At 42.2% G+C, this 101,388-nt stretch overlaps 7 protein-coding genes across 9 annotated transcripts in view; 6 read left to right on the top strand and 1 right to left on the bottom strand.

The window, feature by feature from the left end:
- The first annotated feature begins 6,869 nt into the window (after window positions 1-6,869).
- On the top strand, window positions 6,870-15,581 carry ttc1 (tetratricopeptide repeat domain 1). 2 transcript variants are annotated; one of them, XM_038288337.1, is made up of 8 exons: window positions 6,870-6,985; window positions 8,168-8,501; window positions 9,318-9,378; window positions 10,513-10,625; window positions 10,819-10,855; window positions 11,310-11,458; window positions 14,795-14,849; window positions 14,923-15,581. In XM_038288337.1, exons 2-8 carry the CDS (start codon window positions 8,175-8,177, stop codon window positions 15,063-15,065), a joined length of 885 nt encoding a protein of 294 aa, XP_038144265.1. In that variant the 5' UTR covers window positions 6,870-6,985; window positions 8,168-8,174; the 3' UTR covers window positions 15,066-15,581. The 2 variants fall into 2 exon arrangements, with proteins under 2 accessions (XP_038144265.1, XP_038144266.1); XM_038288338.1 differs by having other exon boundaries at window positions 6,943-7,091.
- On the bottom strand, window positions 15,223-18,463 carry pfdn1 (prefoldin subunit 1). Its single transcript, XM_038288340.1, has 4 exons — window positions 18,307-18,463; window positions 15,953-16,119; window positions 15,783-15,867; window positions 15,223-15,351 (listed from the first exon to the last, which is right to left on the bottom strand). Exons 1-4 carry the CDS (start codon window positions 18,337-18,339, stop codon window positions 15,268-15,270), a joined length of 369 nt encoding a protein of 122 aa, XP_038144268.1. The 5' UTR covers window positions 18,340-18,463; the 3' UTR covers window positions 15,223-15,267.
- Window positions 18,464-29,775: 11,312 nt separating this feature from the next.
- On the top strand, window positions 29,776-32,926 carry LOC119785585 (deoxycytidine kinase 1-like). Its single transcript, XM_038288313.1, has 8 exons — window positions 29,776-29,958; window positions 30,074-30,195; window positions 31,272-31,355; window positions 31,768-31,877; window positions 31,965-32,112; window positions 32,256-32,371; window positions 32,444-32,543; window positions 32,617-32,926. Exons 1-8 carry the CDS (start codon window positions 29,886-29,888, stop codon window positions 32,641-32,643), a joined length of 780 nt encoding a protein of 259 aa, XP_038144241.1. The 5' UTR covers window positions 29,776-29,885; the 3' UTR covers window positions 32,644-32,926.
- Window positions 32,927-36,707: 3,781 nt separating this feature from the next.
- Window positions 36,708-43,309, top strand: oatx (organic anion transporter X). The gene is made up of 15 exons (XM_038288312.1): window positions 36,708-36,986; window positions 37,250-37,306; window positions 37,394-37,561; window positions 37,651-37,724; window positions 37,798-37,927; window positions 39,313-39,416; window positions 39,487-39,641; window positions 40,661-40,829; window positions 40,926-41,049; window positions 41,121-41,236; window positions 41,358-41,412; window positions 41,516-41,675; window positions 42,082-42,190; window positions 42,257-42,335; window positions 43,163-43,309. Exons 2-15 carry the CDS (start codon window positions 37,280-37,282, stop codon window positions 43,292-43,294), a joined length of 1,602 nt encoding a protein of 533 aa, XP_038144240.1. The 5' UTR covers window positions 36,708-36,986; window positions 37,250-37,279; the 3' UTR covers window positions 43,295-43,309.
- A 9,992-nt stretch (window positions 43,310-53,301) lies between these two features.
- pwwp2a (PWWP domain containing 2A) lies at window positions 53,302-61,754 on the top strand. Its single transcript, XM_038288321.1, has 2 exons — window positions 53,302-54,152; window positions 60,012-61,754. Exons 1-2 carry the CDS (start codon window positions 53,344-53,346, stop codon window positions 61,711-61,713), a joined length of 2,511 nt encoding a protein of 836 aa, XP_038144249.1. The 5' UTR covers window positions 53,302-53,343; the 3' UTR covers window positions 61,714-61,754.
- A 10,572-nt stretch (window positions 61,755-72,326) lies between these two features.
- On the top strand, window positions 72,327-95,237 carry slc23a1 (solute carrier family 23 member 1). Its single transcript, XM_038288308.1, has 14 exons — window positions 72,327-72,449; window positions 75,046-75,201; window positions 80,792-80,949; window positions 81,430-81,518; window positions 81,604-81,671; window positions 84,892-85,073; window positions 85,166-85,286; window positions 85,364-85,520; window positions 86,799-86,946; window positions 87,026-87,131; window positions 89,055-89,184; window positions 89,262-89,405; window positions 90,096-90,191; window positions 94,700-95,237. Exons 1-14 carry the CDS (start codon window positions 72,432-72,434, stop codon window positions 94,945-94,947), a joined length of 1,821 nt encoding a protein of 606 aa, XP_038144236.1. The 5' UTR covers window positions 72,327-72,431; the 3' UTR covers window positions 94,948-95,237.
- A 2,177-nt stretch (window positions 95,238-97,414) lies between these two features.
- Window positions 97,415-101,388, top strand: part of mat2b (methionine adenosyltransferase II, beta) — a 13,902-nt gene continuing 9,928 nt past the window's right edge. The window contains exons 1-2 of one of the 2 annotated variants that reach the window (XM_038288341.1): window positions 97,415-97,570; window positions 99,987-100,181. In XM_038288341.1, coding sequence (XP_038144269.1) covers window positions 97,541-97,570; window positions 99,987-100,181 — 225 coding nt within the window. In that variant the 5' untranslated portion in view covers window positions 97,415-97,540. Of the gene's footprint in view, window positions 97,571-97,682; window positions 97,848-99,986; window positions 100,182-101,388 lie in introns of those variants that run through there. The other variant, XM_038288342.1, reaches the window with a different exon arrangement.

Genomic DNA, 101,388 nt, shown 5'->3' with positions numbered 1-101,388 from the left:
CCTGGATGTAGCTGAAGTGAGGAAAACTCTGAGAAGAGTCAATCCAAGGAAGGCCCCAGGGCCTGATAACATACCTGGGTGGGTGTTCAAGGAGTGTGCAGATCAGCTGGCTGGTGTCCTCACAGACATATTTAACACCTGGCTGGACCGATCCATAGCGCCAGCATGCTTCAAGTCGGCCACCATTATTCCAGTCCCAAAAAAGCCTCAGGTCACCTCACTCTATGATTACCGGCCTGTCGCACTGACTCCAATTCTGATGAAGTGCTTCGAAAGGCTGGTTAAAGAACACATCATCTCCAGTCTGCCGCCAACATTCGACCCGTTCCAGTTCGCCTACCGACGTATGTGCTCCACTGAGGACGCCATCTCCTCTGCTCTTCACCTGAGCCTGGCACACCTGGAGGAGAAGAGCACTCACATGCAGATGCTGTTCCTGGACTTCAGTTCAGCTTTCAACACCATCATCCCACAGCAACTGATGGGCAAACTGAAACAGCTGGGCTTCAATACACCCCTCTGCAATTGGATGCTAGACTTCCTCACCAACAGACCTTAGTAAGTCCGGGTCAGACCGAACACCTCTGATGTCATCAGTCTAAGCACAGGCTCCCCTCAGGGCTGCCTGCTGCTTATCCTGATGACACACGACTGCGTCCCCAGGTTCACCAGCAATCACATCATGAAGTTTGCAGACGACACCACGGTGGTGGGCCTCAGAGATGACAACAACCAGGACTACAGAGAGGAGGGGGAGCAGCTGGTGGACTGGTGCAAAGATAACAGCCTGATCCTGAACGTGGAGAAGATGGAGATCATCTTGGACTTCAGGAAGAACCGGCCTAACCACGCTCCACTGGTCATCATCAGCTCAGCTGTAGAGGTGGTCAACAGCACCAAATTCCTGGGGGTGCACATCACAGACACCCTCACATGGAATGTAAACACCACCTCACTGGTCAAAAGGGTACAGAAGCACATGTACTTCCTGTGGAGGATGAGGAGAGCCCACCTGCCCCCACCCATCCTCACCACCTTCTACAGAAGCACCATAGAGAGCGTTCTGACCAGCTGTCTCACTGTGTGGTGTGGAGGCTGCAGCGCCTCAGACTGGAAGAAGGTGAGAAGAGTAGTAAGAACAGAAGAGAAAATCATTGGGATCCTCTTCCCTCCATTAAAGACATTTCATCCCTGCGCTGTTCTCCCTGCTGCCCTCTGGGGAGAGACTCCGAAGCATCCGATGCAGGTCCAGCAGATTCCACAACAGTTTCTTCCCCACCACCATTAGACTGCTGAATGTTGTGTAAAATTGGTTATCTAATTGTATTTTATGATATTTATTATATTTTATACTTAAAAAAACTGAAATGTTAGAACTCTAAATATACAGCCATATATTTATGTTACTGTTTTTATGTATTTTTTACTGTTTTCAAGGCTGCACATTTCTTTTTGTTTACACTTGTGTATGCAAAATTACAAAATAAATCTGTCTAAGTCATTATAAACTTGATTTTTATGTCATCTTTCTTTTAAAGCATCTATCTACAAGTATTGTTTCACATAAAGTATTTCAGTATAATTGAAATGGGTCGCTTCATATTTACTTCAATATTTGAAATAGACACCCAGGTGCCTATTCACAGTCTGTTCACTCTTGTTATGGGAAGCTTTGAACAATTTTCTATTATAATCTTATACAATTCTTCACTTATCCTGCATTAAAGGAAAAGTCCGGTCCGGGACTCGAGCTCATAAAGAGTTATTCCAAAAAAGGAATAACCAATGGGTCATTATTTACACCTAAAACTTATACATTTGTGGTGATTTAATGAATTTAGCGTTAATCAGTAAAAAAATAAAAACAATATTTTTCGGCGTGATTACCAACTCCGGAACCGGCCATTTTTGCCCAAATATAGTAACACCTCACTCCTGACATCTTCAGCAGTGACGTCACAGTGCGGTAACCCTAGCGCTATTCTCCCTGCTTTATAAGCAAAATCAGTGGGAGCTACTAGACACATCTGCAATTAACAACAATTATTGAAGATTTCCAGAGGACTTCACCATTGAAATTCAAGAGAACTATAGTTAAACTAACAATGCCCATGGATATGGCAGGTGGATGTTGTAATACATTGGGTAAAAGTGAAGAAATTATTTGTTATTTCACCTCTCCAATTCATGATCCTCCACAGACGGGTTTGTCGTTGGATTGCCCACTTGAAGAGGGAGGATTTGCCATCGGACCTCTGGCCTGAAAAAAAACACGTCATTAATCTATTACTGTCTGCTTCACATAGTGCACTGGTCATCGTTGTAAAAAACACTAGATACAGCACTGGGACTTGCTCAACAGCCGATACCGCACCGTGATGTCACAAACTGGTAGGTGGCAGTAGTGTTCTTTGAGAACATGGATGTCTCCAGTAAAGAACATTCAAATGACAAATTACAGTTAATTAAAAACACTTAGCATTTTTTATTTCATAATTTCATACTTAAAGCACTTTTAGAAGTTAGTATTCTGAATGTGACCAGATTTTCCTTTAACCATCTGGCTTTTAAAACATAGGGTTCAGGCACAGTATCTTCCTTTACTAGTTCCTGCTCTCCCTCTTTCTCTCTCCTCACTGCTCCTCTTGCTGCTTCACCCAAAGAAAAGCTCAGTTTGGCTCGGCCTTTTTCTCCCTATTCTGTTTTCCCTTTAGTGGAGAATATCAACACAGTAAAATGCTAAAATGATAGAAATGAAGATAATGTGCATTCAACACATGTTGACATGAAATGAAATTAGTTTCTCAGCATGAGATCAGCCCAATGTCAAAGAATGTTAGAGTAAAATTAGCTGAATATTAAATAAAGATCAAATATGCAAACTTAAACAACTATATATAATAAATAAATATAGTCAACAACATTAGATAAAAATGGGACGTTCTGAGCCTTTTAGAAGGATCATGGTGACTCTTGAAGGCAAGTTACCACAGGAAAGTATTATTGTTTTGAAAATGAACTGGATGTTTTATTTTGTTTCTGTGCATGACTTCCTGTCCCACACGATCTGCTCTGTGACTTCTCGCTGCATTGTGCTCCGTCATCCAGCAGAAATATAAAACAGTTTAACATTCAACACCGAGAAACCTCCACTGAATAAAGGTTTGATTTTCAGCCAAAGACATTGCTAACATTTTAACTGCATAATGAATGGAAATGAATCTGATGGAAATGATGGACGACCATTAATGACAGAGTTAAACAAACTTTGGCTCATTGTTTCCTTGCTGTCTGAGTCGCTCGCTGGGCAGAAATCGAAATATTTCCTCATGAAAACACATGTTTTTCTCACAGTCATCTACAATAGGGTACAGTGGCAAGATTTATTAAATCCAACCCGTGGACATTTCCAGTTCAATGATAAATGGAAACACATCAGAGCAAGATTAGAATTAGGAAAATTGGACAGTATTGGTTTCATTTAATTCTAGATATTCATTAATATTTAAAAAACAAAAAGTGTAAAAGCCATGAATTCCTCTCCACATCGTTAGTATTTCCTGCGATTAATAAAATGAATCTATTGATGGTGTTATTAAAGGAAAAGTTTGCTTTACTCTTCTAACTAAATTCTTCAGGGTTCCTATTTTCCTCCTCTAACACTCAGTCTTCTTTCTATCAGGGTTCCTATCTTCTTTTTCCTCTCTCCTCTTCTATAAATCTAACACTCTTCTAAAACTGAAACATACTATAATCACAATCCCTTCTAAAAACACTAGAATATATGAAATTAAATTTTACAATTCAATAGTTAATACAAGTTTTGTTTCACCACAGTTAGTTAGCTTATTCCCTATGATGGTGGATTCAGTCATTATTAATAAAAGTATCAATTCTGTGTGAATGTAAAACAGTCTCAGTACAATCAGACATTTTTTAGACATGGAATTTACAACACTGAATTTTTAACCTGTGCAATTATGTATTTGTTTAATTTACTTTAAATTAATCAGCATGTATTTAAATATTCACCCAGATTATTACAGAAATCTGCTGCAAAAATTCACCAGCCAAAATTCAGATGGTCAAATATGTTGACCTTTTGATGACTCGAGCCAAAGCAGATAGAGTCAAGCGTGCTCTAGCTCTACCCAACATCTTGGTGTTCCCAAATTACAACAAATTATTTCAATCTTCCCATTCCTCCAAAATCCAAGGAAGTCCACTTTAAAATCTTTACAGGTGTTTACTCCTCTAGGGAATTTCTTAGACTTCGATTTGCTATTGATGATAACACTTGTTTATTTTGTGACGGTGATATTGAATCGACTGACATCTTTTCTATGAATATGTGCATTGCAAAGCTTTGTGGGATGATGTGCACTACCGGTTTTCAACCCAAATTCCAAACTTAGTTGAATTCTCTGAGAAAGACATTATTTTTGGGACTCTGAGAAAATAAAATAAATTTAAAAGATTACTAAATGTTGATGATCATCATGGGCAAGTTTTTCATTCATATTTGGGTCCGGTGTATCCTTTCTATCCTTGGATATCCCAGGATTCATTGCGAGACCAAGCAGGCCGGCTGCTCCGTGATCAGAGGAAATGGTGCTTGGTGCCGAACAGTGGTGAATATTGGAAGTTCAGTTAATCCAAGGCTGTGAATAGTTCTGCCTGAAATGAATGAAAATCTTTCTTTTAATGGGTATTGAGTCAGATAAGTTGTGGTAATGTTTAATTTATCTAAAGGTTTTATCTGTTACTGTGTAAATTGGTTTGGCTGTAATTTAAGGACAAATTCTAATATATCTGCAGTGTGGGGACTATAAATCTGATAGGATTTCTATTTTTTTTTTTATTGCTGTTTTGCACAATTTGCTTAACTAAGTATTTCCGTTGTTGAATATCAGATTTTGCAGATATATATTTTATACATACATTGTTTAGATGTACTTATATCTTTCTACCCCTTTTATAGAATAGAATAGAATAGAAAATCCCTTTATTGTCCCACAATGGGCAAATTTAAAGCAGCAGAAAGATTATTGAAAATGGTCACACAAATGTGGACCTTAGAAAAATGTATATTAACATAATAGGGAAGAGTTAAAATATGAACAATAAAATACTGTAAAGTATTTTAACAATATAAAACTGTCCACCTGGAGAATAAATAACCAATATACAGCTATGGACATTTTTACAGTAATGGATATTTGAAAATAGCAGCAACATCAGAGATGTGCAAAATGACAGCAGCATTTTATTTAACTGACTAAGGTTTATATAATTTAATTTCCTTTTATTTGTTCCTGGTTGGCACCTTTATTCCCCTCTGGATTGTCATGAGTGTAGCCTTTGTTCACTTTAAAATAAAAAAAGAAGTTTGGTATTCATTCTTTTCCTGCTTTGTGTGTAAACTGTCACAGTTCCTAAGCGACAGAGCATACGGTGGTAAAAGCGGCCAAAGGGTAGACCTGTTTGAATTCACTGCCAAACCTCCTCCGGTCTCTTTATTTTCACGGACTTCAAATGATCCAGTAGCAGAGGCGTAGCCAGAACATGTTTATAAGGGTGGTCAGGCAATAAGCAATGTACACTGAGGGGTGGCTGAAAGCGGATAGGCGCCAGAACCTCTGGGTCGATCTACATTGTTCCAACAGGAAAATTAATGAGCACAACGTCCATATTTTCTAAATAAAGACAAAATATCCTTTCCTTCAGCCTTTACTAAAAAAAAGATGCATATATTTAAGTATTTACCTATACATAAAATGTATACTGGATACAATTCTTTCAGGTTTGAGTTCTGGGTCGAACATCTTTTCCATTGTCATTTGTTACTTTTATCAATAATCATTCTGCAAAAAAAAAACATATTTACAAGTACTAATATCTACATAAATTGATTATTTTAATACCTTTTTATTAAAATAGCTAACTATGATTTCACTGAATACTCCTATATGACTTGCAAAGAGAAATCATTTTCTCTTTACCCCATATAACACAAAATGTAGATCTGAAAAAGCATTAATTCTTTACTTATCATCTTGTCAAAACATGTCAAATAAATGTTTATATAAAAATTTTAATGTTTTGAATATTCCACTTGAGGGTGGGTGGCAAATGATGGGTGGCCACCCCCTGGCCCCCCATCTAGCTCCGCCCCTGTCCAGGTAGACCGGGTTCTTGGAAGACACCGCTAAGAATTCGAACACAGCCTTATTCAACGGCTTCACCACGATCATGTGACCGGGTGAACCGCACATGAAGGGGTAAAAGGAAAGGAAAAGGCAGACAAATTAGCAAAAATGGCTTTAGAGGAAAGGGGAAAGGAAAAGGGGAAGGAAAATCATTTATTAAGAGCAAAGAAATTGAAAAATGGCAAAAAAGGTGGAATGAAGATAAAAAAGGAAGAAGATTATATTAAGTACAAAAGTCAGTATTAAATAGAAATATTAATGAGAGAAACCGAAGGGAAGAAATAATAATGATCAGATTAAGAGTAGGTCATACTTATTTAAATGACAATTTATATTTAATAGGGAGGAAAAATAATGATAAATGTGAAGGATGTGGAGAGATAGAAAATGTAAAACACAATTTTTCATCAATTCTACAAAGCATATGAACCTGAAAGGAAGAAATTGAGAAGAATAGTTGAAAGGACAGGCCAAGAATAGAGTCTTAAAGGATTATTTGGAACTAAAGGAAATATAAAGGATATTTATAGATTAAGGAAAGCATTATTTATTTATCTTCAGAATACAAAATTAAAAAATAGAATTTAATAGATGTAAAACAATGTTGCTACACACTCATGAACAGTAGGTGGCGGTATGCGCCTTAAAGTTGCTTGCGATCCACCATGATAGAAAAGAAGAAGAAAAAGACCGGGTGAACCGGAAATGCTTCTGAGCGACACTTCCGGCTCAGTTAGTAGGAGCTGAGTAACTGCGGCGGTGTTTCCTGCTGTGAGGTGAGATATTCTGACTGTGACATCGCTGAAATCTTGATGCTTTTATCAGCTCTCTGGTTTCCATCAATCGTTATTATCGTGGCTGTCATTCCGGATACTTGAACATGTAGATTTTCTTCTACAGTTGTTTCACGGCTACTTGCGCAACTTGTCCAGGGTGCTCAGATTTAGGTTTCACTGAAACCATAACGATTTTAGGAAAACTGATCTTTAAGTGGGATTTACAGTCTTAAAAAACAGGTGTGACCAGTGATCTGAAGCAGCCATAGTGCAGTCAGTCCCTGCACATTCATCCAAAATCAACGTTTGTGTTCACATTATGTATATGTGTGATCATTTTGTATATGTAACATACTTTTGTATTTATTTAAGAAGAATTAGTTATTTGAATTTAAAATCTTTACATTTATATACAGTATACACTAAGTATATGTACTGCATATACTTTTTTAATGAATTTATTCATTCATTAAAAACGATCATACACTCAGATATGAAAACACAAACTTTTGATTTGGGCGCGATTAATTGTTTGACAGCCCTAATTTATATCTATAAAATGTTGCTATGCTGTAGACTGAGTTTTAGTTGGGCAAATATTGATTTAACATACACACCTTGTGTGTGTTCATTCATCTGTCTGTTTTATTTATTGTTGTTTTCGTACAAAAATCAAGTTATAATTATTCACAATATTAAGTATCCTATTTGAAAATGTTTAAAACATAAAATAAAGATAGTTGGAGTTATTTAAAAAGTGCATGCACAATTAAAATACAATGATACGATTAGATGAGCTGTCTGTACCAAGATGGCCGCCAGGTGCTGCCCTCTGTGGTTGGCTGTGGGCTGACAGAATAAAATCAGCTGCTTTAATGAGTTAACCTGCTGGTGTCAGTGACTGTAACTCAGGACGCCACACCCCGCTGATGTCACGGCGTGGGACTTCAGCTACAGTTAGCTGCTAGCATGTAGCTTGTATCTGTCAGGCAGAAAACTGTGGACAATGTGACCAGCAGCCTCTCAGCTGTTCAGACCTCAGCCAATCAGAGGAGAGCTACAGGGAAACAGGAAACTAGTCAGAACCAGCAGCTGATTAGATGATCTGTCCAGTCTATTTCTGCTTGGATGTTTATCTAAACCGCCCAGATGCTTCATAGTCTGATATCGGTCTGTTTTCAGCCTGAAGATGAGCCGCAGAGGAGCAGCTGAGAGGGAGGACGACGAGGAGGACTTCTACGACTGCGAGGAGAGCCTGGAGGCTCCGAACACCACAGATAAAGAGGAGCAGGGGAAGAAGAGCCAGAAGGACCCTTCATGTTTAGAGGAGACCGACCCAACAGACCCAGAGGAAAAAACAGACAGAGAAGACACAGAGAGACAGCATGAAGAGGAGGAAGAAGATTTCCAGGACGATTCAGACTCTGAGCTGAAAGAACAGGAGCTGTCTAGAGAGGGGGAGTTTGATGACGAACTGAGGGAGGCGGAGAAGGAGCTGACAGAGGAGGAGAAGGAGGTGATGCCTTTTATTCCTCTCTATGCCACTTTACCCCATTTTTTCACAGTTTAAACCAGCCTACACCAGTATATGCCAGACTACACCTGTATAGACGGGTCTGCCGCCGCTATAGACGGGTCTGCCGCCGCTATAGACGGGTCTGCCGCCGCTATAGACGGGTCTGCCGCCGCTATAGACGGGTCTGCCGCCAGTAGAGATGGGTCTGCCACCTTTGTAGACGGGTCTGCCACCAGTAGGGACAGATCTGCCGCTGCTACAGACCAGTAAACAGAGAGGTATACACTAAATTTTTACCAAAGCATTCCAAAAGTAGTGTCTCTGAACACAGAACCAGTGATTTAAATGAGCAGAGATGCTCAAAGGACCTTCAGGGACCAATGAGGTTCTGGGGATGTTGAGGTTCTCTTCACGTTTTCCAGCCATGAGAGGATTAATCTGAAGGACATGTGGACTGGTTCCACTGGAGCTGATCTGTGGTTATTGTGGAGCTTTATTGTTCTGTGACATCAGCATAGATCTAGCTAGAGTAGAACTCTCATCTGTTACAGTGGGATCATGTGGAACAGAAGAGGCTCCAGAACAGAGCCTGGAGGAACGCCCCAGGTGAAATGTGTTTGCTGCGAATAAGGGAAACTATTTTCCATTATCTGGAGCCCTTGTCTCTTTCTCAGCTGTGATTAGGTCCTGTTGTCACGTCTTGGTGTGTCCAGGCCCACTTTAATCAGCATTTCCCCATTTGAACACCTGTACCAGCTGGCCGACACATTCAGGGGACAGGTTCAGTGTAGTAAAACTGAGTTGTTTCTGTTTCAGAGTCGTCGGCAGCAGAGTGTAACACTAAAGGAAACTGGAAACAGCCTCTTTAAAGCTGGAGGTGGGTACCATCCTCTGAAGGATCTTCTACTATCAGAATCACCGCCTGCAGCTTGTTTACAGCCTGGGCTCATCTGAAACATCCAAACACAAAACTTTAGGCTGAGGTAAACCCACGATGAATGGTGGGGAAATGGGCTTCTGCTGATCCAGTCTGTGGAGTCACTAGAAGATCCCACTGGAGCGCAGCAGCGGTGCTGCTACCAGTGCACCAGGTCTATTTTGAGTTGGTCTCAACAGAACCACAGGGAGTTCCAGGTTTTCAGATCCAAAGTTGGACTGAAAACTGAACCAACTCTGTTCAGATCTCTGTCAAAGGTTTCCTTATGCTAACATGGTATTGATGTGGATTAAAGCCACCAAGGTTTGCAGCTCTCTTCCAGTTTCCTGGAGTTTATTCCAGGTTAATAGAGCAGAAAAACTAAAAGCTGCTTGTGGTTCTGGTTCGGATCCAGTTGAGCTGCGAGGCTGATGTTCTCCACTTTCTTAATTCTAGTGAGGATGCAGACAGCTGCATTCTGGATCAGCTGCAGCTGTTTGATCCACTTTTTGGATCAATTTGGGATCAAAGATGAATGAAGCAGGAATTAGTTGTTCAAGCTCCTGCTAAGACATCAGTCATTTAATCCTGGAGATGTTCTTTAACTGATAGAAGGAACTTTGTTCCTGTCTTTATGAGCCTCTGAAGGATCAGGTCTGAGTCCATCACTATCCCTAGATTATTGGTTTCTTGGATTAGCTGAAGCTGGATGCTAACTTTGAAAAACTCTTCCTTTGGTCCAAAAACTATGACTACAGATTAGTCTAACCTCTGTGTACGTTACCGTAGTAACCGTTTCACCTCAGTTTATCACAGACATCCAGACCTTACCCATCCTCACATTAGCAGCAGTACAGACTTCTTTAACATGGATCTAATAGAACTGGATGTCAGTGAGAGAACATTGTGTAGTAACAGCATCATGAAAAACAACTTCCCAGTCAGACAGCCACTTAGTATTTTTTAAAGCAGGATCAACATGAGGAGGAACCCCATGAGATAATGAACAGGTCCTCATTTTGTGTTTTTACTTTCTGAAATTCAGTTTCTGCTGCAAAAACGTAATTTAGAAAATCTGTGTTTGTGTCCCTGCAGAGTGGAAGGAGGCGGAGCGAAGTTACACGGAGGCTCTGGCGTTGTGTCCTTTGTGTTTTAGCAGAGAGCGAGCCGTGCTGTTCTCCAACAGAGCTGCTGCCAGACTTCATCTGGTAGGTATATGAAGTTGAAAATATTTCTGTTGTCATTTGTCTACAAAAGTATGTTCTAAGTTCATGTGAGGCGAGAGCATTACACACTACATAACAGACTTCAGCTATATATGTGTATGTGTGTGTATATATATATATATATATATTTGTGTGTGTGCAGATGTAGCAGGCTAACAGCTTGTGGTCTTTGCAGGAGCTGAAGGATGAAGCCATCACAGATTGCACCAGAGGTGAGTCATTAAATTTTTTTTTTGCTTTACAATTAAAGAACTGGACGATTGTTCTGGTTGAACATCCACCAATCACAGCTAGTGAGGAAGATAATCTGGACAGTAAATCTGTTTGGGAAGAGCCGTCCGGCAGACCATACTCTTCCTGGTATCTTGGACCACTGGATAGGAAGGAGAATCTGTTGTAGAACAGACTGGCCTTCAGGCTCAGTTCTGAACCTTGTTTTTCTAGAAGCTGAAGTCTGAGGAACCCTCTGGTGCCGTCTGGATTCTCTGGTTTGACCTAAATGGTCAAAGCTCTGTTCTCGGTCCATAATATGGATATTTAGGGCCACCAGAGAGGGTCTCCTCTGTATTTTTAAGTCTGGCTTTGAGGAAAAACTTTTGAGGGCGGCCGAAGTGTGTTGAACCACAAGAGCTGCTCACTTGATATGTTCTTCTATCGTTTCCATAGCGATAGAGCTGGATCCAGAATACCTGCGGGCGCTGCTAAGGAGGGCAGAGCTCTATGAGAAAACTGAGAAGCTGGATGAAGCTCTGGAGGACTACAAGCAAGTTCTGGAGCGAGATCCAAGCAACAGCGTCGCCAGACAGGCCTGCATGGTGAGTTCACTGACTGCTGGGACCACCCAACACCGAGGTTCTCACTGGGTGTGTGTTGATCAAGGTGACTCCCAAGATGTCCGCAGGTCACCCCCACACACTGTTAAAACTAGATTTCTCTTGACCAGCGCTGTCCCACTACCGGTCTGTTTCCATCAGAACCTACTTGGCTTGTTCCAAACTGAGCTGTGCTTAAAACGACATCAGGGGACTGCTGGTCACTGATTGGCCCAGCAGTGGCAAAATGGATGTCTGCGCCCCGATTTTGACGCTGCATCCTGTGAGGGTCAAAAATATTAAGAAACCTGAATATTTAAAAGTTAGATTCAGGCTTTCTGGCCTGAATCTCACCCTTCATACCTTTGTGTGAACAATTAAGTGCTGGTTATCCTCCCACAGCAGTGTGTCGCAGTGAGCTTGTTGCAGATATTTTTGATTTATGCCCAATATTGAAGCGTGGTCTGCGCTGTTATTCCACGCCACAACGCAAGAGGGACAATCAGGAATTAGCTATGGGTCTAGATACGGCCGAGGCGGGGAGGAAGTGGGGCAAGTTTGTGTGACAACAGAGGATCCAGGTGGAAAAAGGGTCCCAGCGTTCTCGTGCACCTCGCTCTTCTAGTTGGTCCATCTTTATGAGTCGTTTTCCACAATGGCAGTCATACAGACGAAACAAGCCGGTAAGGTACCAAACAGGAAATACGCATAGTGTAGAGCGGATGTAGATTTGACCAATTAGAGGCGTCCTGTCTGCGGTCACCTACAATTCTGGAGAGGTGCAGCAGTGTCTGCGGAAGGGGCGGAGACATATTTGCACTGCGACACACACTAAGATGACCTGAGTATAAATCAGCCTTTACTGGTGTGCAGAATGATCATGCAACTAAATTTAAACTGGAATGTTCCACGTCAGTGTAGTCAGTTCATCTAGATTACCATCCTGCCTTCAATTATTATTACTATCTGAGCCGCTCAGATCCCTGTACGCCGGCGATGCGCTGTCACTAGAAATCCAGTTCAACAGCAGCCTATGGCCCAGTCGCCTCGGCGGCTGGAAGCCATTTTTCATGTACATAATCCAAACTGCAGGCACCAGGATTATATTGCTCTGCATCATCAGCGTCTCCCTGCCAGCTCCCAGATCAGCGTCACGCTGCTCCTGCTGCTCTACACGCGCTGTATGCAGCATGCGCGTTCATGCGTTTTTGAAGGCGTGGTTTCGAGGGGTGGTCTGAAGACAGAGGCATGGTGGTGTATGTTCAAAGAATAGCTTGCTGGAACCGTTCCCCAAGATCTCCTAGACAACCTTTAAGTGCACAAACCTGCACTAAAAGAGCAAGTTTCAGTCTATTTGCTGACTTTTTTTTTCACGTCAGTTGGGTGTCAGCTTCATGCAGCTGAAGCTCCTTCTATTTCATGATGCAGCGTAGGGTGTAAACTAGTGATATGCGATGAGCCGAGGCTTCGAGGCGTGTGTCGAGTAATGGAGGGGACATTTTCCCGAAGCGCGTGTCGAGGCGTGATTCATTTAGAGGTGGGGCCAAAATGATGATGTCCGAGGCGTCGCTACTGTGATACCACGTGACCACTTTAGGAAGCGCAAGAATTTTGACAGGCATCTAAACAGCCTCAGTGTTCAGTCAAGATGTGGGAGTTTGGAAGAGATGCTCTCAGCTGGATAAAGTTTGGATAGATTCTAAGAATAGATTGGTTGGAAAAACAACCAATCTAGTTGCTTAAAACTAATTTGGTTAGAATAAACAATGTAATGATCACAATTTGAGCAAACCACCAGACACAGTCAGTGTTAACACGTTGCTCTTGACTAGTATTTTCCTCCCCGCTATGGTTATCTATATAGGTGGTGTCATCTGCAAGAGACAGGCTCTAACTCTAGAAGTTGATGGTTCAAGATCTGTCTTTGACTTTTGAAAGTTGCAATTAAAGTTAATTATTTTGGCTGATGAGACTAATTTGCATTGTTTTGCTCGAGCAAAAATATAGATTGGGTAAATTAGGTCGGTTTAACACAACTTCCAACCTGATTAAAACCAAAAAAACGTGGAAAAACTATCATGTTTGAATAAAAATGACTAACACCTTTCATTTTGCTCAAAGTAATTTCCCTCTGGGATTATTAAAATATTTCTGATTCTGATTGCCCAGTTTGCCCAATTTGCACAAACACTTTCACTGTCTGCTTGAGTTTTTCACTAAAATGGCAGAAAAACTGTGAACCTTAAATTATTGTTCTAAGAAATTTTACACTAAAAAAAATTACAAAGATTTTATACACACCAATCATTAACAATTTCAAGAGAACTTGAAAGGGGAAAAAAAAAAGTTGCAAAAAACAGATTTTATTACAAACTGTAGTTCTGCTCTCCACCAGTAGGTGGTGACATGTTCACATGAACAGTTCAATGCCTCATGAGGCTTCATCTCACCATCACTACACTGTACACAATGCACATCTGAAATGCAGAGTAATGAACTACCTGCAGGGCTCAGGGAAATCACTGCTTTCACTACATGTTGTGTGATCGCACCATTAGAACTGCTTTTATGATCCAAAGCACTGGTTCTGCTTTAAAGGATAATTCCGGTTTTTAACACTTTTAGCCCATTTTCTGTAGTGTCCAGGATGAAATCGAATGATCGACACCAAAATTGTGACGATTGGTCCTGTCTCTGCTTTTTGGCTCATTTAGAATCCACCCCTGGCTGCTTCAGAATGGCTTCCATAGTGCATGTCCGATAATGTCCTTAAAACAACCTTAAACGTTCTTTTTTTTAAATATGCTACTCACTCTCCGACGTCGAGGTGCTAATGTCTCTGTTAAACACTTTAAAAAACTCTGAAAATGGAATACGAAAGGTGGATTCTTGATTCTCGACGTCGGAGTACACCGAGTGAAGCGAAAACACTACAACTGTGTAAACAGGCCCCATTTCCGGTGGCAGGGGAATATTGACTATTCCAACAGAACTCAATGGGATTTACAAAATGCTAAATAAAACACTAGAGGAACGTTTTTTCTTTACGAAACTTTTTTTGGAACGTCATTGAACAGCGCTGATGACCCGGTGAGTAGCATATTTTAAAAAAAGAACGTTTAAGGTTGTTTTAATGACATTATCGGACATGCACTATGGAAGCCATTCTGAAGCAGCCAGGGGTGGATTCTAAATGAGCCAAAAAGCAGACACAGGAGCAATTTTGGTGTCGATCATTCGATTTCATCCTGGACACTACAGAAAATGGGCTAAAAGTGTTAAAAACCGAACTTCTCTTTTAATGTTGTCTCTGACTTTTTTTGTCTGTCTCTCCCTCAGAGGCTGCCTCCGCAGATTCAGGAGCGAAATGAGAAGCTGAAGGAGGAGATGATAGGTAGGTAATTCCCCTGAACGCATCGTGTCTCCCTGTTTTTGGTCCCTGAACATCTCACCTGTCTTCTGAGCAGATAAACTGAAGGACCTGGGGAACCTGGTTCTGAGGCCATTTGGACTCTCCACCAACAACTTCCAGGTCAACCAGGACCCGACCAGCGGATCCTACTCTATCAACTTTGTTCAGAACCCCAACAACAACAACCACACTGGATGATATGATGTCAATACCCCAGACTGAGGATGAGTGACCCACTGGACTTCAGACCAATCAGGAGCCTGCTTACTGATGACATCATCTGCTGTATGAGCCGAGAATAAAGAGACAGGAAATGACCTAATCATGTTTGTGTGACATCAGACAGGAAACAGGGTGGGGTTTAATGTGTTTATTGTGAGCAGGAAATGGAGGTGATTGGTCAGTGCGCCCTCCTGGACAGCAGCATCTCTCTGATGTTGTCCTCAGCCTCCTTCACGCTGCGCTCCAGGTACACCTTCTTCTGCTGTAACACATGCAGGGTCAAAGGTCAACCACAGCCTGGACGGATGAAGGCTTCCAGAACCCCTGACCCGTCCAAAACAATAAGAACATTTCAGCTTTTAGCTCACTGAGAACAAAGTTTTTGTTTTTGTACTGTTGGTTAAGCTACAAGTGATGATGTCACAGCGTTGAATGGCTTTGATTGGCTACCTGGAGCCTCGGCTGTAGAATAAAGACTGGTTCTGGATTTTATCGTGATGTCAGAAAAATGTATGTTTTACTGATCAGCACCAGAACTCTGGACCGGTCGACTTAACATCTGGTCCTGGAACCCAGATCCAGCAGATGGGTCAGAACCCTCTCACTCCAGAGAGGGGAACAGAGGCATTCAGGGTTCTAACAGGATGAGATGTGAAGCAGGTTCAGGGTCTGCAGGAAATCTCAGCTCTTTACCTCCAGCTCTTTGATCTTATCGTCAACCGTCTTCTGTTTGTCCGTCAGCAGGTCATTGATCTCCTCCTTCGACTGCAGGATGAACCTGAAACAGAACACACCTTAGCGATCCGACCTGCCCTGACAACCCCTTAGCGACCTGACCTCACCCCTCTGGTGGGATGACTTACATTCGGCCGACGCCCTCGTAGAGTCTCGTGTTACTGGGCAAGGAGGAGATCTCTGCCTGCGTAAGCTTGGTGTGTTTCTGGACTCTGCCCAGCTGATCGATCTGCAGGTCGGCTACCTTCACCTTCTGCTGCGTGTCCATCATCTTCACCTGCAGCTCTGAGAAGGCCTGCGGAGACAGGAGACATCACTCTGATCAGAAAGGAGATGTTTTCTTCTAACTTAGGAGCCATCAGCACTTTGGCCCTTGGTCACCGCCAGGGACCACATGAGGGGCCCAGCCAGGCTCTACAAGATGGCGCTGTCCAACAGTGTACATCTTAAAAATCTGATTTTAAATCTGCTTAGAAAATGACAAAAGCTAGAATATAAAGTGTTGATTCTATGAGGCTGGTCTGAAGACATCAGCAGCAATAAAAAGCTGGATGAGAGCAGCTGATCCACGGACAGGAGTTCTGCTGGTTCTGACAGAGTACAGCCAGTGGGAAGAGGCCACTGGATGGTTCACTGACCAATATGTTAGCTATTGAAGCTAGGAGTGCTTCAATCAATGTGCCCAGGTTTTCTCTGGTGTGGGCCGACCCGACCTGGAGGCATCAACGTTCAGGGTCGGCAGCACAGATCCACTTGAATTCAAACGGTACAGTTCTAAGAACTGGACTAGGATGGGCCGCTGGGAACTAGCGGCTCACTGCCCCACACACATGCAGGGAGTGACAACATCACAGATGCAAGTTTGTAGGTGCTGAGTTTTGCTGGACTGACATGCCCTGACCTGTTCCACATCAGTGTTGTCACACAGCTGATCTGTTCATGAACATGATCTGTAGGGCGGCTGGCTAAGTTAAAAAAGAAGAGCGGAGATCAGAAAAAAACAAAACAATAGTGGCATTTATTGAAAACTTAACCTCCACATGATAAATGCCTGGTCTCTGTTAGCGTTTGTCACTGCCACTACAAGCAGCATCAAGTAACTCTGCATTAGCCATGAAGACGGAATAAATATAAAGTATTTGTAGTAAATTGGGCTGAAAAGATGATAGCTAATCCACTACTATCAGCAGATCTGACCTGTTTGGTGGCCTCCCACAGTTCTTCTATCTCCACAGACTTGACACTGGTTAGCAGCTAGTATGTTCCTACATTTTATTTATATGGCTTTTTTTCATATTAATCATTCCTTTCATAGACTGCAGCTGAGCCAATAGGAAGCCAGAGGGACCAAAACAGAGATTCTGATTGGAGGAAATGCCTGAAAACATTTCCAAGAACAAAAAGCTACAGTTAGATTAATAATCTTTACTCTGTATTATACTAAAACTAGTGAGTCTGATTAAATTGTAAGGCCAATGAAAATAAATATATTGAAGACACTAAAAACTTGTTTCACTTTGTGAAACATTAAATAGATTAATTATTCAGACAAATGATTTCAAGGCTTTTTCTGGTTAACATTAAATAATAATTATATATTGAAGGTTAAAATATTATATTCAGCTCCCCCAAAAAACACATTAAGAGATGTGGCCTTAATGAAAAGTATATCTAATGCTGTTTAAAAGGGTTGCTGTTTAAGTGGAGCACATGTTCTAGTTTATTTAATATAACTGACCATTATTATTAATTTATACTTACTGTTTCAGTATTACAACCTACTGTGCAGGTAAACTACTTCACTTCTATTAAAACACAAGGACCAAACTTATTTATAGGCTGAAGATGATTCTGCTACAGACAGAATCATTTTCACCCTGAACACAAAGCAGGCGACTCTGCAGTCAAAGAAATCTACTGGAAAGGATGTTTAACATGAAAACTTTTTTAAAATGCAGCAGTTTCCTGATTAGCTGCTTGACTGATGCTGAGTCTGACCCTGGAATCAGGGCTAACCCGGCCCACTGGGTCAGTCTGGGTCATGATGGTGACCCGACTCCTCCAGAGGATCTACTCTCTGCAGCATCAAGCTGCACTGACTCGGTTCTGGACCGCAGCAGCTGACGGATCACCAATGGTTCTCCTGAAGAACCCTGCAAGTCACGTTAGCGAACGGATAATCTGGCTACAGAACCGAGTTTCTTTCTCCAGAACATGGTCAGCTTTGATGAAATATTATTGGACCCGCTCTATCAGAACCTGGTTCTTTCATATAAAAGAACCAGTTGGTTGGTTTAACCGGGTCTGATGAGATGCAGTCACACCTCCAGCCTCCGCATGCTAACAGCTAGCAGCGGATAAAAGCTAGCTGCGGCTAACTGCGCGGACAGGGTGTGAGTTCCTGGCCCGTGAGTGAGCGCGCTGGCAGGTATCAAAGAAAGGCCAACGGGCTGAGGTCGAACCTCGAACAGAACTTCGGTACCTTTTTCAGCTCCAGATCCACGGGGGCCGCCATTGTTACCGGAACGCTCTTCTTCTCCTTCTCCTGTGGGCGTTTCTCGGCGCCTCAGAGCCCTCTAGAGGCCAGCTGCTGACGATGACGTTTCAGGTTCCTGATCAGAGCCGATAGAAATTAATAATGGCGCTTCTGATAATGGATTTATTATATTTTTAGACTTCTATTAGGCTTTTGACACTGTAGAACATGGTTTTATATTTCAACGTTTAGAAAAGTTTGGATTTGGACAGCATTTTATAACAATTATAAAAACTCTGTATCAAATTAAGGAATGGCTCATCTCCTAGATTGTCAGAGGAATCGGACAAGGGTGTTCTGTCTCCCCCTCCTTGTTTCTTTTGGTAGCTCAGCTTCTGGCAGATCACATTAAAACCAGCATAGAGAGATACACTATATTGCCAAAAGTATTTGCTCACCCATCCAAATTATTGGAATCAGGTGTTCCAATCACTTCCATGGCCACAGGTGTATAAATTCAAGCACCTAGGCATGCAGACTGTTTTTACAAACATTTGTGAAAGAATGGGTCGCTCTCAGGAGCTCAGTGAATTCCAGCGTGGAACTGTGATAGGATGCCACCTGTGCAACAAATCCAGTCGTGAAATTTCCTCGCTCCTAAATATTCCACAGTCAACTGTCAGCTGTATTATAAGAAAATGGAAGTGTTTGGGAACGACAGCAACTCAGCCACGAAGAGGTAGGCCACGTAAACTGACGGAGCGGGGTCAGCGGATGCTGACGCGCATAGTGCGAAGAGGTCGCCAACTTTCTGCAGAGTCAATCACTACAGACCTCCAAACTTCATGTGGCCTTCAGATTAGCTCAAGAACAGTGCGCAGAGAGCTTCATGGAATGGGTTTCAATGGTCGAGCAGCTGCATCCAAGCCATACATCACCAAGTGCAATGCAAAGCGTCGGATGCGGTGGTGTAAAGCACGCCGCCACTGGACTCTAGAGCAGTGGAGACGCGTTCTCTGGAGTGACGAATCGCGCTTCTCCATCTGGCAATCTGATGGACGGGTCTGGGTTTGGCGGTTGCCAGGAGAACGGTACTTGTCTGACTGCATTGTGCCAAGTGTAAAGTTTGGTGGAGGGGGGATTATGGTGTGAGGTTGTTTTTCAGGAGCTGGGCTTGGCCCCTTAGTTCCAGTGAAAGGAACTCTGAATGCTTCAGCATACCAAGACATTTTGGACAATTCCATGCTCCCAACTTTGTGGGAACAGTTTGGAGCTGGCCCCTTCCTCTTCCAACATGACTGTGCACCAGTGCACAAAGCAAGGTCCATAAAGACATGGATGACAGAGTCTGGTGTGGATGAACTTGACTGGCCTGCACAGAGTCCTGACCTCAACCCGATAGAACACCTTTGGGATGAATTAGAGCGGAGACTGAGAGCCAGGCCTTCTCGTCCAACATCAGTGTGCGACCTCACAAATGCGCTTCTGGAAGAATGGTCAAAAATTCCCATAAACACACTCCTAAACCTTGTGGACAGCCTTCCCAGAAGAGTTGAAGCTGTTCTAGCTGCAAAGGGTGGACCGACGTCATATTGAACCCTATGGATTAGGAACGGGATGTCACTTAAGCTCATATGTGAGTCAAGGCAGGTGAGCAAATACTTTTGGCAATATAGTGTATTTGTGCCTTCGGTTTGAGCGCGCAGAAACCAATCCCAGCGCGCAGTGAGACAACACGCGCGCGCTCAAAACCGCTCTGGCGCGCACTCAACTCTGAAAAGCTCTTCTTAACAAGCTGAGAAGAGCTTGTTGCCTCTCTATAATCAAATTCTATGAAATAATTTAGTTTTCTTTAAAAATCAAATAATTATTTATGTATATTTACTCTGCAAATTCTTCCTCAAAATATCTAATAAATAAATCTTTTCCTTAATACATTCAAATTATCTCCTCATACATCTTCTCTGGCTTTCATATTTATGACATTCCAGTCTAACATGTTCTATTGTTTCATATTTTCCACAGTAATCACATTTGCCAGTAGTAGCCTATGCTTTTGAATTTTGAAGTGTTTAATTAAGTCCTGTAGGCTATGCCCAAATCTTAACCTTGTTATCACTCTCTCCTCCTTTCTATTTCATCTTCCATTTCTTCTTTTTCCTACTATCTCCTAAATTTTATTTAAAAAAAACGCCTTCCTGTTTTTCCTTCATCCGACCTATTTTGCAATTTTTCCATCAGTTTTTCTTTAATAATACTCTTTCCCTGCGATTTACTTCTTTAACTGTAAAACTAATATTATTTTGAATCGCCCTCTTTGTCATTTTATCTGCCCTCTGGTTTCCTTCAACTCCATTATTTTGTGGAACCCACACAAATATCAAACTATCAAACCCATATTTTTTATTCAGAATAATGTATTAAATATTTCTAATAGAATGTCCATCCTACTATCTGCCTGATTATATTTTAAACTTAATAATGCAGAGCTTAAATCTGAGCAAATTCCTGTTTTTAATGGTTTTATGTCTTCTTACCATTGTAAAGCTAATAATATTGCCAACATTTTCCCTGTGTACACTGATAATCCGTCTGAAATTCATTTTCCTTTTTTTATATTGAATTCTGGTATTAAAAAAGCTATTCCTATTTTCCTTGTTATTTTTCATGCATCTGTATAAATCTGAATATATTGATGATAATTTTCTAAATGTAACTGTACTAAATTAATATCTACCGTGTAGATTTATCTTGTTTCTTTTCCATTAGTGACATTTCTACTATTGCTTCTAGTAGAATCCATCAAGGTATAACTGATATTGGTGTCTGAGTGATTTCTAAATTGGTCATTTTAAATTCTTTTATTTTGCTTTCAATTGTCCATCCAAAACTCCTCATTTCTTTTCTTTTCTTTTTCCCAACATGGATTTGGCCGTTCTTCTTCTTCTTCATCTTCTCCCTTTTTTTATGGAAGTTGGCAACCAACTTATTGATGTGCAATGATGGCCGTTGATGAGAAGGGGGGTTAATAGGTGTTTCTGGTAATAAAAACATCTTTAACTATTAATTGATGAATTCCTTCATTTCCTTCTTCAGAATGTACATTTCTTCATTATGTTTAAAAGATGTATTTCATCATCAACCTTAATGTTTGCTGATTAAATATATGATTTGATTGAAACCACTGCTATGACTGCTTCCTGCCACTGGATCAGAGCCAGAGGCGTAGCCAGAACATGTTTATAAGGGCGGCCAGGCAATAACCAATGTACATTATTGAGGGGTGGCTGAAAGTGGATAGGCGCCAGAACCTCTGGGTCAACCTACATTGTTCCAACAGGAAAATAAATGAGCACAATGTCCATATTTTCTAAATAAAAACAAAATATCCTTTCCTAAAGCCTTTGCTAAAAAAAAAAATAGGCGCATACAGTCAGGGCCAGAAATATTTGGACAGTAACAAAATTTTCGCGAGTTGGGCTCTGCATGCCACCGCATTGGATTTGAAATGAAACCTTTACAACAGAATTCAAGTGCAGATTGTAACGTTTAATTTAAAGGGTTGAACAAAAATATCTGATAGAAAATGTAGGAATTGTACACATTTCTTTACAAACACTCCACATTTTAGGAGCTCAAAAGTAATTGGACAAATGAACATAACCCAAACAAAATATTTTTTTTTCAATATTTTGTTGCGAATCCTTTGGAGGCAATCACTGCCTTAAGTCTGGAACCCATGGACATCACCAAACGCTGGGTTTCCTCCTTCTTAATGCTTTGCCAGGCCTTTACAGCCGCAGTCTTCAGGTCTTGCTTGTTTGTGGGTCTTTCCGTCTGAAGTCTGGCTTTGAGCAAGTGAAATGCATGCTCAATTGGGTTAAGATCTGGTGATTGACTTGGCCATTGCAGAATGTTCCACTTTTTTGCACTCATGAACTCCTGGGTAGCTTTGGCTGTATGCTTGGGGTCATTGTCCATCTGTACTGTGAAGCGCCGTCCGATCAACTTTGCAGCATTTGGTTGAATCTGGGCTGAAAGTATATCCCGGTACACTTCAGAATTCATCCGGCTACTCTTGTCTGCTGTTATGTCATCAATAAACACAAGTGACCCAGTGCCATTGAAAGCCATGCATGCCCGTGCCATCACGTTGCCTCCACCATGTTTTACAGAGGATGTGGTGTGCCTTGGATCATGTGCCGTTCCCTTTCTTCTCCAAACTTTTTTCTTCCCATCATTCTGGTACAGGTTGATCTTTGTCTCATCTGTCCATAAAATACTTTTCCAGAACTGGGCTGGCTTCTTGAGGTGTTTTTCGGCAAATTTAACTCTGGCCTGTCTATTTTTGGAATTGATGAATGGTTTGCATCTAGATGTGAACCATTTGTAATTACTTTCATGGAGTCTTCTCTTTACTGTTGACTTAGAGACGGATACACCTACTTCCCTGAGGGTGTTCTGGACTTCGGTTGATGTTGTGAACGGGTTCTTCTTCACCAAAGAGAGTATGCGGCGATCATCCACCGCCGTTGTCTTCCGTGGACGCCCAGGCCTTTTTGAGTTCCCAAGCTCACCAGTGAATTCCTTTTTTCTCAGAATGTACCCGACTGTTGATTTTGCTACTCCAAGCATGTCTGCTATCTCTCTGATGGATTTGTTCTTTTTTTTCAGCCTCAGGATGTTCTGCTTCACCTCAATTGAGAGTTCCTTTGACCGCATGTTGTCTGGTCACAGCAACAGCTTCCAAATGCAAAACCACACACCTGGAATCAACCCCAGACCTTTTAACTACTTAATTGATTACAGGTTAACGAGGGAGACGTCTTCTGAGTTAATTGCAGCCCTTAGAGTCCATTGTCCAATTACTTTTGGTCCCTTGAAAAAGAGGAGGCTATGCATTACAGAGCTATGATTCCTAAACCCTGTCTCCGATTTGGATGTGGAAACTCTCATATTGCAGCTGGGAGTGTGCACTTTCAGCCCATATTATATTTATAATTGTATTTCTGAACATGTTTTTGTAAACAGCTAAAATAACAAGACTTGTGTCACTGTCCAAATATTTCTGGCCCTAACTGTATATTTAGACATCTTCCAAGATAAAATGTATACTGGATACAATTCTTTCAGGTTTGAGTTCTGGGCCGAACATCTTTTCCATTGTCATTAGTTACTTTTATCAATAACCATTCTGCAAGAAAATTATATTTACAAGTACTAATATCTACATAAATTGATTATTTAATACTTTTTTATCAAAATAGTTATCAATGATTTCACTGAATACTCCTATATGACTTGCAGAGAGAAATTATTTTCTGTTTACCCCATATAACACAAAATGTAGATCTGAAAAAGCATTAATTCTGTATTTATCGTCTTTAATGTCAGTATAATGATGTGCATAATTAACCACAGTGTTTTTGTTGTCAAGTAAATGTTAATATATGAAAAATTTAAATGTTTTGAATATTCCACTTGAGAGTATTACTGCTGCCACCATCTGTATTAGAGAGAAAAAAATGGTAAGGGTGGCCACTCGGGTGGCCATGGCCACCCCTGGCCATCCATCTAGCTCCGCCCCTGATCAGAGCTACTGAATACAATCTGCTGCTGAATGTTGTCATCCAAACAGAGATTTGCTGGGAAAACGTCAAAAGGTCCATAGACAGCTTCTGCCGTCAATTCAACTCAAACTTTATTTATAAAACACATTTAAAACAGCCAGCCAAAAGTGCTTTACAGCTAATATTCTGATGAAGATTCTCAGTCATCCAGGTCATAGTCATTCCATAAAAGTTCAAAAAAATCCACTGGTCTTGGTTTCAAAGATTTAAAGACGTTTCGCTTCCCCTCCAGGATGCTTGCTCAATTCAAATGTCTGGATTCGCAGTGAGTTTGAGTCTTTATATAGACAATGCCTTGTTTTGCTTGGAAACATGCAAATCGAAAACCAAACGACCCGCTCATCGGTTTCGATTTACAGATAACATGGTTGCAGGAAATAAGGTAAGAAACTTAAAGGTTAAACTACATAAACACAATGCAATAAAATAGAATGAAAATAGAATATAATAAAATAAGTAAAAATGTTTACGAGGTGTCCACTTAGACTTGATTAAGAGCCAGGGAGAAGAGGTTTGTTTTTAGTGAGGATTTGAAAACCTCAAAGGATCCTGCAGATCATATGTGCCAGCCTCAGACCGTGCTGAAGACCTTCAGAGGACAGACACCTTCACATGGTTCTCCTGAGGACCTGAAGTCATGATTTGGACCCCAGTGGTCTCTCAGCTCCAGAAAACTCAGCCTAAAGCTTCTGGATGTGGAACAAGGATTTGTTTTCCTCTGATTATTCTTTTACTCTGGAGCTGAACTCTAGCTGGCATTAGAACATCCACGGACTGGAATGAGAACAGGAACCCAAGGAGAACATCACCAGAACCAAACTTGAGATAAAACACATACAGCTCCACCATAGAACAGTCAGAGAGATGATAACTGATCATCAATATCAGCAGAACATTCCATGTGATTCTTCTGAAATATAGAAGCTGTTTGGGAAGATTTTATTGGATCAAACATGAACAGTTTGTAAAAAGTTGTGTTAGGATAAATATCATTGATGATTTGTAAGTTTATTACACCTTGGTATTGGCTGCCTGTTGCGTGTCAGAACTGATGTTTTCCACAATAGTTTATCTGGTTAAGACGGTTCCTCTGTCCGGACATACAGTTATAATCTTCATTCTGTACGTGGCAAAGATTTGGGAGCCAAGAACGAAGTGTAATATTTTTGATAAGGCTGGAGCCATGAATTTCTCCTCATCTGCTAAAGTGTATGATGTAATGATGTGGCAGCCTGGAGATGTATAAAATGCCTTTTTAACTGTTAATCGGGGCCACTTCCTGAGAGGTAAACAGCTGCCATTCTGTAACTATAAGCATTTTCTCTGATCTGAGTAAGATTACAATTTCTATCAAAGTCTGCTGTCAAGTCTCCTGGTTATCTATTACATATATATTATGGGGTGTTGTTTAAAGAGTATGTCCTTAGTGATCTCTTTTCAGGGAAAAGAACCGGAGAGAGAAAGCTTCCAGTTGTAGACACACAGAGAGCTGATCTTTAACAGCTGTCTGGCCTCTGATCAATATCGAGAAAACAGCAGTCTGTAACATTTTGAGGCCACATCAGTAGAAAAATAAAGGCAGAACTTTGGGTTTGATTATCTGAAATCTCTCCCTCCGCTCCAGGTTCAGGTAGCAAAGTGTTTGTTTTTTTTAACAAAACCGAACAACAGAAAAGGCTCCTGTCAGAGAATGTGTTTTACGACAGACACTTTATGGGAGATCTTACGACAGTGAAGTGTTTTATGGCAGGGGATGGTTTTGTTCAAACAAACAAAGTTTATTACAAGGTGTCAGAAGTGGCGGAGCTATGGCAAAGTTTCAACAATCGGGGAGTTTTTGTTTGGAGAACCCGGCGGAGTGGTCTGATTGGAAAAAACAGCTTTCCCGTTACAAGATGGCAACTAAACATGATAAGGAGGATGGTCCGGTTCAAGTGAGCACGTTGGTTTATGCACTCGGTAAGGAAGCGGAGAACATACTGAGCTCTTTCACCTACGGAGAGGGTGAAAATAAAGATCAGTTTGACGTGGTTATGGCAAAGTTTGATGACTACTTTATTCCAAGTGCAGCATGTTGGTGAACGCGCAGAGACATTTATCCGAGCGCTGTACGAACAGTCAGAGCACTGTGAATTTGGGGCGAACCGAGATGAACACATTAGAGACCGGATCGTGGTCGGCATGTCGGACAAAGAGTTGTCACAGAAGCAGCAGCTCATCCCGAAACTCACTCTGGATGTGACGGTACAGGAGGTACAGCAGTCCGAGGAGGTGAAAACACAGGTTAACAAGCAGGGAGAGTGAGTCTGTGCTGTCCAAGAAGTTGCACAGAAACATGGCGGTGCGCGGGTTAAAGACTGGAGACAGCACCAGGACAAGCAGAAATACAAAGACAGTGACCGCAGAAAATGTGGACGATAGCCAATATGATAAGTGTCCAGCAAGACAGTCCACGTGAAACAGATGTGGGAAAAATGGTAATTGGGAAAGAGCATGCAGAAGCAGGCTGGTGAGTGAAGTTACAGAGGATGATGAACAAAACTTGCACTGCAAGATAATGCTCAGCCCTATGCAGTAGCCACAGCACGCCGGTCCCCATACCCCTATTAAAAGCAGTGAAGGAGGAATGGAGACAAATGACATCATTGAGGCTGTAACAGAACCAACGGAGTGGTGTACACCGATGGTGCCGGTCCCGAAAAAGAATGGAAAGGCACGCATCTGTGTCGACCTCAAGAGACTAAATAAAGCTGTCAAAAGAGAGAGGTTAATTCTGCCCACAGCGGAAGAGATGATAACCCAGTTGGGTGGGTCCACAGTTTTCTCTTCTCTGGACGCAGCTTCTGGATTTTGGCAGATCCCTCTGGACAAGGACAGCCAGAGACTAACCACTTTCATAACACCTTATGGAAGGTATTGCTTCAAGTGTCTCCCTTTTGGGATCATAAGCGCCCCAAAAATATTACAAAGGAAAATAGGAGAGACACTCGAAGGGCTGCAGGAAGTTGCAGTCTATATGGATGACATCATCCTCTTCAGGAGGGACATGAGTGAGCACAATGAGCGCCTGCAGAAAGTAATGGCACGTCTGGAGTCAGCAGTCCTGAAGTTAAACACAGAGAAATGCACACTGAGAAAGACTGAGTTACATTTCTTCGGCCAGGTGATCAACAAAGATGGTGTGCGACCAGACCCAGAGAAAGTGTCAGCTATCAATAAGCTCACCCCACCTGAGAGCGTCCAAGAGCTAAGGAGAGCCCTTGGTATGATAAACTATTTAGGGAAATATATTCCTGACCTCGCCACAGTGGGCCAACCACTGTATGAACTGCTGAAGTCAACATCAGTCTGGGTTTGGGGTCCTGCGCAGCAGGCAGCCTTCGACAGAATCAAAGAGCTTCTCACAACATCACCTACCCTGATGCACTATGATGCTAACAGGAGCACTGTAGTCTCAGCTTATGCTAGCAGCTATGGAGTGGGCGGCGTCCTGTTACAGCTGGTGAAGACTGGAGACCAGCGACATTCTGTTCAAGAAGATTAAGCGATGCTGAAAAGAGGTACGCTCAAATTGAAAAAGAGTGCCTTGCATCTGTGTGGGCGTGTGAAAGATTTGAGAAATATCTCTATGGCCTGCCTGCATTCAAAGTGATTACAGATCACAAACCTCTCATTCCACTGATGAACTCCAGAGACCTTGATAACACTCCAGTACGCTGTCAAGGACTCCTCATGCGATTGATGAGATTTAACTTGGAGGCTGAATATGCACCTGGGAAAACACTGGTTGTGGCGGACATGCTGTCCAGGAGCCCTCAGTAGGGAACGGTGCACAGCAGAGACAGTCATACAGATGTTGAGTCACAGACAAAGATGGATGGCATCAGAGCAGAGACAGCCGCTGATGAGCAGCTCCAAGTTGTAATTGGGTACATTAAAAATGGGGGGCCTGAACACATACAACACACACAGAGCTGTGCAAGAGAATACTTTCCTGTGAGAAATGAACTGTCTGTGCATAATGGGTTAGTACTCAGAGGGAGCAGGATAGTGATACCTGGGTCAATGAGAACAGAAATGTTAGAGCGCATACATGATGGTCATCAAGGACTTAACAAATGCAGAATGAGAGAAAACACTTCGGTGTGGTGGCCTGGCTTAGCTTCACAAATCACACTTCAGCAGTGAAGTCTTCAAAGACTTTACCCATGAGATGGACTTTAAGCATGTGACTTCCAGCTCCCAAAATACACAGGGCAACGGACATGATGAACGTGCAGTGCAGACAGCCAAAAGAATACTGCAACAAAAAGATCCACTACTGGCTCTTATGATCTATAGATCCTCTCTGCACAGCAGCACTGGTGTCAGCCCGGCGGAACTATTAATGAGCAGAAAAATCCAAACAACTTTACCTACTCTGGATAAAGTCCTGCAACGAAAATGGCCGAACCGACAGCACATCAGAGCTAAGGACGCCGTGGAGAAGAGGAAGCAAGCTTTCCACTACAATAAGCGACATGGTATGAGACCGCTCACACCACTGCAGCCAGGAAACCCTGTTCTTGCTAGGCTGGACAATCAGAAGACCTGGTCCACACCTGCAGAAGTGGTTAGGGAGAATACAACAGAGAGGTCATATGTCATCGCTACAGAGCAAGGTGCCCTGTACAGGTGAAATCGTTGTCATCTCCAAGCACTGTCTGAGGTGGGGTCCTCAGTTGAACAATCTGTGGAACCTAACACACCTGATGTTCAGGCAAGCTCTGGAGGTAGCTCTCCTGGCCCTAAGGAGACCCCTAGTGGGCTATCTCAAACCAGATCAGGTAGAGTTGTTAAAGCTGTTCAGAGATTAGATTTGTAAGGGATGTTATGGTCAAGTTGTTCTAGAGGAAATCTGATATTGTGTTGATATAATACAAAGCTGTTTGTTGATGAAGCCCTAAATGGCTGGTTATTGAAAATAAATAAGAACGTTACTGTTACCACGCAGAATCAATACTGTATGCATTAGTAATGATACTGTTCGCCAGTGTTATTGTTTTTTCAAAAAAGGGGGAGATGTCAGAGAATGTGTTTTACAACATACACTTTATGGGAGATGTTACGACAGTGAAGTGTTTTATGGCAGGGGAGGGTTTTGTTCGGACCTGTGTTAAGAAAGCACATGTTAAATAAAACGGAGTGCTGAAACAACAACAAGGAACTCATTATTTTAGAATAAACGAACAAGTTTATTACAGCTCCCATTTTTTTTTTTTCACTTAAAACAGAAAATTAGAAAGACATCTTTTGTTGTTGGTACCATAGTAAAGTAAAACACACACATTTGGTTTTTGAAAATTCCTGTTTACATGTTTTGTTGCTTATTTCTGAATGTGACAGCACGCAGGCCGGAGGAGGAAGTGAGTTTAGAAACTTCAAAATAAAGGAATATTTTATCGCGTCTTCTGGTTTTCAGTATTTTTTCTGTTTTTTGTTTGTTTGTTATTTAAGTACAACACTAACAGCTGGTTGTTTGAGTGAACAGGATGTATAAATATTATTGAATCTAACGATAATGCATATTTTTCAACATTTTAATGCTAATTATTTTCTTTCTACATAAAGAGAGGCTCCACAGTCAGAACTGAAAGGTTCCAATAGGTGTTATTAATTAAATTCTTTATAAGAATGTTTTCCTCTGAGTGAAAATTAAAACTTTATTGGATCAGATGAACAACTCAAAGATCTCCATAGTTCCGGGAGGCGGTAGGTCGACGTTTCTATGGTTACCGGGGCACACGTAAGCTGCAGCCTGCGAATTGAGACGCAGCCGTAGACTCTAGAAGCCCGGCCCCGGAAGTAGAGCTTGTTGAGCGCGGCATTTAAGCTGAGAAGCGGCTCGCGGGTTTTTACCGTCCCAGCGCGCGCAGAGAAAGAGCCGAACCTTCGTCCTGCTGGTTCCAATCCAACATGGCCACCCCTCCTAAGCGGCTCCGCGGTTCTACACGCAGACACCGGAAGGTCTCCATCGAGGGGAACATCGGTAAGAAAATTAGAACCATGGAGTCCAGGAGGAACCAGAACTCGGGGAGCTTGCAGAGGGCGGGCTGACGGTCCGGTACCGGTTCGGCGGGCTAACCTGTTACTGTTCTGTTCAGCTGCAGGGAAATCTACCTTCGTCCGCCTGCTGCAGGCCTCCTCCTGCTCCTCGGACTGGGAGGTGATCCCAGAACCGATCGGGAAATGGTGCAACGTCCAGAACAGTGAGGACATCTACCAGGTGAGGATGAGGAGGGTCCAGACCCGCTTAGGCCTGCATGGAGGTTCTGTTCTGCTCTAGCTTTGTTACCATTTAAAGCTGCTGAATTGATGGGGTTTTTTTTCCATCAACCCTTTGAATCAGGAAAAATAAATGAAATATTTAAAGATTAAATTATTTTATTTGTTTGTTTCCTAATTTTAACTTGCAGTAAAAAACAAAATAATTAGCTTAACTCAAACTTTCACCTACATCCTGATATATGAGTAGTTTTAGACTCAATAATTTGGACCATTTTTTGTGAATGTGATGTCAGCAGCACAATGCATCTTGGGACATGTAGGCTAAAGGCAACATTAGATATATCTCGAGTCAATAATCTAGAACGATTGTCAGATGATGGAGGGAAATTGATCTGACCAGCAGGAAGAGGATGGCAGCTGGAAGGAGAAGTGACGTCACTTTCAACGTTTCCTGGGCTTTCTTTACATCAGAAGTTAAACCACGCCTCCTGAGTGCGGCAAGGCGGGGAGATGAAGGCCACAACAGGAATAGTTTGGATTGTTTTCTCAAAACCGTGCAGCAACAGACTGCCTGCTGGAGAACAGAAGACTGAATAGAAGAGAAGAAGACGCCATTCCAGGTCCTCCATGTTTTCCATGTGTCACGGCATGCTGCTCTGACCAATAGGATCGTTTGAAAGGTGTGAGACCCACCTGCCCTCTGGACCAGCTCTGCTTTTTACTAGTCTTTAAGTATTAAACTAAACTGCAGAAATAAAGTAAACAGAATAAATCAGAACAAATATCAATCACGTTGATGGATGTCAGGTAGTGCACATATAAACGTGAAAACCAGCAGCAGCACTACTGTTCAACACGCTGTAGAATGGATTGAAATATTTTTTTTTTTAAACGGATGGGTCTGAAGAGTCAGAAAGCAAGGAGGACTCCACTTGGCCAGGGGAGCAGAGGATGTGTGTTCTCCCTGGTCTGTACCAACACGGTCTATCAATGTCTGTGATGATTATGTTCCACCTGTTTCTTTGGTCTGTGAATGCACCACGGCTGACTGACTGTCTGTCTCTCTGTCTCCAGGAGCTGAGTTCCTCGCAGAAGAGTGGAGGGAACCTCCTGCAGATGTTGTACGACAAACCGAGCCGCTGGGCATACACCTTCCAGGTAGCTATGGCTGACTCCATTTTCTCTCTCCCTGACCCGTGTCTCTCTCACCCAGTTATTGGCTGGTTTAGGACAAAGTTTAAATAATGAACTGTTTATTTTTGGTCAGGCAAAGATGAGCATTTGGCTCACCAGGAGAAATAAAATAAGGGAAATGTTGAACTGATGTTCAGAGGCCTGGTGGCTTACTGTCTGCCTATTATAGGATGTCGTCCAACTTGAATGGGTTTGTTTCTATTTGGGGAGGTGGAGATGTTTTAGGTCAGTTTTTGAGGGGGTGGACTTATGTCTTTTTTTTTTTTTCTTTTGGGATGGACCTATATATGAGTATATGTAGGTAATTTGGTTGTGTTTATTAGAAATGAAACATTGGACCAACAAAGCGAGTCTATTGTCTGTTTCTCTCTCTCAGAGCTACGCCTGCCTCAGCAGAGTTCGTTCTCAGCTTCAGTCTCCGTCAGCTAAACTGCTCCAGGCAGAAAACCCGGTTCAGTTCTACGAGCGATCCGTTTACTCAGACAGGTAAGCTGGAATCAGAACATGGAATGTGTGGCAGTGGTTCTGCCAGGTCCTGGATTGGGTCTGAGGTTCGATTCTGTTGCCTGTCAGGTTGGTGTTTGCATCCAGCCTGTTTGAGAGCGGCGACCTGCTGGAGACGGAGTGGAGCGTCTACCAGGACTGGCACAGCTGGCTGCTGAAGCAGTTCGAGGCCGACATCGCACTGGACGGCATCATCTACCTCAGAGCCCCCCCAAAGGTAGCCACGCCCCCTCCTCCAACCATGAGTTCCACTTAGAGCCCAGGTTCCCCTCTGCCTGCAGTTAGAACAGCAACAAAAAGTCTCCCTGATTCTCAGAGCTGGCTGACCTCTGACCTCAGCTCTGTGTTGATGTTTTGCAGCGCTGCATGCAGCGGCTGCTGCACCGCGGCCGCGAGGAGGAGCAGGGCGTTCCTCTGGAGTACCTGGAGCAGCTACACCTCAAACACGAGGCGTGGCTCTACCACAGGAACCTCAGGTGAGACAGACGCTCGGGTGATGATGACGGCGCCACCTTCAGCATGCCACTCACTCATGTCTCTGTCTTCAGTATGGACTTTGAGTACCTCCAAGACCTTCCTGTCTTGGTTCTGGATGTGGATAAAGACTTCCAGAACGATCCGATCAAGCAGGAGGACATCCTAGAGAAGGTGAGCTTCTCCCTAAGGCTCCTGCACCATTTCTTCTTCATCAGCTGTTTTAATGACATGTTTTAACTTGCAGGTCAAAGACTTCCTCACCCTGTTGTGAAGCTCTTCCAATCAGAGCTCAGAGCGTCAGCATCCAGGCTCCTGATTGGTCATCAGCTCTGGGTTTTTTGTAAAGTTAAATTTTTTTATTTTTGTATTTGGAGAGAAAAAAAGTCCTGTGTGTGTGTGTATAGACAATGGTGTGATCTTTTTTTTTTTTTTTCTACATGCCAGCTCCTTCGGGTTTCTTCTGCTCTTAACTGCACGACACGTTCGAGCAGAACGAGTCGTGATGCTTTCAGGGTCACAGCTAGCTTCTGTAAATAAATGAAATCTGACCCAAACTGTGAGCTGACTCTTTTATTTGTTCTAGTTCTATTGAACCCACAACTGGACCCCCTCTTTGCTGGTTTATAAATGAGAATAGGCAGTTGTTGTATCCATGGCAACACAGTGACTCGCCATGTGCATGGCTGTAGCTCTATGGTGCAGGGTAATGTAAAATCAGGCATGCCCCTTACTTAAAACAAATGTATATGGTCTTTTCATATACCTAACAAATGAGTGTCTCCATGGCGACGGGGTCAAACCGCTCCTCCAATAAAGGGAAACTCTGTGTTGCCTTAACCACTGCAGCGGAAAGTGGGACAGTATATGACCCAGGTTTAAATTTTCACTCATGCCATGTTAAAGATCCACAGACTCTGCTAAGTCATCATGAATGAGTCGGACTCACCGAGGCCATTTAAAACCAACACCTGTTTCAGCAGGACCAGCCCCATTTAAACCCAATCAGAATCATGATGCATTCTACACCTAATAAGCCTGAGAGTGGAACCCAGGCAGAACATCCATGGAAGTTCTGATTTATGGCTGCAGCTGGACATCCTGTCTAAAATTCAGATTCTTTCTATCTGGCCTGGAAGGTCGTTGAGAACAGCTGAAAGAAAAGATTCTGAGTCTTTAGTCTCAGCCTTGGAGGGAAGCGGGAGCGCCATCATCCTGTGGAACTTGCTAAGGTGGTTCATCTGAGAAGGCCCCCCCTCCTGGTATCACTGGGATAAGACACCCATACAGAACCAGTTAGTTCACCTGTCTGCAGGTTACCCCCACTGATCTCTATTCACTTCATTGCTTATAACCTGAAAAATGTGAAGCCACTGGCTGCCATCTTGATACTCTCCCCTCCCACTGAGATGCGCAATAATTATGCCTACATGTGTAGCATTTGGCTGCAAAAACAAGCAGTTTGCCGGGTGTGGGAAGACATCTCACAGGTTATTTTTACATTCAGTGGATGTAGTAACCAATAAAATTCATATGTACGCTAATGTATCCTGTTTATGTCGCGTAACATTGGTCTGGCTATCTCAGGCCGACTTAAAGGCATAGCCTGAGTTCGCCATCGACGTGTCTTATGTTAGAAAATAGAAAGTAGAGTAAATAGAAAATAATTCACCGTGAAATGTCAATGCTGTATTTCTTTATTAAGTGGGTAATGCTCTCATTTTTTGTAGTTTCTCGTTTGAAAAAGCCATGTGACGAAACATTGTATCTTATACTGATGGGGGGGGGAAAGCAATACAAATATTTTTAAAAGCTAATAAACAGACAGCACAAAAGTATATGACAATATGAAGTTTGCAAATAGGAAAATACTACAGCATTAACAGACATGTACTTGTAATTCAATCTTGATGTGAAATCTAGGAATTATATATAATATGTATTCCAAAAAAGTTAAAAAAATAAAAATAAAAAAAAACAATCAACTGGACTTTGTTTCCAAGTTTGAAGACAATTCGCTTTTTCAATTCAAAATGTCAGGAATAGCGTTGAGTTTGAATCTTTATACAGTAGCCCAACAACGCCTTGTTTTGCTTAGAAAACAGGCAAATTAAAATGGACAAACGGGTCCACCCCTTTGTAATGGGGTTGTTTGGCTTCTTTGCTAGTTTGCAATACCTGATACCTGTCTGTGTCTCTGAAAGGGGGTTGTTAAATGGAAGAAGTGCGACCTCCTCGGGACAACACTCTGCGGTACATCTACACCCACTGCTCCCTATTTATTCACTGGATTGCTGATTTCCCATTGGTAGTTCGGGGTTGAAGTGAAGCCACCGGCCACCATATTGATACTCCCTAGTTAGACCAGTCACAGTGTAAACAATATGTACGTGACAGCATAGATGATTTTCTCATTTTCAGGGGGACTTAGGACTTTTAAAATAAAAATAAATTCATCACCTTGACACACTCTCCGTTTCATAGCATAAGTATATTAATTTAGAAAAATAGGAACATCACATCGCATAGTCAGTGTGAAGTTAATGAAGTCTATAAATCATGTAATATAACATATTATACAAATCCCTCACAACAAAATGAATGTGCTAATGAAACACAATAAAACAGATGTACCAAAAGTGCTAAATTGATGAGGTACATGTAATATACATATATTGATGACATTTTTGTGGTAATTACATATTACATGTAATTTTAATATTTCACATCAAGTCTGAATTACAAGTACAAGTCTGTTAAGGCTACAGTATTTTCCTATTTGCAAATTGTGCATACATGATGCCATATACCTTTATGCTCTGTCTATATATTAGCCTGTTTGAGTTGCTTTTTTTTCCGTCAGAATATAACATGCATTATATTTCAGCACATTGCTTTTACAAATGAAATTTACAAAAAAACACTATAAAACAACAGCATTATCCACTTAATAATTACTATAATTCCATTTACCAGTAAATTACTTGCTATTTACTCTACTTTCTATTTTCTAACATTAGACACAATGTCGATGGCGAACTCAGTCAATGTCTTGGAGCTGGTCTGAGATAGCCAGACTAATGTTATACTATACTATAGGATACATCAGCGCATATATGGATTTACTTGAGTACATTCACTGACTGTGAAATTTCCTGTGAAACGTCTTTTCAGAGCTGGCAAACTGCTAGATTTTGCAGCCAAATGCTCACCTGTCTGCAGGTTACCTGCCCCTCTCACCTGTAAGCTCACCTGTCGGTAGCTTACTTGCTCCTCTCACCTGTTAGTTCACCTGTCTGCAGGTTACCTGCCCCTCTCACCTGTAAGCTCACCTGTCGGTAGCTTACTTGCTCCTCTCACCTGTTAGTTCACCTGTCTGCAGGTTACCTGCCCCTCTCACCTGTAAGCTCACCTGTCGGTAGCTTACTTGCCCCTCTCACCTGTTAGCTCACCTGTCTAAAGGTTACCTGCTCCTCTCACCTGTTAGCTCACATGTTTGCAGGTTACCTGCACATCTCACCCTTTAGCTGACCTGTCTGCAGGTTACCTGCACATCTCACCCGTTTGCTCATCTGTCTGCAGGTTACCTGCCCGTCTCACCCGTTAGTTCATCTGTCTGCAGGTTATCTGCCCATCTCACCAATTAGCTCACCTGTCTGCAGGTTACCTGCCCGTCTCACCCGTTAGCTCATCTGTCTGCAGGTTATCTGCCCGTCTTACCCGTTAGTTCATCTGTCTGCAGGTTATCTGCCCATCTCACCAATTAGCTCACCTGTCTGCAGGTTACCTGCCCGTCTCACCCGTTAGCTCATTTGTCTGCAGGTTACCTGCCCGTCTCACCCGTTTGCTCATCTGTCTGCAGGTTACCTGCCCGTCTCACCCGTTAGCTCATCTGTCTGCAGGTTATCTGCCCGTCTTACCCGTTAGCTCATCTGTCTGCAGGTTACCTGTGTCTCACCCGTTAGATCACCTGTTTGCAGGTTACCTGCAAGTCTCACCCGTTAGCTCATCTTTCTACAGGTTACCTGCCTATTTCACATATTAGCTCACCTGTCTGCAGGTAAGCAGTTTTAAAAGCAATGCCTGAGGAGCACCAGCTCTAGGTGACCCTTCAGCAGCTTCCTACTTGTATCTGACCTGCCACGTCCTCATTGGCTGAGGGTTCTTTGCTTGTCTTATCACCATGTTACATGAGCTCTAAGGTCCAGCTGTCTGAGACCAGCTGAGATGTTTGTTGTCTGAGACTCTGTCGCATGAACGTGTCCACAGAAGAACTCAGTGAGGAGCAAAGTCAGGAAAACAAACATATTTGACACTTGGAGAAGGAGGTCAGGGACACTAGGACAGGACCGGCTGGAACTCGTACAGTCTGACACAATATTGAGGCGCTTTCAGGTTTTCTGCCCAGATCAGCACAGAGTAAAGCAGGTTGTATTTGATGGAAGATTAACTTTCAGGAGACTCATTGATCTGGAGAAGATCAGGAACAGGATAGCTTCTGGTTTTCTCCTTTCAATCATTAATGTTCAACAGGCTTTCCTCTGCTGCTCTCCACACCCCTAAACTCCCTCCGTTCTCTCTGTCCGGTCTGTCCAGTTGCCCAGCAGCCTTCAGACTGTAAGTACAGCCAGAAAATCCTCTTTTCTCTTGTTTTCTGTAATCCTTCAGGAATTCTCAGCAGTCTGAGCTCCAATATTTCAGGTTATAGCTGAGCCCAGCAGCTGCAGAAAGGTTCCTCCTTGAGGGGGACAAAGGGGTTAATGTGGGTCAGGTTGGGCAGTGTGGGGGTCTTTGGAGGCAGAGGGATCAATATGCATTCTTGATGCTGAGTTTTGATTTGATGTCTTGCTATGATGGAGCTAAGGTCCTGAACTCTCCAGAACACTCTGGTCCTTCCTCTTCTCACTGAGATGGGGTTCACAGACCTGCTAGAAGAGGTGAGTGAGGCTTCTTCCTCTGCAGTAATCGTGGGATCCATCCAGGTGTGTAAAATAGAGTTGCTGTTGTCTGCTTGCCATGGCAAGGTGGGCGGTTTTGGCAGGTACCAGTGGATCCATGTCACCCTAATCAGTTTACCCGGTCTGATGATGGCGAGTCAGAACCTACTGAACAACTTTGTCTCAGGAGTCCCAACCCATCACTGCAACCCTGTCACCAATCAGAGCCTGGACGACCTGGCGTTCTCCTTCCAGGTAACCTAACCTGGACTGTGAGGCTACCTGAGAGCAGATGCTGCACTGTGATTGGCAGTCCAATAATGGGCCCTAATTGGCTGTTTCAGGTGGACAAGCAGCAGCTGCTGAAAGTCTTTATTCCTCCAGATCCTTCAGGAAATAGACTTGACCGCTGCAGGAGGTAACAAGTTCTTTCTTTGTGCTTCTTGATTGTGACAAAGACACTTCTGAGATCACCTCCTGTGTTACCTCAGGTATGTGGAGCCTCAGTGGCATCTGTTGCACCTGAACGGCTCTTTGAATGTCAGCCAGCTCCAGACTGAAGGATGTGTTGACGGATGGAGCTTCGACCAATCAGAGTTTTCTGCAACCACCGTCTCCGAGGTAACATCAGATCAGTGGGAGAAGACGTGTGAATATTTGGTCTGCGACATGAAGAGGAGATTTGAGGGTGTGATCCAAGGGTGTAACTTTGTTAAGAAAGTTAGTGGGGACACTCAAGTGGTGGCTGATGGACCTAAAGTTACTCGACCTGAACACTGATAAGGTTTTTGTATTTTCCCAAAACAACCTCAAACATATATTTATTGAATCCTTTCCTGAGTAACAGATGAGTACCAAAATGCACTGATATTTATATTTATAGATAGATAGAGAGATGCCTTTTAGTGCAATATATTTGTATATAGGGCCCAAAAACATCTATGTATAAAAAATTTAAGAATAACAGCCGATTGCGATGCAAAAATTGATATATCATGCATCTCTAGAATGTACAATTTAAATTCCATCCATCCAGAAGAATATGGATATGTTGCATCTTTTCTTGTAAACTTTCTGGTAAACTTGGAGATATTTTATTGCATGTTTCATATCCCAGTAAATCTGTTTCACCTTTAATCTGCAGCTCTCCTTATCTCTCTCTATGCTCTGTTTAAAAAGATTTTTGAACCTCTTTACTAATATAATACTAGAAACAAAATTTAATTATATATAGAAGCTCTGCAGTCTGATTATGTCTGTAAAATAAGAAAACGTGTTAATTTTAACCTGGTCCTCTGAGAAGCCAAGCTTTTTTAACTAGTAAAGAAGAACATTTAAACTGTTTTTTCCCAAGCTTCTTGCATTATAATAGTAACTTGTGTAGTAATATAATATATATTACAGTCTTGAGCCTTTATTTAGCTGGAACAACTCTGTATGTCCAACGAACAGATTTTTGAGTGGCATCTCTAATTTATCTAACAGACCCATCTGCTAACTTTTAATGAAACATCTATCCAAGTAGCTGCTGGTTAATGCTGCTGTGTGTCTCTCCTCCTCCATGTAGCTATTATATGCGCAGCGAATGCAGATAATATTATGTCTCAAAGCAACAGATCCGATGATGTTACACCGAGAGTCGGGACACGGGAGCAGCGTGAGAGAGGAAAAAAAACACACTCAAAACGTTCTGAACACAGATGGCTGCACCCAACATCTGTTAAATTTGGCTAAAGTAGATGAGTAGAAAGGGGAAAAAAAGCGGAAATTATTGGTGGGGACTGTCCCCACCCGTCCTTCAGAAAGTTACGCCTGTGCTGCGGTCCATACCTGCTTCCTGGCCTCATGCGGTGTTTCTCTAGCTAAAACCTGATAGTCCCATTTCTGATTAATCTGTTCAATTTCTACTTTCTGGACTGAATGTTGCAAATGTTGCTTCGTGCTTAAGACCTGCTTAGGATGTTACCACTCAACAAACCTCCTCTTTCTCCTCCCGACTCCCTCAGTGGGACCTGGTCTGTTCAATGCGTCCCCTCAAACAGATGATCCAGACCATCTATATGGGTGGAGTATTAGCAGGAGCCATCATTTATGGTGGCCTATCTGACAGGTAAGACTCACCTGTTCAAACCTTTATATCAGTTGAAGGTACCTGAAAGCTCAAACTCCCTGTCTCTCAGGTTTGGAAGGAAGACTGTCCTTATATGGTCCTATCTACAGCTGGCGGTGCTGGGTTGTAGCGCTGCCCTTTCTCCTTCATACACAGCCTACTGTATCTTCAGGGCCCTGAGCGGGATGGCAGTGTCTGGAATCATCCTCAATGGAGTCTCCCTCAGTAAACATTTAATGTTTTTACACATCTCGAATTTCGGGTCCCAGCTGTACCGCACCTTTGAAACCAGAACCTATGCAGAACTTTCATCTGTGAATCTTTTTCTTTTTTCCCTCCAGTTTTTATTGCCATTACACTGTCACAAGAGCGATGAAATGAACTCTCTGCATTTAACCCATCCCCTTGGGGGGTTTGGGGTGGGCAGTGTGGTATTAAGGCTGATTTATACTCACAAACAGGGTTGTCTGCAGTGAATGCAAATGTGCCCCCGTCCCTTCCGCAGACACTTTGCTGCATCGCTTCGAAATTGCAGGTGGCCGCAGACAGGAGGTATCTGAATGGTCAAATCTACATCCGCCCTACACAGTGCATATTTGCTGTTTGGTACTTACCAGCTTGTTTTGTTTGTATGACCGCCATTGCAGAAAATGACTCGTGAACTCGGCTGTATCTAGACAGCTAGTTCGAGATTGTCCCTCTTGCGTTGTGGCATGGAAGCTCACTGTGACAAACTGCTGCAGGAGGATAACCTGCCCTTAAAGGGTCTTTAATTAGGGACCCACAGTGGCAGTCTGTGGGAGTGGGGCTCGAACTCAGAACCTCAGGATTCCAATCTCCTAACTACTAGGACGCCACTCCCCCAAATCTTGGGTCTAGAACTTTACATTTTGTTGTGTCACTTTAAAGGCAGCACAGCAAAACAAAGCAGAGTGAGAACTTTTGTCTACCACCATGTCAGCACCATTCAGGTCCGTTATTCAGCTAAAATAACAGTGGCCAATAGATATGTGGGTCAGAACTTCATCACTGACCTTCAGCCAACCTCTGGATCCTCCATTATAATGGATCAGTGATAATATCGTATCTGTTCTGGTTCCTTTTTAAAATGTAAATTATCGTTAGGAAAGTTGGACTTTTCTGTTGCATAAAATGATAAAAAAAAATCATCCTTTATTTGTTTTCTCTCTCACGTTGATGCTGTTTACATGTAAAGCTCTCACTGTCTTACTCTGTGTCCTCAGAGGTGGAGTGGATCCCTACCAAAACGAGGACAGTAGTGGGAACGCTCACCTCCTTCTTCTTCACCTTTGGTCAGATGATCTTGGCAGGCCTTGCCTATTGGCTGAGAGACTGGAGGAAGCTACAGGTGGTCGTTTGTGCTCCTCAGTTCTTGTTTTTTGCCTACAGCTGGTCAGTGCAACCTCAGAACCTTCTCTGATGGGTCAGGAGTTTCGTCGTTCTCTTTCGATTAGTCAGAGCATTCATGATTTCTCTCTGACTGGTCAGGTGGTATGCAGAGTCAGCTCGTTGGTTGGTGCTAAACCGTCAGTCTGAGAAGGCCTTGAAGAGTCTCCACAGAGTTGCTCGGATCAATCAGAAACCAGAGATCATCAACAAACTGACCCTGGAGGTAACTTCTCAGTACATGAACAGGTGTTGTCTGACCAATCACAGTCTGACTTTGGTACCATGTGACTGCAGGTTCTGAAGTCTCACATGAGCAAAGAGATTGAATCAAGTCGGTCATCGTTTACAGCCGTTGATCTGCTGAAAACCAGGCGGATAAGACGCATCTCCATCTGTCTGGTCGCTGTCTGGTCAGAACATTACCTCTTTTACTTGTGTCCTGTCTTCAGGAAGTGATGTAATTTCTGTTGGGGTTAGGGATCTTTACCTGTGTAGGTGCTGACCCTTACTGGTGCTGACCCCTGTCTGCAGGTTCTCCACCAGTTTTGCATATTATGGTTTGGCAATGGACCTGCAGAAGTTTGGGGTGAGTTCTCTGGTTACCTGTCTATCCTCTGACTGAACCGAGTTCTGGCATCCAGTAGTGTCCTGTAATGATCTGTGTTCTGATTGGCTGTGGGTCATTCCAGGTGAGTATTTACCTGATGCAGATCATCTTTGGAGCTGTGGATATCCCTGCCAAATTCATGGCTCTGGGCCTGCTCAGTTACCTGGGGCGACGGGTGTCTCAAGTGTTGTGTCTCTTCCTGTCGGCCCTCATCATCTTCGCCAACATCTTTGTCCCTACAGGTATTGACTTTCTGGTTCAGGTGTTATCTTAAATCCGGCCCCTCTTCAGAGTCTCTCCCTGATCCCAGATCACATCTCTAAACCACATTTTTTATTAAATTCTATTTGCAATCTAGGTTTCCCCAGTGAGTCTGATGCTGTGTTGCATGTTTCTAATTCTGACCCATTTCAGGTCCTAGGTCTGAAAATGACTCATCTTGAATCTCTAATCCTTATTTAAATGCTGTGTTAAATTCTGACATGATCCTGATGATCTCTGACCATATTGTTCTGACCCAGGCCTTTTCTGGTCCTATTTGTGATCTGACCCCGGTCTTGGTTCTGACAGTGATTCATTGAGTGATTTGATTTTGATTTGAGTCAAAGACAATTTTATCCTGATCCAGTCTGATTCTAAAATCTGTAGAGATGCAGACCCTAAGAACCACCTTGGCTTGTCTGGGTAAAGCCTTCACTTCGGCCTCCTTCACCACCGTCTACCTTTACACTGGAGAGCTTTATCCCACCGTCATCAGGTGAGTCCAATTGGGCTTAGTTCTGTAGAGATGATCAGAACATATAAAGGGGTGTTGTATTTTCAGGCAGACAGGAATGGGCTTTGTCTCCATGATGGCGAGGATTGGCAGCATGGCGGCCCCTGCAGTCCTGATCCTGGACGAGGTAATCTGGTACAAACAGAATCAGAAAAAAAAGTGTTCATTGTGGATTCTGTGATGAATTGATGAGGAGTAGCGACTCCTACAGGACTTTCAGTAATAATGCAGCACTACTTTAACTACTTATTTGACAGTCCAGTTCAGTCTACAGAATTCAATGTGTTAACTTTTTCTGCAGTTATATTGGGTTCAGTTCAGTCCACAGGTTTTTACAGGTCTGATTCATGAAGAGGTGCATCTGGTCCAACTCAGTCCAAAGAGTTCACCAGGTCAGATTCCTCAGAGGTTACATTAAGTCCAATGTAATCCACAAGGTTTAATAGATCTGATTTGTCTGAAGTCATTTCAGCTTTAATTCAGCTTGCAAGATTCAACAAGTCTAAGGCATTGATATCAGGTCCAACTAAATCCACAGGAATCAAACAGTCCAAGTAATTTTAACAGTGTCAACAGGTCTAGCCATCAGCTGCTACATAAAGGCCAGTTCAGTCCACAGAGTTCAACAGGTCCAATTTGTCTGGTGTCCCTTTAGGTCCAATCAGTCATCAGTAGGATGATTATCTTGGGAAGTTAATTGTATCTAATTAATTCAAGCATTAATCAACTAAAAGGTTCAGTTAATTAAGTGAGTGGGTTTGGAAATCTATCCTGTCATAATAATATCAACAACACTCTCTTTATGGAGTAAAGTCCAATTGAACTTTTCTGCTAAGCTCTTCAATGATTCATTTATTTTGGACTAATGAACTCCCTGTATATATGATCATTATCACATCATCTACATAGTAACTTATCCAAAAATGTTGTTGACTGAATAAATGATTTCCCCAGGTTTTTCCTGCACTACCCAGTATAATCTATGGGGGCGCTGCAGTGCTGGCTAGTGGCTTTGCCTGCTTCCTGCCAGAGACACTCAACAAGCCGCTGCCTGATACCATTGAAGATGTGGAGGAAAGCAGGTGAGCTGCTGACCCAAAGCATTGAGTTGCTCCTCAGGTATTTTTTGCTGTAATCCAATGGTGGCTGGATGGATGGGAGATGCAGGAAAATTCTGGGAACTACTGGACTAGAGCAACTATTCAGGATCTTTGAAGGAGAGGACTACTTTCTGTTTCTAGAGAACGTTGATAAGATTGAGGCATATACAGTAGTAGCCATTCAAAATTTTCCCACTTTCCTTGATGGGCCCTTGGCTGGTCCCCTACAACTCCTTTTTAAACATCAATATTTCTACTAAAATATTCTTTCTGTCATGATTTGTGGACATTAAGGTCTAAAGAGAAGCGTCATCTTCTGGTCAGACCCTGTAATTTAATGAAAGAGTGGAGTCAGAGTAAGAAAATATGCAAGAGGGGTCCACTCCAGTAGCTGGAAGTTGGAGGGGATTTTGCTGGGAGTTGGAGGGAGGTGGGCTGCCATTCAGCTGGCTTTTGGCTGGGAAGGGCTATTTTGAATGGCTGCTACTGTATGATGCTCATTGGTTAAAGAGACAAAGGTAGGAGGGTCTTCATTACACAGATTGACACCCATGGGCTGGGTCTGAATGTCCGCTCTAATCACTATTTAGGGCACTATATAGTGGTCACGCCTTTTTAAATGAGTGAACATCTTGGGGATGAACTCAATCTAGTGGACTCAAAATTTCCAACAATGCACCTTGAAGTGTGGTTAGTGGTCACTAACCAAGCAGATATATCCCGGAATGCTTCGCAAGAGCTCTCCTCATAAAGCATCATGAGATACGTTGTGACAGCGCCCCGCTGTCGGGTAGCAACAGCAAATAACAAAAGATGGTGCATGCACCATGCGCCAAGGCGGAGTTATGTGACCAACGAGGAGCCAAAAGTTGTAATCATCTGTACAAACGGTCAGTTAACTGAGTTCACTATAAAGTCCACAATATATTCCCGCCTTTATATAGTGATTGAGGGATCTAGTGGTTAGGGCAGACGTTCAGACACAGACATAAATATCCATAATAAAGGCTAAATGTCTCGTCTGCCCTGCTGGAGGTCAAGGGGAATACCAGGTGGGCATCTTGTAACAGGCAGCTCCATCACTGGTAACATTATATTAACAATAACTTAATCTATTTTTTACCATTTAAAAAAAATTATAAATGTCAGAGGTGTAGTAATGTCACTGCACATATTTTGATAATTAGAACCATGACCTTATATAATATATGCAACCACAAGATACTTTTGTTAAATCATTACATAGGTTGTTAAAACTCAGTGTACAGAATGACAATAATGGGCCAGGACTTTAACGTATTCATTAGTTGGAAACATTTTAACATGTTGAAAATATTAATCCACTTAATTATATTTTCTTTTTTACATATTAAAATCCCAAACGGGAACCTTTGTATTTGCTGTTTCTTTTACACCCTAAAATCTGTATTGGGCAGGGTCAGGGGTTACGGTTATGGTGTAGAACTGAACTGAAGTCAATGGAAAGGCCCCCAAAAGATGGAGAGACAAGTTTGTGTGTGTGTGTGTATTTTATGGCTGTTAACAATTAATCACATCCAGATTAAATCTTTTGTTTTCAAACTAAATGAGTGTAATGTTATTAATAATTATTAATATATAAATACATATAAATGCATGTGTAATTAAATGATATTTGCCTGGATATCATACTACTATAAATCTAAAGTATGAAGATTCACTGTATAGATGTATGATGTATATTGTACACATATGTATAATGTAAACACAAACTTTCATTTTCAATGCAAACAATCATTCTACAGCCCTAAATATTCACCCACACACACTTTTCTTGCTATATGTAATAAGGATCATGTGTTGACTCCCATTGTTTTTCAGGCCTCTAAAGATAAGCCTAACCATTACCAGTGTATACCTCACCCTAACCCAACTGACCCCTTAACCCTAAAGCTAACCATTAGCAGAATATCTTGTGAGGAGCAGCTAAATGTCCTCACTCCAAAGGTTAAAAGCTGAAACTGGTCCGTACTCTCATTCTAAAATAGGAGTACATACACTGTCTGTATATATCATGATTAATAATGAAATATTTGTGGTTTCTACTTTGATAACGTGCATAAACTATACAACTATACAGCATAATTAAGTTTAAGAAAAAAAGATAATTTTTAAATGTTAACATTTGTATGAAACTGAACCGTTTTTCAAGATTTTAACAAGATCAGAGAAGCTGTTTACGGTCTGATCACTCACTTTACATTAGGGACCACATAGTTTGCCACAAAGGTTTCCTGGGAAAAGATGGCCACTGCTGATAATAGAAATACCATCATAAAACATCTAGCCTTTATTATGGGTTTCTATGCTGAGACAAACAGCAGGAGAGACAGAGAATTGGAGGAGAATCACATGGGTTCAATTAATATGTTCCTAAACTGGAAGCATCCACACTATCTTCCTCTGAGGTCAGGAAAAGAGTGAATGAACTTTTAATATTCTATTATTGAATTGTTGCAATTAAAGGTTTAGTGGAGGATGTTATTTTTCCGGGTTGGTCATCAAAATAAATTGTCTTCCTAATTGTCAATTATTCTGGTGATATGTTTACCAAAGGCCGTCCTACGTGCCTTTCCCCATTTTCACTGACCGGTGGTGAGTGTGACATAGTGGAAAAATTGCAAATCTTCTTTTGGAAAGTAAGCTTGTATGAGCGATGCAAGCTGCAACTTTTAAACACAGTGTGCACGAGGAGAAATGGGCTTGTGCTCTCGCACGCGTTTAATATATGTTCCCTATTATTTTTATTCTCAAAAAACTCTCCACTATACATGTAAATAACAGTAAAATCATTCAGATTCATCAAACCTTTAGATCAGGAAATTAACTTAATTCCTTACTTTGCCTGATAACTATTAGTCTGATAGGTCGGGTACTTTTCAGTAATCAGTGTTGGCAAGTAACAGAGTACATCTACTTGATTCATGTACTTAAGTACTATTTTACTATTTTTGAGTATCTTTACTTGATTTTTTTCAGGTAAAGATACTTTTTCAAGGAAAGATTTTGGGGGACGACAACTTATAACTTTCACTCCACAACATTTCAAAATCATATTGTACTTTCTACTCCACTGTATTTCTACGAAGCTGCTAGTTACTTGTTCCTTTTGGCTCATTGCTGTTTTTCTTTGTAAAAATGCAATGTCAACATGGTGGACAGCAGCCCTTAGGACTGAATCTAGACATCACTGCTTTAGAGTTTTGCATGACATTCCTCAAAAGTAAAAAAAATCAGGGCAGACATTTATAGTTAATACATTTTATTAGGTGATTGAGTGCGGTTTGTGTGTGGTATTAAATTAAATCATAAACCTGTATTCCATAGTAAAAGGTTTCACCTTTATTTGCCATTTTTTTGCTGAAGTTCTTTACCAGTGTTGTAGAATTTGCAGCAGAGCTTCTATGCATTAATCCATCAGGTGGTTTCTGATAGTTAAAGTTATTTTAATTACTCTGAAAATTATACAGAAATGTACTGATATTAGAACATTTCATTTGCATCTTTGAATACTGAAGTGCTTTTTAATGTGTGCACTTTTTAATACTTAGTATTAGAATTTTCTAAAATTGTACTAGATTTGTCTATGAGTATCAACACTTTTACTCAAGTACTACAGTTGAGTACTTCGTCCACCACTGTCGGTAATTGTTTGCTACACTGAGGTAGTTTGTCAAAGTAAGGTTTCCAACAACACTGACCAGTATTTTCAATTACTCTGCCAGTAGTTCCCACCTGGACGACGGTGTGGCTCTGAAAGAGGGCGTGGCCCTGAAAGAGGGCGTGGCCACGGAGGACGGTGTGTCTTTAAAAGGAATAAAAGAAAAAGAAGGTACTGGCCTCAATGCTCTCTAACCAATCAGAGGATTCGACATCAGAGTCAGCGCCAATGACAGCTGAACATCAACCAATCAGACAGTTTGACAATTTGAACCTTACAATCCAATCTGTAATCAATGAACAGGTGATGGATTGCAGATGAATCTGAAGAATATGAGCTAAAATAATGAATCATGTTTAATGTCTAGACTTAAAAGATTAATAAACTGAATGTGACAAACTGATTGTTGATCATCAATTACTGGTTGAAACTATTGTCAGCCTTTTAATAAAGCTGTTAATGACCTGTGAGTGATTTCTTTGTTTGTGGTTCTCAGACTATGTGTGCTGTCTGAACATGTGGCAGTTAGCATGGCCGCTAATCCTGCATTAAAAATGAGTTAAAACTTCGAACACAATGGAAGATTTTCTCCGTCTATGATGATGTTCCTCAGATCAGGAACACCCTGCAGCACTGTGTGCCTCTGCAGACGTAAGCAGAAACAAAAACAGAATGTGACCTGCAAAGGGGGGAACTTTTCAAGCAAGATGCACCAGAACACAGAATTGTCCACAATACTTTATTAAACAAATTCTTAAAAATAAAAAACATTTCTTTAAAACATTTCTTTTAAAGAAATGTTTTAAAGAAATGTCCTCAGTCTCTGGAAAGGGCTCATAGGAAATAAGGGCAATTTAACTTATTCCAAAAACATAAATGAACAAAACATGCAATGCAAAAGGAAACAAAGTAGTAATTTCAATAATAAGCAAAGGGTAAAAGGAAATAAAACAAGTACTTCAAACAATGGAACAAATTGTCACTGTCCAATATCATATGCCTTTCAATGGGGCCAGAGGAGTTATGCCCCGCTCGCTCAGCCTGTCCAAGCAGCAACTGGTTTTGTTGAGAGCTGCCCAAACACACCGTCAAAACAAGACAGCAGAGAATTCAAAGCACTGCAGCTCAAAGGCAACCCCAGGAGAGGAAACACAGCCTATCCAGCGAGAAGGCGGACTAGCAGGTAAGGACTAGATGGAAGCCGCTCGCCATAACAACCTCTCGCTGTAGCCGCTGTAGGTACCAGATTGACTCGGGCTGCCAGATTGACTCGGGGGCCCGCGCCTTTTGATGACGTCACAATACATAATTGTTTTAACGTTTGCACAATTGCGCAAAACATTTTGATTGGTCTGGACAGCTTACTAAAGTAATTATAGCGGGGTGTAGGTTTTATTCGAAAGCGGGATTGCTGTTTGTAAACGGACAATTTTACGAAGACATTCTCCATGGTCCCTGCGCCTTCTGATGACGTCACCGAATTCGCCATGGGCCTTGCGCCTCCCGATGACGTGACATTATGGCAATGCCACTCAAACAAACTACATTGAGCCCGCGGTCTGCATTTGTAACGAGAATAAATTCAGGAGAATGAAGCTAAAGGGATACAAAAAATAAACTTGTAATATTACAAAACCAAAAATACTACGAATACAAAGTATATTCAGAGATTAAAGTCCCTCTGATACTGTTTAAGTGACTGAGAAACTGCAGATTTGCCACATTTAAGATGGCGGACGCTCTGACGCATCTCAAAAGGCGCAGGCCCCCGAGTCAATCTGGCAGCCCGAGTCAATCTGGTACCTACACCGCCAACACCAGCACAGCAATGCTGCAGAAACACACAGCAGTAGTGATGGGCTATCTGAAGCCAGGCTTCGAGGCTTGTACCGAGTAATAAGGGGGCGTGTCAATGAAGCCCCGCTTCGAGGCCTGTGTTGTCTTGTTGAAAACCACGTGACTGGCAACAAACGAGGCCTCGCATTGCATTGGTCACGTGACTGCTTCATTTTGCGTGTTGGTTTTCAAAATAAAAGCGCGATGAATCCTGTTGCTTTGTGGGTTGTAGTAGGTGGTTTGGTCTCAGCAGAACAGTTTTCATCAGCAGTGGTTGTAATGGAGCCGTCAAAAAAGAGAAAAACCTCTCATATGTGGGAGTATTATAAGATGACAGATCACAACCTGAAACAGTGAAAAAAGTCATATTCCTAAATAAAAACAATTAAACCTAAAATCCAGAAATTTCTATATTTTCTTTTGTTTAATCAGGAGATGCATCAGAATCACACATCAAAACCAGACTAAAAGCCATTAGAAGAGGCAAACTCTATGTGTAACTTGATATTAAGAATCAGAACTAGAACTCCTAGGAAGAGATGATTTTAAACAAATTCTGTCTTTAAGGAAGCAAGTTTCAAGCTCAAAGTACACAGAGTCTGCAGCAACAGTCACTCAGTTCTCAATACATTAAAGTAACACATATCTTCATTGTCTAATAAGTCCATGTCATAAAAGAAAACCTAACGCCACCACTGATGGTCAAGGATTAGATTGGCTACAAATCATTTTAATCATTAAAACATGACAATTGAATAGGATTCTCCTCTTACTAAACATGAGTTTGATGAAAACTTTGTGACAATATTGCATTTCCTAATATTTGGAAGTATGATCCAACTGAGTAACAAGGCTGTTACAGTTTCACCAGCAGATGTCACTAGTGAGTGATGAATGAAGCATCGAGTAATGAACTTTTTTCAACACTTTGCGTTGGAAAGCTTCATTGCTTCGTGAGGCTTCACTTGCCCATCACTACACAGCAGGTATAGCACCAAAGGCCAACCCCAATCCCAGCCACAGATGGTACTTACGTTTTTAGATGAGCGGATCAAGCACACCAGCCACTTAGGCAGCCGACATGTAGGGGAAACAAAGACTCATGCACCTCGCAGAGGCCTGCTCCACTATAAAGCCAACTGCACCTCCTGCCAATCAACGGCTTGCTTCTTGCTACACCTGGTGCACAGAGTGGGGAGGGTGGAACACTTTCCCACAACAAGAACACTTGTTGCATTGAAGCACTTGAGCTTCATTTAGATTGACCTCTGCTGGAGAAGTGCGCAGCTGCAGTCTGGTTTAGAACAGAGGGACTGGGTGCCCTCATTCATCCATAAATGATGTTCATCCCTGCTGATCCCTGGCTCGGTGACTCCTCGGTGAAACAGTTTCATCTCGGGTAAAGACTATAGGATTACAGATGGTGTAATGTAACTAAATTAATTTCTCCCTGGGATTATTAAAGTATTTCTGATTCCTGGTTGATGGGACAGGAGTTGTAAATCAAATGGTGCCCCAGGTGAAAGAGCTTCTGTGTTTCGCTGAATGTGTGCATTGATGACGGAAAGACATCTTCTGCCTCCATTGATCTGTTTGCTACAGTCTGTTGAATTCATGTTAATGTGGATTTAAAGACATTTCAAGTAGTGGAAAAAATTGGAGGGGGGAATATAAAAAAAAAAAAACGTTGAATCAACCAAAACTTTTGCAACCCCCATGCAGTACCTCAGTGGACCCCCTAGGGGTCATGGACCCCCTGTTGGAGACCTCCACACTAGACAATGGGCCAGTGGCTGCGGGAGTGGGACTCTGAGAAGAGTGGAAGGCAGTATAACATTGTGCAGAGGACTAATAAAGGTTGAGACATCCGTTTGGGGCAGAAGCAGGTCAGCTTTACAAGATTAATTGATTGATATCTTAGATTACTCTGATTTTGTTTCTGATGTTGGATTCATTTTGTTTTTTTTTTACTTTTATAAGGCTTTTCACTCTTTAGAATACGGTTTTATATTTCGAAGTCTAGAAGAGTTTGGATTTGGAAAGCTCTTTATATCTATGATCATAACTTCATATGAAAACAACAAAAGCTCTATCAAATGAATGAATGGCTCCTCCTAGATTTAACATTTGCAGAGGAATCAGACAGGGGTGCTCTGTCCCTCCCCTACCTGTTTCTTCTGGTAGCTCAACTTCTAGCTGATCATATTGAAACCAGTCCTCTGAAAGGATTAACTGTTGCTGAAAAAGAACTGGCTGTTGACTCTGCCCTGTTCTTAAAGGACAAGAATCTAATTTCTGTAGCGATCCAAGTAATGAATAATCTCTAAAAAGGCTTCTGGTTTGCATTTGATACTTAAAAATGTGAGATTATTTAAAGATTGCGCAGATATCAATTAAAGGCATTACAGTTAAAAATGAGGCTGTTTATTTAGGTATAACCATAAAAAAGAACTAAAATATCAAAGCTTATTACATTTTGATCCTCTAATCTAAAAGGTAAAAAAAAAGATGTAAGCATTGGTTATTAAGGGATCCCTGGCTCGTATTTTAGCAAGGCTGAAGGTTAACTTAGGATTTAGATTTTGACAAAAATGCTGAAAAAGAAAATGAGAAATTGCTCTTTAACTTTGTTTGGAAGAGTGGGACCCATTACATTCGAAAATCTATTTTAATTAACTCATTTGAAAATCAAGGGGCTTAACTTCTTTCTGTCTCTACCTTTGTAGTTTGTTTTGATTAGTTTGGATTGTTTCTGTGTATGTATATAGGTATATATGTATATGTATATATGTATGTGTATATGTGTGTATTTATATATGTATATGTATAGACTATGGGAGATGTTGTTTTAATGTCCACATAATTTTATTTCATTTGTAATTTTTTATTTCATGTTTTGTTGTTGGGCCCCAGGAAGAATAGCTGTAGCTTGCTACAGCTTGTGGGGATCCTAAATAAACTAAACTAAACTACCTTAAAGAACACTTAAAAGATGAGATTAAGATTTGCCTTTTTTTGTTTACATCTCAGACTTCTATATGTAAAATTATCCCTCATCACATTTTTTTCAAAAATTGGAGGATTAGCCTTTGTCTTGTTGTCTCGTTTTCATCGCCAGGCTTTTCTATCATGGTCACTTATTTACAAGCACTTTTCACCTCATCTGTATTTCATTTGGACAATGAGGACATCCTGTACAAGAACATAAACTTTTTTTTTGGAGTCATAAGATTATTCTGCTTGATCAACTGTTTGTTTATTGAATTATGAGGGATTTCTCTCTAAATTCAACCTTCCTATCTCTTCTGGAGAATACAAGGCCTTTAAATCTATTTTCTGACTGGGATTTGCATGTTAATCAGACAGAGGCCAAGACTCAAATCATCTTCATCTCCTACTCTGACTCCCATGGACTCTCCTGTTGGCAGAATTTGTCTCACCTCGTCCCTTCGTAAAAAGAGTAAATCAATCAGATCCCTCTTTCAGAGAGAAGTGCTGCTGTTGTAGCATACTGGAACCGCTTTGTGACTGATGTGTCATGGAAACATACTTGGTTCTTACCTTATTACTCTTTTCTCATTAAAAAGGCGAAGGAACTTTCATACAAACTCACTCAGAGGATCCATCCTGCCATAGACTATCTTAAAAAGTTCAATTCTAAAATGATTGTGAACTGCACTTTTGGTGATCTTCATCCAGAATCTGTAACACATTTTTTCTGATTGTGTCCATATGCTAAGACTTTCAGGCCACACCTTTGTAACTATGTGGATTAAAATATATTAAAAGATATTCAACTTCTAGGCGAAAATATTCTATTTGGTTTTCAGTTGCAAAGTAAAATTTATCCCAAAATCTTCCTTCTCAATCTCTTAATTATCATTAGCATAAATACAAATATCTATCTAAATAAAAGGCCAGATTTCATTGTTTACTTAACTGAACTTAAGCAATATTTTTGTGCTATTTGATCCTCCACTCGCCAAAAGGCAAAAAAAGCCATATCAATCTGTTCCCAACTCAAAATTCTGGACAAGTTTTAGAAGATATGTTTAGTAGAATATAGGTATCTGACATGTTTATCATTTTATTCTTTCTTTTCTCCTGACTTTAAATACTTATTTATTGTGGCATACCCCCTAGCAATTTGTTATTTTTTTACATTTTTGTTGCACTTGTTTATTCTTTAATTGAAATAAAGATAAAACAACAAAAAACAAAAATAAACAAAACGGCTCTACTTGGACCAAGGGTCACGTGACCCGCTCGAGCTCTCGGTGGGTTTCAGGGAGGGAAGCTCCGACCACTTGGCCGCAGGCTTCACCGGCTGACATACGATGCGGAGCCACCGAGTCTGACTGAATCAGCCAATCATGGACGTCATTCTGATGACTCTCATTAATTGACAGCGATTCTGGCCAATCAGAGGAGCCCTTGGCAGGAGGCCGCGGAGCAGGAAGGCGGGGCTTCACCGCCACTCAGTAGATCAGCGAAACAAAATGGCGGCCGTGGCTGCTGAGGCAGGAGCAGTGGTTCCGACCACAGCACGGTCCGAGAATCCGCCAGAACCGGGCCTGGACAGCACCGGACGCCACCAGGTCCCAGCGGAGCCCAGCTGTGCTCCAGAATCCGGTTCGAGTGGGAATCCAGAGAACGGAGAATTTGCGGAGGGCCGCCATGTTGGTCCGGAGCAGAAGCCCGGGGCGGGACCGGATTTACCCGGGACGGACAGAACCTCCGAGGGTCAGCTGGACCGTAGTGGGACCTCTGATGATGTACCGGACCGGAGTAGCGTACCCCCGAACCAAGCCCCGAGCTTGGAGCTTTCGGAGCTCCCTGTGGACTGCAGCGGCTCTGAACGGGTCTTTCTGGGACTGCCGAACTCAGACGGTACCAGCAGCTATCGAACCATCCCTTTGGACCCGCAGCCCCCTGCGGTTTTCCTGCACTCGGTTCCGGACCCTGCTCCGGTCTCTGAGGCCGGGCTTTCTTTAGCTGAACCGGCAGAACCTACTGAGACCACCGAACTGGACCGGTGCTACACCATTTTGGATCAGGAACTTGGATCCAGACCTAAGCAGGAATCTGGTTCGGAAGGGGTTCCGGAACCAGCTGCCAAGTTCTGTAAGACATCAGCAGGCTCTAAACACGAAGACTGCTCCGGATCGGTACCGAGTTCTGTGCTGGACCTAAGTCCTGGTACCGAGGTCCGAGTCAGCCTGGAGCACGTGATCGATGACGCGCTGGTGGTGTCGTTCCGCCTGGGGGAGCAGGTCTTCTCAGGGGTTCTGATGGACGTGTCCAAAAGGTACCAGTTGAGCCCAGATCTTTCCAATCTCCAGCACTTACAGATGGTTCTGGACCGCAAACCGAGTCACAGTAGGGGTGTCTGGTTCTGATCTGTGACCTGCAGTCAGTGATTGGTTCTGAACAGTTTGGATCCAGCTGCTATCAGAACTCGAAGCCCAGTCCAGATGGTTCTGGACCGCAAACCGATTCACAGTATGGGTGTCTGGTTCTGATCTGTGACCTGCAGTCAGTGATTGGTTCTGAACAGTTTGGATCCAGCTGCTATCAGAACTCGAAGCCCAGTCCAGATGGTTCTGGACCGCAAACCGAGTCACAGTAGGGGTGTCTGGTTCTGATCTGTGACCTGCAGTCAGTGATTGGTTCTGAACAGTTTGGATCCAGCTGCTATCAGAACTCGAAGCCCAGTCCAGATGGTTCTGGACCGCAAACCGATTCACAGTATGGGTGTCTGGTTCTTATCTGTGACCTAGAGTCAGTGGTTGGTTCTGAACAGTTTGGATCCAGCTGCTATCAGAACTTAGAGCCCAGTCCAGATGGTTCTGATGGGATCAGCTCTGGCTTCCTTCATCCATCGTTCCCCTTGCTGGCTGATCCCTGTGGTTCTGGTGATCTCAGCTTCCTCTGTGAACTTCTGGAAACCGGGACTGTGGTTCCAGAACTTAGTTTGGATCTTTGAAAAGTCCAACTCCAACTTTAGGGAATCGGTGGAGTCCAGCAGGTTCCGGTAACAGAAAGTTCTGGTACCATAATCAGAGTGTTTCTCTGGGTTCTGTCAGTCCTCTAGGATCATTTCAGTGTAGAGACTGGTTTGGGTTTCAGAGGAACGGTTCTGGTCCAGTTCTTTCTGGCAGTGGTTCTAGAGATCTAGGCACTTCTGTTCTATGGTTGCCAGGATCACTCAGTAGCAACTGGTTCTGATCCATATCTGGGTCCACATGTTATTAGCAATGACGACGTCTTCAGTCAGTATCCGGTATCTGCAAATAGTTCAGCCCAGTTGAGGTCGGACTGGTTCAGTAAAACTGGGTCAGTACCAGTCAGTGTGGTTCACACCAATTCTAGAACTGGTCTTTGTAGAAAAGCTTCTTATCCTTCAGAGGCAACATCTTTTCATTCTGGTTCCTTCTCCCTCTGTCTTTGACTTTGGTTCGTTCTTAAACTGGAACCAGAGACCTTTGGGGCTTCAGCCCAAGAGTAAAAGTTCATCTGGTTCCATTTCTATAGATTTGTTTATTTTTAATCTGCTTCTATCTCTATAGGTCTGTTTCATTTTTATCAGGTTCTATCTCTATAGATCTTTCTTTATTATCTTTCACCATCTCTATAAATCTGTGTATTTTATCAGGCTCTATTTAAATAGATCTGTTTCTTTTTCATCTGGCACCAACTCTATATATTTGTTTCTATTAATCTGTCTCTATCTCTAGATCGGTTTTTATCTAGCTCTATCTCTATAGATCTGTTTCTTGTATCGCAATCTATCTCCATAGGTCTGTTTTTGATTTTAGTTTTTTTTAATCGGTTGTATCTCTATAAATGTAGTTCTGTTTTTACATCTGATTCTATCTCTATAGAATTCTATCAATCTTTTATCTGGCTCTATCTATATATCTATTTCTTATATTGCACTCTATCACTAAATCTGTTTATAAATCTCGTTCTATCTCTATAGATCTGTTTCTTTTATCAGGCTCTATATCTATAGATCCGTTTTGAAATCTGGTGCTATCTCTAGACCCTTTTATCTTTCTCTCTGTAAAGATCTGTTATATCATGCTCTATCTCTATAGATTTTTTTATCTAGTTCTATCTGTATACAGGTGCTGGTCATAAAATTAGAATATCATGAAAAAGTAGATTGATTTCAGTAATTCCATTTAAAAAGTGAAACTTGTATATTATATTCATACATTACATACAAACTCATATATTTCAGATGTTTATTTTGTTTAATTTTGATGATTACAAATGACAACAAATGAAAATCTCAAATTCATCATATCAGAAAATTAGAATATTACTGAAGACCAATAAAAACAAAGGATTTATAGAAATGTTGGCCAACTGAAAAGTATGAACATGAAAAGTATGAGCATGTACAGCACTCAGTATTTAGTTGGGCCTCCTTTGGCCTGTATTACTGCAGCAATGCGGCGTGGCATGGAGTCGATCAGTCTGTGGCACTGCTCAGGTGTTATGATAGCCCAGGTTGCTCTAATAGTGGCTTTTAGCTCTTCTGAATTGTTGGGTCTGGTGTATTGCATCTTCTTCTTCACAATACCCCATAGATTTTCTATGGGGTTAAGGTCAGGAGAGTTTGCTGGCCAATTAAGAACAGGGATACCATGGTCCTTCAACCAGGTACTGGTAGCTTTGGCACTGTGTGCAGGTGCCAAGTCCTGTTGGAAAATGAAATCTGCATCTCCAAAAAGTTGGTCAGCTGCAGGAAGCATGAAGTGCTCTAAAACTTCCTGGTATGTGGCTGCGTTGACCCTGGACCTCAGAAAACACAATGGACCAACACCAGCAGATGACATGGCACCCCAAACCATCACTGACTGTGGAAACTTTACACTGGACTTCAAGCAACGTGGATGAAGTGCCTCTCTTCTTTTCCTCCAGACTCTGGGACCTTGATTTCCAAAGGAAATGCAAAATTTACTTTCATCAGAGAACATGACTTTGGACCACTCACCAGCAGTCCAGTCCTGTTTCTCTTTAGCCCAGGCAAGATGCTTCTGACGCTGTCTGTGGTTCAAGAGTGGCTTGACACAAGGAATGCGACAGCAGAAACCCATGTCTTTCATACGTCTGTGTGTGGTGGTTCTTGAAGCACTCACTCCAGCTGCAGTCCACTCTTTGTGAATCTCCCCCACATTTTTGAATGGGTTTTGTTTCACAATCCTCTCCAGGGTGCGGTTATCTCTCTTGCTTGTACACTTTTTTCGACCACATCTTTTCCTTCCCTTCGCCTCTCTATTAATGTGCTTGGACACTGAGCTCTGTGAACAGCCAGCCTCTTTAGCGATGACCTTTTGTGTCTTGCCCTCCTTGTGCAAGGTGTCGATGGTCGTCTTTTGGACAACTGTCAAGTCAGCAGTCTTCCCCATGATTGTGTAGCCTATAGAACTAGACTGAAAGACCATTTAAAGGCTTTTGCAGGTGGTTTGAGTTAATTAGCTGATTAGAGTGTGGCACCAGGGGCCATCAATTTTGAACCTTTTCACAATATTCTAATTTTCTGATATGATGAATTTGAGATTTTCATTTGTTGTCATTTGTAATCATCAAAATTAAACAAAATGAACATCTGAAATATATGAGTTTGTATGTAATGTATGAATATAATATACAAGTTTCACTTTTTAAATGGAATTACTGAAATCAATCCACTTTTTCATGATATTCTAATTTTATGACCAGCACCTGTAGATCTATTTTTTTTTATCTGGCTCTATCTTTATAGCTCTGTTTCTTATATCCCGCTCTATATGGTAATCCTGACGGTGTTTCTCCCACTGCAGCAGTGAAAAGGAAACATGAGGCAGATTCAGCATAATGTTATGGCCAAAAACGATCCACCATCCTAAAGTGCAGCGTGAAGATGAAATAAATGGGTTTCTATTTATTTAGAAGATATTTAGCATATATATGCATTGATCTGAGGTAAGAATATATTAAGCTGTGCAGGAAACCTTAAAAGTTTTTTCCATCCTACAAAAACAAATTCTTCCTTAAACCCCACAGTAAAGTTAGGAAAACAAGAGATAATGCAAGATAGAGCCGCTGAAGCAACAGCTAGGAAGACAATTGGTAGAAAATGAAAGAAACATATTAATCTGAGGTATGATTAGAACATAAACCTGTAGTCATTAACTAATAATTCCCCCCCCCCCCCCCCCCCCCCCCAAAAAAAAAAGCGTATAAGTGAATTTCAGCCATTGGAACACCAATTTATAGGCCACGCAAGTCGTTACTATGCAGTTTTTTTACCCTTCCTGTAGTAGCGGCATATGATGCCATGCTATCAATAAATCTGTTTTTATTTATCTATCTCTATATATCTAGGCTTGGTTCTTCATAGAAAATCGTCCTTATTGCGCTCCGTGGAAGTGGAGATATCTGTAGCATGACTGAATCTTTTTTCTCTTGACTTTTCAAATTCCCCCATTTATACCCGTCTAAACTGTCATCTAGATCATGGCAACCAAAAAAACAGGCTTCAATTGGAGTCAGCCGGACTTTTACTTAGTTTTCTGAAGTTTTCCTCGCCCCTCTAGGAGTCTGATTCTGTCGGCTCCACCAGATCAGTCTGTGGTTTGAGCTCTGGTGTATTTAAGCAGCATGGAGGTCCATCCTCCTGAGCAAACTCCAGTCAGATGCTTTTCAAATATCTGGTCTTCAAAGGTGTGTCATCTTTCTTGAGGTCCAGATAGATTTTTCCAAGATTCTCTTGCTCTCCTATCCTGCTCCATGCGTTTGTTAGTTGTATAGGAGGCTGTACAGTTCATGGTGCACTGGATCGCGTCAACAACGGCACTAAGCTGAGGTTTGGCTGTTCTGTCTTTAGGATGAACCAGTTTCTGTCTGAGTGTTTTTAGTTTTGAAATTCACCGCTATGTTGCATCTGGAGAAATGAGTTGCTGATATTCGTGACGTGTACGGAATTACAATGTTTCCGCGTCTCTCTGTTTCTCCTCTGTGTTGCATTCAGAGCCGTTCTTCCTGTTGGGCGTTTGGATAACTACATGCTTCATGAGCTTAGCTAGTGCTTGGTGTTAATGCAGCAGAAAATATGATCAAATCACAATTCTGCTCATGATAACAAACATATTTTGATTTATACCTAAACTGCACAGTCTGACTATAAAACACCGCCGTATCGACTGCTCTCCTATTGGCTGAGATCAGGCCTGAGATTCGTTATGTCTGTGTGACACATGGCTAACTTTGCTAACAGTTAGCAACAGAGTATAGCGCTGCCAGGTCCTATCCACTGGTTGGAGCTATGTGGAGACTTGTAGACAAAGATCATATTTGCCAGGAGCCATGCTCGGGACACAACAAGCATGGAAGGAGGCTCTATCTCTGTAAATCTTTATTTTTTTTTATCAGGTTCTATCTGTATAGATCTTTTTCTTTGTTTGTTTTTTTTTTTTTTTATCAGGCACAATCTTTAAAGATCTTCTGTTTAAAATCTGGCTCTTTATCAGACTTGGACAGATTTTATTTTGTTATTTTGTACACACTAGTGTAAACCAAGCACAGCTCTCTGCGCTGTTTCTAGATGATTATTTATCTCTATAGGTCTGTTTTTTGTTTTTTTGTTTGTGCCTGATTGAAAAATAAAAACAATCTTTATAGATATTTTTTAATCTGGCTCTTTATCTCTATAGATCTGTTTTTTAAATCTGTCTATCTCTAGATCTGTTTTTTTTAAATCTGTCTATCTCTATAGATCTGTCTGTTTTTTTTATCTGGCTCTTTATCTCTATAGATCTGTTTTTTTAAATCTGGCTCATTATCTCTATAGATCTGTTTTTTTTAATCTGGCTCATTATCTCTATAGATCTGTTTTTTAAAATCTGGCTCATTATCTCTATAGATCTTTTTATTTTATCTGGCTCTATCTCTATAGATCTGTTTGTCATCCAAATACTTTGTGTAGCATAGAACAAACATTCCAGAGGAGTCTGAATAGAGCATCCCCAGCATGCAATGTGCTGGAACGGTTTAAAGCTAAATATTTGGTTAGGAACCCAACCACCGTGATCTGCTGTGTTCCAAAGCATCTAGCATTTTTATTAGAGCAGTGCCGATGATCAGCGTCTGAAAGTTTCCGTCTGTGTGTCTGCAGGTTTGGACCCTACGGTATACCCATCACCACTTTTCCCAGACGAGATGACCGCAGCTGTCCGCCAGCACCTCTGCAGACGATTGCCGTCGACGACAAGCCAACCACCAACCAGGAAGAGGCTTCTGCTGTTTCCGTCGCCCCCTCCCACCCCCAGCCCTGGGGCTCCAAGCCACCGCCGCTGTTCCAGGAGGGGGCGCCGTACCCTCCCCCTCTATTCATCAGAGACACTTACAACCTGGCCTTACCTCAGCCGCCACCACGCAAGATCAAACGCCCAAAGCGTCGCTACCGCTGCGAGGAGCCCACTTCAATCATGAACTCCATCAAGCTCCGCCCCCGGCAGGTTCTGTGTGACAAATGTAAAGGTGTTGTGGCTTCAGGGAGCCACAGAGAGGCCCGGCGAGGTGTGGTGGAGCTGAAGGCTGAGGAGGCGTCACGTCGACGGCGGCCACCAGATGTTCCAATGTCCTCTGAGTTGAAACGTCTGAAGATTGACGACAGGTCAGGACGTTCTGCCGCTGACAAGCGTACATCAGGGACACAGGTGACTTCCTCTTCCCGCCGTGTCCTGAGGGGTGTGGTTCCATCCTCATCCTCAGCAGATTCCTCCAGCCGGATGCGCCTGAAGTTAAACTCTAAGAAGGTTCTAACAAAAAGTTCGGACCGCCCCACCACCCGCAAGGTTCTCCAGAAGTTGGCCCCGCACCACCGGCCCAAAGACCAGAACCAGGACCACAGAAAGGCAGTGACCCGGGCTGCCGCTCTGCAAAACCACAATCAGAAGGTCCACTTTACTCGTCGCCTGCAGCACCTGAGCGGCACCAACATAAGCACGCCACTGCCGCCCAGAATGCGCCTCAAACCTCAAAGGTACCGTACCGATGAGCCAGCCCCATGCTCCGCCTCCGAGGCATCGCCCAAACCTGCCACAAGCCCCGTCCACACACCTGCATCTCCTGCCACAGGTCCTCCCACAGCCCCGCCTCCCCCATGTGCAGCCCCCACTGTCGTAGAAAGGAACGAGGACGAAGGAGCTGGCTGGCAGGAGGTGGAGCCTCCCCCGCCTTCGTCCTCCTCTTACTCCTTAGACTCCTCCCACTCAGAGTGCAGCTCCACAGAGACTTATGACGTCCCTCCTCCTGGAGAGCCGGCGTCCTCTTCCTCTGGCCCCGCCCCTGCGCCTCCTCCATCCTCCACCACGGCAGTCCCTTGCTGCCCCGCATCTTCATCCCCGGCTCCACCTGCAGCCGAAGGTGAGGATGAGGAGGATGGAGGTGACATAAAGCGACGTAGGAAGTTGTCCACTTCCTCCTCCTCCTCGTCTTCATCCTCCTCATCTGTCTTCTCCAAATCCGTGTCAAAGTGTTTATTGCCGGACGGCCGCACCGTGTGTGTCGGCGACATCGTCTGGGCAAAGATTTACGGCTTCCCCTGGTGGCCGGCACGCGTCCTGGGTATCACTGTGGCCCGCCGCGGTGACACAGGCCTGGCGGTACGGCAGGAGGCGCGCGTCTCCTGGTTCGGCTCCCCTACCACATCCTTTCTGCCGCTTTCTCAGCTCTCACCCTTCCTTGAGACATTTCAGTCGCGCTTTGACAAGAAGAGGAAGGGGCCATACCGCCGCGCCATCGCTGAGGCCGCCAGCGCGGCCAAACAGCTCACCCCCGAGGTCCGTGCGCTTCTCACGCAGTTCGAGACGTAACATAGGCCCTGCCCCTATAAAAGAGTTCCCACCCCCCCCTACACATGAACTGGGAGGAGCCAAAACCCAGACTAATGGACCGTGGATAGGTGGGAGGAGCCTCAGATGGCAGGGGGCGGTGCTTGTATCTTCCACAGCATTTCCATTGCCGCTCATTCTGTTGGCTAATGTCATCTTTGTGTCGAGTCGTTCCTTTAACTTATCGATTTATCAGGATTTTGTGAGCTATGATTGGCTGACACAGGTGAAATAATGATTACATCACAGCTCTGCCAGTTAGAAACACTAATCATTCATCTGTCTCTATGAAGCCAGGGTTTTATTATGACTATGCTGCGGCGCCCCCTGCGGGGCGGCTCGGTCCGACCCAAGCAGGCTATGATGACTCTGACATCATTTCCTGTTGCGTTTTGACTGAAAATATTTGTACTTTCTGTTGAAGTTCTGTTCGATGTTTAACTGTGAAACTGAGCGAGGTCCAGACTGAGGCTGGGTTCCAGAACACGGTGGAGATCAGAGTCGCATGCCAGGTGTGCCGTTATCATCATTATCATAGCTGCTCTTCCATTGGCCCCCACCAGTTTATTCATCGGTCTGGGTCTCCGTAGACTCCGCTTCCTGTTGATTGGGTCTCTGGGTTCTGATCCCTGAGAATATTTCCAAACTCCTGGATCTTGGTCAGAGACGTTTCGTGCAGACGATGACCTGACCTCTCATGCTACGTTCAGACCACAAGCGCTAGAAGCAGAAAAAAAGCGCCTCTTTTTAGATGTTTGTCCACATTAAGGTCCGACGCGCCTCAAGTGCATCATTGATGCTCCTGAAGCGTGTCCAGTAAAGTGTGTCCAGATGCGTCTGATGCTTCACTGGAAAAACGATCTAGAAATAAGTAAAAATGTCTTAAATTAAGTGTTTTTACCCCTAATTTGAGTAGGTAAATGGAATATTTTTACTCTTAAAATAAGATATTTAGATAAAATAAGACCAATTGCGTTTTCTTATTATAAATTTAAATTGTCTTGTTCCATTGGCAAAATATATATTTTACCTCCTCAATTCAAGAACAAATACTTGGCAGAGAGCGGCTTTGCTATATTTGCTGTTATCAGTGGGTAAAAAGTAGTTTTAATGTGTTTTTAAGTGAGAAAGTCCAATTAAAAACATCTGTGCACTCAGTTCATCAAGATTGTGACCCCACCTTCAAATATTATTTTGCTGTCGGACCGCTGCTGAAAAAAATAATGCAACCGTTTTTTTGGCATTTACTTAGTCATATTTAGTTACTTTAACACAATTGTTTCATGTTAGTAGGGTAGGACATAAAAAAATTGTGTTAAAGTACCTAAATATGCCAAAAAAGGTTGCATTATTTTTTTTTTTTCAGTGAAGATACACTGCTCCTACTGCTCGAAAAGGACCTTTTGATGGGCGTCACCCATTGACTTTGCATGTAAACGGGCTGCTTCAGCAGCGTGCGGTCTGAACGTAGCATCACACTCCGTGTTTGGAAGCCCTGAGCCTGAGTCGGTGGACCGTGGGACAGGTAGGACACACTGACTGTTAGACAGACGAGGATGATGAGGGTGGATTTCTCTCTGCTGTTTCTGTCGGACTCTTTTTACCGTCTGTTTGCGGGTCAGAGGTTCTGAACCAGTGTACATGTTTTTCTCCTGTTTTGAATCTGTTAATAAACTCTCAAACTGCTCTTTGAATCCTCGTGGGCGTCGTCTTTTTACTCTCCCTCTGTGCTGTTAAACGCTGGAGTGCTGCCGGTGCCTTGCACAGCAGCACATTGGCTGCAGCTCTCAGACTCTCACCTGCTAACAGATGTTTGGTAAACAGGTCTGCAGAGCTGCAGAGAGAAAACAACAGCAGGCCTGGGCTAAACACCCGACCCGTCACCTTTTTTGATGGTAAAAAGTCTTCATGGCCCTCAGAGCTCCAGATCTTCAAAGTCCTCCAACCAGCGTTAGCTTAGGGAAAGTAATCACGCCCCACAGCTGCTGGTTCTCTGACATCTACAGAGTTTGGGCCTTATCTGTTCTTCTTTTTAAGGTCCTCCAGCCGACTTGACTACGCCACTCCAACAACTGACCTGGTTCTGTTTCGGATAATTTTCCTGTAGAACCAAAGACGGCTTAAGCTGAAGGTAATGGCCTGATGGTCGGGCTTTTTCCTACAAGATCTAAGAACCAGTGTTTCTGGTCCCAAAGCAGCCAAGACCATTACTCCACTGCATTCATGCTTAATGCAGCCATGACTTCCTGGTTCTAAAATGTTAATTGTTCTGATGTACCATGAGACACTGTCCCGAGAAGTCCAGTCTCATCAGTTCACAGCAGCCTTTAGGACCAGCCAGATGTTTTTATTTCCTCCTCAGAACCAAATCACTCCTTTAAGAAAGTCGGTTCTACCAGACTACCAGAACATTGGGCTGTTTCATCCAAAACACTGATCTAGTAAATACAGTGGGCTGTTAGATGTTTCCTCAGGTTTTTTTTAAATCTCTCATAACTTCATTACGATGATCTGTGGAAAAAAGGGAAACATTTTCCCACCTGAATGGAGGAAGAAGGCAGGGGGGAGGAGCTTAAGACTGAGCACAGGTGTGACTGGTCCGTTCAGATTTACCATCGGTAACGCCCGGTTCTGCCCGGGGGCCTTCAGCTAATAACCCAATGATCTGTGAATGAATTGTAAACAGGACTTTCTGTCTCTCTGCAGCGCACCGCTGAAGAGCTGCTGACGCTGGGAGTCCTGCGCAGCCATTGGCTATGACGCTGTGGGCGGGGTCTGAGCATGTGGACATAAATCACATGGACATCGGGAATCAAAATTTAAATGAAGAGTGTATATTTATGATGAGGAAATAATTACTGGAACTTATTGTTTCTGTGGATACCGGGTTCAGGTTGAGTCGTCCAATCAGGACCTCGATCAACGAAGAGTTGGGCCTTTAGAGCTGATCTCACACGCCTGTTTAGTCTGGAACCTGGTCAGGAGGTGACATCAGGATCAGAAGCTTCTGGAGGCTCCTCAGGTTTTACAGCAATGTTTCTGCTTGGATAAAACAACAGAATAAAAACAGAAATGTCTGAAAGGGTTCAAGTCTGCAAAGGGACCTCTGATTGGCTGAACTCGCTAGCTCGGGTCGATGAACATCCTCTGGGGGCCCCTGGTATCCTCGGGTCACACCTCGGTGTCGACTAGGCCAGGGGGGTCTTCAGCCTTTGGCCACTCCTGTCTCCAACAGCGTCAAATAAGTTAAAGTCTGGATTATCAATATGGCAGTAAAGTCCTGTATGTTATATCTGCTTAAAATATCTATGCTAGCAGGGCAGCAGTGATCCAAGGCTTCAAAGGTGACCTTGCGTTTGTTTTCACACTGCACAAATGATCTAGAAATAAGTAAAAATTTCTTAAATTAAGTGTATTTACGCTTAATTTGAGTAGGTAAATAAGATGATTTTCCAATGGAATGAGTATTTTTACTATTAAAAGTAGATATTTATATAAAAATGCACTTGAAATAAGACAATTCAATTGTGTTTTCTTATTTTAAATGTAAGTTGACTTGTTCCATTGGCAAAATGTCTTTTACCATCTCGATTCAAGTACAAGTGCACTTATTTTAAGAAAAATATTTTGACTAGATTTTGATTCTTTCCAGTGCAGCTGGAGGTGTGACCTGTGTGTGTTTATACCAGCTGACTCTGTTTCATTCATTCTACAAAATCTTTGCTTTCTTCTTGTAAAGGCTTTTCTTCTAAATTCATAAAACAGAAATTATTTATTTCTGAATTATTCACTATTTATAAAATCATTTGATGCTCTTTATTTATTTAGTGGTTCTTTGGATGAAAAGGTTGCTGCTCTTGTTAGTCATAAGCGACCCGTCTGCAGTCACATCGAGGCGATCCAAACCAGAGGCTTCAGACTTTTCCCCCTGTGGGTAAAATCCTTCTTAGCCTCCTATGATTAGCAGATGTTAACGAGGCAGATAGAAAGCTCAGAAAACTGTATTTCATTGCATCCCGTGAGTGCAGCAGTTACTAAGCTGGTTGCTGTTTTATAAACATAATTCATAAATACAGTCGCTTCCTGAAGTCTGTTTTCTGTTCAACTCGATTCTCCAGGCTAATGCTAGTTTAGCATTCACAGCAGTAAAAGAACTGGTCCTTAAATATGTGGGTCGACCCTTTAAATGCCAAATGCACAGTTCTGATTAGAGATGCATGGAGCAGGATTTTGGGAGCATCAAATCTATAAATCCTCCAATGAGTCGATGCAAGTTAATTGGTTTTCCTTAGATAGAAAACTTTGTTCCAATTTGACTTAGACAGATTTATTTAGTCATTTTGTATACAGTGTAAGCAAAAAGAAATTTCACTTAAAACAGCTCTAGACAATTTCATTTTTCAAAGTGCAGCCTTGAAAAACAGTAATAAATACATAAAAAAAATAGTAATATAAACATATTGACTGTATATTTACAGTTTTTACATTTTTTTTTATATATATAACTAAAATAACCCATTTTACAAAACATTCAGGAGTCTAATGGCAGTGGGGAAGAAACTGTTCTGGAATCTTATGGACCTGCATCGGATGCTACGAAGCGTCTTCCCAGAGGGCAGCAGGGAGAACAGTTCATGGTGGGGGTGTGAGGGGTCATTGATGACACGCAGCGCTGGGATTAAATGTCTTATATGGAGGGAAGAGGAGCCCCAATGATCCTCTATACTCTTCTTACTACTCTTCTCAATTTCCAGTCTGAGGCGCTGCAGCCTCCACACCACACAGTGAGACAGCTGGTCAGAACGCTCTCTATGGTGCTTCTGTAGAAGGTGGTGAGAATGGGTGGGGGCAGGTGGGCTCTCCTCATCCTCTGCAAGACGTACAAGTGCTTCTGTGCCCTTTTGACCAGTGTGGATGTGTTTACATTCCAGGTGATGTGCACCCCCAGGAATTTGGTGCTACTGACCACCTCTACAGCTGAGCTCTTGATGACCAGTGGAGCGTGGTTCTTCCTGAAGTCCAAGATGATCTCCTTCGTCTTCTCTATTGCAGCAGCATCACTTTAGCATTTCATCCCATTATGCACAATAGTGGATTCAAACCCTGAAATTATGGCTTTTATTTTCAGTGTTTTTTATCGCCCAATCTGGCCACCCCTGTGAAACATTTCTGGAGGCGCCCGATTTTAACCACAATTAACTAAACCTGGCTGTTAACAGAACTGCTAGCCTGGTATGGAGCTTCTTCATCAGTCAGACCCTTCATCCAGTTGTCACACAGTAGGTCCTACAAGGGGATTAGAGCAGCTCGCACATAAAGACAGCGTTCAGATCCACAGAAGAACCTTCTGGAGTGCAGGAATCCTGATCCAGCCTGATAATGAGTCAGAACCGCATCCTCGGCAAACAGGATATCTCGATGCCGATCCACGGTCTGATCTAAAACAGACTGGACCAATCACAGCGGGGCCATTAATGCTACAGTGCTTTGTTGTAACCATAACAAGGAAGATTTCAGCTGAGTGATGTTTAAATGATGCTGATTACTTAATTAAAGTTTTAACCAGGCTTTTAGTCCATGTTCATCAGTTTGGTCTGATTCCACTAGATAGCAGCAGTGATCCACCTTCTTCTAATCCAACAATGTGACCTCTGGGTTTATTTATACAGCAGAACTATTAAGGCATTCAAATTCAAATAAAGACCCTACGTTCACACTACAGGCCTTAATCCTCAATTCCGATTTTTTTTTTCGTGAAATCCGATTTTTTTGCGTTGCCATTCACATTTGCAAATATATGCGACTTGTATGTGATTTCCTGTGTGAACTGCATTCATTCAGCTTAAGTGACCCGCATGCGCAGTAGAGGACGCAATGATGTAACAAGCCAGTGTGCTCTATGTTTACGGAAGTAAACATGGATGATAGTGCTGGAGCGGATCTAGCGATCTTTCCAAACCTTAAAACCTCATTCTTTTCAAGATGGTTAAAAAAAAATACTGCTCTCCGCGTCATCGTCTGCATCGTGTTTGTTTTTCTTGCCACTTCTGTGTAGCAAGACGCAGAATAGTGACCTTTGTCGGGTATTAATGGCGTTTAGGTCGGATGAAAGCGACCTGGCCGTTTAGACGCAGGTCGCTTTTGAAAAGATCAGATTGGTATCAGATCCAGGACCACATAGCCAAGTGGCCTGGGTCGCATTGGAAAAAATTTAATCTGTGTTGTTCAGACTGTCATGAAAAGATTAGATCCAGGGCGCATGTGGACAAAAAAAAAAATCGGATTTGAGTCACTTCAGGCTGCAGTGTAAACGAAGCCGAAAAGATTAAAATCTGCTCCCCTTGAACTAAAGGCCAACTTAAAACGGTGAGTTTTTAGAACCATTGATAAAGCCAGCTGTCCTGAAAATGAGACAAAGGTTCTGACCCCTTAGGTCAGTAAACGAGTCACTAAACGAGTTCTCGGGGCAGCTAGAAGCAACAGAAGTTCTGGTCTCAAGCTCCTCCCACATCAGTGTACTCCAGCTCCAGCCCTTTAGATCCCCTCTCCTGCTTTCTATAGACGCATCCCTGCTCTAGGAGAACTGAAGAAAGTCAATCATTAAATCCAGCCCTGTGGAGGAGGGGTGGACCTGAGAGCTGCAGGGCAGTAGACCCTGGAGTTCAAGACCCCTGTTCTAGGTAGATGAGAAGGAGCCTGAACATTAAGCTCAGCTGCACGACTCCAGTCCTGGTATCATCGTGCGGCTTTTAGGCTACGTTCACACTGCAGCCTGAAGTAGCCCAAATACGATATTTTTGCCCATATGCGACCTGTAATTTTCATGGCAAACATGCATTTCACACAGGAGATAACATACAAGTCACATATATTTGGAAATGTGAACAGCAACGCAAAAAAAAAATTAAATAAAAAATCAGATTTCACAAACAAATCTGAACTGAGCATTAAAGTCTGCAGTGTGAACGTAGCCTTAGATGCATGAGCTATGTACTTTGTACACACTGAATAAATAATATCAGGAGAGAAAAGAAACAATCTTTTTTTTCATTTTGGGGATTTAATGTCAGGGTTTGGTTGAGGTTTTAAGGACCTAAATGCAGAGGCAGGGAGGCAGAGCTGAGTTCTTGTAGTTTTAATGGAGTGTTGACAAGCAACTGAGGCAAAAATCCAACATGAAAATGTAAAATAAACCAGAACCATGGAGACATCAGGAAAAACAAGCACGAGGAGCCAGGGAAAAAACGAGGAACAAGCACTGAGGAACTGCACAGGGAGAGTATTTATGGCTGAACAAAGACAGGACTAACGAGCTGATTAGGAGCAGGTGTGAACAGAGACTTCTAGAAAGGAGCTAGGGAAAAGGGACCAACACAAGAGGGCAACAAAGAAAAACCTTAGATAAAACCTAAGAAAAACACAACAAAATAGGAATTAAATTAATAAAACTAGTAAAAGAAAAACATGAAACAACATGAAACTGAAAACTCAATAAAACTTAACAGAACCAAGACCCTGAACTTTAAGAGATCTGTGATGCAGTGTTTTTTGTTTTGTTTCAAAGAGCAGATTTCAGCTTATAGCCTCACTTTTATCAGTGCTTAGAAAAAATGTGAGGAATGTATGAAAAAGTTTGGAAACCCCTGATAATTTTCATGAGTTTCTTTTTTAAATCATTGGTTGTTTGGATCAACAGTTTCAGTTAAATATGACATAAAGCAGATTAAACAGGGATGTTTGAAAAGTTAAATGACATTTATAGGATTTACAGAATGTTTTAAAAAAATATTCAAACAAAACCAAACAGGTGCATAAATCTGCCCACTATCTCAGTTTGAATTAAATACCTTCAACACTAGATAATAGAACGCAATTGTTGTCTGGTAAGCTCGCTGGCCCTTTACCCGCGCTCACGGGGAATCCAATCAAGAGGCTTTTTAGGTGGCTAAATGCGGTTTTTTTCACCCCTCTGATGTAGCAAAACAGGAGCCTCAAAACAACTCTCAAATGACCTGAAAACAAAGATTGTTCTGCATCAGGGTTAATGAGAAGGATGCAGAAGGCTATTTCAGAGATTTCAGCTGTCAGTTTCCACCATGAGGAACATAGTGAGGAAATTAAAGAACACAGGTAGAGTTCAATGTGAGGCCAGAGGTGGCAAGCCAAGAAAACATCAGGTCAGCAGAGGAGAAGGATGGTAAGAACAATCAAAATCAACCCACAGACCATCTCCAAAGGACTCCAACATGATGGTGCACCGAATAATCATTCAGCATCCTTTGCATACCAGATGCTGCTTGGGATATTGCAGAGGGAGCCTTTTCTGGTATGAACAGTCATTTAAGGTCTGCTAACATTTGGACAAACCAGCTTCATTGTGGAATAAGGTGCTGTGGACTGCTGAAACTAAAGTTGAGTTACTTGGACATAACAAGGGACGAAAAAACCACAGCATCCCAAGAGCAACACTTACTACCCAGAGTAATATTTGATTGTGGTTCCCAGTGGTAGTACAGGTTTACATTTTTGTACATAAATCTTGGATGAAAGACAGCTTCTGTCTTTCATCCTCTGACATGGAAGCTGGCTCAGAGATCGTCTGCCTGGCTTGTTTCCTGGACGGGGCCGCCTGTGGAGCTGGTTTTCTTACCTTTTGTATCTCGGCTTCTTTTTCAATGTCCTTTTCTGTCTTCTTGAACCCCAGTTGGCCTCGGCAGATGGCCGCTCACACTGATGGGCCGCAGTCCTAGTAGCAGATAAATAGTCCTGGTTCTGAAACCAGCCTGGATATCTTCCTGCTCATGGTTTTAGCATCTTTCTGGCCTTCACTCGCTGAACCAACAGGCGACCTGGCTCTGCTGGACCTGCCTGACAAGTCTGAGGAGAACAGCATTGGAGGAACTGAGCCCCAGGCTGGAAAGTTTTAGAGTTTATTCCATCCTAAATGTCCAATAAAGGTTCTACCTGCTAAGGAACACCTGTTTGTTTGTTCTGGTCCTTTCTGACACTTAAAGGAATAGTACGCCCAAAACATGATTAGCCTTCATTTTCTACTCACCCCCATGCTGAACAACACTCTGGAGTACTTTTTTGATATCTCAAATGCATCTGGAGATCTGGGAGGCTTCTTGCTGTCTGCTGACATTCAAATAATGGAGGTCTATGGCGCCCGAGGCAGAAAGGTCCATAAAAGTCCACAAAAAACGTGTCAATATTCCTCCATACTGCTCGTCCAATGTATTCCAAGTGTTCTGAGTGGGTAGCATCCAGAATTTACTCGAAACGAAGTCATTTAGAATGTTTTTAGAGCATAAACAGTAGTGTATAGGATTTCCTGAAAGCGCGCACATGCGCGTTCACGAGCCTACGGAAGCCGGCAGACCAAACCAGATGAAAGTGCGCATTCAGCGTCTGCTCTTCCAATAATGCAAGCGTAGAAGAAGAAATGTGCTGTTTACCTGTGCAAAGAAAGAAACAACGAAAGAAAAATGTCTGAGGACTTCAGTGTTGAGGAAGAGCATGAGTTCTTTGCCGAGCTGAATGCGCTGGTTTGGTCTGCCGGCTTCCGTAGGCTCGTGAACGCGCGTGTGCGCGCTTTCAGGAAATCCTATACACTACTGTTTATGCTCTAAAAACATTCTAAATGACTTCGTTTCGAGTAAATTCTGGATGCTACCCACTCAGGACACTTGGAATACATTGGACGAGCAGTATGGAGGAATATTGACACGTTTTTTGTGGACTTTTATGGACCTTTCTGTCTCGGACACCATAGACCTCCATTATTTGAATGTCAGCAGACAGCAAGAAGCCTCCCAGATCTCCAGATGCATTTGAGATATCAAAAAAGTACTCCAGAGTGTTGTTCAGCATGGGGGTGAGTAGAAAATGAAGGCTAATCATGTTTTGGGTGTACTATTCCTTTAAGGCATTCTTTTCACAGCATGGACTGGATCCTCGCTCCAACACAAGTCAGCCTCTGATACCCTCCAATATGAAACCGGGTCGGAAGCGATGGAAAACCAGATTCAGTCTGTCAGTTCGGGAGCCAGCCTAGCTGTTAAAATTTGGTTTTGATTTGTGGAGCATTGATTTCTGAGGAATCCAGTTCAGTAGGTCAGAGGTCAACAAGAAGAAGCAAGAGTCCCACTGATGACATTTGATGTTCAAAAATGTTGAAGCCCTTTGTTTCACGTCTATAGCCAGTATAGCATTAGTTTTCACTCAATTATTACACATTCAGTGGAACCTTTAGAAAGCTCTGGTTTCCGTTACGGCTGGTTCCTAACGGTGGGTTTTTTAACATGTTGTCCCAAATTTGTAATAAACCTACATTTCTGTTTAAAGTTTAGAAATTTATATTTGGAAAATTTATATTTGGCAACTAGATAAAAACAAAGAACATTTAAAAATATATATTCATGTATGTAAATTCTAGCGTTAAGATGTTAAAGGTGGATCCAGGTTGGTTTGAGGACAGTCAGGAAAGTTCTCCTCATACAATCAAAGAATCCAAAATGAAGATCTGAGCAGGTGCAGGAAGCTGCTCCTGTTCTCCGGGGTGGGATCAGGTGTAGGTTGGGTAAAGGTTTCTCTGCTGATGGTTAATAATCTGTTGATAATCTGCTGGACTTTATCCTGGAACTGAGCAACAGCAGTCTTCTGTGTGAGAGTCCTCAGAGGAACGCGCTGCTGCTCAGATGGAGGAAGACACTAAGGTAAGATCAAACTCTTTATATCAGCTTCTGGCTCCAGATCAGAGAGCGCTTTCAGAGCCTCGGTGCTGTTCATCTTTATTCCAGCAGTGACTCGTTTCATTTCCTGTTTTATCACATGACCACACTGGTCGCGGGTCAGTTTCTGTGTAAAGAAATCTCTGACAAACAAAGAAACAAATGGTCCCAGCTGGATACACCTGTGGACACACCTGGCAGGTGCTCAGAAGCACAGCGAGCTTCCTGGAACAGCTGGCCCAGTTTGTGGGTCACAGTGACAAAAGCTTCAGTTTATAGGTTTAAGGCTGATGATTTACAGACTGAAGCTTCCTCAGTCTATAAGAAGCATCTAGAAGCACAAAGACATGCAGAAACATCAGAGGTGGAGCCTACATAAACAGATCCACCCTTTTTTACCTTTCTGTAAGGGTCAAGGTAAAGGCTTACACCAAACACTGATTCTTCCTCCTCACAGGGTTTACTCCACAGAAAACTGCTTGGTTCACTGTTATCAGTTCTCCTTCCAGGTTTTCCTTAAAATATCAGATTAACTCTTTACGTATGAAGACAAAGAACAGATCTTCCTGCTCTGATTAGTCCAAGCTTTCATAAAATATGTCGCCCTCTCTTATTTAGACAAACATTTGGTAAATCCAGTCATTGCTTTAAGTTTAGGGCTTCAGGCTTGTTGGTGCACTTGTTGTTTTTTGCAGACCAAAGCCTTATTACTGATAATCAATGTGATAATTTCAAGGGCACCCACATAAAATAGCTTTGATTAAAAACCCTCTGCAATTCAGAGGACTCTGGTGCCACTTAATGACTGAGGGAGAAACGCGAGTCATGTATGCGGTAGAACGACTGAGAGCTGGAACAGTGGTTTAGTTAAGGACAGCTGCTAAAGTTCTCAAGGATTCAGACACAGCTATGCCTTAATGATGAGTTGCAGCATTTTGCTTCATCCCCCATAACAATGCTGTTGGCTAATTCCAGTTTCCTACGGATCCTGAGCTGCTTTCAGTTTGGCTGGAAGGAGGTCAGATGAGATCCGGGAACGTTGGAGCACTCATGGCATCTTTACTGTGCTTGGAACATTTTGAGAAGGAAATGTTTTTTATTTTGTTGCTTGAAATGACCGATGGTTCAACCACACAAACCAATTCCAGACTAGATGATCTGGAAAAATCTTCATTGTTTACATCCATCTCCATTATAGCACGCTGAGCTTGCTCCAACAGTGTTCTCCCTCTGACATCACAACATGGAGATGGGTTTTTAATAGCTGTTAGTGCTGCTGATGAGCTGCAAAATGTAGGATATTAGCGTTAAAAATTAGCCTGTTTTATTCCTAATAACTCAGAACCACCTGATGTGTCCTGCTGCATGATTTTAATGCTAAATTGCATGAAATTATCGTCACATTATCAAACCTTTAAAGTTCTTCAATGCATTTAAATATAAAGTTTAAGAATTTCAAGAAAACTATAGAAACGTGTAAAACTGAAGTCTGAATCAGAGGTCCTGGTCCTGAGGAACCTGTCCAGCATCTTCCATCTGGGTTTGTTTTTCATTAGACCTGAGTCTAATCATTGCAAATAAAGCTCCTCAGCAGCAAACTACAGCTGCAGAGGCCTGCTAACCACCCATTAGATGTGTGGTGAGGGAGATCATCTGAAACATGCAGGACAGGGCTCTCATCTGTAAAACATTATATAGGAGCCATAAGTGTACATACACCAAATGCCCCATAATTGAGTGCGCCCCCAAATAATCCTGATTTGCTTGGGGACAAAACCAAACAATCTTCCTGAGTCTTGCTGAAGCTCAGAGTTTGTCAAAGGCTCAATTTCAGGATGGATGAGTGCCTCATTCGACCATCAATGGTCCTTCAAAGCAAAATGGATGTCATTGTGTGTTTATATTACCTTGCTCATCAGCATAAGGCGGCATGTTAGACTCCAATAAGTGTGCTGGTGGCCACCATGTCGATGGGGGATAGAGGAAGTAGTAAGGATGGACTTATTAGTTTAAAGGACATCCAGGACAGTAATATATTTGCTGCGCTGAGATAGCTCAGATCTATGGATAATTTTACTAAATTATTTTGATCATAAAAGTTTCTTCATGCAGAGACAGTTAAGTGTTAATTGTGTTAAAAACCTGAGAGGGACTTCATGCTGCTAAGGAGCAACAGGAACCACACAGAGGTTAACATCTGGAATTGATTAAATAACATCATAAAAAAGCTGAACATCTTAATAAGGGTTTATGTGGGGGGAAAAAAAGTCTGGTAAATTGACTTATTAAATGTGTTTTCTAATCCCTCTGCATTATTTTAGATCTCTACTAAACTGCATGCATTTTCCACCTTTGTCGAATAATCTATGCATAACTATAATTTTAAATACATATGAATTCTTATGTAAACCATGGAATTATGCCACATTTACTTTTCTTCACTATCATCAGGAAGTCCAATACCGACCCATCTGACTCTGCTGATACAGAAAAACGTTTTTTATCAGAATGAAGGCTTTCCTGCATTCCAACTAAATGCTTGACTTCTTGCTTCTCCACACACCTGTGTTTTCCCCCACAGAGTCAGCACAGTTTGGAAGATGGACGAGGCCACCGCCATGGCAACGCCAACTCCACTAAAAAACAGCCAACCAGAACAGACACAGCGGGGCTAGATATGATTTACACCATTGAAGATGTCCCGCCATGGTACCTGTGCATCCTACTGGGACTACAGGTGGGTCTGGGGTTAAAATGGTCCAACTCCGTGACAGGATCTGACAGAACCCTGAACAATACCACCAGCTTTTTAAAAATTAAGCAGCAGTTTTATCTGATTTACATTTTTTGCACATCTTTTAGTTTAAAGATGAATAAATTTAGACTATTAATTGTCTTCAGTAATAAAAAATTGAGACAAACACCCCTCTCATTTTTTTTGCCTGATCAAAAGGATTTGTGACACAATGCCGACTGCATCAGTACCGTCCAATGTGGTTCATAATAGTCTTAATAGTTTACACTGGTCCCACCAAAAAAAAAAAAAAATTTAGAGACTTTTATAAGTGAGCTCTGCCATCAGGACGAGGTTTAAGAGCACAAACATCAGTGATAAAACTGAAGCACTTGGTTTTACATTGCAGCCCCAGATATTCACGCAAAAGATAAGAGAAATCATTTACAACGGATCCAGACATGCTTTCCTGAATGCAGATTACAGGACCAGGAAAGACTAATTTTGATAGAAAGACTGTCTGTAACCAGAACACCCATCAGGAAGATAAAACCAGTTCAGAGTCCTGTTTTGAAAAACCGCTTCGTAACGAGCCACAAAGGTCAGTTTTCCATGGATAAGCTTACCCAGACATTCACAGAGTCAGAGCCTTCTTAAATCGGTTAGCAGGTCTTTGTAATCATCTACAAAACAGGGTTCATTGCAGCGCTGAACAAAGTATAGATCCACGTGTTTCTGCTCCACTAAGCAGACTGACAATGTCTGAGTCATCATCATACTGAAATATAAATCTACCAGCCTGCTGCAGCAATGCATGTTTGTGTAGGAGGAACTCATCCCTGCAGTCTGTGGAGGAGTAGACTTCTCACCTTGAGTCCTGTTCCTTTAAAGATCTAAAACCTGGTTCACATGGCAAGATCTTTTATTGTTTGGTGATTTCTAAGACCTGAGACCCCAATTAAATTCAGTTTATTTATATAGCGCCAATTCACAACACATGTCATCTCAAGGCACTTTACAGTTCAACCAGATCATACAGTCAAATAATTCAAAAATTTCTACCTAAGGAAAACCAGTTGTTTGCATCGACTCATTGACTCAAAGGCAATCCCTCACGCTAAGCATGCTTGTAGCGACAGTGGAAATAAAAAACTCCCTTTAACAGAAAGAAACCTCCAGCAGAACTAGGCTCAGTGTGAGCGGATGGCGGATGCTCTAAACCTCCTTCACCTGTTATTCAGGGGGAAGAGTTATAATCTATCAACTATTTATTAATGAAACTTTCAGCGGGAAAATCATACAAAGAACCAACTGGGCAGTGTGATGCTGCTTTGAAAAAGTCCAGGAACAAAAAGAAGCAGAACCTTGCATGGAACAGGCTCTGACCATAACTGACTTTAGCAGGTCAAACTGTGAAGCGAACCCCTAAAGTTCAGCTCATACCGGTTGTGTGTGATCTCACATCCATTTAGAGGTGAGATGCTTGTGTTGGAACTGGTTGTTGCTTTGTTAGGGTCCTAGGCGTGGTCACTGTGCTCCAAAGCAATGACAGATGTGACCTTTATTTAACCATTTCCTCGATGACCATTTTTGCTGTCTTTATTATTTATTAATTCTGTTCTTGTTTCCCTTCCAAGAACTCGCATTCCAAGGTCTCAGCAGATTGACGTTTAACGTCCTAGAGCAGGGGTGGGCAAACTTTTTGACTTGCGGGCCAGAATGGGTTCTAAAATTTGACAGAAGGGCCGGGCCAGGAGCATTTGGACAAGCAATGTCATTAATTAAACCTGGGGATTGAAATGTATAAAAAAACAGACAATTTTCACGACCATAAGGCGCACCGTACTAAAAGGCGCAGTCTCAGTTATGTGTGCCATTTCTGTATTTAACACACGCATAAGGCGCACCGGACTATAGGGTTTTCTTATATACAGGTACATGTCCTCTACTACGTTTAAATACCTCTACTGCCTATTTAAAAATAGAGTGGGACCAAAACTGAGTATGATTGTGCTTTATTCATTTATTTATTACAAAGTATTAATCAAACCTGGGAGCTGGCCTTGAGACAGACACATGGCTGAAGACACAGAGCGCTGTGATCACTACTAAATTAAATTAAAATTTTGAAACCTGTCGACAGAATATGTTCGCTTTTATTGCCGGTATCCTGGTGCCTGCAGTTTAAATTATTTAGATGAAAAACACCTGCCAGCAGCCGCGTGAAGGAGGCTGCCCGGCCTAGAGGCTGCTGTTGAAGGGATTTCTACTGTCGGCGCACCGCTGGTATGTGGGGGTCTGAGCGCCTCCGACAGAAATAGTATAGGCATGATGATAATCTGGATGAACTGACTGCAATTATTAAGTTTTCAGGTGGACTTTCTCACTTAAAAACATATTAAAACTACTTTATTCCCCCTGATCACATCAAATATAGCTGCAAGATTTAGATTATTTAGATGAAAAAACACCTGCCAGCCGCCGTGGTGAACCCGGAGGAGACCCGGCCCAGAGGCTGCTGTTGAATTAAGTTTTCAGGTAGAAAAATAGAGTGGGAGCAAAACTGAGTATGTTTGTGCTTTATTCAAGTATTTATTACAAAGTATTAATCAAACCCATCAAAGTCATCATCCTCTGTTTCTGAATTAAACAGCTGCGCTAAATCAGACATGCCAATTTCCCCTTCTTTGCTGTCAGAGTCACTTTCTGTGCCGGGCGGCTCCCCAGAAATAATGCCGGCTTTTGCAAAAGCTTGAACAACAGAGCCAGCAGACACGTTAGTCCAAGCCTCAACAATCCATCCGCAAACGGTGGCGTAACTTGCACGGCGCTGCCTTCCACTTTTCGTGAAACTGTGGTCTCCGTCGGTCATCCATCGCTCCCACGCTGCTCGCAGCCTTACTTTGAACGGCCGGTTCACACCGATGTCGAGCGGTTGAAGTTTCTTTGTCAGACCGCCGGGGATAACGGCAAGCACAGCGTTCATTCAGTCACAGATTAACAGCGTTGGTGATGCGTGGAAAAAACCACCTGGTCTCCTCACATACACCTGCCTCAGCCACGCTTTCATCATCTTCTCATCCATCCAGCCTTTTTCATTTGCCGTAATATCATATGTCATCAGAGCGATGTGTCTGTCTCGCTGTCAGCTCCCAGATCAGCTTCTCTGATTGGTTGATGCGGCGCGTCCAGCAGCAAAACTTCAATTTTTCCATCTCGAGCAGCAGCAGCGCGTTTCCGGCGCGTCAGATAAACGCTCCCGACGCGCTGCGCCTGCTGCTCAAAACGCGCTGCGGGACCTTTTGCTGCGCCTATACGCGCGTCAACCATTGACTTTGCATGTAAACTCGCTGCTTCTGCTGCGCCTGCTGCGTCCGGTTCACACCGATGTCAAGCGGTTGAATAACAGCGAGCACAGCGTTAATTTGTTTCCCCATGTTTTTCACATCAGCTGTGAGATAGGCGCGCATGGAGTCACAGATTACCAGAGATGGTGATGAGTGGAAAAAAACACCTGGTCTCCTTACATTCACCTCCCTCAGCAACGCTTTCATCATCTCCTCAATGAGGAGATGAGGAGTTCTGCATGGTGCATGGTGGTCTCAAAAGTCGCAGTTACAACACACATAGGGCGCACCGCACATTTTGAAGAAAAAAAAAAAAGACGTTTATGTGCGCCTTACAGTCGTGAAAATAGGGTAATTTGGACAAGTTCGGCGGGCCGGATTAAAAAGCCTAACGGGCCGTATACGGCCCGGGGGCCGTAGTTTGCCCATGTCTGTCCTAGAGACTCTTTATCTGGTTTTCAGTCACATCATGTACTTTGTTCAGGAAGTAGAATATGTTGGTGGACGTTTTGCACCTGATCTATTCTATTCTGGTGAAATCCATCTCTCTTTTTTCCCAGCAGATCTTAAAGTTGTCGCTATTTATTCAAAAGAATATTATGATCAACTGTATAAAATGCAGCACTGAGATCTAACAGGACAAGGACAGCTACAAGTCCATTATCAGAATCAGAATCAGAATCAGAATCAGAATCGGGTTTATTGCCATTGTTAGTGAAGGTTCACAACTAGGAATTTTTTATGGTACAATCGTGCAACATGAAACATATATGAAATAGTAAATAAAATTATAAAAATCTCTAAAAACACTGGGTTATAAGGCATGCCAAAAAATATACTAATATATACACTTAGGATAAAAATATGGATAAATAAAAAAAAAAAAAAAAAAAAAAAAAAAAATATATATATATATATATATATATATATATATATATATATATATATATATATGTATATATAGAAAGTAAAATCCGAGGCCATGAGAATATCATTAGTGACTTTCACCAGAGCTGTTTCAGTGTTATGATGAGCTCTAAAGCCAGACTGAAGCTCTTCAAAAATGTAATTGTGGTGTAAGTGGTTTCTTAAGTAAAAGCCTTTGGGAAATATCCCTGTAACAGGGATAGATTAATCCCATCTAAAATGGAGGAGATCAAAGGGAATACTTCTTTCAAAACCTGGTTGGAACTGGATCTAAACAAAACAAGTTGAAGTTGGGGCGACAGTGGCGTTGGATGTAGGAGTTTGCCCTGAAATCGGAGGGTTGACGGTTCAAGCCCCGACTCCAACTTTCAGTGTCGTTGTGTCCTTGACACAAGACACTTCACCTGCATTGTATACTGATGGTGGTCAGAGGGCGCCAGTGTACGGCAGCCCCGCTTCTGTCAGTAAGCCCCAGGGCAGCTGTGGCTACAGTGTAGCTTGCCACCATCAGTGTGTGAATGGGTGAATGAATGTAGTGTAAAGTGCTTTGGTCAAGTCTCCTAACTTGAATAAAGGTGCTATATAAGTACATGCCATAATAATTTTGCTAACTATGAAAGTTCAACTGGATCAAATCAGGCTAAACGTGCTTTAGATTCAATGGCTACCTCAGATCCTGCCTCACCTTCCAGAGATAAACAATCAATCTAATTTATAAAGAATCCCATAAAATCATTACTGCTAAGAGCAGGGGTGGGGGAGGCTGGTTGGGGGAACGGATGCTGTAGTTCTGGGTGAGTTTGGCAGTTGTTTATCAAACAATGCATTCCCTTATTTTATATTAATCCTTTTTTAACTAAATGTTGAATGGGTAAAAGCTATGGGATGAGACACTGTACTGGGCATTCCCCAGAATCCTCTCTACGCTGCAAAAACAATCTAGAAATACGTAAAAATGTCTTATATTAAGTGTATTTACTCTGAATTCTAATAGGTAAATAAGATGATCTGCCAGTGAAATTAGGACTTTTACTCTTAAAACAAGATATTTAGATGATATGCACTTCTAATAATCAGCCAATACCATCATTTTTTTTCTTATTTTACATGTAAATTGTCTTTTTCCATTGGCAAAGTGTCTCACTTACCTCCTCAATTCAAGAAAAAAATACTTATTTAGATTGATTTTTTTTTATTTTTTGCAGTGTAAATGATGGTAAGACAAGGAAATAGAAAAACTTGATGGAGAAACTAAACCGTATTGAAACATATTTGTTCGTTAACTTCATGCTGCCATCTCTTTTTTCACTGGTTCACAGCATTACCTGACATGTTTCAGTGGCACTGTTGCAGTCCCATTTCTTCTGGCTGAAGCCATGTGTGTCGGACGAGACCAAAACACAGTGAGTCAACTGATCGGAACCATTTTCACCACTGTTGGAATCACAACTCTGATCCAGACCACTGTGGGTGTCAGGTAAATCCAAGGAGCTCAGATGAGACTCAGTCAATAATAAGACTAGGGGTGGGATATTTATCTTATCATCCTGATTTGTAGTTGTGTTAAGAATTTAGATGTTTGATCCAAAAGATGAATTATTATTAACGGTGATTAAAAACTATAGAAACTGGGTTAATTTACAGAATTTTCTTTTTTTTCCCTTTTTTTTCTATTGGAGCATTGCACAATTTAAAGAATATGACTCAGTATGGTTTTTACAAGATGTTAAGTGATATAAACCATGCTTCTTTTTGTAAATGGTGTCCCAAAGAAGCTGGTTTTAATTGCATATATTCTTCAAAGTGTATGTGTGATTGTGGGGCTATGATTGCTGTGGAAAGCAGTCGCAGCCATAGTTACCTAAGAAAGACATAGGACTGCACCTAAAATTGTAAGAATTTTTTAGTGCATATCGCCAAGGCTTGATTTAGACTAAAGATAATGTGTGTTTTGCAGGCTTCCTTTGTTTCAGGCAAGTGCTTTTGCATTCCTGATTCCTGCTCAGGCGATCCTTAGCCTGGACCGGTGGAGGTGTCCCAGTGACGGTGAGGTTCTGTCTTCTAATATGTTTTCTTTGCTTCCTTTGGTTGGTAATATGCTCACACTGTCATCTTTGTTTTTTATCTGCAGAAGTGATTTATGGCAACTGGAGTGTTCCCCTTAACACCTCCCATATCTGGCAGCCACGTATCAGAGAAGTATGATGGTCTAGCTCAGTGGAAACAGCCTGTGGGCCAGAACCAGCTGAAAAGGAGGTTGGATCAGGCCTGTGGAATGAAATTGAAATAGAAAAAAAATCCCATAAGATATGAATTAGTAAAAAGGTGGATAAAGAGTCCAGAACCTTCCTGGAAAACTGGACTATGTGCTGTAATTTCCCAGAGATGAATGGGATACCTATATATGTGGTTCATTTTCAATTATTCAGTGCAGTTGATTATTATGCTCCAATTCACATCCTTTCATCTCAGGTCACTTTATAGACCCAGATCAATCAGATCATCCAGTCAGAGTAAAGCATAAACGTTTTTATGGAAAACCAGTGATTGCATCCATTCACTGACCATGCAGGATTCTCTCCTCCTGGATGAGAAGATAGAGACAGTAGATATCAGCTTTCATTGTGTCGTTGACTCTACAGCAGTGGTTCTCAATCTTTCTTCTCTGAGTACCAACTGCAGCATATGTAGGATCTTCAAGTACGACCCTAAAGACGGATGATAAAATACAGCAATATACGCCTATTTTGCCACAAAGATATTTTGCAGTGGAGACACAGGTTTTCATCATGCATAGTTTAAATGCTGTTTATAAAGGGGTTAACTTCCACAGCTATACACATTTGATGTATAAACTGTAACTAAATATATTTTGGATCACAATACCTTAAAACCAAAAATAATAACTGTTGTTTAAAAAAATAATAATCTGAACTACTTTGTGGGAAAATGACTTAATAAGCAGAATACTAATAACTGTAGTGATATAAACTGAACTGCAATGAATAAAAACAGCTGGACTGTTCATTAACAAATAGCTCCAGGTAACCATCAGATTAGAAAGGTTGGAGACAGGAATATTTCCGTTCAAAAGAGGCTAATGAGTTGACTCTATGAACATAACTTTGAGATGTTTGGATCAGCAGCAGAGGGAAAAGTCCATTTCAGATCATTTTCTGCATCTACTCTGCTTCTCTGGTCACTGGAATAAATCAAAATCTACATAAGTCATTTTTTCTTAAAATAAGTGCATTTGTTTTTTAATTGAAGAGATAAAAGAGACATTTTGCCAATGGAACAAGACAATTTAGATTTAAAATAACACAACTACATTGTCTTATTTCAAGTGCATATTATCTAATTATCTTATTTTAACTTTAAAAATACTCATTCCATTGGAAAATTATCTCCTCAACTTATTCAAGTCAAGAATGAACACACTTAATTTAAGAAATTTTTATTTCTAGATAGTTTTTCCAAGGTTTACATCTAATCTGGGCGAGTGGAGAGAAGCCTTTCTCACACAGATATGCTAGCATCTAGAAGCCCAACACTAGCTACTTTTCCATGGACACAAATAACCAGACTGAAGGCCTGTGAGAAGAAAGATTTTAATCTGATTTGGTCCGATTGGAAAGAAATTTACTTCCGATGGAAAGAGGATTTTTTTCCTGATCTCCATTCTGATTGCCACCCATGTAAACACCCATTCGGATCTTTGGAGTAAAATGGAGTAAAATCATCAGCCAGACGGTACTGCTGAGCACCCAACTGAAATGATCACCAAAAACAAAAATATGATGCGACAAAGGTCTATACTAAAAAAAAAAAAAAAAACATGAACAGACAGGACCAAAGGAACAAAGAGGAACTAAAGCTGAGAAGGAGCTGACAAGTGTGGGAGTTTGTTTACAAAACAGGATTTAGGATTAATTAATGAAATTAATTATCCAAAGCTAAACTACTGTCAGTGGTGCAGATTGTTGCTCACACTGAGCCTGGCTCTGCTGGAGGTTTCTTCCTCTTAAAAGGGAGTTTTCCTCTCCACTGTCACTGCAAGCATGCTTGGTGTGAGGGATTGCTGAAGAGTCAATATCTACTGTCTGTTCCTGCTCATCCTGTTAAGTCAATGACTGGATGCAATCAGCTGGTTTTCCTTAGAAACTTTGAACCTTTATTACTGGATAATCTGATTGATCTGGATCTATAAAGTGAACTGAGATGACACAATGGTAATTGGAGCAAAGAAATTGAACCAAATTGAAAATAAATCCTGTTCCAATATGGGGACTACAACAGCTTGTAGTACAATTAAGAGGAGAGTAGGATAAGCAGGTGCGGCCACAGACAGGCCGTTCTGTTGCTGTCTGGCAGCTCTGGACAGGACCCATGCTGTACTATCAGACAGGGCCTGGTGTCACCGACTGACCCCCCAGCATCCACTCATCACAGGGAAATGATATTTAAATGTCAAATCATTCTGGCTTAAACGTGTATATAAATGTAGTCTTTATTAGACGGTATTGTCCCAAAAGTTAGAATATTTTTGAAAAAGAATCTTGTCTTAAAATCTGTTGGGTTTTTTTCCCGTTATCTTGTGCAGGCCAGTTAGTTATACATCAGCTTGAACACCTAAATCCAGCCAATCAACGGTCATCTGGCAATCACTTTTTTTCGGTCATAGCATCTTGATTCATATGTCGAAGCTAATATACGCAACGGTTGAAATAAGAAATAAGAATAATTTACTTTCCCATTGAGTTCCCAGTGTTCATGGGGATGGACGTCTGTGTCTTCATCAGGCGTAGAGCTAACAGAACTGGCAGCGTTGTGATGCAAGGGCTCACTCATGTACGGCTGTAAGCCTTCTACACCAAACTAAGCTTCTGCTGCCCTGGCATCCTCTTCCACAACATCTCTGTCCTGCTTTTCTCCTCTAGATAAAAAATGTATGATGGAGGAGTGTCATCCATGACCTCCGACACAAAACTCTCCTCCTCTTGCATGTTTCCGCTGCCCATAGCGTTCCTTGACAGTGTCATTTCTAAGTCACCATTTTAGTACTACTTGGTCCCAATATAATTTCCCATTACTAAATTGCTAACTGGTTAGCAAGATGCTTCAGAGAAACCGGCCACAATCAAACTCCCTTGAGAACCTTCCGCCACAACAATCTGACCCTTGATAAACGACCAATGACATTCGCTTTATAAAGTCAGGCACCACTCAAAGAGTATTCGGAAATGCATAGGTTTGGTCAGCCGTTTTTCTACGACTTTAACTGTGTACAGCCACTGGCCCTAAAATGATCTAGTTCCAGTTCAGGGAAATCATGTTCGTCCATCAGCTCCTTAGATGGTTCTACCTTTTGTATGATGGTTTGCCGGGAACCAAACGGTGAGATCTTCTGTCTCCTCAGATTCAGGGAGCTATCATCGTGTCCAGTCTGGTAGAGGTGGTGATCGGATTGTGTGGTTTACCTGGTCTGCTATTGGAGTACATTGGTCCACTCACCATCACGCCCACGGTCTCCCTAATCGGTCTCTCTGTGTTCACCACTGCTGGAGACAGAGCCGGATCCCACTGGGGCCTGTCTGCCTTGTAAGACAGCTGTCTTTAAAACCAGGTTTCTGACCTGTTAAGATGTTTTACTCGTGTGTCATCCTCTGCCTGTTGTCTGTGTCTCTCTGCAGGTGCATGTTGTTGATTGTCCTCTTTGCTCAGTACCTGAGAACAACATCCCTTCCAATTCCTGTTTACAGCAGAAGAAAAGGACTGACATCCACTCGTGTCCAGATCTTCAAGATGTTTCCTGTAAATAAGACTTCCATGAGATGGTGATATCAGTGGTGATCTGATATAGTGATGTCATTCTCTGAACTGTGTCCCAGATCATTCTTGCCATCATGGTTGTTTGGCTCGTCTGTTACGTTATGACTTTAACCAACCTGCTCCCTATTGACCCGGACCGCTATGGACACAAAGGACGTACCGATGCTCGTGGAGATATCATGACAACAGCCCCCTGGTTCAGGATGCCTTACCCATGTAAGAAATCATCAAGTGAACTAGAATAAAAAAAAAAAAAGTTAATCTAATAGGTTTAGGATTATATAATTTAGATTGAATTGTATTAACTAATAGACACACACAGGTACTGAGATGTTTGTGGGCTTAAGTGTCAGTGGGACCCAAGCCTTGTTAAAGTGGTTAGTAGCAGATGGTAAAAAGCTGTGTTTGTTGCAAGAGTTTCTGGTCCTGATGGCCCTCTAGCTCCTATCAGAAGAGACAGTTTGTGTAACAGGGTGGGAGGGGTCAGCTGCAACAGTTCCTGCTCTTCTTTAGGTCCTGGATGTGTTCAGTTAATGAAGAGAAGGAAGACATCAGCCTCTCTTCAGAGCCAGTGATCTGCTACTGCCTGCACTGGTCCTTGGAGGAGGCAGCATCTACCAGGTGGTGATGAAGGAGGAGAGGATGGACTCAGTGACATCAGGCACCATCATTGTGTTTGGCAGGCTGAACTTCTTCGGTATAACAGGAGCCACATCCTCTGTTGGGCCTTTCTAGTGAGGGTGGAGATGTTCAGCCCCTCCAGGGTGATGAAGGTGACCAGAAAGCATAAAATAGTCCACAAGGTTGATAGAGATAAAGTGCATGACCATCTCCAATGGTTTCGGAGTATTAAGCTCGAGATAGCTCCAGGTCACCAGATGATCAACCTCTTCCTCTAAGAAGACACACCCATCATAGCTAAAGGCAATGAGAGGGATGTCATCTGAAACATTAGGAGTTGAATGGACTGCTGACTAAAAGACCAGCTGTTGGTGATCTGGGACAGTGCTTAGTTGGGAGTACAATCACTACTCCCAACTAAGCACCTGAGAAATGCTCAGTTGGGAGGTTTCTTTCCTGCAGGAGGGATGGGATTATGGTGATAAAGTGGAGCTGAAGTCCACAACCAGGATCCTGGTGTAGGTTCCTGGGAGGAAGCAGGTTCTAATGAAGGTCCATGTTTATTGCATTATCTTCCACAGACCTGTTGGCTCTGTAGGCAAACTGCAGAAGATCCAAGGGTGGGTCTGTGATTGATTTGATGTGGGTCAGGGTTGATGGTGGAGGCTTTGAGGCCGGCTGGCACATGGCATGTCTGCAGTGAGGTAATAAAAAATGGCAGAGGAAGCTGATCAGCACAGTACTGGGCGGGATTTCTGCATCATAGACAGTTTATTGAGCTTTACTCTCCTGAGGATAGAGGGAAGAGGACCCTTTGTGTAACCATGACTGATGATGCTGATGTTGATCATAATTATGCTGATGATCTGATAGGTCAGTGGGGATTACCGGTGGTAACGGTTGCTGGAGTTTTGGGGATGCTGAGTGCAACCATGGCCGGGATTGTCGAGTCAATTGGAGATTATTATGCCTGCGCCCGTCTGTCTGGAGCCACGCAGCCTCCAATTCATGCTATCAACAGGTGAGGCTGATCATTACTGGGTGGACTCTCCTCCACAAGTAGTACGCTTTATCATTTATTACCCATCTGTTGGTTTCAGGGGGATCTTCACTGAAGGAGTCTGCTGCATTATTGCAGGCCTGTTAGGGACCGGAAATGGATCAACCTCCTCTAGTCCCAACATAGGTGTTCTTGGAATCACCAAGGTAAACCGGTTCCTTAGAGTTAATAAGGACCATTGTTTCTGGTCATACGGTACCAGGTTTATTTACATAGATTACAGTGCCTTGCAAAAGAACTTAACCTTTCAACCTTCTTCCACATTTCAGGCTACAAACATAAAGATATTAGACTTTACTTTTATGTGAAGAATCAACAAGTGGGACACAATCATAAGCTGGGAAGAAATTTATTGGACATTTGAAACTTTTAAAAAAAAAAACATAAAATTGAAGAGTGGGGCGTGCAAAATAAATCGTCCCCTTTAATTGCAGTGAAGGAAAATCTCTCCAGAAGTTCAGTGAGGCCCTCTGAATGTTCCAATGTTGATCTAAATGATTGATGATGATAAATAAATCCACCTGTATGTAATAAAGTCTCTGTATAAATGCACCTTCTCTGTGATCGTCTCAGAGGTCTGTTTAAAGCACAGAGAGCATCATGAAGAACAGGGAATACACCAGGCAGGTCAGAGATAATGTTAAGGAGAAGTTTAAAGCCGGGTTTGGATACAAAAATATTTCCCAAGCTTTAAACATCCCAAGGATCCCTGTGCAAGCGATAATATTGAAATGGAAGGTGTATCAGACCACTGGAAATCTATGAAGAACCAGACTGATCTGTGATGTAGCTGAGGTGGGAGACTCTGTCCATAGGACAACAATCAGACATATTCTGCACAATCTGGACTTTATGGAAGAAAGCAATTTCTTAAAGATATCCACACAAAGCCTCATTTAATGTTTGCCATAAGCCACCTGGGAGACAGAGCAAATATGTGGAAGAAGATGCTTTGGTCAGATGAAACCAAATTAAAACTTTTTGGCAACAATGCAAAAAGTTAAGTTCATCGAAAAAGCAACATCTCATAGCCCTGAACATACCATCCCCACTGACAAACATGGTGGTGGCAGCATCATGGTTTGGGCCTGCTTTTCTTCAGCGAGACAGGACAGATGGTTAAAATTGATGGGAAGATGGGAGGAACCAAATACAGAACCATTCTGGAAGAAAATCAGTTTTTTTTTTTAAATCTTTTTTTAATGTTAACATATCCAATACATTTCGTTCCACGTTGTGTCCCTCTTGTCCTCTCTTGTTCTTCACTTTTATATTTATATCTTTGAATGCTGAACTGTGGCAAAAGGCCGAAAAGTTCAAGGGGACTGAATACTTTTGCAAGGCACTGTAACTGTTTCTAGATTAACTTATCTTGGAGGCAGTGGAAATAAAATGATTATATTCTAACGACTAAATACTAAAAGCGGCACAGGGAAAGAAGATCACCTAAAGACAATAATGTGATCTCATTTGGGCATTTCCCGCCAGCTAAAGTTAACAACAAAGTTAAACAATATAAAAACATCAAAAAGATTCTCAAAGAGGTCAAAGTAAGCTTTCAAACACTGTACTCGGCTAAGATGAGGATTCATTGGGATGGCGATCAGGGACGCATCTGCGGCCACTGAGGACAGAAGAAAGAGAGGACACTCGGTGGAAACTCTGCTGCTGCAGGCAAAGAGCCGCCTCTCATCCACCGAGCTCACTGTAGCAGAGCAGACAGCCCCTAGCTCTACTAAATTTCCCACAATGCACCTTGAAAAGTAGTGATCATCCACTGTCACTAGACGAGTATATATATCCCAGAATGCTTTGCAATAGCTCTCCTCACAAAGCATCATGAGATTTGTTTTGGGGGTGAGAAAGAACAATGATGTTGCAGGCAGTGTGGGAGGAACCAGACTCAACAGGGAGAAAAGTAGAAAACATCTGTCCGTAAACGGAGTTTGCTATAACCTAGCCCCTCTATCACTAAATAGTGATGGTAGGTTGGAGGATGGACACATCCACCTGGGTCTCTGTTTTTCACTTGATGTGTGACTGTGTTTGAACTTTGACCCTTTGTCTAGGTGGGCAGTAGACGTGTGGTCCAGTTTGGAGCTGGGATCATGTTCATCCTGGGATCAGTTGGGAAGTTCACCGCTCTATTTGCCTCTCTGCCAGATCCCATTCTTGGAGGAATGTTCTGCACATTGTTTGGTCAGTAGGGTTTATTCTGTTCCTCCTCAAGGTTGATTGATGACTTGACATTATCTCAAGTGTTTTGGTGTCCTCAGGTATGATTACAGCTGTTGGACTGTCCAACCTGCAGCTGGTTGATCTAAACTCTTCCAGAAATCTTTTTGTTCTCGGCTTTTCAATGTTCTTTGGCCTGACTCTACCAACATACCTGGACACACACCCCAATGCCATCAGTACAGGTGAGTCATTGTTCACCTGAGCTGTTTTGGTTTCTGACAACAAAACACCTCTGGTAGTGTTATCTTTTTCAGGTTTTTAATTTATCTGGTTATGTGGAGTATTATTTTTGTTTTCTACGACTCTGCTTCCTGGTCTGCACCCTGGGTTTTTAGGGTTTTAGAGGACTAACAAATTCGGCCAGATTCCTAGAAAGAAGAGCTGCACCATCTAAAGTGGGATGGATGCTGTCTCCGAATCAGACCAGGTTTCCCCCCAAAATTAGCCAATTATTAATACATCTCTTGTTATTTTCAGGACACCACTTAGAAAACTAGCGGTTGACTAAAGATTGAAAATCCTTGTCTGATGGGTCTGGGACATTCCACATACAGTATAAGGCTTATTTTTAATCATTTGAGGTTTTCTAGAAACAAAGAAAAGATTTTCCAACGGAATGTTAGGGATAACTAGTTACTGTGAAAGCTCAGTAACTGATTAGAGAATCAGTTACTTTTCTAAAGTGATTATGAACCTTTAAGTGCAACTGTCCCAAGGTCTGTCTGCTAAGAGTGACTCTGTCCACACAGAATAGGCTTCCATGGTGCCAAATGATAGCTGAAGCAAACATACGTCTCCTTTCTGTTTGCCCACAGACTGGGTTTGCTCTAAGTAGTAATGGGATAAAACTCCTGATTTTTTTCTTGATTCAGGTGTTGCAGAACTGGACCAGATTCTGACAGTTCTTCTCTCCACTGAGATGTTCGTTGGCGGTTTTCTGGCTTTTTGTCTGGACAACACCATACCAGGTAAACATTAAACAACCTGTTGCCATAGCAACAGCTGATCAGAGCATCTAAAGTATTCAGATGGTTTCCAAATGATGACCTGTTTGTTCCGTGTCTCTGTGATGGACGGAGACCTGTCCAGGGTGTCCTTTTGTCTTCATCCAGTGAACTATGTTTGAACTAAAGGCTGACCTCACGTGACCCCATGAACACAAACACAAAACCATGTTGAAAACGACTAAGAAACAGAATTCAAAGCAAGACTACAAAATGTCTCTGCTGTCATAAAAAAAAGAAATTTATCCAAAAATGAAAATTAGCAATAAAGTGTAGGAATGCACATGTTCTAAAAATGTTTCATGCTTCAAGTCTTCTGGCACCGTGCCAGGTGGTGGGTGGGGTTCTTTCTTCGGGAAATTATATGAAGATGATAAATTATGATAAATAAATCATAGATAGATCATGGCAAGAGCAGAGATAGAAAAGAATGCATTATAACCCAATTGGGGAGGGGGGTTGGAAGGAAAGTTTGTAAAGCCTGGAGAAACCTTCCCTACTGACGAAGAACTTAACAATAAACAGCACTGGGCTGTATGGGAGAAATCTGCGGTGACGGTCAGTCTTGTGGTATCTGAAACAACAAATTGAGGCGGGCTTCTGTTTCTGTACCTTACGCTCCCTAAAAGTGGTATTCTGGATAAGAGATAAGAACACAGACCCTGGTCACATAGCTGCTGTCTGTGCTCTCCATCACACTACATGGTTACCAGGAGCAACAGTCACTGCTGAAATACCAACATCAATGACTGACCATGTTTTTTTTTTTTTGAGTTTTTGCAGCACTAGTGGCTTGTTTTTTCAACAGTAGGCTGACAGGAAAGGGGGTATGAGAGTGGGGGAGAGACATGCAGCAAAGAACCACAGGTCAGATTCAAACCCTGGGCGGCCACGTCGAGGACTAAGGCCTCCATACATGGGTCCTGCACCTGCATACCCGACTGACTGTGTTTTTAAAGTAATGCTACGTTCAGACTGCAAGCGCTGAAAGCAGCAAAAACACTTCTGCTGCTTCTTTTTTTATGCTGGTTCACATTAAAATAGGACGCCCCTGAAGTGCATCTATGATATTCCTGAAGCGCGTCCAGTAAAATGTCTGTGTTTAGTGGCAGAGAGCGGCTTTGCTATATTTGCTGTGATCAGTGGGTAAAAAGTAGTTTTAATTTTTTTTTTAAGTGAGAAAGTCCACCTGTAAACTTTATCTGTGCACTCAGTTCATCAAGATTATTATCCTGCCTTCAAATATAATTTCTCTGTCGGGACGCTCAGACCCGATGACACTGGTGGTGCTTTGTCACATAAAAACCCCTTTAACGGCAGCCTCTGACCACTGGCTTTACCCAGACCTTACCGAAGTTTTTTCTGAGCGGTTGCTTAAAGGTACACTATGCAACCGGTGTTGATTTTCCAGCGAGACTCCCCCCAGAGGGCGAAAGTAAAAGTGCACTGTCGTAAATATGCACAGCTGTTCTCCTGGTTTCTCCGTCAAGCCAGGCGCGGTTGTTTTGAGCTTAGCAGACAGGCGAACGCAACAAATGACTAATGCTGCATTCACACTGGACGCAGCTGGCGCGACAGAAGCAGCGAGTTCACATGCAAAGTCAATGGTTGACGCGCGTCAAGGCGCAGCAAAGGAGCAGCAGGCCCAGCGCGTCTGAGCAGCTGAAGCAGCGAGAGAGACACAGCGCTGATGATCAGAGGCTATGATCACTCCTCTTAAACAGTTTATTGACGCCTAAATTAACTTAAAATGCAGAAATCTGCCGGCAGAATATGCAGTTTGGATTATTTAGATGAAAAACACCTACCAGCTGCCGCGGTGAACCGCGAGGACGTGACCTGGCCAGAGGCTGCTGATGAAGGGGTTCCTTCTGTCGGCGCACCGCTGGTATGTGGGGGTCTGAGCGGCTCCGACAGAAAAAATATTGAAGGCAGGATAATAATCTGAATGAACTGACGGCACTGATTACGTTTTCAGGTGTATTTTCTCACTTAAACACATATTAAAACTACTTTATTCCAAATGATCACAGCAAATATAGCTGCAAGGCAGAGAAAGGATAGTGAAGCTCCGCCCAACGCGCATCAGACACACTTTTGCACCGCGCAGCCAGAGCAGCAAAGCTGCTTCAGCTGCGCGTCAGAACTAACTGGTTCAAGCAGCAAAAATGAAGCAGCAGACACGATTTTGCTGCTTTTGCTGCGTGAACGTAGCATAACTGCACAAGGATCGCCACTGTGCTAGCAACGAGAATGCTTTTAACTGGGGGGTGTAGCAGTTCTCGGCCGTAAAGCAAGACTGACTCTCACGAGACTTCTGAGCCTGTGGGTGCGGGTCGGTGCTCCTGCAATTGCAAGTGCAGTATTTCCCCCACAGACCACCAGGGCGGCCGAGAATACCTTTGTTCAACCTGAAATGACTAATTTAATCATCCAAAACGTTATGGAACACATTAATTAACTGAAAAATGTTGCATAGTGTGCCTTTAACCTTGCCTAACCTCTAACCCTGATTAAGCCCAAGGATTCTGAAAACTCTTTTCCTGAGTGACCATCACTGTGAACGGTCTACGGACCTCAAACTGTTTGAACGTGGATGTCAGTTCCCCTTCTCTGTGAAAAGCAGCCTGTCCTGTTGGAGCTGGGCTTTCACCCCTGCTACTTTCCTTGGCTTAGACTGTTTTTATCCTAGTCCAGACCATCGTCTCCGTTTTTGTGTGGTCTGCGCTATGTTATTCCCAGTGGTGTCTAAAGTCCACACATTTATTACTTAAGTAGAAGTATAGATAATGCTTTTTAAAAACACTCTGGTAAAAGTTGAAGTATCAACTTGACCTCTTTACTCAAGTAAAAGTGCAAATGTATGTGCTCCAAAAACTACTTAAAGTTTAAAAGTATAAAGTAACCTTTAATAAAAACAGCCAGATGCCACTATATGAATTGAGAGCTCAATTTTCCGACTATTTGGAAAAATTCTTTGAGATAGGGCAAAGGATGAGGGAGGTCTTGTTGTCTTGTCCATCTCTCGATTAGCTCTCGCCTTTCAGACATTTCCACATCTTTTTCTGAATCTGACATTGTAGCATGGCATAGACAATTCACGTTTGCAGTTTGAAGAACACCTGCTTGCTTCTGATGATTTCCTTTAGCTAACCAATGAGTGTTTGCTTTACAAGACTCATCCAATTACACTAGTTTTCACTAGATGTGGATGGAGCCAATGATCTACACTGGATGGCACACATGACGTGAAATAAATATTTATAAACATTAAACTAAAGCCAAGAGTATTGAGTAACGTTTGTTTTAAAAATGTAAGGAATATAAAGTACAGATAGTTGTATGAAAATGTAATGAGTAGAAGTCAGAAGTAGGAAGAAAAATAAGTGATAGAGTAAAGTACAGATACCTAAAAAGTGTACTTAAGTACAGTTACAAAGTATTTGTACTTCGTTACATGACACCTCTGGTTATTTCACGCTACAATGCAAGAGGGACAATCATGAACTAGCTTTGGGTCTAGCTACAGCAGAGGCGGCGAGAAAGTGAGGGCAAGTTTGTGCGACAACGGAGGGACAGGAGGGAGAAAAAGAGCGGGGATCCAGGTGGAAAAAGGGTCCCAGCGTTCTCGCTCACCTCGCTCTTCTAGCTGGTCCATCTTCACGAGTTGTTTTCCACAATGGCAAACAAAGCAAGGTGGTAAGGTACCAAACAGGAAATACGCATAGCGTAGAGTGGATGTAGATTTGATCAATTGTCAATTGTGAAGGTGCGCACTAGAGTGTCTGCAGCAGGGGCGGGGGTATATTTGCATTCACTGCAACACACATGCAGATGACCTGGTTTCTGAGTATAAATCAGCCTTAAACCATATTAAGCTGGATATTTCAACATTTACTCTTTAGCTTTCAAATCAGTATTTTGAACTCCATCTTTATCTTGGCAGTGTGTTGGTTTCTGGCTCTTTAACTTAAAGCAGGCGTCCTCAAAGTTGGTCCTCAAGAGCAACTGTCCTGCAGGTTTTAGAGGTTTTTCTGCTTTAGCACAGCTGATTCTGATGATTGCAGTTCAGCAAAAGCCTGTTAATCAACTATCAATGTAAATCAGCTGTGCTGGAGCGGGGAAACCTCTAAATCCTGCAGGACAGCGGCCCTTGAGGACTGACTTTGGGGATTCCTGCCCTAAAGCGTGAACGTTTCTAAGGATCCTGCAGAATCTGCAGCGGTCTACTTTTAATGCTGCAGAGTTTGTTGTTTTACTTTAAATGATGAATTAAATGTATTTTACAAAGAAATGTTCACAGAAATGTGAGATATTTCACCATTTGATTTTTTTATTTTTAATAAAGTGTGAATTGCAGTGGTAAATGCTTTGGATTAGATTTCTTTTCTTGAATGATAGACGGGTGATATAAAAGCACTGAAGTGATGTCATTTCTTAAAGTGCTTTCTACATCTTCTTCTTGTGTTCAGGTACAAGGGAGGAACGAGGACTTGCCCAGTGGAGCTCCTCAGGCGACTCAACCTCCCCAGGTTCCTCCACTTACAATTTTCCTGTAGGGATGGGTTTGGTCAGACGAACTCGCTGGCTCCGCTGGTTTCCCATCTGCCCAACTTTCAGGGGTTTCAGGGTGTCTGATGAAGCTCTGCCTCCTGAAGAGGGGGAGGAAGGAGAAGTGGAGGAACTGGGTGACATCCCACTGCCAAGCACAAAGGTTTGACAGTGATGTCATCAGGATGAACCAATCAGCGCAGCAGGAAGTGTCCATCCGATTTAGTTAGATCAGAATAACTTGTAAGGTTTGTTCCAGATGACTGATCAATTATCAGAAGGTTTTTATCTATGGATGAAAGTACTAATTAAATGCAGCTGGACTGATTTATGAAAACTTAAATGATTAATCCTCATACCTAAGCAATTCCTATCTGAAGTGGCTACACCCGTCTTCACCTTTAGTTTTAGAACATGTTGTAAAGTGTTTAAGTTTTTAATAAAACCAGTTCAACCATGTTTCTGGTAAAATTCTAATTTCTTAAGAACCGTCACGAATTGTGTCTCCAGAATTAGTCAAATATAAACATACACATAGTTTCTGAATAGGTTAGAAAGGTCCCATCAATCTGATGAACTACTCATTAAGTAGAGTTGGCTCTGTAAGTGTCTTTGATGGCAAAGTGATGGTCTATAGTACGATATGACTAGTGAATTGTTTAATTCAATTCAATTCAGTTTATTTATATAGCGCCAATTCACAACACGTGTCATCTCAAGGCACTTTACAGTTCACCAGATCATACAGTTAAATTGATTCAAAGTTTTTTATCTAAGGAAAATCAGTTGATTGCATCGACTCGAATACAATCCTTCACACAAAGCATGCTTGTAGTGACAGTGGAGAGGAAAAACTCCCTTTTTAACAAAAGGCAACTGTAAAACAGTTCCACAGGCGGCCCCGTCCAAGAAACACACATCCAGGCAGACGAGCTCTGAGCCAGCTCCTTTGTCAGAGGATGGAGAGAGCACATCCGGCTAGTCAGTGTCAGAGAAACAGGACTTCACTGAAAAACAGGCCGATCTCAAACATCTATAATAAAAGGCGTTGATGGCAGCAGCACAGCTGATATTTCTCTCCAGGATGGAGTCACAGCCAAACAGGAACAGACCAGATGAAGCTACTATGAGAAAAATCGGAGAGAGTATTACATTAGAGATTGAACTAACAGATTCTGCAGAGTGGGAGAATAGAGATAGAATGAAGCATAATAATGAAAAATGGGTCCCTATGTCCTCCAGCAATCTAAGACTATAGCAGCATAACTATAGAGCTAGCTCAGGATAACCTAAGCCATTCGAACAAGGAGCCTGATAACTAAAAGATCTGCCTCCCATTCTACTTTTAGAAATTCTGGGAACTACTAATAAACCTGCAGACTGGGAGCGAAGTGCTCCTTTAGGAAAAAAGGGAACAATCAGCTCTCTGATATAAGAGATATGTCTTCAAGACATAAAAACAGCTATGTATGTATGTATATATATATATATATATATATATATATATATATATATATATATATATATATATATATATATATATATATATACAAACACTCACAAGTTTTTTTAAATTACATTACAACAGAATTTTTCTCTATAGGTCATAATACTAATTATCAAAGAGCATTTCTTAAAAATACTTAATAATAATAATAATATACGATATAGATATATAAAATTTGCAAAATATAATGTTATATTATAATATAAAACTTTGTGATTATCATGTTAATATTTAATTGCAAAATATATAACTTTGCATATATCTCATCCAGTTTGAATTCAGTTTAAATAGTTTTTAATTGGAATGTGTTTAATCTAACCTAAAGGTAATTTTAGAATTTGTTTTGGTCTTTTAACACTTTACAGGGCACTCAGTAAAATGTCTTAAAAATCAAAATTTCAAGCCAGTAGTGTTATTGGAATCCAGGACAAGACCTTATTACCTTTGTAACATTCAAAAAATAGGGATATTTTGATGGAAAACATTAATATCAATGAAATAACAAGAAACGAAACTTGCCCGAATATATTACGAAAAATAACAAAAGTATATAGGAATATATAACTTAAGAAATTCATGAAAAACACTCTGAGAGTGAAAGAAACACATTTTTGATACAACATAACCTTAGAGGCATTAATGCTGATACCGGCGCTTACATTTTTTTGTTTATAAACCTAAATAGAATTGTTAACTAGGCTTATTAAATTTTTAATCTTTACTTTTTAACTTTTTGATTAGGTTTTTACTTGACGTTTTAACTTTTTTTCCCCCAACTTAATTTACAGTAGGTAAATATATCATTCAAGGGCTCACCTTATTGGTCAAATGCCAAAATAAGATGTACAGCCATGTAGTAAGATACTGCTATCTTGTTACATGACAAAAAAAGGGTTAAGTGGTTGTGACATGTAATTTTCTGTGATTAAAATGAGCTCTTAGGCGCCTCCTGTTCACTCTGACTGCAGCTGTCTGAACTGTGGTCCGATCCAAGATGGCGGCTCCTCTACGCACGTCAGCCAGCACCCTTGCCATACTAATGAGGCGTCTACGTATATAATTGGCCCTATGCTTGTATGTCTATGCATGCGACGGCTACACACTCTGGTACAGTAGGTGGCGGTAAGCATCTATAAGCTGTTTACAATCCGCCAAACAAAGGAGAGAAGAAGAAGAATCCGGGCTGGTGCAGCTTCTCACTCAGGTGCTGCTCTCTTCTGGTTCTGCAGGCTTCCCTGGGTTTGTGGGCGGTCAGATGCCTGGTTTCCAGTTCTCAGGTCTGCAGGTAAGAGTTCGGTTCCTCAGAGTTCTGGCACCAGCTGTTAGGCCGTAAAATCAGATTGCAGGAGAAAGTTCTGGAGGCTAGAGTTGCATTGTACCCGGATCAGAGTTCGGATCGATGACTTGAGTCCACTTCCGGTTTGCGCTTGCAAACGGCTTGTAACTAGAGCTGCTTATCTGACCGGAAGTGAAGGAGCAGGCGTTTGGATAAGAGAAGATCGGTCATCGAAACCAGAACCGATACCGGGTTGTGGACCGAGCTGAGCATGCGCAGATCACAGGTTGGTATTTAGCCCGGGGCTCGCGTAGGAAACAGTTTCCACCTAAAAACAGGTGGGTGGGGGGGCCTGAAGGTGCGGTGAGCAGGTTGGAACAGGTGGAGAACAGGTGCAGAACAGGTGGGAGGTCCGTCTCCATGGAGACTGCAGGTCGGGACAGGCAGAACCGGTCAGGTTTAAACTCACAGGTAGGGGCTTCCAGAACCCAATCAGTACCAGATCCAGCTGGAAATCTGCCCAGGCTGCAGCAGGAGGCCAAACATTTCTCCCTGCTTGAATCCCATCCCAGACAGGAGAGGAATGAATAAACTTCCCAGCCTACAGAGACACAGAGATGGATTAACACAAATGCCCGGTGGGCCGGTCCTAATTTCTGCATGCACATACTCTTTGGCCGAAGCTCCTACCTGTGACAGTAAATAACTCAAGGAGCTCAAGATGTTAACTACCTAGATGATGCATGCGGTATATATAGCCCTCCCTTGTCATGCACATCCTTGTGACGGACGGCATATGGTGTGATTTTCTATTTCTTCAAACTGTAAAATCCTTTCAACAAACTAAATTATATTAAAATAAAATGCTCTAAACCAGACTACGATGATCCTCTTATATTTGGCAAATTTATTTTAGAATATTTAGCTGAAATATGTTGCAGTGCTTGATGGCGTTTTGCATCTAAAGGCTAACGTTTCCCGTCTTGCGTGCATTGTTGATATCTGGCAACCATTGTTGTGTCAGTGTTAATAACCAAATCCAGTAAAACCGCATTATAGTAGTCTGGTGATGGTTGTCTTGTGATGCTTCAAGATAGATCGGTTAATGTACAATGTGTTTCACATTTGAGATGCACACATTTCACTGTGCGGGGGTTGGGGGGGGTGGCAGCAATAAGTGGGCTGGTGTAGATGGAAAAACGCCAGGGCCGAAAATTGTTCCCAGGAGCCTTAGGGAACTTAAATAAGGCGGCTCTATCCTTATGGGGGTTAAAGTAAAAAGGTGCGACCCAACATGTTCTAATGGGTTCTAAATCTGGACTGCAGAACTTTTAGTCTTTGGTTCCTACATGACAATCAGTCCAACACTCAAACCACATGCTGCAGTCTTCTTCTCCTCTCCCTCCAAATGGGGGGCAGTAACAGACCCAGACCTTTATCAGCACCATCATGTTTCTCCTGTTAAAGGCTTCCTCTGTCCTCCACCTTTCAGACGTGTCTCTGCTCCAACAGCAGGACTCTGGAGAACCTGCCTGCAGCCTAAAGCCTGGTTTATGCTCAGAAACTAGGTCGTCTGCGCAGTTAACGCAGATATGCCCCCCTCCCTTTCGCAGACAATCTGGTGCACCTCCCCAAAATTATAGGTGGATGACAGCCGACTGAAAATCAACCATGTTTGATTTTCTCCCGACCTCACAATTCCTGATCGTTAGGTGCTCGTGAGAGGCTGATCACCCCTCATTATCCCCTGTTCACTACATGATGTACGATCAGGCTGAAAATTAGCCCAATCGAAAAAATTCTCACACGACTGGAAAGTCGCCCTGAAAAGGCCAAAATATCGCACAGTAAGCCCGGCTTTACATGTAATTTATCCTAATATTCCAAACACATTTCTTAGTTCATAGGCTGCATGTGAGGCATTGATAACAGCACCCCAAACATTTAAATTAACTTGAACCTAACTTGATTTATGCAAATTTCTGGTGTATTGGCGGTATTTTATTTTACATTTTTGGAACGCCACTCAGAGTGGCATTAAACAAGCACATAGCTAAGTCACTGCACTGCTGAGTTATTGGATCTCTGGTTCCACGCTGAATGTTCTCAAGGTGTGTATAGCTCATTATCTCAAAGATCCAGTCCTGCTGTTAAAAAGATGAAATGCTCCAATATGGGGGGCTTGTGGCTGATTGTGAACCCATAATCTGTAACAGGCCCTAGTGTGGCTCTGGTTCCAAGTGGTTCTGCTGATATTGGAGATCCTCTCACATTGGACATGCCCATCTCAGTTTGGCTCCTCCAGCTGGGCCAAACCCAGTGTTTCCATGGCTGCCTCCTTTTTCTTTAGGATGCTAATGTCTGGAAAGTTTCTCTTGTACTTTAATTGGGGTCTCTGATCACAGTACTGTCCGATTGTCCTCAGGATGAAGTTCTGGCTCAGGGCCCAAAGGTCCTGGTTACAGGTGCGACCGGCCTCCTTGGCCGGGCCGTCTGCAGAGAGTTTCAGAGCCATGGCTGGGTGGTGACTGGGACCGGATTCCGGAGAGCCCGGCCCCGCTTCCTGAGGTGTGACCTGACTGACGAGGATGCCGTCAGGAGACTGCTTCAGGAGTATAAGGTAAAATGTTGAGTTTCTGTAATGTTGAGTTTCTGTCGGACTTTCATAGGAAACCCATACACCACACTGACGCACTGAACATCGTGGAGTCCAGCATGAGACTATAAGAACCCCTGGTGGTTTGGTCTGGCCCATCTAATAACGTTAGATCCTGGTTTTTATATATGCGAACTGGTCCAGAGAACCGGTGCTCAGAACCAGGACTCTTTGGTCGTCAGATGGTCGTAATGGTCAACTTGACATTTTGTTCTGGATCCAGAGGTTAGCTGAAACAATGAGAACATCTTGGAAACCAGGTTATCCTTTGTGAAACTCTGATGCTTTAAAGTAGTAGGGAAATCATTTTTAAATGTCAAATCATTCTGGCTTAAACATGTATATTACTCTTTATCAGACATTATTGTCCCAAAATTATAAAAAAAAATAAATAAATCCTGTCTTAAAATCTCTCTTTTTTTTCATTATTTTGTGGAGGCCAGTTAGTTATACATCAGCTTGAACACCTAAATTCGGCCAATCATATATCAACGGTCATCTGTCAACTTTTTTCGGTCATAGCATCTTGATTCATGTGTCACAGCTAATATAGGCAACGGTTGAAATAAGAAATAAGAATCTTTTATTTTACCACTGAGTTACATCCCAGTGTTCACGGGGATATACGTCTTTGTGTTCAGCAGGCGTAGAGCTAACAGAACTGGCAGCGTTGCGAGGCAAGGGCTCAAACATGTACGGCTGTAAGCCTTCTACACCAAACAAAGCTTCTGCCGCCCTGTCGTCCTCTTCCACAACATCTTCATCCCCACTTTCTTCCTCTAAATAAAAAATGGATGACATAGGAGACTCATCCACGACCTCCGCCACTAAACTCTCCTCTTGCATGTTTCCTCTGTCCATAGCGTTCCTTGACAGTGTTGTTTTTAAGTCAACAATTTAGTGCTGCTTGGTCCCAATGGAATTTCCCATTGGGAACCTACTAGCACTAAGTTGCTAACTGGTTAGCAAAATGCTTCTGATAAACCGGCCACAACCAAAAAGCTGGCGAACCTTCCGCCACAACAATCCTGCATCCTTGATAATCAACCAATCACGTTCATTTTATGCACTCGTGTAAAGTCGTGCTCCACTCGGGAGAATTGGGAAATGCAACGGTTTGAACAGCCGCTTCCCTTCGACTTTAAGAAATCATTGTAACCATTCAACAGAG

The sequence above is a fragment of the Cyprinodon tularosa genome, unplaced genomic scaffold (assembly GCF_016077235.1).
Source record: "Cyprinodon tularosa strain WSP-4 unplaced genomic scaffold, ASM1607723v1 ctg251, whole genome shotgun sequence".
In the NCBI taxonomy this organism is placed as follows: Eukaryota; Metazoa; Chordata; class Actinopteri; order Cyprinodontiformes; family Cyprinodontidae; genus Cyprinodon; species Cyprinodon tularosa.
Note: the sequence above shows the minus strand (reverse complement) of the source record. Positions and strands in the feature narration are given on the sequence as shown.

Coding starts and splice junctions, on each gene's coding strand:
- slc23a1 (XM_038288308.1), top strand. Junction 85,521..86,798: donor GTTCAGGATGCCTTACCCAT/GTAAGAAATCAT, acceptor ATGATCTGATAG/GTCAGTGGGGATTACCGGTG. Junction 86,947..87,025: donor CCAATTCATGCTATCAACAG/GTGAGGCTGATC, acceptor TGTTGGTTTCAG/GGGGATCTTCACTGAAGGAG.
- LOC119785585 (XM_038288313.1), top strand. CDS start 29,886: ATGGCCACCCCTCCTAAGCGGCTCCGCGGTTCTACACGCAGACACCGG. Junction 29,959..30,073: donor CTCCATCGAGGGGAACATCG/GTAAGAAAATTA, acceptor TGTTCTGTTCAG/CTGCAGGGAAATCTACCTTC. Junction 31,356..31,767: donor GCTGGGCATACACCTTCCAG/GTAGCTATGGCT, acceptor TCTCTCTCTCAG/AGCTACGCCTGCCTCAGCAG.
- ttc1 (XM_038288337.1), top strand. CDS start 8,175: ATGAGCCGCAGAGGAGCAGCTGAGAGGGAGGACGACGAGGAGGACTTC. Junction 10,626..10,818: donor CTGCTGCCAGACTTCATCTG/GTAGGTATATGA, acceptor TGGTCTTTGCAG/GAGCTGAAGGATGAAGCCAT. Junction 10,856..11,309: donor CATCACAGATTGCACCAGAG/GTGAGTCATTAA, acceptor TCGTTTCCATAG/CGATAGAGCTGGATCCAGAA.
- oatx (XM_038288312.1), top strand. CDS start 37,280: ATGGGGTTCACAGACCTGCTAGAAGAG. Junction 40,830..40,925: donor TTGTTTTTTGCCTACAGCTG/GTCAGTGCAACC, acceptor CTGACTGGTCAG/GTGGTATGCAGAGTCAGCTC. Junction 41,413..41,515: donor TGGACCTGCAGAAGTTTGGG/GTGAGTTCTCTG, acceptor GGGTCATTCCAG/GTGAGTATTTACCTGATGCA.
- pfdn1 (XM_038288340.1), bottom strand. CDS start 18,339: ATGGCGGCCCCCGTGGATCTGGAGCTGAAAAAG. Junction 16,120..18,306: donor TGGATCTGGAGCTGAAAAAG/GTACCGAAGTTC, acceptor CTGTCTCCGCAG/GCCTTCTCAGAGCTGCAGGT. Junction 15,352..15,782: donor ATAAGATCAAAGAGCTGGAG/GTAAAGAGCTGA, acceptor CATGTGTTACAG/CAGAAGAAGGTGTACCTGGA.
- pwwp2a (XM_038288321.1), top strand. CDS start 53,344: ATGGCGGCCGTGGCTGCTGAGGCAGGAGCAGTGGTTCCGACCACAGCA. Junction 54,153..60,011: donor CTGATGGACGTGTCCAAAAG/GTACCAGTTGAG, acceptor GTGTGTCTGCAG/GTTTGGACCCTACGGTATAC.